This window comes from Epinephelus lanceolatus, chromosome 21 (genome assembly GCF_041903045.1).
Source record: "Epinephelus lanceolatus isolate andai-2023 chromosome 21, ASM4190304v1, whole genome shotgun sequence".
Lineage (NCBI taxonomy): Eukaryota > Metazoa > Chordata > Actinopteri > Perciformes > Serranidae > Epinephelus > Epinephelus lanceolatus.
In genome coordinates this window covers 16,521,448-16,643,343 of record NC_135754.1, presented here as the reverse complement: position 1 = coordinate 16,643,343, position 121,896 = coordinate 16,521,448, and the positions used below count along the sequence as shown (strand labels likewise).

The 121,896-nt window shown below is 40.7% G+C and overlaps 9 protein-coding genes across 21 annotated transcripts; 4 read left to right on the top strand and 5 right to left on the bottom strand.

Moving 5' to 3' along the window:
- Nucleotides 1-219: 219 nt before the first annotated feature.
- On the bottom strand, nucleotides 220-4,934 carry LOC117247314 (uncharacterized). Its single transcript, XM_033611769.2, has 4 exons — nucleotides 2,462-4,934; nucleotides 1,918-2,114; nucleotides 1,551-1,700; nucleotides 220-882 (listed from the first exon to the last, which is right to left on the bottom strand). Exons 1-4 carry the CDS (start codon nucleotides 2,629-2,631, stop codon nucleotides 659-661), a joined length of 741 nt encoding a protein of 246 aa, XP_033467660.1. The 5' UTR covers nucleotides 2,632-4,934; the 3' UTR covers nucleotides 220-658.
- An 89-nt stretch (nucleotides 4,935-5,023) lies between these two features.
- On the bottom strand, nucleotides 5,024-21,169 carry LOC117247311 (sodium-dependent neutral amino acid transporter B(0)AT2-like). The gene is made up of 12 exons (XM_033611759.2): nucleotides 21,073-21,169; nucleotides 15,445-15,664; nucleotides 14,486-14,643; nucleotides 14,089-14,209; nucleotides 13,802-13,977; nucleotides 11,773-11,883; nucleotides 11,444-11,685; nucleotides 11,120-11,303; nucleotides 10,823-11,024; nucleotides 9,776-9,935; nucleotides 9,488-9,650; nucleotides 5,024-7,964 (listed from the first exon to the last, which is right to left on the bottom strand). Exons 2-12 carry the CDS (start codon nucleotides 15,662-15,664, stop codon nucleotides 7,716-7,718), a joined length of 1,986 nt encoding a protein of 661 aa, XP_033467650.1. The 5' UTR covers nucleotides 21,073-21,169; the 3' UTR covers nucleotides 5,024-7,715.
- Nucleotides 21,170-25,315: 4,146 nt separating this feature from the next.
- LOC117247310 (epidermal growth factor receptor kinase substrate 8-like protein 1) lies at nucleotides 25,316-40,582 on the top strand. Of its 3 annotated transcripts, none has more exons than XM_078163725.1 (19): nucleotides 25,316-25,414; nucleotides 28,344-28,380; nucleotides 28,483-28,641; nucleotides 28,789-28,938; nucleotides 29,057-29,139; nucleotides 30,281-30,393; nucleotides 30,656-30,711; nucleotides 30,820-30,949; nucleotides 31,052-31,140; nucleotides 31,578-31,652; nucleotides 32,981-33,129; nucleotides 33,789-33,933; nucleotides 34,379-34,422; nucleotides 34,505-34,613; nucleotides 34,724-34,849; nucleotides 34,952-35,114; nucleotides 36,954-37,119; nucleotides 37,338-37,470; nucleotides 38,862-40,582. In XM_078163725.1, exons 2-19 carry the CDS (start codon nucleotides 28,351-28,353, stop codon nucleotides 38,946-38,948), a joined length of 2,007 nt encoding a protein of 668 aa, XP_078019851.1. In that variant the 5' UTR covers nucleotides 25,316-25,414; nucleotides 28,344-28,350; the 3' UTR covers nucleotides 38,949-40,582. The 3 variants fall into 3 exon arrangements, with proteins under 3 accessions (XP_078019851.1, XP_033467646.2, XP_033467648.2); XM_033611755.2 differs by having other exon boundaries at nucleotides 34,376-34,422; XM_033611757.2 differs by lacking the exons at nucleotides 25,316-25,414; nucleotides 28,344-28,380; nucleotides 28,483-28,641; nucleotides 28,789-28,938; nucleotides 29,057-29,139 and adding exons at nucleotides 29,601-29,733; nucleotides 29,987-30,163 and having other exon boundaries at nucleotides 34,376-34,422.
- On the bottom strand, nucleotides 39,347-47,220 carry luc7l (LUC7-like (S. cerevisiae)). 5 transcript variants are annotated; one of them, XM_033611765.2, is made up of 11 exons: nucleotides 46,987-47,206; nucleotides 45,118-45,188; nucleotides 43,869-44,795; nucleotides 43,641-43,739; nucleotides 42,985-43,095; nucleotides 41,989-42,132; nucleotides 41,692-41,868; nucleotides 41,287-41,375; nucleotides 41,145-41,174; nucleotides 40,874-41,035; nucleotides 39,347-40,596 (listed from the first exon to the last, which is right to left on the bottom strand). In XM_033611765.2, exons 3-11 carry the CDS (start codon nucleotides 44,064-44,066, stop codon nucleotides 40,476-40,478), a joined length of 1,131 nt encoding a protein of 376 aa, XP_033467656.1. In that variant the 5' UTR covers nucleotides 44,067-44,795; nucleotides 45,118-45,188; nucleotides 46,987-47,206; the 3' UTR covers nucleotides 39,347-40,475. The 5 variants fall into 5 exon arrangements, with proteins under 5 accessions (XP_033467656.1, XP_033467657.1, XP_033467655.1 ...); XM_033611766.2 differs by lacking the exon at nucleotides 45,118-45,188 and having other exon boundaries at nucleotides 43,869-43,963; nucleotides 46,987-47,220; XM_033611764.2 differs by having other exon boundaries at nucleotides 45,118-47,206.
- Nucleotides 47,221-55,469: 8,249 nt separating this feature from the next.
- On the top strand, nucleotides 55,470-61,002 carry fam234a (family with sequence similarity 234 member A). 3 transcript variants are annotated; one of them, XM_033612312.2, is made up of 12 exons: nucleotides 55,470-55,607; nucleotides 56,299-56,600; nucleotides 56,686-56,796; nucleotides 56,908-57,090; nucleotides 57,793-57,917; nucleotides 58,081-58,213; nucleotides 58,771-58,903; nucleotides 59,693-59,836; nucleotides 60,019-60,100; nucleotides 60,206-60,358; nucleotides 60,440-60,542; nucleotides 60,658-61,002. In XM_033612312.2, exons 2-12 carry the CDS (start codon nucleotides 56,330-56,332, stop codon nucleotides 60,867-60,869), a joined length of 1,650 nt encoding a protein of 549 aa, XP_033468203.1. In that variant the 5' UTR covers nucleotides 55,470-55,607; nucleotides 56,299-56,329; the 3' UTR covers nucleotides 60,870-61,002. The 3 variants fall into 3 exon arrangements, with proteins under 3 accessions (XP_033468203.1, XP_033468204.1, XP_033468205.1); XM_033612313.2 differs by having other exon boundaries at nucleotides 55,491-55,607; nucleotides 56,296-56,600; XM_033612314.2 differs by having other exon boundaries at nucleotides 55,578-55,726.
- A 4,133-nt stretch (nucleotides 61,003-65,135) lies between these two features.
- cox6b1 (cytochrome c oxidase subunit 6B1) lies at nucleotides 65,136-68,250 on the top strand. Of its 2 annotated transcripts, none has more exons than XM_033612039.2 (4): nucleotides 65,136-65,294; nucleotides 66,076-66,216; nucleotides 66,491-66,591; nucleotides 68,023-68,250. In XM_033612039.2, the coding sequence occupies exons 2-4, from the start codon at nucleotides 66,111-66,113 to the stop codon at nucleotides 68,074-68,076; spliced, it is 261 nt and encodes an 86-aa protein (XP_033467930.1). In that variant the 5' UTR covers nucleotides 65,136-65,294; nucleotides 66,076-66,110; the 3' UTR covers nucleotides 68,077-68,250. The 2 variants fall into 2 exon arrangements, with proteins under 2 accessions (XP_033467930.1, XP_078019824.1); XM_078163698.1 differs by having other exon boundaries at nucleotides 65,138-65,294; nucleotides 66,103-66,216.
- An 84-nt stretch (nucleotides 68,251-68,334) lies between these two features.
- Nucleotides 68,335-93,659, bottom strand: katnip (katanin interacting protein). 4 transcript variants are annotated; one of them, XM_078163697.1, is made up of 30 exons: nucleotides 93,540-93,653; nucleotides 92,860-93,016; nucleotides 92,601-92,626; nucleotides 90,214-90,302; nucleotides 89,755-89,930; nucleotides 89,211-89,323; nucleotides 89,003-89,104; nucleotides 88,687-88,836; nucleotides 88,197-88,437; nucleotides 87,833-87,964; nucleotides 87,358-87,509; nucleotides 86,320-86,426; nucleotides 85,930-86,026; nucleotides 85,606-85,815; nucleotides 83,691-83,828; nucleotides 81,913-82,774; nucleotides 79,122-79,889; nucleotides 78,818-79,026; nucleotides 78,469-78,547; nucleotides 78,202-78,379; nucleotides 77,169-77,334; nucleotides 76,895-77,055; nucleotides 76,733-76,797; nucleotides 75,906-76,016; nucleotides 74,295-74,434; nucleotides 74,109-74,210; nucleotides 73,858-74,018; nucleotides 72,368-72,394; nucleotides 71,951-72,036; nucleotides 68,335-69,987 (listed from the first exon to the last, which is right to left on the bottom strand). In XM_078163697.1, exons 7-30 carry the CDS (start codon nucleotides 89,006-89,008, stop codon nucleotides 69,929-69,931), a joined length of 4,407 nt encoding a protein of 1,468 aa, XP_078019823.1. In that variant the 5' UTR covers nucleotides 89,009-89,104; nucleotides 89,211-89,323; nucleotides 89,755-89,930; nucleotides 90,214-90,302; nucleotides 92,601-92,626; nucleotides 92,860-93,016; nucleotides 93,540-93,653; the 3' UTR covers nucleotides 68,335-69,928. The 4 variants fall into 4 exon arrangements, with proteins under 4 accessions (XP_078019823.1, XP_033467927.1, XP_033467928.1 ...); XM_033612036.2 differs by lacking the exon at nucleotides 92,601-92,626 and having other exon boundaries at nucleotides 92,860-92,977; nucleotides 93,540-93,659; XM_033612037.2 differs by lacking the exon at nucleotides 92,601-92,626 and having other exon boundaries at nucleotides 93,540-93,655.
- A 219-nt stretch (nucleotides 93,660-93,878) lies between these two features.
- dcun1d3 (defective in cullin neddylation 1 domain containing 3) lies at nucleotides 93,879-103,476 on the bottom strand. The gene is made up of 5 exons (XM_033612033.2): nucleotides 103,097-103,476; nucleotides 101,086-101,168; nucleotides 99,616-99,657; nucleotides 98,891-99,447; nucleotides 93,879-95,948 (listed from the first exon to the last, which is right to left on the bottom strand). The coding sequence occupies exons 4-5, from the start codon at nucleotides 99,334-99,336 to the stop codon at nucleotides 95,405-95,407; spliced, it is 990 nt and encodes a 329-aa protein (XP_033467924.1). The 5' UTR covers nucleotides 99,337-99,447; nucleotides 99,616-99,657; nucleotides 101,086-101,168; nucleotides 103,097-103,476; the 3' UTR covers nucleotides 93,879-95,404.
- Nucleotides 103,477-103,552: 76 nt separating this feature from the next.
- Nucleotides 103,553-107,620, top strand: lyrm1 (LYR motif containing 1). Its single transcript, XM_033612034.2, has 6 exons — nucleotides 103,553-103,744; nucleotides 103,847-103,955; nucleotides 105,880-106,059; nucleotides 106,156-106,216; nucleotides 106,947-106,978; nucleotides 107,085-107,620. Exons 3-6 carry the CDS (start codon nucleotides 105,901-105,903, stop codon nucleotides 107,196-107,198), a joined length of 366 nt encoding a protein of 121 aa, XP_033467925.1. The 5' UTR covers nucleotides 103,553-103,744; nucleotides 103,847-103,955; nucleotides 105,880-105,900; the 3' UTR covers nucleotides 107,199-107,620.
- The last annotated feature ends 14,276 nt before the right edge of the window (nucleotides 107,621-121,896 follow it).

Genomic DNA, 121,896 nt, shown 5'->3' with positions numbered 1-121,896 from the left:
TAATTCCATTTAGCTGTCTCAGTTTCAAGGTCCTAGTAATGTGCATGCTGGCTAATTGTCACGGCTTATTAGGACGCTTAAATAGCATGAAGCCATCATTAATAATACAGTAACAAACAGTAACAAATTACTGTATTTCAGTCTGATTTTGTGTGTAACTAGGGGACTGTAATTAATGAGTATAAAAAGTAGAAATGACCAAGACAACATTTCTTTTATCTCTGGACAGTTTATTTTTTCCGGTACCACAGTGGACAACTACTGAGAGGATGGCTGGTGTGAGATGAGGTGCAGGAAAGATATTGATACATAGATATATATTTGGGGCAGATCTGGCAGTTGCAGCAGGTGGATGAGTTACTTCATCACAGCACAATTCTTCGGTATATTTCACCACCAACTGTTGCTGTAAAGAGTCTCTTCTTCTGCAGTTTCCTATTGTTAAAAAACCGAATGCTTGTGCAAAGTCATTTGCCTGCAAAATTACAACTAAGTCGGATGTGTGTTGCGGTATTGAAAAACAAAGTGGGCAACACCGCAACACACATCCGACTTAGTTGTAATTTTGCATGCAAAATTACAACTAAGTGTGAAAAACAAAGTGCGCAATTAAGAAACTACTACTTCTGCTTTCATACTGCGAACTAAGCATTCGACATCAGATGCAGCTTTTCTCCAGGTCCCTGGCTGATATAGTTCTCAGAGACTGAGAGGAGAGGAAGAGGGGAGGGAAGGGCATGGCAGAGGGAGGAGGGGACAGGCTGGGTGGCACAGAGATGATGGATGGAGTGGCTGAGACTGAGCCGTAACCGGCCCTCCGCACGTCTACTGCACTGGGGCCAGCAGATGCGTGGTAAAACACAGGGGGAGGGTCCATGTTATCTGTGACAGATAGATGAGGAACCGCATGTAAAATGTGTAGTCATTTCCTGTAAATATTTTTTTTAGATAGATTTGTTATATTTTTTGATGTTTACTAATAAAGCCACACACTATAGGCACCAAATCAATAGTTTAATTTTCTTTTCTTATAAGGCCTTAATAAACTTACACTTGGTCACTCTACTATTGAAGCTGCATCATGCAACATCATTTCTTAGTGCTTCCAAACGGCAGCAAGCAGGAAGTGCTTCAGTTCCAAGAAGTCATTTTGCACAACGGCAATAAGCACAACACAGCACGCTCATGTTTAATAACCCGATCGGCTGTGTTGCATTACAACAAATGATCCCCGAGAGACAAGATAGGAAAAAGATCAGATGTTGACGAGTCCAGTTTTCTCTGGGAGTCTCTCTCTCTGTCGACTGTCTGTATTTCAGTCTTTCACTTCCTTTTATCACTCTGTGAGAGAAGTGTCTTTACTCCTAGTCCTCAGTTTTATTTTAGTTTTCTCTGTTCTTGTGCCGCTTTGTAGTGAAGGCAGATAAGATGTGTGTATTTTTATAACCATGCGAGTTTCTGACAGTCCCTGCAGGCAATGCAATTTGGTACCAAAGGGCTGCAGTTTCCTAAAGTGTACGACTTAAAGAGAATAAAATCTATTACTGTACCGGAGTCATCGTGAAGCTGGGTGTGCAGGTACTGGTGTTTGGTGTAGAATTTGTTGTAGATGCAGTACACTGCAGCCATCAGGGCGAAGGTTCCCATGGCCGCAGCAATGAACAGACCCACTTTGGCGTTATCTTTGTCTACATGGGCATCTGCGGAGGCACAAAATGTGGAATGTGGAACATCTTTGTTATTACGGCCGATATCTCCAACACTCTGCAACTCACACCAAAACAATCTAGACTGTTAAACAGCCCCACAAGTAATAGGAAAAATATGTTTTGATTTTAGGATGACGTGTCCCGGTCACAGTGTACAGGGTGGACATTTGCAGCTCTACTGAACAACATTTCTTTTAACTAAACTCACACGTCCGTTTTGCATTTAAATGAGTGGTTTCCTCTTTTCTGAGCAGGTCCCGTATGTGTGGAGGAGAGGGAGGCGCAGCTGGGGCCTGATGGGCATTGATCTTTTGCTCAGACTGCAGGGTGCTCTGGGAGCTGCTCAGTGGAAACACCAGCAGCAGGCAGAGAGCTGCCAGGCCCGCCATGTGTCCACTGGTACGCCTGTGAATGAAATTAAAGATACTTGGAAAACTATAGAAAATGAAGCAAAAATATCATTTTTATCTGATGGTTTTCTAGTTGTTTTAAAAGTGTAGTCTCATGGCTGCTTACAGGGCTGGTTAGGGAGTTTAATGCTCACCATAAGTAGCCATATAAATCAATAATAGTCAGAATACAGCAGTCGTTTTTTCCTAATAATCATCTACACAGTTATAAAGTCCCCGCCTAGTCCTGCTCTAAAAAAGGCCTCTGAGTGTTTGAAAACTTCCTGTCCTACACAAACACATTCACTGATATGGAAAGGCAGGTTTTAACATTTTAAAATCATTCTCATCATTTGTGTTTACCTGAGGTTGAAGCGAGGATATTGTGTTTCTCTCTGTCGGGCGTCGGTCCTGTCCTCTCTGCCTCTCTGTCTGACTGAAGTAAAACTGCATCCAAGACAACAGAAACCCTCCAGACACCGAATAATTCCAAGGGGACACCTGTAGGTACTCTTCCACACAAGCACACACATGCTGTGCTCACAAACACAAAGCAGCCTTACAAATAAATAATTAAATTCAGAGGTTTTCCCTCTGACCTTGAATTTGGAGTTTGAACAGACGTTTGAACTCCTAACCCTGAAATCAATTCGTATGTGGGTCTTTTAAAACATAATAAATGTTGTAAGGTGGAAAAACATTTCTATCTTATATGAAAATAGCAAACCAAACACGGGCTTAAATGTTTTTGCAGAGGTCACAACCAGCTGCAGCATGAAGGTGTTCAGCAGAGAAAAGCTCTGACATGAGTGCAACAGAGCTCCCTGCTGACACATAAATGTACTGCTTTAATTTAATAGTCTACAGGAAGTGGTGAGCATTTGAGTCCATTTCATGCGAAGTCCAAACAACTATAATGCAAATAAAAAAAATAGAAAAAATAAATAAATAAAATAAAACAGAATAAAAATGAAATAAAATAGAATTACACATTTTAAAAAATGTATTAAATATGAAAGTTAATGTAATATATTAACCTAAGGGATTTTTTGGACAAAGATATCAGATGTTATTTTGTTGTTAATTTCATTTATTCATTGATCTGCTGACAGACAGATGAGAAATTCTCCTAAAATTGCTTATAGTATGTTTATAGTCAAGAAGACTGTTTTATTTTTAGATGCATACAATTAATAATATTTCTCGATGAAACATGGAAGTCTTTCTTCATGGTAGCAGACAACGTACAGTTCCCCAAATATCACGGAATACTGACTTCTTGGTCTCATCTTTAACCGTGTGGTACTCTGACATGCATTGGGCCTGTTTGATATGTCTATTACATTGTTTATGTTGTATAACTGGGTTATGCACACAAATATATATTCATACATTATCTCTGATTATTTCTGAGTGCCCAGACTATGTGAGTTTTAGAAGATGTTAACTCAGGGTACACACCTAACAATTGTACTTAAAAAAATTTTTTTAAAGGTAAATTATATTTTTATTTTGGAATTATTTTTTATCTAGATTTTTGTTACACTATCACCATCTCTATTTTATTTATTTATTTTCTCTTTATTATTCTTATTTTATTTATTTGTAATTATTTTATTTATATTGGTTTTGTATTTATTATTATTATTTTATATTATCATTATTATTATTATAACAATAATTGTCTTTGTATTCATTTTTATAATCACTATTACTATCTATCTCTATCTCTCCATGTATAGAAGTATTAACCTATGTATTGAATAGTCTGGATAGGCATTGAAACAATTATCTACTGACTTACTGTATCTGGCTCTAAAAATTTCAATAAACAAAACTGTGCAGGGGGGATTAGATATTTCACTCTACTCTTTAATTCTCAAATGTTAATGATGATCTGGAGAGCTAGAGATAGAGATCTACATAGGTTAGTCACCTCAACAGTCTGGTATTTGATCCTCTTAGCTGACTGGTTTGAAACACTTTTAAGTAAAGTGTGTATCCCACTCACACACTCTGCACAGTCTTGCAGGGGCACTTGAGCTGCTCAAGGACTGATAGATGTGAAGGAAAAACAAAGACGTGTGCAAACTGTTCACTGAGTCTAAGAGTCAAAACAGTGTTTCATAAGCTACAAGCGGCGACTGCCTTAACACAAATCTTTATAGCCTTGAACATCATGTATCAGGCCACCTGTGTGTGTTCTGCAAATATGAGCTGCCAGACTTACACACACACCAAGTTACAAACTGAACTTCAAGTCCACCTACAGTCAGAGCAGGAGGGGAGGGCAGATTCATTTTCACCCTGCACAATCCCTGCTCGATAAGACAAACAAATCTTCACATTACCTCTACATGTTGTCCTCGTATACAGCTGTTCACAAGTTGTTTACCCTGGCTGCAGTTTTGTTATGCTTCAACTTTCCCAGGCAGATAATGGTGCAGATGGGCGGCAGCGCACAGCAAGTGATGGAAGTGGGTTTCGGTGGAGAGCGTGACTGCAGAAATGCTCTTTGCGTCTTCAAAACCTGCCAGCACCTAAGAGCTTTTAAGTGAGTGATGTAACCACCAAATGCTTCAGTGGAGGAGCCCTGTAAGAGATACTATAGAAATGAGTGTGCTGTGCTCTCACAAGTAAATGTGTGTAAGTTTATGCTCAGTAAGCCTCGAGTAGATAAAGAAAACATCACTGTCTGAGGGAGTAGTTTCCTTCCTGCCTCACCTTAACCTGACACTTTTTCATGCTCTCAAAACACTGAACTGAAACTATGATCTCTAACTGTAACTTGCTGATTGGTGAAAGGAAACAAACATCCTCAAAATCCCCTTCTAAAAGTGTCCAAAATCACTGAACAAATTAGCACTTCAGACCGTGTCAGGTGACAATGTTAAGAGGTCAAACAGCAAAGACTGATCAATATGCTGTTGTGCTGAAAGAGCATTTTAATTAAAATGGCAAAAATATATTACAAAGCAGTGGTATTATATTACATTTCCTCAACATTTTATACAGACTTACAGACTACATACACTATTGAAAAGTGAACATATCAAAAGAAATGTCTTTTTAAAACTATACATACGCTGGAATGCCTTTAACATGTTGTCACGTCAGCCTTATTAAGCCTGAAGGCACTTAGTGTTGGTACACTGACATTCAACAGCATAACATCAGCTCATTTTGATAGTAACCCACTGAAAATGTGAAACTACACCTTCAATTTCAGAAAAAATGTACATGAAAAGATTATGATGACCAAACAAGCAAGTCTAAAAAATGACTTTACAAAATAAACACATTAATTACATCACATACTGCACTGAACTCTGAAGTGAAGGAGTACTCGGGCCTGGTCGAGTCTGTTTAAACAAACATGCAGCAAGTTTCCTCCTAAACTCGAGCTTCGGGAAAAAAAATGGATCATGCAAACTTTCAATTTACAAATAAAAAAAAATGACAGAAAATCCATTACAATACATTTGTTCTTGAAGAGCTTCCACTTGTACTATATACATATTTACATTACAATATTACCTTAATATTTGTACCATGCCGTCACTTGACAAAGTGGCATAAACTACTGATGATTCCCCCTCAAAATACAGCGATTTTGTTGCTAATGTCTGATATCACAGTAATCAACATGATAAGATGATGGAGAGTTACATGTTCAGAGACTGACTTAATTTTTTATCAATTAAAAAAAAGCGTTGTTAAAATATCACTGTAAACCAAAACTGAATGCTTTGATTTGGTACAGCAGCTGTTGGATTTCAGGTTGGTTTGAACATACATGTGTAGTTAAACTGCAGTATGCTCCTGCAAACAAACAGCACACACCTCAACATACAGTAAAATATCAAACTGTAGAACCGAAACAGTGACTCAGGTGTTTTTTGAGTTGTAAACATGATTACATGGCTTCTGTGTGGTGAGTAGCATTAATGCTATTATCATTAATACTCAGCATAGCTCTATCAAGTCTTTCCTGATGTAACAGTCTCACAAAATTTTTACAACTGTTGTTGCTTAGCTTTGAGAAAAATATAACATTGTGGCAAACTAACGGATCCATTCCCTTCCCTCCCTAGCTGTCCTGATTATTTCTGCACTGAGGTAACATCCAACAACAGCAACAAGTGCAGCATCTGACTAGACAGTAACATGCACCGTACTTACTGATCCTTACTAGAGCTGCGACGATTTGTCGACTTATCAATTAGTCGATCGACAGAAAGATAATCGCCAACTATTTTGATAACTGATAACTGTTTAAGTGATTTTTGATGCAAAAATGGCAGAAAATTTCCCGCTCTTCTCTGATTTATGTCATGTTTTTTAGGATTTGGACTGACAAAACAATGCATTTAAAGAAATCTCCTTGGACTTTTTTTTGACATTTGTCACTATTTTCTGACATGTTACAGACCAAACAAATCAAGACAACATTCGTTAGCTGCAGCCCTGTTCCTTACACAAAGAGATATGATGATGCTGCCATTTTCCTGTTTTCATTAAGGCTCAGCTTTTCTTGGCTGTAACTCAACTCAAACCATAACTCACAATCTTTCGCCCAGCCTAAAAACATTTCAAAACAATCGTCACATTCACTGTGCTGTAAAAGAACTCATTATTTAAAAAAAAAAAAAAAGATAAAAAAATTGATCGACAAAAACTTTAAACACAAAAAGGAGACTGTGGATAATGGTGAGACATAATTCTGTCCTCAACAAAATGAGAAGTGAAAAGTTGGCTGTATGGTTTAGGGTTAAAACGGCATGAGATTTTCATGGTTTGATAACCGCCTCAGAAAATATCATGTCTTCATGGTATCACGGTATCACATGATTATTAGTATCATTATTACTATCAATTACAGTGACCCTTAAAGGGATGAAAACAGTTGAACAGATTCTTTTTAAAACTGAAACTTGAAACCATTTTTTAAATGGACGTATGTGTAAAAAGTCTGAGAGGAAAGGAGGCGTACACGTTGCTTTTTCCCCCCCCAATACGTAGATCAGCAAATATAAGCAGTATGATAACCCTAAATTTTCATACCACAGTACATGGTTTTGCAGAACACCACTGCAACCCTTACATGGCTCCTTTGAATAATGAGGTGCATCTCACATGAATGCTTTTGTAACGGTGACAGATATACGATATTTAAGATAAACAGACAAGTGAAGGATTCATACAAAACAAATTAATGCAGGATTATGGCGTGATGTCTATGGCTTACACTGAAAACTAGGAAACATTGTTTTTGCTCATTTGGACAACAACTCTGTAACAATCAAACAGTGAACATTGTAACTCATGTCACCATGCAGCAATAAGTTCCATATTTCCCATACTACTCACTTTTTAAAAGTTGTACTTTTAAATATTGTCCTCTGGATACTTTGGACTTAATTTAAGTTTCTTAAAAAATGTGGAAAAGGTTTTAAATATTAAAATAAGGAATCTTTTGTCCCACCTTGCAATGGCTTTCTGTTCCACAGCTGCACTAAAAGCTGCGAGATAACTCAACTGTCCTTCAAAATGGCCCACTGAACATTTGACTGCGCAGTGCGAGTCATTTCCCACCGTGCAACATGACGTCCAGCTCTTAGGTAAAAGAAGCCGCGCTCCCGTTCGTTCGGTCAAGGTCTGACATGACGGTCATGGGGGTGTCGCACTTGTCATCAGTACTAACGATGCTGTACTGACCAGTCTCTGTATCTCGGGCTGTTCGCTTTGTCCGGTCCTGCAGAACAGCGTGGATCAAGGCCACTGGGACGGGCATCATGGCAAATATGATCAGTAAAGCCAAAACAGCCAGAGCCCAGCCGGGGTACTCCAAGTACTCCTCAGAACCCTGGAGGAAAAGGAAACAGATTTATCTTTCAAGGACTTCAACAAGTGGAACATTTTTTTTTAACTCAACAACAATGTCTCTTTCCAGAAGTCATGACTCAAATACTCAAGATAATCCACAGACCTTGGTGTGAGCAGTTTCATGTAGGAAACATTTTCTTTCTATTACCCTACACCTGCAAACAGTATCACTGTGCAGAAGGAAGCGTGCATCTACTCATGGACGAAAAGTATCGGCCGCTGATATTAGCAAAAAACGGGCATCGGATCAGACTGCATGGAAAAATGCCGATCCATGAACTCCGATCCAGTTTTTCACGGACTCCATGCCAGGTTTTCCGGCCAGCCCAGCGCTCTGCGATTCAAGCAGTCCATTCCAGTGATCCGCTCCAGCTCTTACTATCAATTCACCAGGCCAGCATGCAGACGGCAGATACACAGAGGGTAGGAAGAGTAGCGGTCAATTTAGTTAACTGACTATTTGTTTTCTGCTCTGTTTTTTGAGAGTGATATTTTTATTTGGTTTACACTCTTACTGTTTAAGTAAAGAGCACTGATGGCATTGTTTTGGGCACAATTAGTGAAATTGGAGCCATGGATGGACTACAAAAACACTACTAAAATAACTGAAAAGGAAAGGCTGCATTGTTTGTCTTGTGGTGTTAATCTATTTTTTATTTATTAGGGGTCAAAGCACAAGTGTGTGGAGTCTTGCTGCTATTTTAATTTCATTGTTAGACATTTTAAAGATTTCTTGTGTTGATTCATTTTCTATTTATTAAGGGGCCAAAGCAGCCAAAGCAAACCAGCTATATTTTTTATTTAATGTTAATGTTCAAGTTTAAAGTTTATTTATTTAACCCTGTTAACAATAAACAGGTCAGTTTCTCATACCAACTGTTGTGGATCATTCTAACTAACCTGATTAAGTAGTTGTTCTTTGCTTGATCAAACCTTTTCTAACATGACTGACAACAAAATAAGTGAATATGTATAATACGTGCTTGGATCGGATCGGTATCGGCCAAAACTCAAGGCTGTAATATCGGTATCGGATCGGAAGTGAAAAAGCTGGGACATCCCTAACGAAAAGCTCATGCTCATGACAGAACAAGATGTGCTAGGTGAGCTAGCAGTAGGCGCACACTTCCTTCTGCGCAGTAATACAGTTGGCAGTTGTCGTTCAGTAGGAAAAAAACAGTTCCTACATGAAACTGCTCCCAACAAGGTCAGTGGATAGGTTTGAGTAACCCAGTCATAAATTCGGGAAAGGGACATTTGTTAAGTGTTTCAAATGTATTCTTTTTGGCGTTGAGCATCAAAAGCCGAGTGCCATTTAGTTCCATTATATTCAAGGGCAGGCAAACATTTCTATGGCTGATATCTCCAACAGTTGGCAACTCACACCATAACAATCGTAATGATTAATAGCACGACAGGTAAGGAAGAAGAAACATATTTTTGATTTAGGTGTGAACCTTCTCTTAAGAGTGTATTTTTTCTCTTTAATACAGTTCTCCATACCTTCTCCTGGTTCCATGCCAGATAAGTGGGGCGTTTGATGAACATGCGAATGGTGGTGGCGCCCAGCAACCCCAGCATAGCGAGCAGGCAGATGTATTTCCACAGGTACTTGTAAATCACATGGGGACGCCAGCCCAGCATTCCCTCAATGTCATCGAGGAACCTTCAGAAACACAGAGTGGTAAACCTTCAGGAATTACATATTCATACACTGAGAAGACTCAGAGAGCTGAACTGATTAGTTGATGCAGTTAAGACAGTTACCTATAGTGTGAAAATAGACCTCACCTATCAGCTCCATATAGCCAAGACACACTGAAGCACTCAAAAACCACCACGATGATGAGGGGCAGGGTGGCAGAGTAATCATCGAACATCGTCACAAAGTAGTTCCCACAGCGCTGGGTGAAGAGCAGGCCGATCAGAAAGCCGAGGATGCAGCTGAAAACTGCAACAAGATACACATGTTGAGTAAATCAGTGTCTTTAAAAGAAAGCATACACAACAATCAAGCACAGAGATACATCTTTGGTTTATCCTGAATAACTCCACAAGCCCGTTTGCTAATTTTGCTCCACCTCTGCTTGAGGGTGTCAGTAAAATCAGCTGATAGACTGTTGGGTTGGCAGGAAACACTGTTTAGTCTCAGCTCCATGAGATTTGACAAGACACTGATCTACTGGCTGTAACTTTCCAGGCAGAATGACAGAGTGAGATGTCTGCCAGCAGCGAGGTAAAGGGAGGTTAGAGTTTACTGTCCAATAGCATTTAAAGCTACAGTAGGTAATTTAAAAAAACAATTGCTTTTTGTCATATTTGCTGAAACCATCACTATATCCTGACAGTAGTGTGTGGGACAGATTATCTGAAAAATAATCTGGTTCCTCTGGCTCCTCCTAGCGCTTATAATCGAATTTACAAAAATCCATTGCACCTGAAAGAAAACAACCAGTCAGAGCCAGACAGAGTCTCTAACGTAGTGTCAATCGCTGCATCTACGAGCAAAGGAACATGATTAATTTACAAATTATCTGTCTCATGTACTACTATCAGGATTTAGTGAGTTTAGCAAATATGACTTAAAGGTTGTTTTTTTTGTTGTTGTTTTCTAAAAACACACCCTCTGTAGCTTTAATTGTAGTTCTCGTTTAGTCCATCTCCCTTGAATCAAACATTTTAGTTCATTAAATTAAATTTAGTCCACAGAATCGTAGTTATTAAATGCCACTTGGACTTGAGGTCAAGCAATAAAACCAAATTAATTCAGTTAATGTGATGTTGAGGTTTGCATGAGTTGGGATTCTCCTTCTTAAAAGAGGTCAAAAATGTGTTTACTTGTGAGTTTGGTCTTGTTGTTGGCCAGAGTTTTGAAGCGGTCGGTGAGCGGGGCGAGGATGCCCTCCATAGTGCCGAACATGGTGCTGAGTCCTAAGTTGAGCAGCATGAGGAAGAAAAGCGCTGACCAGAAGGGGCTGCCCGGCAGGAGTGACATTGCCTCTGTGAAGGCAATAAAAGCGAGGCCTGTGCCCTCCACGCCCTGCACACAAACAAGAGTGCCAGCTTTAGCTTTTATGCACAGTCCACAAAATACAAACAGTCCAGGACAGCAAAAAAGAAACCCTCAATATTCACCTGCTGCATCTCTTTTTCCAGGTCACAGTCTGTTAAATTGCCTGGGACCATACTGCCATACTGGTTAAACCAGGCTCTGTAGTCCTCCAGAGCCACAGAACTGGGATCAGAATAGTCGAAGTTTGGCATCAGAGTTTTTTCCACATTACTACTGCGAAACTGCTCGGATAACTCCTTAATATTGCTAAGGAAAGAAAAAGACAAAGCACAAATGTAAACATACGACTATGCAACAAGACATATCAAGTTCTGTGGCAAACAAAATAGTGTGTGCGATGCAAAGAGAATTTTTTTAATGCATAACTCAGCTCTGCTTAAACATACCTTACTACACATTCTTTGACACTGTTTTTGGCACGGAAGCCAAGCACAGCAAACACCACCAGAGTGGCCAGCACGGATGTGAGGAAGTTTATAGTTGAGACAGTGAAGGCATCACGGTGGCAGTTGTTGTTCTTGGGGTTGTAGGAGGAGTAGGCGATAATGGACCCAAAGCCGAGGCCTAAGGCAAAGAAGACCTGCGTGGCCGCCTGCCGCCACACCTGTATGTCTCCCCAGATTTCCAGCTAGAAATGTACAGAGGGAACAACAGGTGTGTCAGGGAAAATATTCATCTACTGCTACACTCAACCAGACATTTTATGAGCAGGTACCTTGGGGTAGAACATGTGGGTGATCCCCTCCAAGGCCCCGTCCAGCAGGAGCCCTCGGACGAGGAAGCAGAACAGGACCACGTAGGGGAAGATGGAGGAGAAATACATTACCTAGTAAGTGACAAAGAATGATTACATTAACATGGGTGTTCGACACTTGAGGAAAGTGGAATCTACGACAGCTCCAGATTATGAGCAAGGCATTTTCACAGCCTCATCTATCATACGTCCCGCCTGCCTATCCTGTTTCACTCAGAAATATGTTGCTCATGGGAGAAGCTTGCCTACAGGGCGTTCTACCAGAAATCTTTTAATTTTAACCCAAACCATGATCTTTTTTCTAAACCTAACCAAAAAAGCTTTCTGGTAAAAACCCCTGAAGGCAAACTTCTACCAACAGCAAATATGTCACAATACTGGATCTAAATACTCTAGGACTTTAAATTGCTGAGGCACATTTAATATGCTTACATAACCTGTGTTTTAATAAGTGCCCTGTTGAATCCTACTTAGTTTGCTGCTATAACAACCCATTTCCCCCACTGAGATAATTGACGTTTCACCTAATCTTCAGTGTTAAGCCTGCTGCTTGTTACACACCGAACATATGGCCCCTGTAATCTGAGATGATTAACTCAGTAATTGCGTGAAACACCTGATGTCAGCCTGAGGGGTATTAAACTTCCCCTCAGATGGTAGCTTTAAACATTAAATACAGTAGATAGTTATTTCCACACCTGATACAGGATGTTTGTTCATGGCAGGGTTTAATTCCTGTGTTTGTTAAGTTAACATGAGCCACCACCAGAAATGGCTCGTAATACTAAATGCCACAGCCCAGTCACCAGAATACGTTTCTGCAAACCACGAAAATTACATCTGTATGTTTAGTACATGTCATATCGATGTTTCATCGAAGTGACGTACTACATGAGCTGACTTTGTTATTGGTAGGTTGAGAGCATGATGGATACCAAGTCACCGAGGTGAGGTGCCTACCAAGCTGCAGGCCACTGTTCAAGACCAACAATCAACAAAACCAGTTGTGATTTAGCAACCTCGTCACTTTTTTCCAGCAGCTTTTTAGGCACCAAACTTGGGTGTTTTATAGCAACCTGTCACTGTTTTTCCAGCCAAGATAGTGCCACAAAAAGCGGTTGTTTTTGATCAAGACATTGCTGTGTCTCTTGCCGGGATAGTGCCATGAAAAGCGATTGTGTTTTAAGGAGACATCACTGTCTTTCCTCCTGGGATGCGCCGCCAAAACCGGGTATTTTAAGCCAAGAGATTGTCTTTTTCGCACCCTGACCAAGTGGTTTTTGTGCCTAAACAAAACCACAAATGCAAATGTAGCATATCCATGATTTGCAAAAATGTACAATGCCATTTTTTCTGGCTATTGGGTTGAATGCCATCCTGACAGAACATAAGGTACAGGTTTGCTGTTTATTCTAATTTTAAGTCCATTGGCAGAGACTGAACTTGCTTATATGTGTCACAGAAAACAGGCAACAGAGCATTACATAAATCCCTGAGCCAGACATTCCAGAGAGATTCATTCACGCACAATGACCCTGAAATCTAAGCCCAACACATGACTGGGATTTGACCTAACTGGGAATGCCCAAACAGTGGAGCACGCACAGGATACAATTCTCTCAGCATGTCAGTGTTTTTCATCGAGGGCTTCTCTCCACATTTTTGTTAGTTCATGCTCAGCTAGTTCCAAAGGAAACAATGCCATCAAAACTGACGAATCGCTAAGCAATATTTCAAAATAACAGTGTTTAAGGAGCAAAACAATTAAACATGATTCCTAGAAAAGTCACACCAGCTATTCCCAGCAACATTTCAAACACACACAGAAGTTTGTCCTGCAACCATCCGACTCCTATGTGCATATCATAACAGACATACCAATCGGTAATTTAAAACTGCGATGTTCAAAGTATTAGCTCTTATTACAAATCTACTGAAAAGTAAAATCAACACTTTGAAAAGCAGGAGCCACAACAGACCACACAGTTACCTTGACAGAGGTCTTGATACCCTTGAACATTCCCAGGCACACGATGGTCCAGGCCGCCAGCAGACAGCAGACGATGTAAGTGTTGAAAGAGCCTGTCTCGTCAATCGAGTCTGTGATATCCAAAGCTTTACGGTACCAGAAATATGACGTGGGGGAGCTCTTTTCACATTCTTTTACTGGTGTAAAGAGAAAAAAGATGATCAATTACTCCTCTTGTATCGACACACAGCAGATGTATTTTAAATTTAATAACTCCTCATGACTTAGCAGTTAAAGGCGGTGTGTACCTGTTACATTCCCCTGTTCTGGACACTGTTCCCAAGGCAGAGGGAACTGGAACGAGTTCCCAAGGTAGAAAAGACTCCATGCAAGGATCACATTGTAGTAGAGAGCCACGAAGAAACACACCTGAGGACATTTGAGAACAAGATGATCAGGTTCATGAAAAAATTATATAAGGTTTTAAGGAGTAGCTGTTAAAATATCATTACCATGTCATAAATATGCTATTGCTCCCTCGGCCTACACATACACCACTAGCCATGTGCTTCTCACGGTGCCAAAAGGTGTTCTGGCAAACAGGAAGTTACTGTCTGAAGCAGAAATGGCGCCTGGAATATATGATACTGACCTATCTTTACAGCAGTAGAGGCTGGGTCAATCATTTAACAGTTAGTATCTCACCACACAGCTGGAGTAGCCGATCCCTGCCAGCCTGGGGGAGATGTACTTCCACACTCCAATGCTGCCCTGTCGGATGGCCTGACCGGCTGCCAGCTCCAGGAAGAACAAGGGGATGCCCACAACCAGCATCAGCAGCACGTACAGGAGGAGAAAAGCACCTGAGGAGGAGAGGTGACCAGCATTCAGTTAGTAAACGAGAACCACAATTTGATGCTTCAACTATTATGCAAAGGAGGAGCAGATGTGTGTGCGAGACTATTATTTAAATCCCACATCATTCTGATTTACTGCTGCCTGCAACACAATGTTCTTTTGAAAATATGTCAAATCCATCCTTCAGCCTACAAATCAGACACATGAAGCTGTTTCTGTGATATTCATCTAAACTGTGAAGTGCTTTGGTGACTGCATGGTTACAGAGCATGCAACATAACCGGTTCAATTCCAGCTGGAAGTGTTGCATGACTTATTCATGCTTTTATCCCCCGCTTCCCGTCTGATTCGTCACTGTCAACTGCCAAAAAGCCAAAAAGCCAAAAAGAAAATCCACATCAGTCCCCAAAGACTTAAACTCTTCAACTTGTGGCAGTTGGAACCAAACTTTGATCAAACTGTGGTGTCCTCATTTGGCTATAGAGTTAAGTTCCCCATAGCAACATATTAAACCAGCTGCTGGAACACTGGACTTCAGAGCAGCAGTGTTTAGAGTTGTTTATAGATAGTTTATACATCTATAAACACTATGTTAAATAATGTACTGCTCTGATTTGGAGACCTATAGTTGGCAATTAATGCACACACACATTCTGGCACTCTCTCTTATTATATGCTCGTCCTGTGATGACTCATACGGACTAAATATTCTGCACACACATTTGTGTTTGGTCCCATGGGACCCCCAGGACCCAATCCTGTGGCAGCCATCTAACATGGGTGACAATAATAATAGTGATACTGACCTCCTCCATTCTGATGGCACAAATATGGAAACCTCCAGACGTTGCCGAGCCCAACGCTGAATCCCACTTGAGCCAGGAAATACTCTATTTTACTGTTCCATCCTGCTCGAGCGGCAGGCTCAGACGAGCCCTGCTGGCTCTCCTCACCAGCGTAGCCGTCCATCTCCGACTCCGTGGTTCCTGCCTTGTTGTCATCTGTTGGCAGGGGCTGCTTCTCCATCTGAGAGAGGAGGGGATAAAAGGAAAAAAGAGAAAGGGGTCAGAGTGTGAAGTAGTACATACAACAACTTTTCTGATAAAGTCTGTGGCTGATCATGAATGATGATCAATGCAGCTGTCCTGTTGATTTTTTAAATTGATTTATGGGTACTTTTCTAGCAGCTGAAGAGCTGTTTTGGGAGTGTTGCTCATTCATGGCCCTTTACTTGTGGTGTACCACAAATAGATTTACTACTCTGACTTCAGCAATGATACTGTCTCTCAGATTTATTCTGGTGCTCTGGTGCTGTGTGTATGTACACTCAGTTGCCAATTTAGTAGGTACAACAAGCTAAAACTGATGCAGTCCAATATAAATCCTCCATGTCCAGTTTTATTTCTTAACAATATTGACTTAACTTAATGGACATTTTGGGGGCTGTAGTTTTGATACTGATGAATTGAAATGTGCTATAGTAGGAAGTGTTTCCAAAATGTTTCCACCCTATTCAAATCAATGAGGACTTGCTGCAAGGGCAATGCATTTGACTGCGTTTGTCTAAGCTAGGTGTGTAACAGATGAGCTGGCACGGGAGTGCAGCAGACAGATATCCCACCAGGTGGTTAGTTACACTAATTGTATCCGCCTGTATTAACGCAGGTGCAAAATAATCCCCGTTTACACCAACTGTTAGACGGGCCCAATACACACATCTCCCAAACATACTTCAAAGTACTTGAAGCATTTAGTTCCTAACAAATGTACGTAACATCTCCACTGTCAATAAATAAAGTCAGTTGTCGCCTGTCTGCGCGGTAACTCAGCTACAACATGGCTGAGTATATGGGGTGCCTTTGTAAAGTGGCTCAAGCTGAAAATAACATCAAAATTTTGCCACATTTAGCTTCAAACAATGTTTAGAAAAGTGTTGTGAATTTTTTAACGTCACCTTTTACCACATTTACAGCAATATTTGTTAACTTAGAAATATATTAAATAGTTAAATCTAAATATTAAATGTGGCACCTAAATGTTAAATGTTAAATCTAAATATTAAATATAAATATAAATATAAATGTTGAATCTAATTGCTAAATATAAATCTAAATCTAAATGTTAAATCTAAATGCTAAATATAAATCTAAATGTTAAATCTCAATGTTCTGGGTGAAACTAAATATTTAGCTAATATGCAAATTCACACTGCCGGTCACCGGAAGTACCAAAATAAAAGCTCGAGATGGTCAGACTGTGTTTATAGAATCAAATAACGAATTAAAACCAACTTATCGGGGGAAATGGACACTTGAACATACATTAGCGTGATAATAACTATCTAAAACAACAAGAAACGTGTTTGGAGAAATTTTATTTGATGTGTACTTTGAGTTGTTAGTGTCCCTTCGGAGGGATTAACAACCTAAGCTAACAACTGTTAGCTCTTAGCCCCGTTAGCAGTGTCTGTAATGACTAATTAACTCTTAAACGGTCCGTGAAAAAAATATTTTGTTCCAGCGGATGTCTTAGTTACAACATGATTGAGCTAGCAAAGCAGTTTTGTGTTGCGATGTGTGGTATTTATTCAGTTTTGGGAAATCACGTTGTCTAGAAAGCATCAGTGGCTGCAGCAGCAGCAAAGCTATCAGGACGTCATCTGTTAAAAGCCTCCCGTTGTCGGATATGACATGAAACTACTCCAGTTAGCTCAATCATGTTGTAACTAAGACATCCGCTGGAAAAATGTTTTTTTTTCACGGACCGTTTAGAGTTAATGAGTCATTACAGACACTGCTAGTGGGGCTAAGAGCTAACGGTTAGCACTGTGGTCAAGCCAGCCGTGGTTCGCTTTTGCTTGGTCAAATCAGCCGCACGTTTTTTTCTAGTGCGTGAATCTACTAACACTTACGGTAATCGTAATGAAACGGCTCCGAAGAGCTGCTGGTAGTGACTGGGGGTCAGACTGCAGAGGACAAGTTGAAGGATATTTTGCCGAACTTTGACGTAGAATAAAACACTTATTTTCCATAAGTAGTCCATGATTCATATACCGCTGAACTAAGTACTTCCTAGACTACGTGCATGAATAATATGAAGTACTTTTACTGTGTACTTTTTGAGTAATCCTTTGTCAAAGTCCTTAACAGATGACAAGATTAAGGATATGTCACCCAACTTTGATGTGGAATAAAAAACTTATTTTCCATAAGTAGTCTATGATTCATATACCGCTGAACTAAGTACTTCCTAGACTACGTGCATGCATAATATGAAGTACTATTACTGTGTACTTTTTGAGTAATCCTTTGTCAAAGTCCTTAACAGATGACAAGATCAAGGATATTTCACCCAACTTTGATGTGGAATAAAAAACTTATTTTCCATAAGTAGTCTATGATTCATATACTGTTGAACTTTGCACTTCTTAGACTACTTGCTTGCATAATATGAAGTACTTTTACTGTCAAAGGGACAAAGGACAAAGGAAAAAGGATTACTCGAAAAGTTTATTCCACATCAAAGTTGGGCGAAATATCCTTGATCTTATCCTCTGTTAAGGATTTTGACAAAGGATTACTCGAAAAGTACACAGTAAAAGTACTTCATATTGTGCATGCATGTAGTCTAGGGAGTACTTAGTTCAGCGGTATATGAATCTTGGACTACTTATGGAAAATAAGTTTTTTATTCCACATCAAAGTTGGGTGAAATATCCTTAATCTTATCCTCTGTTAAGGATTTTGACAAAGGATTACTCGAAAACTACACAGTAAAAATACTTCATATTATGCATGCACGTAGTCTAGGAAGTACTAAGTTCAGCGGTATATGAATCTTTGACTACTTATGGAAAATAAGTGTTTTATTCTACGTCAAAGTTCAGCAGAATATCCTTGATCTTGTCATCTGTTAAGGATTTTGACACAGGATTACTCAAAAAGTACACAGTAAAAGTACTTCATATTATGCATGCACGTAGTCTAGGAAGTACTTAGTTCAGCGGTATATGAATCATAGACTACTTATGGAAAATAAGTGTTTTATTCTACGTCAAAGTTCGGCAAAATATCCTTGATCTTGTCATCTGTTAAGGATTTTGACACAGGATTACTCGAAAAGTACACAGTAAAAATACTTCATATTATGCATGCACATAGTCTAGGGAGTACTAAGTTCAGCGGTATATGAATCATGGACTACTTATGGAAAGTAAGTTTTTTATTCCACATCAAAGTTGGGTGAAATATCCTTGATCTTGTGATCTGTTAAGGACTTTGACAAAGGATTACTCGAAAAGTACACAGTAAAAGTACTTCATATTGTGCATGCATGTAGTCTAGGGAGTACTAAGTTCAGTGGTATATGAATCTTGGACTACTTATGGAAAATAAGTTTTTTATTCCACATCAAAGTTGGGTGAAATATCCTTAATCTTATCCTCTGTTAAGGATTTTGACAAAGGATTACTCAAAAAGTACACAGTAAAAGTACTTCATATTATGCATGCACGTAGTCTAGGAAGTACTAAGTTCAGCGGTACATGAATCTTTGACTACTTATGGAAAATAAGTGTTTTATTCTACGTCAAAGTTGGGCAAAATATCCTTGATCTTGTCCTCTGTTAAGGATTTTGACACAGGATTACTCAAAAAGTACACAGTTAAAGTACTTCATATTATGCATGCACGTAGTCTAGGAAGTACTTAGTTCAGCGGTATATGAATCATGGACTACTTATGGAAAATAAGTGTTTTATTCTACGTCAAAGTTCGGCAAAATATCCTTCAACTTGTCCTCTGCAGTCTGACCCACAGTCACTACCAGCAGCTCTTCAGAGCCGTTTCATTACGATTACCGTAAGTGTTAGTAGATTCACGCACTAGAAAAAAACGTGCGGCTGATTTGACCAAGCAAAAGCGAACCACGGCTGGCTTGACCACAGTGCTAACCGTTAGCTCTTAGCCCCACTAGCAGTGTCTGTAATGACTCATTAACTCTAAACGGTCCGTGAAAAAAAAAATTTTTTCCAGCGGATGTCTTAGTTACAACATGATTGAGCTAACTGGAGTAGTTTCATGTCGTATCCGACAACGGGAGGCTTTTAACAGATGACGTCCTGATAGCTTTGCTGCTGCTGCAGCCACTGATGCTTTCTAGACAACGTGATTTCCCAAAACTGAATAAATACCACACATCGCAACACAAAACTGCTTTGCTAGCTCAATCATGTTGTAACTAAGACATCCGCTGGAACAAAATATTTTTTTCACGGACCGTTTAAGAGTTAATTAGTCATTACAGACACTGCTAACGGGGCTAAGAGCTAACAGTTGTTAGCTTAGGTTGTTAATCCCTCCGAAGGGACACTAACAACTCAATGTACACGTCAAATAAAATTTCTCCAAACATGTTTCTTGTTATTTTAGGTAGTTATTATCACGCTAATGTATGTTCAAGTGTCCATTTCCCCCGATAAGTTGGTTTTAATTCGTTATTTGATTCTATAAACACAGTCTGATCATCCCGAGCTTTTATTTTGGTACTTCCGGGGACCGGCAGTGTGAATTTGCATATTAGCTAAATATTTAGTTTCACCCAGAACATTTAGATTTAACATTTAGATTTAGATTTAGATTTAGCATTTAGATTTATCATTTAGATTTATATTTAGCATTTAGATTTAACATTTAGATTTATATTTATATTTAGCATTTAGATTTCACATTTAGATTTAGATTTAGATTTAATATTTAGATTTAACATTTAGATTTATATTTAGCATTTCGATTTAGATTTAATATTTAGATTTAGATTTAGCATTTAGATTTAACATTTAGATTTAGATTTAGATTTAATATTTAGATTTAACATTTAGGTGCCACATTTAATATTTAGATTTAACTATTTAATATATTTCTAAGTTAACAAATATTGCTGTAAATGTGGTAAAAGGTGACGTTAAAAAATTCACAATACTTTTTTAAACATTGTTTGAAGCTAAATGTGGCAAAATGTTGATGTTATTTTCAGCCTGAGACACTTTACAAACGGCACCCCATATGAGTACATCCTCCTACACACCATCTGTCTTTGTCTGAACTCACTGTGACACTTAGACAATTCTCATGAACCTACTGACCTGTTCGCAGACAAATGTCTTCAGCGAAGATGATGAAGAAACAATAAAGATGGCGGAAAACGGAGAGTTTTCAGCGATAACGTTTAATTGTTCGGTGCTTTCAAAGAAGGAAACGAGCACGTGTAGCTAATGTTAGGACTGTCACTACCGTTACGCTATCGACCACGGCGCGAGCTCAGCTTCTGTTTCAGTTTGTCAGATTAAATGTAACATAAACACTAAGACGCAAATGTTTAATTATAATTTAACAGACAGCGTTAGATACACGCCGTAAATGTGATAAATCACTTACCGCCCGCGCGTTGTGGCCGTTTATTGGTGGAGTGGCTGTGGGTTTGTTTCTTCCGCGTGATGCAATACATTGAACCGCACCCCACCTACTACAGTTGATGCATTCAGGGGCTGCAGGACATCTGTGTACTATAGTTAGCACGGACACACGTATGCTCTGTTGCGAATAATGGTTATTTTCAGTGCCGGATAAAGCACATTATAATAATAATAATTATAATTATTATTATTATTATTAGTAGTAGTAGTAGTATATTTATATCATTATCATTATCATTAGTAGTAGTTGTATTATCTATTTCTATCTATCTATGTACAGTACTCCAGTAAATGTACTTACTTTACACCACTGCTGTAATTCTGTAATGACAGGGTTGCGGACGTTGTTGACATTTCACAACCAAAGCCCAACTCGACAACGATATGCAGCGTTCAGCTCAATTTAAACGCTCCTCATGACTGAATCCCGCTGACTCCGACACACAGGCGGAGCCTTGAACGCAGCATAAGCCCAAACAGCGATCCTCTTAAGAATTATTTTCCAACACGTGTGACAGTATGATGTCAGATTAAACACGCAGTTAACAGTGGAAGTGGGACCTTTACACTTCTTTTATTTATTGACATAGCATGCGTTGTCTGCATTTAACAGGACATAATGCTACAGGTTTACAAAGCTGATGAAATAACGTTGGATCATCTTATTGATCCACGTTTCATGGCCTGACAAATACAACACGTGGCAAATGTTCACATTCTCCACCCTTTTTAAATTTTATGCAAAAATAGAGAGAGAAGCTAGGCTGATGCAATAGTGTGCTCCTGTTTGACTGGAGTCATTTAACGCACTTTAACAGCGGCTGTAACACAATGTTCACATTCTGCAAAGTTGCAAACTACTTTTTTCCTCTAACTATCAGTCCCACTGGATTCATGACAGTTCACTTCAGTCACACTGACCTGGCAGTGACATTTCTCCGGACCGCATAGTCACACACACACACACGCACACACACACGCTGCATGCCACGTATGCCTTTTTTTGGAGGCAAATAAAACACCCAAGTCTAATCCACTGGCAACTCATTACACTACAGACAATCTATGCATTTGGAAATAATTAAATATGCCGTGTTGTTTATTTAAGAAGTGACAAATACCTTGTGGTATGAATTGATGGAGATCCTTAAAAAGTTTTCCAAATGTCCTGAAAGCAAAGTCAAGTGGTAACCTCGCTTGCTGCCACTCCACCTGACTCCGCCTGTCCTCCTCTATTGGCGGATAAAATGGAGACTTGTCCACCTCCAGTGAAGGACTGTTATGAAATGTGAAACCCCAGCTCCAGATATGAAAGGCTGCCCCGACCCACCACCTCTCAAACCCAATGGGTATGTATTGTTTGAAGAGGTGAAATTCATTTCTAAGGTGTTGTGAAGTTGCACTTTAGTTTATTTTATTTCACTCAAATCACACCAAATAATACACATGAAGAAAAAGTGTGAGTGTAGTAGAAACCTGTGATGACTTATATAAAAAAAAATGCACACACCCAAAAGACAAACAAAAGGTAAAATGTAAACAAAGAAAACCACTTGTACATTTTTTAATATAGTGTTCAGAAGTTTCACATAAAATAAGAGCAGAAGTTTAGTTAAAAAGGGGGAAATGCAAAGAAATAATAATCAGAATAGTTACCACATTTATGGTATGAACAACAGTTGGATCATTGTTTTTACAGCAGGGCATTTCTTTTTGTCTGTAAATAATGACACAGAGAAATCCATTAAATATACATTTTCACAAGATAAAGCCACAGAATTTGATTAAAAAACTAACCTCAGGATGTTTAATACAAAGGAAGATGAAGATTCTGAGCCTGTGTAGTTGGGTAATTGTGAATTATCAACAAAATAATATCTAAAACGATAAGGTAAATCTGTATTCTTATATCTTCCTTTAAAGGTCCAGTGTGTAAGATTCAGGGGCATCTATTGGCAGAAATGGTAACTGTGTTTTCATTAGTTTATAATCACCTGGAAATAGATTGTGTGTTTTTGTTACCTTAGAACAATATGTTGCCGCCTACAGGATCATATTTTATAGTACGCACAGGAACTGCTGCACACTTGTAGGGAACTTTGCGCATGCGCAGTCTACTCAGTCTAAAAGCCCTGACACACCAATCGGTGGGTCGGCTGTCAACCAAAGTTGGGCCGTCGGTGAGCGTCTGTCGCCCTAGTTTTTGCAGTGTGTCCCGCACGGTCAGCACTTCACCTTTGGCGTCGGCGACTATTCGACCGATTGAGCATGTTGAATCGGCGGCGGAGCTTGTCAGTGAGAGAGATCACTCTGATTGGCTGTTCAGGCTCCACTTCACTCAGCTGCCCAACAGATCCGCTGCTTCTTCCCACTTTAACCAGGACCATCTGGATGTAATAGTCCGTGTAGGTGCTGCAGTGCTCGGTTGCACAGATAAGAAACCCCTTGGCTGACAGAATGTACCACTCTCTCACTCCGCTCTCTCTCTCACGCAGGCGCAGAATGTACGTGCTACTTGGCCATCGGATGTAGTCCGTGTAGTGTGTTCAAATGCAACTGACACAGGGCGACGTGAGGCGACGTAGACGACGCAACAGTTGCCTTTCGTCGCCGCTAGGTCTTTGATGTCGGCTTGGTGTGTCCGCACCTTAACATTAACATTACTGACACAGCACTATCAAAACTCTGATTAGCCTACCACATTTTAAGGACAAACCAACAGACCTGACAACAACAGCCAGCAAAATAATACAATATAAAACACTGAATATATTCCAGAGAAACATACAGGTGTTTAGCAGACAACATTTTCCTTCATTTTGTGGCAGCATCCCACTTCTGACAATAACCTTTGGGGGCAGCAGTAGCTCAGTCCATAGGGTTGGGAACCGGAGGGTCGCCTGTTCGAGTCCCCGTCCGGACCAAAATATGGAGCGTGGGCTGGTGGCTGGAGTGGTGCCAGTTCACCTCCTGGGCACTGCCGAGGTGCCCTTGAGCAAAGGCGCCTGACAAAAGGGCAGCCCTCTCACTCTGACATCTCTCCACTTTGTGCATGTATAGGTCCTGTTTGTGCATGTGTGTGTCTTTCGGACCTGTGTGTAATTGACAAGCAAGAGTGAAAACATTGAATAAATAAAGTAAATAAACTTAAACTTCCTCTGTTCCATCAAACTCCTGCAGAATGGCTTCTGCATCAATTCCAATATCATGATGATCCCGAGGCTCATTGTTTTGCAAAGCGGGTGGAACGTGGACATGTAGCTGGCTGCTAGCCTCTGTCATAACATTAATGCTAGCAGCAGTAACGTTAACAGACTCTGTGCTCGTACTGCAGCTCTCTGCATATTCGTCACTGCTGAGACTTGTTTCACTTTCTTATTTCAAAAGCCTTAAAAATGCTCAGTTGTTTTCGTTTGTTTATTTCTAACTATGTTTGCTTGCTAACACACTAGATAAGTAACACAATATTACTAGCATCGTCATTGAGCACCAAAATATGTTTATCATACACTGACCACTGACATCCAAATGTATTTGGGTGAGTGAGTGGACACAGGCAAAAAATACATCGCAGGCACATTCATCAGTAAAAAAGAACCCAAAGACATGATCTGCTGCTTTTGTCACAATTTTATTTTCAAGATAGGATGATAAACACGGTGCGTACAGGATTACGACTGCTGGCGCCACTGGAACAGCCATGATGATCTATAGTATCCAAGAACGGACGAACCAAACATCAACCTTATTGAGGGCCATTCATGTTTTTGTGTCAGTCACTGTTGTTCTCCTACATGCTTGACACATGAGAGAAGTTTCAGTTCTGCAATCTCTCCACTAGATGCCACTAAATCCCACATGCTGGACCTTTAAAGACAAATGTACAGGTTTGAAGAATGTAGATGTAAAAAAATTGTCAACAGCTGCAACTTAAAAAAGCTATCTGTAACTTGATAAAATCTACATACAAGCAATTGTTCAAATGATATTTTCTGTAAGTTTTATTTAAGTAGTAGCTATGAGCTTGCAAAATGTTCCCAAATGCTTCCCAGTGTGAAATATGTGCACTTGATAGTATGTGGTTTTACAAGGGAGAGAATGAGTAAATATTTTTATCTCTAAGGTGAAGTAGTCGACTGGGCGGGACGTCACAAGGTGACACACCTCTGCTCTGTAAAAGGTTTCAATACCAGAGAGAAGAGAGTGAGTTACACTGAGACACAGGACAGGTTTTACTGTCTCTAGAAACACACATACACAGCCGTTGACACCGGGAATTAAGTATTGGAAACCTATCAACTTTGGTAAGTTGACCAAACATCCATTTTCAATCATCAGTCTCTGCTGTAGTCTGAACTCGTAACATTAGAACAACATAATTCTTAAATTCATCTGGGCTTGTATAGCAACTATGAATCAGAGGTGGCACTGAGAGACATATGGAACTTTGTTATATTTGATATTGTTTATGCAGCTTGTGCTGAATTATGGGCAGTGATTTGTCTATCTCCCTGAAAAACATGCTGCTAATTCAGTATTTTTCATCTGTTTTAATGGCTTTTCAAACTGCTAATGTGGATTCACTAAAATTAAAAACACCTTTCCACTTAACTGAGTTGTGGGTCATGTACCTGTTGCGATACATTTTTATTATTTCTGCAAAATTTTGACCCAAACATGACCCAAATTGTGTTGTAATATAGATATGACCAATTGGGAGTACATACGGTATATTATAACAATGCTCTAGATGACTGATACTGTGTAACAGGCTGATGTGTTGAGGTAGATTTCTGAGGTAGTTTGCTTTTGTACAGGGACATTGATTCTCAGTAATGCTGATAGAGGAATTCAGTCAAGATCTAAGAAAATGTATTTTAAGTTAAGAACAGTGTGCACAAATTGCCATGCTTATTTTGCCCAGACTTTTATTTTGAAATACCACATCATTATATACGTGACACCAACCACACCAGTGTGGCTCTGCCTCTTTGCACAAACAAGATGGAAACACTTTTGATGAAGTATTTTTGATGAAACAGTCTTAAGGAAGTGTAAGTGATACTGGACGCTCACTGTCTTGATACTAGTGATTCCAGCACTAACGGCCACTGAGCTGCAGAGAGATTGAATGGTGAGATACAGTGTACTGTCGTCAGACTGGTTGGGTAGCTCACTCACATACACAACGTAATCCCACATTACTGAAGCAGAGGCAGACGTATGCTCAAACAGGGGAAGGGAAACATTGAGTGAGGGTGTTTCTTAGCAGGCACTGGTTACGATTTGTTAGTTTAGAGAAAGACTGGTTAAGATTAAATTGCTGCTCGCCTTGAAACAACATCATTAGTATCAGTCGAACTGTCTGTAAGTGGATCAAAGGTGCTTTGACGGCTCTCTTTGTGACGCCACCTGAAATGTTTTTTGGTCCCCTCCTTTCTTGATCTTATCGGAGCCCATTTCCGCCAGTGTGATAAGAATAAAAAACATCCTGTCAGTCGTTATAATGGTAAACTTTCTCGAAATAATGAGTTACAGTCGCTTTATAAGGAGAAACATTCTCAAAGTCATTTGTTAGTATCTCAACATAATGACTTACTTTTCTCAAAATGATAGTTTCACAAAATAATAACTTACTGTTTCAAAGTTTTACAAAACATTGACTTAGTATTTCAAAATAATGGCATAGATTCACAAAATAATGACAAAGTTTCTCAAAATAATGACTAAGTATTTCAAAATAATAACTAGGTTTCACACAATAATGACTTAGTTTCTTAAAATAATGACTTGGTATTTCAGATTATTAAGTAGTTTTACAAAATAATGACAGTATTTCCAAATTAAGAGCTAATATTTCAAATTAATGACTTAGTTTTACAAAATAACAACTTACTGTTTCAAAGTTTTACAAAACATTGACTTAGTATTTCAAAATAATGGCATAGGTTCACAAAATAATGACAAAGTTTCTCAAAATAATGACTAAGTATTTCAAAATAATAACTAGGTTTCACACAATAATGACTTAGTTTCTTAAAATAATGACTTTGTATTTCAAATTATTAAGTAGTTTTACAAAATAATGACAGTATTTCCAAATTAAGAGCTAATATTTCAAATTAATGACTTAATTTTACAAAATAACGACATAATGTCTTGAAATAATGACTTAGTTTTACAAAATAATGACTTACTGTTTCAAAGTTTTACAAAACATTGACTTAGTATTTCAAAATAATGGCATAGGTTCACAAAATAATGACAAAGTTTCTCAAAATAATGACTAAGTATTTCAAAATAATAACTAGGTTTCACACAATAATGACTTAGTTTCTTAAAATAATGACTTAGTATTTCAAATTATTAAGTAGTTTTACAAAATAATGACAGTATTTCCAAATTAAGAGCTAGTATTTCAAATTAATAACTTAGTTTTACAAAATAACGACATAGTGTCTTGAAATAATGACTTAGTTTCTCAAAATAATGACTTAGTATTTCAAAATAATAACTTGGTTTCACACAATAATGACTTAGTGTCTTAAAAGAATGACTTAGTATTTCAAATTATTAAGTAGTTTTACAAAATAATGACAGTATTTCCAAATTAAGAGCTAGTATTTCAAATTAATAACTTAGTTTTACAAAATACCGACATAGTGTCTCGAAATAATGACTTAGTTTCTCAAAATAATGACTTAGTATTTCAAATTAATTACGTAGTTTTACAAAATAATGACTTACTTTTACAAAATAACAATGTAGTTTCTCAAAAATAATGACTTCTTATTTCAAATTAATGACTTAGTTTCTTAAAATAATGACAGTATTTCCAAATTAAGAGCTAGTATTTCAAATTAATTACGTAGTTTTACAAAATAATGAAATAGTAGTTCCAAATTAAGAGCTAGTATTTCAAATTAATGACTTAGTTTTACAAAATAACAACGTAGTTTCTCAAAATAATGACTGAGTATCTCCAAAATAATGACCTTGTTTCACAAAATTTATGTTGTAGTATCTCAAAGTTTCTCAAAAATAAAGATTTAGTATCTCAAAATCTTGACGTAGTATCAGACTCATGAGTTGGTTATTTTGAGAAAGTTTCTCATTATAATGACTTACAGGATGTTTCTAGTTTTATCACACTGGTGGAAATGTTTTTTTTATTATAACGCATGTTAATAGAAAGCTGCTCTCACTTAAACCTCTTCTTTTTCCTCTCACCAGACAAAAGATGACAAACATCAAACGACACCTTGTTAATGTAAGTCTCATCACTACATTTTGCCTCTGAGCAATATATTTAAGATGCCTTTTCCTTCACGTCCTCATCCTTCTCTCTCTCTCTCTCTCTCTCTGCTTGCAGCACCTGCTGACGTTCTCCCTCCAGGATGGAGATGTGCAGAATGTTGAGGAAGCCCAGTCCCGTCTCTCATTCCTGGCTCAGAACAAAAAGCTGTGGAGTCAACAGATGTTTCTGGATGTGGGAGCAGATGCCATCCATCTCCGAGACATACAGAGCCAGGTGAGAACAGACGCATGATGGTCCATAAATAGACCTGTGAATTGTGAATGATTAAAATGGATGTAGATGAGATTTCTAAGTGCTCAACTTAGAGATGCCACTCATATTTTCATGCATGATGACCTTCAAATTCATCTGCTTGTGCAGGATGAACTGGAGAAGTATTCTTTCAAGTCCATCTACCGCTGCGACGCCATTAACACAGAAAAACACTTCCCATCCCTCCTCCTGTTGGTCTGCCAAAGTGCGGACCAGAAGAAGCCGGACATTCACTTCTTCAACTGCGAGACCGTGAAGGTGAGTAACAACCAGCACCTGAGCAGCTTCTCCAGTCTGACTCAGTGAGGCAGTATGAATCGTCAGCCCTGGTTCAAGTTTTACAAGTGATGCCACTTCTTGATTCTCATTCTCACAGGCAGAGCAAATCTGTGATGACATCACGAGAGCGGTTTCAGGTTCCTCCTCCAGCAGGAGTCAAAATCTCCCTGATGCCCTCAGGTACAGTAAATGTCATGGTCACAAGACATCAAAACGGCTCTAAGGAACATTTTAAAACTGGAAACCGTTCAGCTGATGTCAGTTCTTTGTGGAAACTGAAGCTTTTAAGTGATAACTTTCAATGTTTTATCGTGGTTTTAATGGAAGAAAGCATGTCTCTGTCTCTGTGTGTGTATGTTTGCCTTCACATTGTATGGCAGGAGGTTCACGGGAAGCCAAACAAAAGATAGACACAGATAAAACTTCATCATTCAGACCGACCTCCCATTAAACTGTTTGCATTTCTCCTCTTTTTACTGCCATTATGTCATATTTTCCACTGAATCAAAGCAGGCTGGTGTCACCATCCACCTGTCTGAGAGGGAGAGAGAGAGAGAAAGGGCAGAGTAAACAGCTGAGAGAGAAAGAGACCCGTTTTACCGGTTTGCACATAACTTAGGAAGGTGTGACAGAGATAACAAGTCCATTGTGACACAAAGCAAAGAGAGAGAGCAGAGGAGGGATGACGGCCGTGAGGTGCATGCTCGGGGCCTGAACGGATTACCTGCTTTGATAAAATTTCTCTTTAAAGGACGTGCGAAGGACAGACATGTGGTAAGACAGACAGATGGCTTGGTTTATGTGTTTCGATTTTGATTCAGTAAAGCGACTGTAAAGTTTTAGTCAGCGCTCTGAGGTGTGTTTTACAAGAGCAGGCAAACATACAAGTTCAGTCTTTTCCCTTTAGAACTGGCTTGTCGCTGGCTGATTTGATTAAGAGCAAAACTGAGACTGGAGCAAAGTGTTGTGTGCAATGAAGGCTACAAGCCATGAGAAAGCACAGTCAGACTGTTTACTGTACTTTCAGGACGGAATAAGGGCTGAGGGATTGAATTTCAGCGGCATCACGTTATGTCTATTGATGGAGGACCGCGTTGTCTGGCTGGATTCACTGATCAAAGATGTCCTCCTGTTGGAGCTTGTCTCCGAGGCTGCATCCATTTGAGGCTCTCAGAATGAAGATGAGCCTGTTTGCCATCCAAATGTGTGTTTGACTTGTTTAAGGGTGTTTCCTGTGATTGTGCTGAGTGAATGTCAAAGCAACCTGTGTAACTTCACCTGTAGTTTGTGTGTGAGTTGAAATTCTCCTCTCATTCCCCAGGCTTCCTCAGAGTGGGGGAGAGGTCATCGACCCCTATGAAATCCCAAGCCCCCCTGTCCCGCATGCTCCAAATCCACCACCATCCAACCCTCCACCTTACCCTGGACTCAGAGGTAAGACAACAAGACTATTTTTCCCATGATTGCTTGTGTAGGACTGAAAAGCAAAAGCATTTGGAGGGACTTGTAATGATGAGAAGGTAAGAAGAAGGAAAAGAGAGAAGTGAGAGGTATGTAGGAGCACAGTGATTGCTTTGTGTGTTTGTGTGTTTAAAGAGGGGGTGGGTTTCAAGGGTAAAGGGGGCAGGGATTCCAAATGCAGCAGGGCCATGAATGAAAATGGATGAACAGAATCCTCTCCTCTCTTCCACAACAGCAAACGGCGTGAACGGCGGGCTCGATATCTCCTTTCTGCGAGCAGAGAGAGAAGTGGTACGCCTCCTCCATCCACCATCCACCATCCAGCTTTGTGTCTTTGCAGTCATCTGTGGCCTTAATTCATATCTGCACAGAGTAACAATCTGACTCTCCTTTCCTCAGGGGATCCTCAATCACTGTTTCGATGACATCGAGACCTTCATGGGAAAGCTGCAGCAGACCGCAGAGGCTGCGACGGTGCTGAACCAGAGGAAGAAGAAGAAGAAGAAAAGCAAAAAGCAAAGCGCTGAAGGTAAAAAGAGACGAATGGATGTTTTTTTTTGCAGATGACACTCACTAGAAAGTTGAACTAACACAGCTATGGCTCTGTTTTCTTGTGCTTTCTGAACAACAGAAGATTTACTCACTGCAAAGGCCCGTCCTCCACCAGAAGAGGAGTTCATTGATATCTTCCAGAAATTCAAATATTGCTTCAGCCTGCTGGTGTGTATTCAGTCTAGTTATTATAGTTTTGTCATTTTCATCAGTTTTTATTTTGGTTTTCAGTTCAGTTCACTTTCCAGAGTTGGTTTGCTCTTTTCAGTGCAGTTCTTAATGCTTACATTTTTTTTGTTTTAGTTACATTTTTATTAGTTTTAGGTTTTTTTTTTAATATACAATATGGGAGGTATTTGTCAGGGGCAAGATTCCAGAGTCCAGAATAGATATTTCAATAGGCAAGGCAAATGACTCACAGTCATGTAGTCATCCCTCAAGTAAAATATGCACCAGTGCGTCCTCACACTTGTTGTGTTGACTAATTTGACCTAATTGACAAAGACTAAAACTGAAGACATGTCATGTGTATTGCCACGTGTATTTTATTTTTGTTATCTTGCTACATACATACATATTAAATCCCTCCATTTATTTCTTTACAGGCTCGTCTGAAGTCAGCCATCTCCAATCCTTCATCAGAGGAGCTTGTTCATCATGTATTCAAACCTTTGGATATAGTGAGTGTTTTAACCTCTACGTCTCCACCAGTCAGGCGAGCAAGGGCAACACCTGTTGTTGCTATTGCTGTAAACGCGAGGCCTCGTCTTTTATAGCAGCACGGGAAAAAAAAAAAAAAGACTGAGTGGGACATGATGAATATCCTAAAATAAATCTAATGATGTCACATTGTTTACTAAATGGGAGCAGGTGACCACAGGACAAAGATGGAGATCTGTAGACATGAAGTTATATAATGATGTTATTTTGATTATTTACCTGAAAGTGATGGGTGCGTGTTTGTCCCGGAGCTGGTATTGAACACAAATATAAAACGTGTCATGTCGTAAGAATTGAAAGTTGGCAGTGTAGTAAAGTACAGAAACTACAAGTTCCACTCAGTATTGACACAGGGCAGCTCCCCGCGTAATAGCCTAATTGAAACTCCAAACCCTGGATAAATGCAGCATTTGTCAGGTCCGGTTTACGTGGCAGTATTTGTATGCAGGTATGTGTTCTTGGTACACACTCTGTGCGGCATTTGTTTTAGATTTGAGCTGGACTCTCTTATTGCTTGAAAGGTCACATTGCTGTCCCCTGACTGCTGCTTTGAATTACAGCGCGGGTGTATTTCAGCTGTCAAAAGTAGGTCAAATATGGCTTTCTGTAAAAGCCAAAAATGTTATGAGAAAATATCAGATCTGATAAAATTTTCATACTTTATTTAAGGGTTCAAGGGACTTCAAAATCTAATGATGTAGCCTTACTCTTGACGTTGCATTCAGAAGTATGTCATGAATCAGCAGAAACAGAAAGATATCAAATATATAAAAATATATCAAGTATGAGTAGTTGGCATAGTTTGGGGAATATATCCAGACATGTGTTTGCGTGCAGATTTGCACATCAGAGAGCACCCTGGCAGTTGATGTGAAGCATCGCACATGGAATTTCAGGTGTGTCCCGGTGGATGTTTGATATGACATTAAGGTAATGAGTAATGAATCAGGCCTCACTGAGAGAATCAAAGGGTGAAATGGGTGTGTTTGATTTGTGTATACTGGCACACCTGAATAGAAACAGCCTCATATTTCTGGGCCTGTGTATGTCACTATGTGTTGTTTGGGTGTGTGGATGCATCCATTAGGCTTTTATGAGTGTCTTTGCCCGCACAGAAGAAGAAGTATCAGCCATCTGCAAATGATCAAATTATATGAGACGTGTACAAACTTGCAATCAGCAGAAATAGTTTATTTTTTAGACTTCAGATTTTTTAGACTGTCATTATCAGATGTTTTTGCAGACTGGGGGCATGAACACTGGTTTTGTTATGTCTGTGTGTGTGTAGATGGTGAGAACAACAGGGGGACCAACTCTCGGAGCCTCAGTGTCCAGCCCCGCTATGACCAGCTCTGCTGTCTCCCTCCTACAAGACAACCTGAGCGAGGAGGAGAGGCAGCTGTGGACGTCTCTGGGTCCCAACTGGACGACGCCACGGTCAGTACCAACAATATCTAGGTGTGCCAGTTTAACAGTGGTAACATGACATATATTTAGTCATATTTTGCCTGACTTCTCCTGAGCTAATTCATTATACCTCCAGCCAACAGGGCATGAAAGTGGTCCAGTGTGAAGACATTTATTATTAGCACAAATAGTGGCTGCTGGTAGCCAGAGCTGGCCCCACCCATTAGGCAATATATACAGCTGTTTCGGGCCCCATGGTCTAGGAAAGGTTTTTTTATGAACAAGAGTCAGTAACTAAATAAAATTCGAATTCCCTAAACAAACATTTTGTGCCATGTTTCAACACAAATACTGAAAAACATAAGCTCAGACAGAGACAGACAAAAAGGAACAACTGGCCTCACTTTACTTGTTACGTGCTTATTGGTACATCGTGTGCTTTAACTAATATTTACAATACACAAGTTGGTTCATTGCCATGTGAACATGTAACAATGATGGCAGGCCCTCAAACCAAATCCTTCCCAGAGCCCCCAAAAGTCTAGGGCCACCCCTGTTGTCTGCCTTAAAACCTAAAAGTAAGCACTGTATTAACTTACAGAAACTGGATGGAACTTTGTTAAATGTTAATCATAGTAAAAAGCCAAGTGCACCAAGGACTAATGCAGTGACTCTGTGTTCTCTCTCAGCTCTCAGCTCAGAGGGCCCGTAGCACCCTACACACCTGTGTTCTTGGATGGTTGGAAGCCAGAAGCCTTGAGGGCAGACGGGCAGGTTTGGGAGGATCCAGTCGAGTCACAGCACAAACATGAGGCCCTCCAAGTTATGCAAGAGGTATGGAATACCTGCGCACGGTATGGGTTAGATGCTCGCCTCCATTGTGTGTCAGAGGAGAGGAGCACTCAAAATATGTGTGTAAAGGCACAACACAGGGGTTGAACATAATAACAGACAGACAACAACACGTAAATATCAAGATACCTTGTAGGGCTGTCAGTTCACCTTAGTTCTGTCACGCAGGAGATACAAGCTGTATTCAGTATGCTTGCACTAATATGGCCTTGTATTCCTGTGCTGTCAACAATTTCTGGCATAGTTTTGATTATTAAAGGGACAGCTCACCGCCAATTTAAAAATACAGCTCTTACTGCACAAGCTGTGTGGATGAGTCTTGTATTTTTTCAGTCACCCCTGACTCATCCCTCTGTATGATGACACTTTACCTGTCTGTGTGCCTGCTGTGTACTCACGAGTGTCCATCTGGTTTCACCCACAGCAGCAACAGCCAGCTGGTCCTCAAGACATCCATGTCAGTGATGAAACGTAGGTCATCTTCAAGAAATAAATCAATCAGCTGACACTTTCCCCCCTGACCGTATGCTAACAGTGTCTGCTTCCCTCTCAGAGACGGCAGCACACCCCCACCACAGTCTGAGAGACTCTACAGCTGCACTTATGACTTCATAGCCAGGAACAGCAGTGAGCTGTCAGTGCAGCAAGGAGAGACACTAGAGGTAATGAAGTGTGACATAATAAGACATGTTCATGATGCGTTCAGGGACCCATCATGAAGCTTGATACACCCAACAGTACTCTGACTGACAGCAACTCCTCCATCTGACAGGTGATTGAGTCGTCCAAGCGCTGGTGGAAGTGCCGCAACCGCTACAACCAGATTGGCTTTGTTCCCTTCAATATCCTGGACCCCATGGCTCACATAGACAGCCCTGTCACAAGTCCATCTCCTCGTGTAAGATACAAACACATATCACACACAGAGGTATGCTCTCACCTGTACACACCTGAGTGAATTCCACTTTAATTTTTCTCCCTCCGCCTCTCATCCCTGCAGGCTCCAGTTCCTCCTCCCCTCCACTTCTCTCAGCGCCCTTTCTCTGCAGTCGCACCCACTCCTCCTACTCCACCTCAGGCCACAACCCACTCCCCTCAGCGCCCACGCAGCTTACCGCCATACAGCCAACATGTACCTTCTGCAGACGACCCAGATACTAAAGGTACGATGCTGTATGTGCTCGTGTAGGAGGTGTGGGTGTGTCACAAAAATGTTGTGATAAGGTGGTTTGAACATAGGGAGCCATAATGTCCCGGGCTGTCTCTGACACAGATACTGTGAGTGTGTGTGGGTGAGTCAGAGATTAAAGGGCAACTACACCCTTTTTCAAAATTCATACATGTCATTTCTATGGTGTAAGACAGTCCAAAAATAGAAGTAAACATGAACACATGAGTCTCAAAACCCAAATTATGATGTGATAGGGTATCAAATCTGGAGCTGTTCCACAGACAGTGAATTGGGAGAGATGTTCTAGAGGACACAGAGAGCACCCAGGGGAATGCTCTGAGTATATGGGTACATTTTCTGTTTCAGAGTTGAGAACACTACAGCAGGATGAAACTCATTTGGGTATAAAAAGACAACAAACATTATGTGTTCCCCCCAAATCAGGCTCCCATTCATTGTCGATGGAGCAGCTTTAAACTAATTCATTTCACACCAAGTACAGTTTCGTATCAAAAAATTTGCATGAAAATGTATTTTTAAAGAAAATGATTCTGTGGGTTCTTATGAGTGCTTGCACACCTCTGCGGCCCTTGATTTCAGTGGATGTCCGCCATAGATGTATAAAGAGAACTGGATACACTGCTGAAGGCGGGACCCTGTTCATTTCTATGAAAGTTGCTCAGTGGTGCATGAGGCAAAAAAGCTAGATTTCCCTTGTGGGAAATTACCCAGATCTTCCGCACCATGGGGCCCATAGAGGAGGTGCACTGGTGCGGCAAACCTCCTCCAGCTGAGCGGCTAACTTCCGGTTTTGTGCTCCACTATCTTGAATGGGAATAAAATGATTGAACTGTGCAGCTCTTCTAGACTTTCTAAATGTTATTAGACATTTCACAGAGGTTGTGACACTCAAAAAAATGTATCCACTGATTTACAGAATGAAAGTCAATGGGAAAAAGTCTTTTTGGCCCCAGTAGCATCACGTGACGGACCCAGATGTTGTAATCCTACATTTTGTGGCTATGTAAAATTGGCTTTGCTGTTCCTGGCTGCTTGATTTCCACCTGCGGAAACTAAATCCTTTGTTCCAAATGATGTCATACCTCCAGGTCATATCTAGTTAGCTGCCAAAGTGAAGAACATTCTTATCAATTTGGTTTCTGCTTCAGCTGATACAATGAAGATACCAATCCAGTTGATATGCACTTACTTACTGTTACATGTTAGGCATGGATTACAATCCTCTAATAAGAACATGCTTGTCGTGTTTGTCATAGGTGGGGGGTGATTGTTTGTTAGATGGTAGGTCCGATGTTTGGAACAGCAATGCCATAGTGATAAGTTACCGAACATCAGTCATTTATAATATAATAAAATATAGATGCTCCCAGTCAAGTGTGGGAAGAGGGTGTGAAACATGAGGAAGCAGGGTCGACTGATTACAGGCCGTGAATCTTTGAAACAGCAGGGAGAGTGTATGTTTTTGTAGAAACAGGACCTCGGAGCAATGGCTGCTTGTTTTCAGGATAACACTCTCTGTTGAGGTAGGTTGTTGTTGTGTGGAGTGGACACTGGCACTGTTTAGGAGGAAACTTTTTTTTGACGAAAATGGGACTCGGCAAAGTGGAAAAGTCACAATGGACCTGGTGTGTGTAGTTGTCATACTGAAAAATTGCATGCAGATTAGATCATGGAAATAATGTATTGGAAATCTTAATTAAGGTGGTGTTCCACTTTGAGAGCACAAAGACATATTAATAAACAAATGCCAAGTACGCCAAAAAGCTACAAAACATTATGTACTCAATGATGTCACTTTTTATCTTCTCAGTCATGCTGATAAATGACGAGCTGCTCCAGAGGCTGACCAATGGAAAGGCCAACCTGAACAAACCTCTGGTCATCCCTCGCTCCTCAGAGACCTCTGTGCCTCTGAACTACCACTCTCCTCCAGACGAAGTGGCCAACTGGCTCAGAGGGAAAGGCTTCAGTGAGCCGTGAGTGACGTCTCAACTACTGTCTCACCTCGTTCTTAAAACAGTGAAAAACAGCTTAAAGATAAGAGTAATTAACTACACTGTACAGATGATTCCCTGTATCAATTTAGATTTATAAGCTTAAGCCTGGATATATATCTTTATAATGCAAAGTTTGACAAGAGTTTGAATTATTTAGATAATGACTGTGGAGTCATTTGTATTTTTCTGTCCCGCAGAACGGTGTCATGTTTGGGAGTGCTGACAGGCGCCCAGCTCTTCTCCCTTACCAAGGACGAGCTACAAGCTGTGATTCCAGACGAGGGCGCCAGAGTGTACAGCCAGCTCACTGTGCAGAAATCACTGCTGGAGGTAAATACAGTACAATATGGCTGCTTTAAAGTAGGACCTTATTTCCCTGTTTTAATCAATGACAAAATTATTGAGTGAGCACAAAACTCATTTGAACTTTTGAAAGCAAATGACATTTTCAGGTTGCAAAATTGATGCTTAATTTTTTGCATAAATTGCCACAGCAAGTTAGGCACATCATTTGAAGATGGTAACACTCACAGTCAAATACATCCAGTCTTGTTGGCAGAAAAATGCAGTAATTATAGTTTTTAGATATGCCAACCAGAATCAGATGGTTGGAAAATGAACTGTGTGAAAACTGACTCTACATTCATGTTAAATTTTTCTGTAAATGCAGCCTGGAGCCTGGGGAAACAAACCGCAGCATCATTTAAGGGGTTACCAAAGATGTAATTTACCTACAGTCACTAACATGGAATGATTATACAGTATTATTCTGTGAGCACGAAAATGCTACTGTGAGTCTGTTTATTCTGTCATGCAGTGTTGGAGGAAGTACTCAGATCTTTAACTTGTGTAAAAGTAGCTATACAACACTGTAGAAATACTGTTACAAGTATTGAAAATGTTACATAAGCAAAAGAACAAAAGTTTTAGCATCAAAATTTATTTTGAGGACCAAAAGTAAAAAACTCATTATGCAGTATGGCCCATTTCAGAATAAAATATAATATTAGGCCATAGTTATAGATGCATTGATGCCTTAATCACTGTAATGTTGCAGCTAGTACACGTGGAGATCATTTTAATTTATTTAAATACACTTCATATTTTCTCCTGGGAACCAATAAAGCCTAAATGATAAACCATCATTTATTACTATTATTTTTTGTATTGTTAAATTGAGTACGAAAAGTAACTTGTTACTGACGCTGTCAAGTAGATGTAAGAGTATAAAGTTCAAGAAAATAGAAATACTCAAGTACAAGTACCTTAGTGTTTTTAAGCACAGTACTCAAATGAATTTCTTTAAAACCTGCATATGTTAAATTATGTATCTGCTCTCTAGCTGTGTTATTAATACAAGTGTTCACTGAGGTCTGTGTTCAGCCTTGAAGGCCACACGTACAAATATCACATACTGAAATATACAGACTGCTTCATTACTACTCTGTTGCTAAGGCAACAGCTTTGGTCCCTGTTTACTTCCTGTCAGCTATCAAGGAAACTATTAATAGTCTACTTGGTTAGCTGCCACATTAACAAACAATCTAACAGTGAATACACTTGGACCCATTTAAAATCTTGATGTTGTTAAGATTGGAAGTCTATACTTTTACCACCACTTAAATTAAATGATATTTAATTTCTCTGATTACCTCACAGCATTTTTTTAAAAAAAATAATGACCCTTTATTTTCATCTGCCCTTATTTTTTGCTTCTGCAGGATACCAGACGGGCCACGGAGTTGGAGGCTGTCATGGAGAAACAGAAACAGAAGGTGGATCTGAAACTGGAGAGCAGCACGTTGTGAGCAGCAGCAGCGGGCGTCGCCATCATGAAAGAGGTTCAGATGAAGGATTGTGTTCTTCTGGTCGTGTTGTCACATGAGAGTGAACTGCTGAATTATTAATTCTGTTCACCAGTAAACAAACATGCAACAGCGGCTTGACCATCTAACATTGTCTGTGAGGACTATTGTGCTATAATGACCTTGTCTTAAAACCAAAGCGAACCAGATATTTAAAGCAGCCGCTGTGCTGATGAAATATTTTAAAGTGTATGTTGTTGATTTTAATGTGAATAGTTTTCTGATCTGATCTCTACTTAGTAGGTAATGACTAACTTAAAATGTATTTATCTTTGTTTGTAGAACACTTGTCGAATAATTATTAACATGCCTTGACAATGACAAGACCTTGGCAGACAATAAAAATTAAAATGGTGGGATGTTGTTTTTTTTAATCGAGACGTGAAAGAAAGATTTCCAGCAGAACATAAACAGATATGACTTCACACATTAGGTAAAGCAATGCATCCATTAAAATCTGTTTGCAATTATAAATCTATTCAGGAGGAATTTGTCCAAAATGGGCCAAAATAAAGTTAATATACAGTCATAGCTTTAAATTTCCCATGTATCATTTATGAACCTGGTGCTTCATATACCGACACAAACTTTGAAGTTACCATTTATTTTAAATAAAAGAAATCAAATAAAAAAAAAACAAACAAAGATTTGCCACCAATACAACTCAAAACAAGCATAAACTCACATGGGCCAAACTCTCAAACGGATTCCCTTCACTTCCGGCAGCAGAAAATAAAACTTGATTATCTAAAATAAAAAAGTGGACGATGGTCGATTCTTATACTCGCAACTTTAAAACCTCTTGGTTTTGAATTGGGTTCCTAAAACTTCACCTGGGCTTTAGCAAACTAAGTACTGGACAAAATAAGAACGTAGACAGACATTCATGAACTGCACTTGAACTGGAGCGTCGACGACTCCCGCAGTTTACCAGGAGCTGGTGAAATTTGACGGGAAAGAAAACTTGTTGATGGGACAAGGTTTTTCAGACCACAACAATCAGTAGGCCAGAAACATACTCAGATATATAAGATATTCAGACAGATTCTGTATCAAAAGACCATCAGTTAATAATAAAAGAATAATGGATCAGTTATGCTTCAGTCCAGCAGACCGTCCGTCTGTTTGCTCGTAGGGTAACAAGACGTTAGATGTGTTGGATACAGACAGCCACCAAATCACAGATGTGGGTATTACAACACACTCCACTACTGATCAATAACTAATCCCACCATCCAAATGCAATCTTCGATATATATCTGGATGCTAGAATATTTTACCCATACAATATTTCAGGTATGTGTACACTCTGGGTCGGCTGCAGTAACTGTCAAAGCAAAGAAAGGAGGCAGGCGGGAGAACGAAGGGGTCAAGGCGAGGGCTGTGTGTGACGTTACGGTTATTATAAATGGACAGACGGGTGAGAGAGACAAGAGGAGGTCGTGGGTCGTGATGGATGGAGTTTGGTCTTCAGAGGTCCCCCATGTCCCTGTCATCTGCCCGGCGGGAGTCGGACCTGCCGTTGACGCCGTCCCTCCTGTCTCGCTCTCGTGACCTGTCTCTGGATGAGCGCTCTCGGTCCCTGGACGACCTGGGGGACGAGACAGTGCGAGATAATCAGTGAAGTACGAGAGTGTACAAAGTTTATTCAACAGTTATGACCACATAAGAGCAACACCCTACTTATTTATCTGCTGAAAACATTGAAACACTCAAATGTGAAACATCAGTTTGTTAGCTGAGGCAACACCGTGTCTCTTTAAAAACAACAGAGGAGCATCTTGTGACAAACGTGTTGGAGCCGTTTCTTGGAAGTCACACTCTGCGGGGGCTTGGTGTGAACTGTGTTCACTTCGCTGTGTACTTACTTGTGTCTGGAGCTCTGCTCGTGGCTGTGACGGTGTCCTCGGCTGCGAGAGCGGGATCGGCTGCGATGCCTCCTCCTCCTCTCCCTGGAGCGCGAGCGCGTGCGGCGCCTGTCTCGAGATGTGGAGCGTGAGCGCCTCCTTCTGCGGTCACGAGAACGGGATCTAATAAGAAATGACACACAACACTTCAGTTATAATTTACCTGAGGCAGTGTCTTTAATCAGAACAACTGACTGACTCCAAATGAGGACAAACGGACCAACTTTCTTACCTTCTATGCTCTCTGCTCCGTGATCTGGTCCTGTGGAATAAGCAGATACAAAACAATTTGAAGTTTGAACGGTTGCACAAACACTTCATCCAAAATATGAGCTTCCATGTGTGTCAGGAGGATTTTAAATGTCTGCGCTCACCTCTTCTTCATCCTTTCCTCTTTCTCCCTCTCTTCTCGTCTCTTCAAGCGCTCCTGGTTTCTTTTCTCCTGCTTGTCGACCACAGTTTTCTGATCAAAATAAAAACAGTAGAGGTGGAAACCATTATAAATGAAGCACTGTGATATTATAGAGATGTCTGGGTTTACAAATCATATTCCAGATGGAAGGGAACATCAACAATGAAATGCAAATAAAAAACATTTTCACTAAAATCATGACTCATATCCTAATGTCTGTTAAAAAAAATGGCAATATGATTTTTTTTTTTTTTTGCATTTTGTCTGGACCTAAGTCCGCCCCAAGTAACTCATTATTAGAAATACTTGTAATTCATTTAGGGATTTTTGTAGCAATGGGTTTATGGTGGGACAGTCTGGCACAAACCTTTAGTTGGTCCAGTTTCTCTCTGATCTGGATGAAGCCCAGGTGAAGCTTCCCACCAAAATGGTCGGCCAAACGACGGTCATTGTCATGGAGACCCAGGTAAGCGGAGCAAACCTCGCATACCCGAAGCTTCTGCTGCTGGAAGCTGGAGGCTGGCATGGAGTTTCTGTACTCTTCCTGAGAAGTGATTAAAAAGTAAAATAAGGATGCATGTAAGGATGAAATGGAGTTATAAATATAAGGAAGAGCTACACATCATCCCGAGCTGAAAGTACCTCCCAATTACTCCTTCCTCACCTCTGCATCCTTCTTCCTAGTGCGGACCTTCTCCACTTCCTGAAGAACCTTCTGGGCCTCATCGACATTGCCCTCTGCTCCAAGCTGCTCAGCCTTGGCCAGGAGCTTTCCTATTTCCTCATTCAGCTCATGAACCTTCTCCGCCTGCAGCACAGCACAAACAAGACTATTTATAACGGATGTGTCTATCCCAAAAACACACCGTTATAGCAGACAACACACACAAGAGAGTGAAAGACTCAGTTCCTGTGCGTCACAAGTGTGAATGTCATACATTGGTATCACAATGACTACGTTTACATGCACAAAATAATCTGTGTTTTGCATTATTCTAAATGAGACAAGATTCCTAATAAGCTGTAGCTAAAAGCATATTCCACTAATATTCCCATTTACATACAGCCATCCTAACATTGTTGTTTTTGTCACATCAAAATTTGGTTGAGAGGAAGGGCTGGAGCCGCTTGTACCATTTTACTTCTTTGCGTCAAAGTAGGATTTTTTTAACGTTTTCCAACGCTGGCAGACCTGTTCAACTCCATGAACAAAGCCTCCATCTTTAATTCTTTCAACCACCTTCTTAAGAGGTCAGTGTTGCAATATTTGCACAGATCCGAAAATGTACTGATATCCATGTTTTTCATAATATTTAGAGGTCTCTTTCCGACCAGAAATGTGGGCATTTCTTTTGGGCCAGCATCTTTACTCCAGCCTTGCAAACTGTTGGTTTGTGTACAACATTTAGAGTTGACCAGAAACAGGCAAGAGGATGAGTGTCGCACACTGCAGTAACAACCCCAACTGAGATGTATGTTCCAAATGTGTTGTATACATGCCCAGAAAATGACCGTAAAGCCCGAATAATACCATCACATCCCGCGTCTTAATCGTTAAAACTGAATATGGTGTTTACATGACCCACAAAAAAAATCTTATGTGGAATATTAGTGTGCATGTAAACGCAGACAATGTCCGGGTTAACAAATATTTTGTCACCTTTGCTGCCACTTCAGCACTGATCTCCTCTTGGGTCTCAGCCAGACGCTTCTTGGCCAGTTCTGTCCTCCGGTCACAGTCAGCAATAAATGTCTCCAGGTGATCCACAGCCTTTTGGAGTGAGAAAATGTGTTTATAGAAAAACAGACTAATATATGTAACTTGATAGCTTTGTATACAAAGGCCCACAGGTGACCTTCAGTAGGGCTATGCTGATTGTCAATAATCCCTTCAGTCAGAGTGACATCAACTGGTTCCAAAAATGGCATACTTGAGTCGCTGTACTTTACAGTCAACTCTGCATTTACATTGTTTACATCTGCTGCTCCAAATCATATCAACCAAATACCGTTTTTACAGTGCACATGTCAAAAACAAGGGAGGGTTTTAAAAATAGCCAAATTAGCTAATATAACCATTTGAATTGGATTTAAAAACAGTGCAGTTATTGTGGTCGTGCTACATGATGTGAGCTCAAACTGCAGTCACTGGCTGTTCATTCCTCGACTGTAATACTAAAAGCAACAGCAAGTACAGTAAATAACAGTGTCTTCAAAGCCAGCCGCCCACTCACCCCACAGCAACAGTTAATCTGTGTTTTACTACACAATTCTATGATTGCATTACTGTATTATTTATAGCAGGACATCACTTACGTCAAGCTCGAAGAACAGATCTCTCTCCTTGGAAGCAATTTCATAATCTGCCCGAAGTGCCAGGTCATGGATCTTCGTGCACTCTCCCAGGTCCATACGCTGTCACCAAAACATAAGCAAACATGACTCAAACTACACAAACCTTCTTTCTTTCATTTTACTGATATCTTGTGAAACAGACACTGGAAAAATGTTGTGGTGTCAGACCTAAATTTTTAGGTCACTTACAGTTCCAGACAGGATGTCATGTGGACAGCAGTTTAGAAGATGACTTTTGCAGACTCGATCATCAGTGAACTTGACCCTCTGTCGCGTCTCATCCCCTGAAACAGTCCAAAAAGCAACCAGTGAGAAAGATCTCACATATTTGTTATTTGGGGCGAAGTATCCAGTGCTTAAATATACATTACTGTAACTGTACAACATTAAATGGGCAGATATGTGTCACTACAGCTGCACTCAAGCATTTTGTGCCCAAATAAATGAGTGAAAACCAATTGTTTTATTTCTGATTGACAAAGTTTTAGACATACTTCATCGGTATATCAATATATATTTACCATTAATAAATTCTGTGCGTCTGCTGGACTACGTCTATTATCCACTTATGTGTCAAGATTGAAGAAGTTACATGTGGCTCTGCGTGTATATGGTCCTTCCTGTTATTCTTGGTGCTTACCTTACCCAAGACCTCTATAAAAAATATGGTGATGTTAGAGCCTCAACTCAGTTTAACTTGTGATAAGGCTCAATGTCCACTCTGTAAATGTGGAGCATTATAAGATTAAGCTAATGGGGCACAATACAGGTAAATAACTAAAAATATTTTTTGTCTTGATTAACAAGTTTGCGCAGAGCTATCTTGAGTTTTCATTATGTTTCAATGCATGTGACTATGCAGGAAAGACTGCTATCAAGACTGTGATAAGAACTGTAAACATTTCAGACAAATGTTCCAGCCAAGCCTTTTACAAATATGAAACATTGAAAACAATGCAGAACAAAAATACAACAGAAATCCAAGGAAAAAAATTAGTTTATACACACTGCGATCTGCACCACATACTGTACCCTTCTGCATCTTCAAGACCTCAGCTGCAGAATTTTAAACCCGCTGTAGAAAAGTATAAATGGGAACAGTTTTCTTGCCCATACCTGTAGTAAGAAGTTGGGAGTCATACACAAGTCAGATTGTAAATGAGGTGTGCAAAGGCTGTTTTTTTTTTTTCTTTTCTCGATGATTGTTAAAATTGCCTTCTGTAAAACAGACGTCTCATTGAAAACTGCTCGTTTGGATTCTGCGCGACCAGACGTCTTAGCTCAAGCTGCATAACACTACTCCAAATTGTAATTCTAGTGCCACTGAAGATATACCCATTTGTGTGATTTAAAAAAAAAAGGCTACAATAGCTTCCGGAAGGCAAACAAATGGTTTGGATATTCATCATAACAGCTTTAAAAATTATGTGTGACTCACGGCTCGATGAACATGAGGCTTTTCTGCAACTCCTTTGCAGATTGTTGTAGGCTGGCAAAGATACACTGAACCTTAATGAATAAAATAAAGGGGCCACAATTGTTCAGTTTGTATGCAACAAATGTATGGGAAGAATTTGATATCAATCTCATCACACATACACCCACACACTCACAACACATGTTCACTCTACTACTCAGATCGAATCATCAACTTGTTAAAAGATAAGCTGTAGCTCCATTCAATCAACTGTCAGAGTGAACCTCTGATTTATAAAATGACAGGGGTAATAAGCTGTCATTTCTGCCCATGAAAATCAGACTTGACAGCTGAGCTACCTTTTAATGTTTGTATCCAAATGGCTGGAAGCAGCTACTAAAATTGTATTTCAGCACGTCAAAGTGTCCATAAAGACAGCAGTAATAATAGTTACATTAGCAGGATAATATATCTTTTTAAGCAGATTTGTGTTTATCAGATGTACTTAACATGCTATGTCACATACGCATCACTTAAAATTAATTATTAATTTAAATACCAAGCAGTACTACATGTACACAGCTTGTTCTTGTTAATGCAGACTGTGAAGCAGCCAAATAAGACCAAATTATGATCTTTATTTAAATACAATGGTTTAATAAAATCAAATACAAACTTGAAATTCCTTTCACCTCATTTGAATGTTTCCAGTTTATACAACTTTGAAATTCTACTGAATTTCAGAGGCAAGCTTACTTTCATTAAAATGGTTTCAAGTTCTAATCATAATAAAGCATTTGTTCACCCAAAGAAAACCTTCTGTTTTCATTCCTTTAAGGGTCATTGTAACTGCTTATAATAGTAATAACACCATACATCATGATACTATAAAATTGCAATGTTTTTTGACAAGGTTGTTACACCTTGAAAATCTCATACCATTGCAACCTTACTCCCTACATTTATATGACAGCTACACCTATTTAGTTTATTAAGATTTGACATACAAAACAATATGATCAACTTAAAATGGAGGATGTGACGCACATTTCTGAAATAAACTACCCAATAGTATATATAGTAGTTAAAATGAATCCCTCCTTACACCAGTTACATTAAAATACTGCTCACTCATTGATGCACTGATAATAATAACAAGTAACATTACAAAAAAATGTAACACAACACTGACAGGGGCCATTGTACTGCATAATTAAGTGTTTTTTAATTTCTGAAACTCAAAACACATTGTCCTAATAATAGCTAAATTAAGTAAGATTACAAACATAGGACCTTTACTACTACTTAATTATTTTCAGTGCTTCTTTAAACACTAGTGATGTTTAACTATTGAGGTTTTAATGCATATACAGCAGGCACTTCTTACATCTTGACGTTAGCAACACGGTTAACTCAGCAACAGCTGGTAGGCCTAATGTGCCCCACGCCGTTTAAAATTTATCAACTATAACTATTACCATAGAAGCACAATGGCGTTAACGTTATCCACTGACAGCTTAACGTTAGCACTGGATTAATGCCAGGGGTTTATATACTGTAACGTTAGTATGTCGTTTAATGCTAGGTAGCATGCTAGCGTTAGCTAAGTTAGCCACCAGCTAGAAATTTAGTAAACGCTAAAAGTGGTAAAGGCGAAACTAGAAACGTTACAATTTAAATTACATTTAACCAAAATGGATACAAACATTAAATCCTAACGTCAATCCGTAAAGTCTACTTGAATGTAACGTTACTGTATTTTACACAGCCCTCTGCAGTAATACATCCATTCATGCAGGTCTGTCCATCACACACCAACACAAGCCAGCCGCAGCAGTGGCTCCATCTTGGCTAGCTAGCTAGCTCAGCTAGCATGCTACGGCAACTCACCATCCCTCGCTGTTCCCATTAGCTGGTCGAGCAAAGCTCTCATTTGAGCTTGGGCAGACATTGTTGCGGGTCTTCCGTCGACAGCGCTATATAAAAGTACGCAACTGAAAGCAGCTCCTTAGTGTTTCTGTTAAGTTATTTGATTATTTATTCGTCCAAGCATCACCTCTCGCCGCTTTTCTCTATTTCGTGTAACGTTACTCGCCAGTTTCCGTTTTATATTTAGGAAGTGACGACAGGTCCTATTTGAAACTTCCGTTTAGCTAACGTTTTTTTTCTCCCTTTTATTTATTTTATTTTATTATTTATATATATATATATATATATATATATATATATATATATATATATATATATATATATGTATAAAACAGAAGAGGGAAAAGTAATAAAATACAATAAAATAACCTTTATGCTCCTATTCCTTTCACTTTCACCCAGTTTTAAGGATTTTATGTAAAGGTATACATAAAAGGTATACATAAAAGTTGTGGGAGGTTCCCACATGTGTTCTAATATATGACATATAATTACATCAGTTTGCATTTTGTTCTTCAATATCATACCAAATGTAATAATGTCTCTAGCGACAGAAGCAAGAAATAATGAGATATTTTGTTTATCTATTTGTCAGTGTCGAGCCAAAATGTATATATTGCACTACATGGGAAAAATATATGGGCTGTAGTTTCAATATCATTTACACAAAATGAGCCCATATGATCAATATTAAAACTTAGCCTTGGTAATTCTTTAGAAGAATAAATGTCATTTATAATTTTGAAATGTGTTTAATCAACCTCAAAATAATTTTTCAGATTGTCAGTTTTTATATTAAGCAATTATTACATTTCATGTTCAGCATAGGAATCCCTTGGATTTTAGTGGGCTGTATAGGTTGGTGAGCCATTATATCTCATGTTTGCGATGACAATGTGAGACCAGCTGCTTCTGGAGAAAGTTTACCACAGTGATCTCTGTTTCCTCTTTGCAAGATTAAAAATGGCTTCACCTTCAGTGGAAAGTATCTCTCAATCATCAAAACATCCAAAGACAAAAGGACCCATCTTGCCAAAATTTTGGAAGTGGGTTTATAAACGTCTGCAGATCATTTAGCTTAGGCTTACTGCCCTTTATGCCGGCTGGCATGTAGGGCAGCAGCAAAGGATCTCCACTCCTGTCTGTTCTGGGCCAGCATCTTTATGGAACCCCAGGTGTGATGCAGGACCTTCAGCTCTCCTTACACCGTCCTGCGCCAGGTGTTCTTGGGTCGGCCTCTTTTACGTTTACCATCTGGTGTCCAGTGAAGGGCAGTTCGGGTGATGTTGTCCTGCTCTCTACGGATGACATGCCCAATCCATTTCCATCGCCTTCTCATAAGGATGGTAGCCATATTTTCCTGCTTACACAGGCTGAGAAGATGCTGGTTGGATATGGTTTGGGGCCAGAATATTCTCAGTATCTTCCGTAGGCTTTTGGTGTGAAAGGCTGACAGTTTGTGGAGATCATTTTCTGTCGTTCTCCAACATTCTGAGCCGTATAGCAGGGTGGACAGGACGCAGCTCTGGGACAGTCTTAGCTTGGTGTTGGTGCTGTACTGGGCCGACATCCAGATGTTGTTAAGTCTCTGTAAGGTGTTCCTGGCCTTGCTGAGTCGGCTAGATCATTTACCAGTTCCAGTATATTTTGCTTGAGGGTGCAACATATAAAGCAAGGGCATAGGTTTTAGGTGTCAAACACTTTATTTCCCGCATTCTGGTGATTTTTAAAATACCAGTTTATGGTATAAATGATGTAAAGGAAAACACAAAATGCAGGCGGTAGGTGACAATTCAAAATTTAAAAATAAAATAGAATGTTATTGTCGCTGAGTCAGCACACATGTAGGCGTGATTTACTCCTCAGTCCCTTTTTGTGTCTGCATGTTATTCACATGAATGATAAATTCATTCGAATTTATCAATAAACCCCAGTATTTTAATGGTTAATATGTGTTTAAGCAACATTTCTGCTCATGTTCAAAACTTTGTGTACCTTCAACGCATATGCCACATATCTGTGTTCTCTGTGAAGCTAATAAAGCAGCTGCAGTCAAAACTTTTTCCAATTACAAAAAAATATCGGATACAGTAGCCTATGGACTTTAAAAAATCTACTCTATTGTGACTTTAGTCTCGTAATATTATGACTTAAATTCCGAAATCTAAGTCTATTATTTTCAAACATAGGCATGAGAAGTTAGATAAGAACAAGACCAGGTCATTGTTCCTGGACTTATATTAATTCCTTGTATACACTAAACAGTCAAAAAAATGAAGAAGGTTGTAGTTAATCTCCAACTTTTATTTGAACAATACAGTCAGAGTTATTTCATTAACAGCACAACAATTACTCACTTCAATTCAATTCAATTCAATTCAATTTTATTTGTATAGTTCAATATCACAAATTACATTTTGCCTCAGGGGGCTTTACAGCATTCAACATACTTAGACCCTCACAGCGGTTAAAACTCCCCCCAAAAAAACCTTTGACGGTAAAAAAAATTGGTAGAAACCTCAGGAAGAGAAACTGAGGAGGGTTCCCTCTTCCAGGAAGGACAGATGTGCAATAGATGTCATACAGAACAGATCAACATAACACACTTGCAGAAATCCATATGACAAAAGGAAACATAAAGAGAGACAGAGAGAAATTGAGACAGACAGAGACAGAAAAACATCAAGAAGCAAGGACAGAAAACTGCAAAGTGTCAGTTGATGGTGGTTTACCATGGTCCGCCTTGAACTTCAGACCTTTCCAGGTGTCCTCTGCTGGTGATTGATTAGTGGATAAACACCTGCACACACACACACACACACACACACATACACACACACATGCGAGACGACAGACAGACAGACTGGGGACACACAGGAACACAAGAAAGGGGAAACAAAAGGAAAAAAAATGGCGATCAGGGACAGAAAACTGCACCCTGTCAGGATTAGTTAGTACAAATTATAGTGACAACCAACATCTTTACAACAGGACTCAAGCTAGGAAGTCCAGTTGCCTACGATATAGCACTTATGATTACCATTACCTGGGTGGCTGAGAATCTTCACCGATAAGTCACCACTGAAGGAAACCAACCATCTGGCAGAGACTGAAGAGTTGAGCTGCGTAGATATACTGCTGGTGGTTGACTAGTGGATAAACACCTGCACAGGTAGGTCAGCCTCGCAAACACTCACACACACACATGCAAGACGACAGACAGACAGACTGGGGACACACAGGAACACAAGAAAGGGGAAACAAAAGGAAAAACATGGTGATCAGGGACAGAAAACACCCTGCATCCTGTCAGGATTAGTGTTAGTACAAATTATAGTGACAACCAACATCTTTACAACAATTAAGAAAAGTAGGCTGAGGTAACAGTAAAAGCACAATTAGTCTCCAAAGTTGCAGGTCAGATTGGTGAAGTGTGGTGTGTGTGTATCTTAACACAACATCCTACATGGAAGACACCGGAAGCCTGAAGTGAGCTCTGAGGCGGACTGGCACGCAGACTTCCCACCCCCTGGCAGCATTGAAGACCGGCCTGTCATCTTTACACTCTGCTGTCCAATGGGAGCCACCTAAGCTCCAGAGGAACAGGTCCACTGGACGGCGATGGCCTGCCTCCCGCAGTGACATCTTTCACCATGCAGGAGTATAAGAGCGGGACTGAGTCTTCCCCCCAGTTCCAAACACTCAGACAGCAGAGGCTCTGAAAAAATTTGCCCAAGTATCAAAATCCATGTACAATAACAGACATATGGACATTAACACATCTTTCTCCTCTTACATCTGCTCAGGGGGGTAAACATAGACAGCACAGGTGGTGCATTTGCACTGGGGCCCCCATACAGAGAGTTGGCCCTCCAGTAACGTGTTGGGCAGAGAATGGGCCCTTATGAGAGACTGTCATCTGGAAATATGCCTTTAAAAATGGTGCCATTTGCTATATATGCACTTGAAAAAGGCAAATCTTAAACCTCAAATAAACTATTAAAATCATTACATTAAATGAATGATTTATTATTTTGTTTTGAAGTTTTTGTCAACTACAGATATGAAATGATGTTTGCTCTAAAGTGTGTGTTGATGTTGTCCAATGTCATGTCTCTGTTTGATCATGTGACGAGATGATATTTGCTCAATGACGTGCACTGAGGCCCACTGTAACTAGATTACGCCACTGTGTTGATTACACAGTTTGAGAGTGTCATACAACTCTAGAAAAAAAAAATACAGTTTTGTAATAATCTGTGGGCGGCACAGTGGTGTGGCGGTTAGCACTGTCACCTCACAGCAAGAGGGTTCCAGTTCGATCCCGATTGTGAGAGCCTTTCTGTGCAGAGTTTGCATGCTCTCCTCGTGTCAGCGTGGGCTCTTTCCGGGTACTCCGGCTTCCTCCCACAGTCCAAAGACATGCAGATAGGGGATAGCTTCATTGATTACTCTAAATTGTCCGTAGGTGTGAATGTGAGTGTGAATGGTTGTCTGTCTCTTTGTGACAGCCCTGTGATAGTCTGGTGACCTGTCCAGGGTGTACCCCGCCTCTCCCCCAATGTCAGCTGGGATAGGCTCCAACCCCTTTGTTTTAATGTATTGTGTATTTTTTTTACTTGATATTGTCCCTACGTAACTTAATAGATCATAAGGTATACACAATCACCCCACACACAATTGGGCACTCAGAATTGATGAGGTTTGATTATAATGCAGCAAAGTTGTGTCCCTGAAAGAAAGAAAACCACACAGGGTATAAAATAAAGTTTAACATAAAGAGTTTACCTGTTTATTTTAACCAACTAATGTACCAAATATGAAGAGTAGTATGAGGACGAGTAGTGCAACAACTGAAACCATGCAAAAGAAATATGTTTTGTCCTATTCAAGGTTCACTCATGTTTCTGCTCTTGCTGCTCTAATCTGTTCTCCACTGTCCTTTCTGAACAACATACAGCCTCCCACATGTGCCTGTGGATATTCTCATTTATACAGGTCATAGTTATCTCAAGGCAATTGAATCAAACGCAACTGGACTTAGTTTTGTCTTAGAAGACGTTTCACCTCTTATCCAAGAGGCTTCATCAGTTCATGCTTGTCTGATGAGGCTGGAACTAGTCTGACAAACTGGTGTGGGAAAAACCCAGGTATTTAACCCCCTGAGGAGGTCCTCACAAGGCCAATGACATCATTGGCCTTGTGAGGACCCCCTGAGGAGGTCCTCACAAGGCCAATGATGTCATTGGTTCGTTAGTGCTCCAATGGTGTTTCAACGACAGTCGTTGAAACTCCTGCTCCCACATGTGAACCCACCACTTAACTTCCATTCACACTGTTGGACAGGAGACGACTCCTAGTAAACTTTGACAATGCCTTACAAAAAAACCCTTTAACAGGGGAAAAAAATGAGATCAACCCAAAAAGCCCTGCTGTTGTCACTTTGCAGTGTTTGTGGTTTAACTTTAAAGACAGTCAAAATACATCTGCAGTTCGCTGTCATTGTTATTTGTATAGTTATGTCCTATTTGTTTGTAATATTTAGGATTATTTTGTTTACTTAATTAATATTCCTATTATTACCATTCAACTGGTCATCAGTTACTTGAATACACTGTCATCTATCAATGTGATTCCTGACAACTGTCAAACAGCTGTCAGTGAGTTGTCAAGCTGTCATGTGTTTGTGGCTCAGTCGACATGATGGACTACTTGAATGAAGGCATCAGGGAAACCATAAGCTGTCATAACAGCCCAGAGATAATCTCTGGAAATGTAATCAAGGACTTTCTTTTGATCCAGCCCAATAATAAAGAATCCTTTGTCTGGTTTGTACACAGTTTCTCTTAGGATGCTCAAGTTATCCCACATTAATCTTCCTTTAATTTAATTTAAGATATTACACGTTTCCCTTTTTGCCACAGTTTACTAACATCTTCAACATCATTGTTCGTATTCAGTCTCAGTTCTTGAGTACATAAAATGTCAAAGTCAGTATTGAGTAGATATTCATTTTGTCCTTTCTTAATGACATTGACTGAATACCACAAGCATTCCAGGTGGCAACTTTAAGAAAACCCATGGTAAGAGTTGATGTCAGTCCTAAGGTGTTGGCTTGTCATCAAGCCGTTTCTCCTTTTTATGGGAGGTAAACTGAGCTGGCCTTTTCTTTCTGCCTAACTCAGTCAGGACCTCACTCTCTGACTCATTACTGCTTGGAGCAGGAAACTCAGGTGTGGGGGAGAAGGAGCTACTTTCAGACGAAGCAGACTCTGCCTCAGGAGGAGAAGGGAGGGGGGTGCTGCTGGCTCGCTGGCCAGCTGTCAAAATCTCACTACTGAACTCAGAGCTGGGGCTCTCGCTGGCACTTTCATATCTTTGTTCGTCATTTTCATCAACACTCTCTACATCACCGTCATCACTCTCTTCTTCACTGTCAATAACTAAACTGCCCTCACCTGACAGAGAGGAGATGTTGTCAGGAGGGGCTGGTGGTGGAGAGGAGATGTTTTCCAACTGTTGCCATCAAACTGTAACTCCTCCCCCTTCTGTAGGGAGTAGAGCTGAAACTAAGGACACTGACAGCAATATTCACCTACATTAGGTGCATTATTACTTCATATGATGCACATTACTACGTTTCAACATCATGTGCAATATTATTCTTCAGTATCATGTTCACTGGTCAATGTAGTGCAGTATCATTTTCTCAGTCATGTGCAATACTACTTCTCATTGTTATATCATGTTCAATATAACACTGATTATCAGGAGCAGTCTGCTTTTCCCCCACCATTTTAGTTCGTTTTTAGTAACTCCTGTTCTTATCGTTCTCCTATTGTTACTCTATTAGACACTGGTTTTGCTTTTTCTCCTTGAAAGCACTTCTTATTGTGTGTATTTGTATATTTTGCCAGATATTTAATCCTCTATTGTTCTAAAACTGGGCCCAGTGAGTGACCCTGACCCGGGGAACCCACTGGTTGTCTGGTTGGTACTGGTTGGGAATCATTAAAATTGTGGTTACTGAACTAAGTGTTACTGTAATTTGAAGTATTCTCTGGCAAAGTCCTATTGAATTGAATTGAATATATAGTATGTCCAATGCAGTATGCCAAAAATACCAGGATGTTCTACAACATCCGGTCCGATTTTGCAGTATGCAAGCCAGCATGCTTTTCTGGCTATTCTGACCCACAATCCTCTGCACAGCGGAGGACATGACATGTCGACTGAGCCGGAAACAGATGATAGCTGTCAGATGCCCTAATGATGGATGACAGCACATTCAAGTAACTGATGACCAGTTGAATAGTAATAATAGGAATATTAATTGTTTAAGTAAACAAAATAATAATAAATATCACAACCAACAACGGGACATAACTATGAAAACAACATCGACAGAGAACTGCAGATGTAATTTCACTATTGCAAATATATTACCATAAAACTTCAATTAGTAGCCCGAGCTATTATTTGCTTTAATCACTGAAATCAACAGGCCTATGTTTGGGACAGTCGTCTATATGGGACAGGGCTTTAATTCCTTTCACACAAAACTGCTAAATGTGTTTATTGAAAAAATGATGCTTCAGATAACATATCAATTATGAGTCTTTCATATGATCTAGCGCCAACAGAGAGCGCATCAGAGAGCTACAGCATCAAGGATTACAGCACCTGGCATATTGACACAACATCCTGTTAAAAAAAATACTCACAACTTGGATTACTTTTTATGAAAAAAAAAAAAAAAAAAAGGTAGCCAGCAACCCGCTTTTATTCATCCGGAGAACTACTAGACCAGGCCTCTAATTGAGACAGGCTTTCATTTGTCAAAATGTGTAGCCACACTGGGATAGTAAAAGGGACTGGACGTGAAATTGGGACTAGGCTTTTAATATTTTTTAATTAAGTTTTACGGTATGTTGGCATCTACAATCTGTGCAATTATAACTCTTTAATTACACTACAGACATTGCAAAGTAACAACAGCAGAGCTCCGGGTTGATCTCTGATTCTACTTGGCAAGTGGCGTTTGTTTATCTCCATGGTAACGGATATAAAAGCAAGAGGGTCAAAGTTCAGGGCGTAAAGTTATGAGACTGTAGTATGTCCCGATTGTACAGTATGTACTTTTTAAGGGCGGAAGCAGTACCTGTGCTGTGCTGTATACGTCACGTTTGGGACCAAGCGAATTAACCAATCAGAGCAGCTTGAATGTAAGGACACAGCCAACCTGTGCCCTGATCTCAGCCTGTCAGGCAGCACATTCTCTCAGGCTGTCGTCCCTGAGTACATGTTATAATTAGGTTTAAGTTAAAGAAGAGTGCTGTTAAGCTGATTTTCGTAGCTGGGGATATTGACATCGTTTTTGGCGTCGAAAGCTTAAACGTTAGCAGAGAAAATGGTGACCTGAGAGACAAACTCAGGGAAATAAAAGCTCCGATCGCAGTGGGCTTGCCTATGATTTGTTTACGCAGCTGGGGTTGATAGGCAGGGCTGTTGGTGTGTCAGGCCCACTACTACCTGCAGTTCGCCACACCAGTGACCACCAGAGGCGACAGGGGAACGTGGAAGTAAGAAAAAAATCTTTTGAGTCAGTGTCAATTCGTCATTTAACGTCAACTGTCGGGACTTTGGTAGCAACGTTAGCGCGTATGCCTGTGTGTGTGGGGCCTGGCCTTTGTTCAACAAGGTAGCAAACTAACCAGACAACCGTTGAACTTTACGAACCACAGCTAGCTAACGTTGGTAGCTACTCGACATTGAGCTACTCGGTCGTTTTGGGCTACTTAGCTAACATCTTAGCTAACAGCTTCTCTGTTTTTTTTAATATTTTTTCTACAGTGAATGAGCTAGCTGACTTTAACACACACATTCACGAGCATAAGCCCGAGGCTATAAAGCAAATGACAGAGTGTGCTAGCCTGGCTCATGATGATTGGTCATTATGAGTTTGTTGTTTTGGTGTTGAGAAATCTCTGGAGTCACAGCTGGCACGTCTGAATAGGCTCAGATCCACAAAGGTTGATGCAGCAGAAATAGCTGGACTGACAGACACTGCTGCCTTCAGTATTTTTTCATGTGCTATATCTGTGAATGCCAGCAGAGTTTTGTCTGTTATTGTAGCTGGATGCTTTGTCACATGCAGGTTTGTGGTTTGCTCTGGGACAGATACAGCAGCAGGCTCTGACTGTGCCATGATAGAAGTGTTTGTTTAAGAGAAGCATTATCTTTTACTGTAAACTCCTTTTTCCTGTGGAGTAGGTCCGTGGGCCGGTGATGCATTGAAGCAACAATGGAGACCACCGGCAGTGCCACTGAAGGCGACCCTCTGAAGAGGGGAGAGGATGGGTCTGAGACAGGACCAGCACCGTCAGCAACAGAGCTGAAGAAGAAGAGTTGTAAGGAAGTCTTGGGTTTTGCCAAACTGACCCACTGGCGAACCGCAGTCTTCTTCTTCTCCTTGTTCCTGTGCCTCACCATAGTGTTTGCCTTCTCTTTCATCATCCCCTGCCCTGTCAGACCACAGTATCTTGTTACCTGGAACAGGACTTTCTCCCAAGCAGGTGTGTATAATTGTGTGCTTTTCACTGCTTTAAAGTGTGTTATTGTTTGCGGGACTTATCACTAATCTCTCCTCCTCGGCCACAGCAACCTACAACTTTTTAGCCATTGAAGAAGCAAGCAAAGACAAGGTGATGGATGTCCTGTTTGTCCTCAAAGACTCAGAAGGCAGCCAGAACAATACATGTGCTAATGCAGGTATAAAGTGTTGTTTATTTTTAATTTATTCATGAATGACAAGGAAACAAGAGTTGCTTTCTATATTACATTTGGTTTGTGTAATTCAGACTCACTCTGTTTTTTTTCCAGGTCTGCCTTCGCCATGTGTGTTTTTGTTTGCAGTGGATGGGACACATGGAGAGACCCTGTGGGAGTGTCCGCTGGCTCCCGAGTTCCACTGGGCCCAGTGTGGTCTGGACGAAAAATCAGGCAGAAAGTGGGACTGTCTGCTGTCCCATTCTGACCAACTCACAGCCATTGACAAATACACTGGTTAGTGACTCATTAATCTGTCTCTGTATTACGTGTACTATAAATTATGTCACAGTTTCATAAAGTATACTGTTGCACAGCTAGCACTTTTCAAATTGTTCTAATGTTATGTGACCTTATCGATATCAATGACATTATTGAGTCTGGGTATTTGTCCTGATTTTCATCACTGCCCTAATTGATCTTTAGCTTTTTCTGTGTTGAAAAAGTAGGTTTACAATTTAACCATTTTCTTAGTTAGAGAAAAGCAGTGGCATTCGTGCTTAGAGAACCAAATACATGGCGTTCCTGGAATTTCTGCCTTTGTTGCGGAGAGAGTTTTTTCAGCGTAGTGCTGGTGTTTTCACCCTTAATTGAAATGATCATAGTACAGACATGAGGAGCTGCACTGTTGTCATCTGTCTTTGTAAAAATGAAGCCATGCTTTGGACTGTGTTTCTTCATCGCTGCCATGACTCGTTCTACGGGTTTGGCGTCAGTGTTTTTCAATGCACAACTGTCAGAAAAACATTTCGGAATAGATACAAGGAATCGATAAGCTTGTAGGCATACAACTCTGATGGATCGGACTATTTGGAAGTGGTTCTCAGTTTTCATCTCTATGTGTTCTTGTAACAATTGTTGTATATGTATTGCTCTGAAGATAAACAATGAGCGTGGGCCGTGAGTTAGGTTTTTTGAGTGCCCTGTTCCTGTGTGCAGGTAACATCAGGTGGCAGCAGCCTCAGCCTACTGGCCTGCGTAGCACTGTGCCTGTTCTTAGTGTCCCAGATCTGGATAAGGACAAGGTCGACGATGTGGCTCTGGTGGCATCAGACAGCACGCAGGTAAACAAAAGTGATGTCATTGCTTTGTATTTTAGTGTGTAAGGACTGAGTCAAATATAACAGGGATCAAATATGCAAGTAATAAGCACTGTTAGTGAAATCATCTGATAATGTTGCAGCAAAATAAGAGTCACCCGGTTTTAATGTCTCGTCATATCTGCAGACTCATCTGGTATTCCTGTCAGGAAACACGGGTGTTCAGATTGGTTCTACGGTGGTTCTCGACTCCACAGAGACAACCAATCATCTTCTCCATTGCACTACAGAAGGTTCTCACTATGTACTACTACAAAAAGGTTTGCATCTCGAATCTGCTCCGACGATCTCAGCATGTTAGAGCCCATCTGCAGTCAGACCAGCTAAATCTAATGGAGCAGTGCTGCACTGTATTTATATAAGTTATATACTATTCCATTTCCTACTATTCCAAACCTATCAAGAAGTTAAGCCTTATTGCATGTCTGGAAACCAGTGGGATTAGACTTAAAACTGTCCTCAGGGTGTGTACTATTATTGCCAGGAAATGGGTAAAAATAGCAGAATGTCAGTCTTGTGGTGTAGCTTAGTATTCTGTAGAAGGAGTTCCAAGTAATTCATTTATTTTTGTTCGTCTCGGAGTATCTGACAGTGTGTTTCGACACCTCATTTTCATATTTATTATTTATCTGTTTTATTTTAATTATTTATTTATTATTTTTCAAGAAGCACTGATTTATTATGACAGCTTTGGTTTTGGTTTTCTGGTGTTGCTACTGAGATGCGGTAAATTTGACTTCAAGTTGTGATACAACTGTTGTAAATGCCTAGCTGTACACTTGATGGCAGTAGTGAGTAATTTTGTGCTCATTCACAGACACTGGCCTGTATGGACTGGCACTGTGGAGGATCGCTGCCAAGGCTAAAGCAGGGATGGAGGCCACCCTCAAGAAAGATAAGCATTGGGAGAAGAATGCCAGTGCAACATCTGGCCTTGTACCTATCTACGAGTAAGAAGCAGTCTTAACTTGTGCCTTAAAATAAGAGAAGACTTCACCCCCAAAATGTCCACTTGTGTGTCAGTTACTCAACCTGTGTCATGTTGAATTAGTGAAGAATACTTTGTTCTTTTTGCATGCCTCCACGATAAATAAGGAATCCAAAAATGGAGAAAATGCTTGATGAATTGGCAACTGTGCTTAACAACAGCAAACAAACTCTTACACAACTCCTGCAGTATAATCCAAGTCTCATTTACCAAGTCATATGCTCAGTGCTTTCCAAACACACAGCCTTTTCCAACCGGGTGAAGCGAAACATACCCGAGCTCTCTTTCAACCCAGACTCCATTGACAAAAACAGTCATTTTTCCTTGCTAAATATGGAAGCTCCTGGTCAACCACTGCCTTGATCTGTAGTTTGTGTTATTGTGTGACTTTGCTGAATCCAATCTAACCCTTTAAAACACCAAAGTGACACAATAACACAAACAAACTACCTGATCAAGGCAGTGGTACACAGCAGCTCCAGTGTTTGGTGATGTTAAATTAAATGGACTGCACTTGAATAATGTTTTTCTAGTCTTCTGACCGCTCAAAGCACTTTAACTTTTACTACATGTCACATTCACCCATTCACACACACAGTTACACACTGGTGGCCGAGGCTATCATAAAAATTCAACCTAACACAGGATGAGAAATTGATAAAGAAATGTTAGTTTGGGGCTTAAGTATTCCTTAAATGGCTTGTCAATGTTGTGGCCAGACTTTATGCTAACATTTATTTCTGTTTTGTAGATCTGACTCAGTGAAACAAGTGCTAAGAACAGGAGAAACAGATGAGACACCCAACCTGCTGCTTGTGACTGGGAAGGGGGTGGTATTAGTCGATGGAAAAAATCGTCAGCCATTGTGGCGATTCAATACCAGTTCAGTCCTCAGGTGACCTCCTGGTTTATTTAAATATGCACATTTTGGCTGGGAATCAAATTGTGTTATGACGGCCAGATGGCCTAACCCTATAAAACTCCTATAGATACTTCCTGGTCATTTTTGATTTGGGAGAGTACTTTAAATCTCAAATTAAACCACTCAACCTCTCCTCTGTGTTTACATTCATTCAGTGAGCCCTCCTTTGGGCACTTTGACAAAGACGGAGTACTTGATGTTGTGGTTGAGGACGATATTGGCAACTACTCAAAGAGGGTGAGACCACTGTGATACCTACGTTTCATTTTCTGTTACCAGCTTCTCTCATATGATCGATTTGGATCATACATCGACTGTACCGCTGTCTGTCTTTGAATGTAGATAATAATTCTGGATGGGAAGTCTGGTGGTATGCTGTGGGAAGTCAGCCTTTTGAACAGTCCCAACTCTCCCAGACCTGCATCAATACACACCACCAACTCCTTCTCGGTCTTTGTGTTTTGGGGCACGATGGCCTTGGACGCCAACTCATCTGTAAGTGCACTGCCTTTCATTGAAGATGCATCACAAGAGATGTATTAAAAAATGTTACCTGATTTTAACATCTCCTTCCAGGTGCCATTAGTGAGTGACCGACATTCTTACTTGCTCCACCCTCTTTACTCTAAAGTCCTCCTTGAGTCGCCCAGTTCCCTGGACCACATTGTAACATTTAGAGGTGCTTTTGCTCAAAATTATATAATCAGTTAAATACAACATGTGCATCAGTAGTTGGAGGGCTGGGGAATCATGGGTCGGCTCTATGTGTGACTGTGTTTGTGTTCTTATCTTAGCCACGCTGTTGGAGCGTGGACGCCATGCTGCCTACATCCTGCTGACAGGTCCTGAGAGGGAGGGAGCCGAAGGCAATGTGGTCCTCAGCAAGCGAAAGCTGAAACAGGACGTCCCTGACAGCAAAGTGCTCCGTATTGGCACCGGCGGAAGTCCAGAGACCAATGACGACATCAAAGAGGCCTTCAATCGTCTCCGCTTCAGCGATTGGTGAAAGGACCAACTTCAAAATGTAGAGTATATCCTCAGTGTTCAAACCGTTTTTGGCACAGCTAACTGTATTGTGACTTAAAAACCAAAGTGTGTACACTCTATGACTTTCCAACTGCTGACAACCAAAAAAAAAATATCCTGTGTGTTTAGAGACTTGGGTTGACTTGACTTGACAGGGCTCTTCCATTAATCCCGACGGGACAAACTGGGCATTATCAGTTTTCAGCCTTGACTGCATATCTTGAGCTTGATATTCCCCAGTGTCCAAGAGCTCCTGTTCCCTGACAATCGCACAACGGTTCTGCTCTTCTCCTGCTGATAAATCCACCAAGAGGATCTGCCTTGCTGTACTGTTCCTAGCACTTTCATGAATCAATGCAGTGCTCTTTTTTTAATTGCAGAGGCTGGATTATTATTTGAATCTATGCATCTTTATGTCGCACTGGCCTTTAAAAGTAGCAGACACACGCCAACCATCACAGGTGGTGGTGCCTGTGTATTTGACATTAGAGTAGCCTGAAGGGAATGGCTGCACCATGATAGATAGGGCTGCTCTTTTGGTACCTTTTCTAAAACATGTATAGTAAAACAGACAGATATACAATGAAACTTGAAATACAACAGAAACCCCACCAACCTTAAGGTATACAATACGTGGTTACTTTTTTTTTTTTTTTCCCCCAACGTATTGTTTGTGAAAGTAGTCAGGTAGTTTTATAGTAAGTGGTACTGTTGTCAATAATCAAGATGTATATCAATCCGAGGTGCTGTAACTAGTGATTCTTTTTTTAATTTTTTGAAAGAAAATTAATCACCGACTATTTTGATAACGGATTAATCGTTTCAGTCATTTTTCAAGCAAAAGTGACAAATATTTGTTCTAGCTTCTTAAATGTGATACTTTGCTACTTTTTATTGTTATTTATGATAGTAAATACAGAGTTGTTGGGTTTTGGACTGTTGGTTGGACAAAGGAAGCAATTTAAAGAGATCACTTTGGGTTCTGGGAAATTGTGATGAGCATTTTTCACGATTTCATGACATTTTATAGACTAAACGATTAGTCGTGAAAATAATCGGCGGATTAATCTATAATAATAATAACACAATCGTTAGCTGCAGCCCAATCTTTAATGCACACTGACTAAACTTTTGAGCCACTCAGTGCTAAGTCTCAAAGGCTCTCCATAGTATTGAGTTACTGCTGTGGGTTTACAGCTTAATATAAAGCTGTTTTTTCCCCCTCAATGATTTATATGAGTAAATAAGTGAAAATGAGGTTCTTGTTCTTGCTGTATATTTACATATTGAACCTGTGGGGCGGGCCTTTGTCAGCTGGTTTTTATTTTCTGACTTAATATGTTTGTTTTGAGCAATATTAAACACTTTTAAAATAACTGCTTTTGTTTCATCTCAAAGATGTCTTCTTTTAGATTTTCTTTATTTTTTTTGTTGAACAGTCAGATTTCTATTCAATCAAAGAACAAATATGCGAAGGGAGTTTACCCAGTATGGCTTTATAAATGAACAAATACCAGTGACTGAGCCTACGAAAGGCCAAAGATGGCCAACCAGCCCTGGAATAAAGCGTGCAGTGATGAGTGGGGGTTTTACAATTTGTAACACATCTCAGTGCACTATGATATGCCGTATCTAACATAAGCAAACAATGTGCAGATGCATTCATGTACAACATAGAACCAGTAAAAATGTAGCAGCAACCAGTGTTTTTCTGGCCTCAAAGGGGAAACAGGACTTGTTTCTGAAATAAAACCCCCTAAGTGACTTCCCCCTGTATCAATAGTGGGAGAACGTAGGCTGACTTGCGTGTTTTTGGGATCACCTTAGAGCTTAGAGAGAGGTTGAAAATATAGGTCAGGGTTTGAGTGATGAAAGAAAGGTTCAAGGTTGTCTGGACCAGCAGGTTACTGCTGTGAAAGCAGAAAACACCTGCCCTGTGTTCCAATACCCATACTACCATACTATTTAGTACGCCAGAAAAAGAATTAGTGTGTCCCAATACATAGTATGTCAGATGCAGTATGCCAAAAGTACCAGGATGTTCTACTACATCCGGCCATATTTTGCAGTATGCATGTCAGCATGCTTCTTTGGCCATTCTGACCCACAATCCTTTGCACAGCGGAAGTTACGTCACAGTTACTGAGCTGTGTGTACAACTAACGCCCACACTTCCTTTCATACATGGTTTATTTAATTTGAGATACTAATACGCTACATATTAGGACTGCAATGATCTGATTATATACTGTCACATATCATACAGTTTTGCAAGAACACAGATACAACATTCAACTGTATTGTGATTATAGTATAATCAATGTTAGGGTTCAACTATGACTACAATATAGAAGATTCTAGCAGTATAGGCAGTGGTGTAAGTGTGGTATAAATAATGAATGAATATGACTAAATATGAATATACTATGGGCCAGGTATGAGCAGTATAGACTAGTAAATATATGAATAGTAAAAGTCAAATACATATTAAGTAATGTAAGAATGTGCAAGTATGTTACACTACAAATAAAAGTAATGTGACTGTAAGGCTGCTTCATGTGCAGACAGAATATAGTGCCAGCAGCTGCATAGCTGTAAATATATTTAACATCAAACATCTGCCAGCAACAGAGAGCTATGTGTGAAGGGGGTAAATAAGCCTACTGGTGACTAGTTCAATAGACAGGTCACTAATAATAGGCTTGGGACTGTTTACGTGAACACGTCAGTTTATTAGAAACAACAACATACATTACGACATAACAGCAACAGAGCTCTCTGGCACCTCCAACGGTATGCACAGCTCTGGCGAGCTTGACGAGAGGAGATTTGCTGCATCTCCGAAGTACAACAACACAAAATATTCAAATGTGGCGCTACGGACGGCGGCGGAAGTGAGCAAGAGGGTCGGAGTTCAGGGAGCGATGTGATGGCGAATGTAGTGTGTCCCAATAGTATGCATACTGCATGCATACTGCATACTACACTACATACTTTTTAAGGGCAGCTGCAGTACATACTAAAAGTATATAGTAGAAGTATGCGATTTGGAACGCAGGGCTGGGGTATCTTTGTAAATGGAGCAATTGAAGATGATGGCGAAATTGACAAATTGAAAGCAATAAAATTATTTTAGTCTGCTCCTTTTATCTACATACAATTTATGATGAGTATACTGTTGATTTAATGAGCGACATCAGATCAGGGTCATTTCTTTTGCCTGAATCCACCACCTGCGGACTGGTGAGCAAGGATGAAGAATGGTGTCATAAACATGACAAAACAAAAGTTATGAATAAATCTAATATTCAAACCCTTTATAACGCCAGTTTACCACATAATATTCTAATTAAAAACATTTTTTCATCTAAAACAGTCCATTATTTATCAAACCGCTGCTGCCCTCTGGCGTCCTAATGTCCACATTGCTAAATGCACAGCAGTGGAGCAGCGTGGAGCAGCCATGCGCAATAACGCACATGCATAGCCGCCCGGCTGGCTCGCAGTCCATGGACGTATTGAAGTCAGTCACGTATCGCACGGGCTGTACAGTCCAGCTTCTTCACCATGACGCACAACTGCTGACAGGCTCATGTTCTCCTGGAATAATTTGGGGAACGTAAAGTCGCTCCTTGTATGGAAGCAACCGGATCTTGAAACGTTTAGCCCATCATACCTAACATTTTTTTGGGAAAAGGCGCACTAGCAGCTGGCTGTAGGAGTATGAGCACGCTGGAGGTCTGATGGGGGATTTTCGGTGAAGTTGGATGAAACTGCGCCCCATCATTCCTCTTTATAACCGAGCAGCCGCACTGATAAGGACTGTTCCGCTGTAACATGTGACATGACCCATAAACAGTATCATTGCTGCCCCCATGTAACCTGGCAGCTGTAATTCCTGGACAGTCTCCCGGCATATGCCAGCCGCTCACCTTATTCCTCCAGCTGCATAAAGCTATGTAAATATATCAGTGTTTTTTAAAAGCGCCTCTGCCTTATCTATTACAATACCACCTGAGACAGTACAAACATCTATTAATGATTAACACAATACTGACTGTCAGACACTTCCGCATGGAGAAGTAAACTTCGCAGCGGTGTTACAAACATGGCATTAAACAGTGAAATAAAACACCTCGCTGCCCCTGTGGTGTCTCAGTTCACATCAGCTGCCCCTCATTCACCTGCACATCACTGAGAACACACGCGTATTGATAGTCTGGGCCGTATTTGCCTGTCATTTCAATGTGACCTGTGTCCGCCATACCGTTATGATAGGACTGCACGCATGCATTATCTTTGGAGCGCGCGCGCGCGCGGTGCACACTGCTTATCGGAGGAACGAGACACTTTCGCCGTCCGGTATAAAAGTCACGTCGAGCTCGAGCGAGGAACTGCTACGAAGGTAATGTCTACCTGCATGCCTTTCATTTTTAATAAAAATACATTACTAGCCTGTTCTTATCAGCATCTTCTGAGACACATATCACATGAATTGTACAGGCGACGGATTTTTTGAGAGAATAGTCACCAAAATGTGCTCAGATATCTCGTCTGAAAATGTTAACTTTCATTGCACTCGGGCTTATATGTGTTTTAATCCATTATCATGTTTATTATTATTATTTTATGTTTTCCATTTAAAAGCAATTAATCAGCCTGGAAACATTAAATAAGGTAAATACTTGCTTGTATGAAACGGAAACAGAAACCGGGTCATGTTAGGAGGAAATGAATTCAAACGCACCAGGAGCAAGGCTAATAATAAGCTGTCAATGTCATTTGAGGCGTAGGCCTGTTTTTTCGTACACTCTTTGGTTGTTTTGCAATTTGGGGGAAGTTTTCTAATATTAGACGCTTGTTTGTCCGCGTGTATAATGTTGTGTGATACTGTAGAGTTGCTGTATGAGAAGAGTATTTGATGAAAACGCCGCATTTCTAGAACCATCCTTGAGGAGCCGCATGCAGCACCCTTAAATCTCCCCAAAATAATCTGCTGAGCCTGTAGGCTGTGCGCCTGTGTTCAGCTGTACAGCCTCGACACAGTCAGTCCACACACTGCACAGTGTTCACTCACCTAGGCTACAGCCATAGGTGCATACATGTTGCTCTGTCTCTGTGTGACGCATACATGTTGTCAATGAGCTTTATGCATAGTAACCAAATGGCAGTATTTCATCTTACAGTATCCATTAGTGACATTTTCGTGACAGAGGTGAAAATGGCTGATGACATTCAGACCAAACTTCAGAATTACCGCACTGCTCCCTTCGATGCCAGATTTCCCAACTCGAACCAGACCAGGAACTGCTGGTCCAACTACCTGGGTAAGACTGCATGTCAAGGTCAAAGAGGTCAACTGAGAAAAGAAAAATCACAAATTGTTTTATTATACCTTTAATTAATGATGTTCTAAATTGTTAAATCAGGTCAAACATGACATTCTCAAAACTTGATACAGCTAAGGTCTTTAGATGTGTTGACCTCTGATCTCTGAGCTGGAGGTAATTCAACCTTAGATCATCTCGAGGGAAACTGATGTGACCCTGGATCAAAGCCAAGGTCTTTTTTTAATATCCATTGTTGTTTCTCTATTAATAGACTATCACCGCTGCCAAAAAGCTCTGGATGCTAAAGGAGTAGACAACGCCCCCTGTGACTGGTACAAGAGGGTCTACAAATCACTCTGTCCCTTATCCTGGGTAAATATTTATTTTTAACATTGATTTTTTTCCCAAAGACATGCTTGTTGAGTAGTAATGGCAGAATACTTTGTACTATCCCACATGTGGGCTGAGTTTATTCAGTAGGGGTCAAACAACTTTATCGTTCCTCACATTCCTTTGAGTCTGCTCGGCCCTGAGAATCAAAACATTAAGAGTATATGTCCAAAATTAGAGAATGACCCTTTAAATAAATCTCAGCTTAATACAAATTCAAGATGGTCCAGCCTATTTTGAGTTACCTTTTAAGGCAAATCCTAAGAATAAGGTATTCCACATTTTTTGAAACATCAATGGTTGGACAGCAGATATGATTACCGCTGTACCACCAAACTGACAATTTGAATTCTTGGAACATTTTAGGATACTGCTTGTGTTACTTCTTACGGTGCACAGGGACTTTAAAGGGTCAGTTCACCTTAGAATCAAAAACCAGTATTTTTCCTCTTACCTGTAGTGCTGTTTATCAATCCAGATAGTTTTGGTGGGAGTTGCAGAGTGTTGGAGATATCGGCTGTAGAGATGTCTGTCTTCTCTTGAAAATAATGGAACTAGATGGCACTCGGCTTGTGGTGCTCAAAGTGCCAATTTTTTTTCTTCTTTTTAAATCTCAACAGCAATGTCTCTTTCTAGAAATCATGACTTGGTTACTCAAGATAATCCACAGACCTTGTTGTGAGCAGTTTCATGTAGGAACTATTTTCTTTCTACCTAACTACGACCACCAACCATATCACTGCGCAGAAGAAAGTGTGCACCATCTACTCATGGATGAGAGGCTCATGCCATGTCCTCCTCAGCTGAGCTGTAACATTAGCCATCTTAGTGGTGTAAGGTGAGCTAGCAGTACATGCATGCTTCCTTCCGTGCAGTGATACTGTTGATGGATGTAGTTCAGTAGAAAGAAAATAGTTCCTGTGTGAAATTGCTCACAAGGTCTGTGGATTATTTTGAATAACTGGGTAATGAGACGTTGCTGTTGAGTTTTTCAAATGTATTTTTTGGCGCTTTGAGTACCACAAGCCAAGTGCCGTCCAGTTCCATTATATTAAAGAAGGCAAACATCTCTACGGCTGATATCTACAACACCCAGCAACTCTGATTTCCTCTGGTACATGGGGTCTTAACATGTAAATCAATGCTGAATCACATTGGGAAGAAAAATGTTGGTGCGTTCCTCTCGATGAGCTGAAACCGTCATGTCTGTTGTACTTTTAGGTTGCACCCCAGTCAGTGATGTCACAACAGGTGTTTTGCCTTTCACACTCACTGACAGAGAAACAAAAATATGGATATGACGGCTGACTCATTTTCTCACGAACCCAACCAAAAGGCTTCTGTCATTTTCTAAACGTGTGAATTCAAAAAATGACTCAAAATAAGTTTATTTCTGAAAATGTGTCCCCTTAGGTCCAGAAATGGGATGACCAGAGAGAAGAGGGAACCTTTCCGGGAAAAATCTAAGACTGCCATCTGCAAAGCTGTCGGTCTGCAACGATGTAACCTTAACAGCTAAATGTTTGTAGACGTGGTGGGAGAGCTCGTGGCTCTGCCCTTTAACTGAATAATCATTCCTTATAAATACAGTGAAATGTACAGCAGAATCTGCATTAAAGTATCTCAGGATATATTTATGTAGCCCAGCTGTCGCCTGTTTTTTTTCTATAACTGTGAGCATAAATACTTAGATGTATGGTTTTGAGAAAAATGATGGAAGATATATTTTTAAATTTTATTCATTTCAAATAAACCTACATCAAATATACATATTTAATCAAGATTAGAAAAATAATTAAATATTTCAAAACACTACATGTCACACATACAATAATAGCCACCACCCTACGGAGCAGATATACAGAGTAATGACCATCGTTGCTGTTGGACACGCTGAAATTAAATACATAAAACTGCATTTCATATACAATTACTCCCCATTGTGAGCGAGGAGTACGAATTGGTTTATACTGGGGCTCAATGAAGCAGTAAAAACTCCTCCGAACAAAAGTATCTAACATTTTAAGATGATAACAACAGCTACTGCTGAAGAGACTTTCCCATGCAACAAGTTAGTACAGTAAATATTGAATGAATGAATAGTACAACACCGACTACTAAGTATTATAGTGAAGGTAGAATCAGATAAATCCCCTTTTTAAAGATCATTCTTCTCAATCTGAGGTAACGTTAGAGTATTTGCATATTAGAAGTTGCCTGTTACTGAATCTACTCAATCTAATCTGGTATTTTTTTTTATTTCCAACCAAATTTCTAAAACTGCTTTACTGGCTTGAGAAATGTTTGCCTCCATAAAATCTACCTTATATAGCAACTTCCATAAAGGTCACTTGGATTGCAAACAAGTTTTTTTTTTCCTACCTGATGCTAAGCAGAAAAAATATACTGACCTAATTTCGTGAAGCCCAATATGTATTGAAGATTCAAGTGTGGAGTCTGAAGCTTTGTGCAGCTTCAAATTGAAATATACAAAAGTTTGACCTCTGCGCTTTTTTCCAACTACGAGTGTAACCACGTTAGCCTTCGATGTATAAATCTTTCAAAGGTGAAAAGCTGTGGAAGCACTTCCCCAAGTAAAACCATTCGGCTTTGAAATATATCAGCCAACAGATAGAAATCATTAACAGATATAAATTAGTGTCTGCATAGCATAACGATCGGTTGGTGTACTGGTGGTAGTGTTAGTCAGCTCTCAGACCCATTAGGCAAAGAGCTGATCATCTAGGCTCATCAGTGGATACAATTCATTAATAATATCTGTAGCGTTGGCCACATCCTGATGTGAGAGTGTATTCATGTGGCCTTGGAGCTTTTTTTTTTTTTTTTTTTTTAAGTATTTACAAGCCACAAGCAGCATTTAAATATGCAGCACAAAAGTCACAAGTAGCAGCCACAGATATAGTGTTTAGTACTAGGCACAATAATAGGGCTGATAAAATGCAGCCTCACAGGTTTATCCTGGCACTGTGGGAGGGACAACCGGGGCAACCGTACAGTACCTGTTCAGGATAACGTGTGTCTGGGTGGGGAGAAGGGAGTGATCCAACCATAAAGTGGAGTCCTGTGTGTGTGTGTGTGTGTGTGTGTGTGTGTTTGTAAAGCCATTCTTAACTGTGCAAGCTCCGTTCTCTTCACTGTGGACCATGTGAGCCGCTGTTACACACCACGGCTGCTTTGGGTCTTAATGTGAGGGAGGTTTTCAAAAGTCACCCACCAAAAAGTGGGTTTTTAAAGTCAGACACAGTTCCTTCTTTTCACTGGATCCACATCTGTCTGTTCATCTGTCATCGTCTGTCTGTCAGTATCTCCTCTTCCCATGTTTCCCGCCATCAGTCATGCAGGTTTTAGGCCGAAGAGCTGCATTGATGAAGAACAAATAAGCTTTAAATTACTGTAAGAATGAGGGGGTTTTTACACTTGGACTCTGAGCGGTGACTCAGCATTTTTTGCACATATGGGAACACTCCAAGAGAACTCAGACCCCTCTGAGTATGGTTTACTTCAAGTCCACGGTGCGGTTCACTTAACGTGTTGCTCTGTGAACACAAAGTGCTCCAGGTATTTAGCCCTCTAGATCACATGCGATAGCACTGGGATGCCTGAAAAGACAAACGAAGCCACGTTGACCTATAACGCTTACAAGGACGCAGGATGAGGAGTTGTTTGGTCTACAGAAGATACTGCACATCTCCAAATGTGGAATGTAGGACACATTGAACAGCATCAGTCTACAGCACGGAAACGCTAAGGGTTTCCTCCAATTTTAAATGAATCTGAAAGTGAGGGGCTTCATAACGACATTGCAGTGGCAAAGACAAACAACAAAACTACATCAATATATATTATACATAGGCTATAGTGTGAACAGAAAGAGGACTGAGGCCCCACCAGAGCTGAAGTTGACCAGAAAGAGAAGTGAGTCCTCTTTAAAATGAAGTGACAATGTGAACACAAAAAGTCCCTTTACTGTCGATCCACTTTTTGGTGCACTTTAAGAGGACCAAGTTTGGTTTGTTTTAAAAGGACTATATGTGAAAACACCCTTAAACGAACCAAACTCAGTCCTCTTTAAGTGGAGCAACAGAGAGGGACTTTTGCTCTGACGGGGCCTCACCCTTCTTTCTGTTCATACTTCACTTTCAATAAAAGTTTAATTACCAGTGTTGGGGGTAACGCCTTACAGTAACACATTACGTTGTAGCAGTAATGAAGTGATATAACGTCTTAACAACAGGATTTCAGGTAGTATTATTATATTTAAAATGTCACAGAATGCGTTACCACCTGAAACAAGCTATTGGTTTTTTTTTTCATTCATCCACACTGCTCCACTTCTGCCAGTGCGAAAAATATCCCCTGAAGGTTATTGTGTCCTGTCATGTCATTACAGACTTAATTCCAGAGGGGTGCAGGTGATCAGTACGTCTGAGTCATGCCGTACTGTGCGCAACAGTGTTTTAATTCATACATCTATGGAATCTAAAACGTATCCTGTTTTGCTTTTGCATCCTAAGGCTGCTCAAAAGCAGCAGGGAAAATAAGCTGGCCTCCAGTTTGTTTTTTCCTCGTCAGGTGATCAAAACACCTGGGTGATGCAACCCAATGTGCCTCAGCATGCTGGATGTTTTTCCATCCACATTCCCTGTGCACACCCTCCTGCTCTTGTGCATAACTCTCTCTGGTGCTGCTGTAGCTGACTGGCACACCAGGAACCAACAGCTGTATTAATATGTACTCGTCACAGTGACTTACTCTCGCGCCAATCCATTTGATGTCCTAACCTCAGCATTTGTCTCTTGTGTTTCATATTACAGGCCTACAAATATTAATCCATATCTCATAATAGATCAGACTTTGATCCTCTGCCTGTCCATCTCAGTGACCAAGGGTATCCGTTTATTTAAAAGGGTCTGGGCAATTGTTCTATATCATCGTACTATTATTAATATAAGCAGGTGATTTTAATACAAAGTGGAAAACTGAAGCGTTTCTCTGCATTTAAGTGACAGTTCCAGTTTGATTCGTTTTTCGTTCCATATCTGAAGAAGAGCAGTAGTTTCTTTGACCACCTCCCAAGGAGGTCTGAGTATGGAGGAGGTCTGAGTACGGTTCGTTTCAGAGGGCTCTGAGTTCTTCTGGTTCGTCCACACATGCACAAAAAAAACAAAGCTGACTCATTGCTCTGACTTTGTTTAGAGCGTTAAAGGGGACCAAGTGTGAAAACACCCATATATTAAAATCTGACTCATTCATTTTACTGATAGATGATTCCCATATTTATGTGCGCATACTTCCAAGTCCAGTAGTTTCCCCGACTCACCTGGATCTGCTGTCTGCTTCTTCTTGTTGTGATGGACTATCTGATTCTCATTGGTCATCTTCACATCCTGGTCCTCCACATAATTACTGCAACACAGTGAGAAAATGAACACAGCAGATACGTGTGAGCAAATGGGCTATGCTTGTAATAAACTGGGAACAGGGAACGACACAAAATGGAGGGCTGACTGATAACAAAGCTTGAAGCCGGCAGGTCCAGGCCTTGAGACCAAAAATGGAGCTGGAGATGTGACGATGGGAAGAAAAAGGGAGAGAAGGGGCATCACAAGTCAAGCGTGTGGTAAGGAGGGTGTGGAATGGCTGGGGGACATTTGAGGGCACTGGAGGAATCTTCAATAACAGAGATCGACCACAGGGAGGTGCTGACACAGGGCTTTTCACAGGCTCTGTTACTCACTGTTGGTGGTGTCTGCTGCCACGGGGGCTGAAGTGGAGAAGAGCACATCTCTGTTCAAAACAACTCACCACCTGGGTTGAATCTAACCTTCTTTGTCAGTCCATTAGTCTCTGTTTTAGAATTTAGGTTGAAAATCAAATGGCTTTGAATCTATTCACAGGTAATAACTCATCTGATTATGACTATTTGATGCTGAACTTTACATTCAATTTGCAAAATTTAGGTAAACAATGTGCAACATAACTGAAAGGTGACGTGTATGACACTTTTTTGATAAAGCTGCAGATACTTTTTTTGTTGTTGTACACCCTAGCATTAATTTTGTTAACCAAAGATATGAATAATATGATTGCCAACGACGAGTGAGACAAGACAATAATGAAACAGCAAAGATGTTATTAAACACTAACTGTGACTACGTCAGCATGCAATATTGTGGATGAAAAAGACGAGACTAAAATGGCATTTAAATGAAAAAATAAAATCTCCCTTTATTTTCGTTGACAAAAAAAGGGAAGATGAAATATTTTAGACTGTTTTCTTTTGCAATGCAGCAGTTCTCCTTTCTGTACCACACACACCAGTTTCTTGTCCTTTGCTATGTGCCATATAAGGACTTCACAAAGGACTCGGAGGAACTTACCTACTTAAATTCAAGTTAATAAACAGGGCTTGAGATAAAAAAACAAGGTGATTGGGTGATTTGGGCCTATTATTGTTACAATGAGGCTAAGAAAAAAATGCATTGCTTTATTCCAAGTATGGATGTATTCCTTAAATTGATACCCTCAGACCTGAATGTAAAAATCTAAAAAATCCAACACAATCTGAAGACTGAAAAAGACTAAAACGTCAACAGTTTTCTTTGACTAAAAATACATTAAAATATTTATGGTTGTCTTTGACTAAGGCCGAGTCTACACGTACATGGATACTTTTTGAAAGTGGATTTTTTCGTCCTTTGTTCTTTGAAAAAATCCTGTCCACATAAGCACTGACATAGGAAAATCTCTTTCCAAATGAAAACGCAAAATTAAAGCGCTTTCCAGAGCATGCCAAACCAACAGGCAGTGATAAAACCTTAACCCTAAAGCCAAGTTTAGAAGAAGAAAATAGTGGTGATCAGAACCCAGACAAAAAGGCTATTAGCAGAAGGATAACTAAGGTAGTGACCTCTGTCGAGCATTCTGACACCTTTGGTCTTCAATATAGTGGAAGAGTAACTGTACATTTATATGTAAACATGTAATAAGTCTCATTTTAAAAGTTTCATTTTCAGTGACCTAAACTGCAGTCTGCATGTGGATAAAAGACCCAAACATAATTTAGTCTACATTTTCAACTCAAACTTGACTAAAAGAAAACAGGATGAGGTTAACTAAATATGCTAAAATCCAACAGGACTAAGACTAAGAAAATGTTGACAAATTAACACTAGTACAACCAATCAGCCATGAAACCAAGTAGTCAGTCATATATCTGCAAGGTACCTGATGACGGTGTTCCTCTCACGGTGTGCGATGTAGGCATTGTCTGTGAACAGGATGGTGTGGTAGGGCACCACTGGGTCACAGGTAGGCAGAATGCCTCGTGCCACATGGCTTACACTGTCCAAGATGCCGTTATACACCAGGAGGTCGTCCACCAGCAGCTGTGCACACACAGAGACATGCAGATTTCTGCTTGATGTCCAAGTGTAAAGAAAAAGCGACAGCCCAGCCCACAGCAGACAGAGGCTTACCCCAAACTCCTTCACTCCTCTTTGTGGTGTCTTTGAGTAGTTCCACAATTTGATCATGGACACCGTCATTGGCTGATCGAAGATGATATACACACGGTTCACCTGTGAAGAAACAAGCGATGCACTTACACACGTGCTGAAAAGACTCTCCTTTGAGTGTGAATGCGCTTTCTTTCAGAGCCTCACCAGACCAGGCAGCACCGGGGCTAACCACATATGTCCTCCATCGTGGGTACTGTTGAATCCATCTATTAATTTGTCTGGAGTCCTCACATCACCGCTCACATTGTCCAGTACATTCACACTGTCTGGAAAAGCAGCAATGTCTGGTGGACATAATGTTGAGGTCCAGACACAAATTTAATACTCCTTCAACAGCTGGTATTAATTTACTGCCTTAAGCCCTGATCAGACAGAGTGGGTCTTAAAGCTTGCTGCGTCATTTTTAAATTGTTGCCAGGCAACCAAATCACCTGTCCTTATCTATCCTCATCTTATACTGCTATTTTGCTGTGAAGTAAACTCACAGATCTGTCTGGCGCTAGGCAGTTGCTCTGGCTCTGAATGAGGGCGAGAGGGAGAAGGGGAAATCACATGGAATCCCACCGGCTGAATGATGGTTGGTTCAAAGCTAAGTGAAGGATGAGTCAGGGACAGTTTGACAACCTGCTGTCAATCATCAAGCCTAAGTATGGTTGGTATAATGTAAAATGAAAATAGTCAAGGCTACAATTTGTTCCAATATGTCTTATAGCTTGCAACAGTATGCTGCACTTGTTGTCATCGCCACTACAGAAGGCCTGCCTCTCAATTCAAAACGCCGTCAACTTTTTCAACTCGAGGCTTTCAGGGTGCTCCTGCAAAAACGCAAGGTGCAAAGAGAGGAAAAATGTGAGGTGCTCAGCAACGCAAGAGGAGCGAGCTTAACACTTCAATCTCATTGAAAACAATTAGGAAAAGCCGCCGCAGTCTGCTAAAGACGTGCTCTGTCTGATGGGCCAAAGTCAGTTGTTAACTGTATGAGTCCTCTCTGAATCTAATCGAAGCAACACCGATTACGTAGCAGTTTTTAAACTGATTTTAAAATAAGTCTCAGTTTCTGTCCCACATTATCTGAGGTAAAGCCGAATCTCCAACACATACATGATGCAAACTGTGCGGTGATTATCTTTGCTAATCCAAGATTACAATGAGATATAAAGTTGTCACACCTGGAGAAGGACAGATGTTAACTGATACCCTTAATGATGAATAAGCCATTCCATTTTGAATAAGCCCTACCAGTGAGCCAGTATGCACAATACCAGAGCCTGGATTTGGCTTAACGAAGTAGAGTGCAGCCCTTGTAAATGGTATTGCTTACACCTGTGCTCTTCCTGCAGTGACACATTGAAATGTCTGCTGGGAAGAAATGTAGAGTGAATGTAAGGTGCTAGCAGAAATAAACATACATTTTTACGGGAATTTATAAAATTTTGGTGGCACTTACATGACATGAAAAGAAATTTGTAACTTAACTTGTATCAGAATTTCTACAAAAGTATAAATTAGCTACCACCTGACACCAGAGCACAGTGATCTCATGGTATCAGGGTAATATTCATACCTCTAGATGAGAGAATATTCATAAAAGTGTGATTTTAAGCTTTTAGCTATCTAAATTCAAAGGTTACGAATTTACACCACAAATTCTTAACTTTGAAAGTTTATATGGATAAATTCTAGATGGTGAAGAGAATCTAGCTTTGTGAATATAGACGCAAGAAGGCTGATGTATGAACTCATAAGAAAGGATACTGTTGTCACTGAGACTGATCTTCTCATGGTTCTGGTCATAAAATTCGAGGCCGTTGAGGCCGATGTAATACGGGTCTCCCCAGGTTGTTAACAGCTGCAGCTGAAAGATGACTGACAGGTGAAGGTCAAGGAATATATAACATGAAACCCCACGTACAGCACATATCAGACCTGGGCTGTGTCCAAGTCATTCCCTGTTTACTATAATGTCCACGTATTTATGCTCCACTGTTTTATTTGTGTCTGAATTCTTAGTTTGAACTTCATCTCCCTCAAAAATGTAAGTAAGTGGCAAATAAAGTAGTGTAAATGAAAGGGTACAATGCTTTGATGATGATTAATAAGTGTCAGATATCCCACTTTACTGCTCAGTATAGAATAAATTAACAAGTGTTTATTAAACAGGAAGATTTGAATAAGTGAGCGACGGATTGATTTTGGACACAGCCAAACAAACATCAGAACAGATCGTCCATTTGCTATGAATTAATGATGGCACACAGGCTGCCCCACTCTACCTTTTGAGAGAGTAAAAAATAATAATCATTAAAGCAGCACTGGGCTGTTAGCCAGCTGTGACTGTTACACAAAACATGGCTGCATATATGCAAATATCAAAATATCAACCCCATCTGTTACTGGTTTGAACTGACACTTCATCGACCAAACAATTAATCAGTGCATTCATCAATAATGAAGATTTGTAGCAGCCCTAATGCAGGTTGATTAATACTGCCTGAACACACAACTCCAGTCTGTTCACTTGCATATGAACAGTCTGGACAGTGAGTCAGATTTGACAGTAAACACAAAGCATGTCAGGATACAGCCACTAGGCATGATGGGAGCTTCATAGTCCATGCTGGCCTGTTCTTGTTTCTTGGAGCTCCCTCTAAATCACAGGCAAAAACATTATATATTAGGAAAAGCAGTTTTTAAACTTTGGCATGAAAATACCAGTACATGCAAATTAAAATCACAACTCCTACTTCTCCTCTGCACTCTTGTTGTCAGTGGGCGTCTGGAGGAAGTCTATGAAGAGGAGTTCCTGGGCAAAGTCAAAGTGACAGTTGCCTGGTCCTTTCCTGATCAGGAATCCCTCCGGTGGGGAGATGGCGACGTCATCCATGAACACATGGATCACCTTCACCTGAACCAAAGATGTGGAAATTGTTTTTGTTAAATGTAAAAACTTATAACTAATCCATGTACTCTGCTCCTTCACAGTAAACACTGTTAAAGCCTGAGAGAGAAGTTTCTCACCCCTCTGTACGAGTCCTCAGGGGACTTGTTGTAGTTCCAGATTCGGAGTCCAGCGATGGTCTGGGCCTTGTCGAACGTCACGTTCAAGGTGTGAGGATCTCCATAGGAGAAAGGTATCAGCCACATGTGCTGGTCATCAGTGGTAATGTTGTTGCCATTTATAAGCCTGGGCAACAAAAACAGATACTTGAAGACTCCACCAACCATAACAATGATCTGATCTAATGCCACATTTTCACCCCATTCCTCTGTTTTGTTGCTGATGCAAGAATTCAGTGAGTGATGTCGGGGGGGTAGAATCTGCAGTGGAAAACCAAATTTAAGAAAGGACCTGGTACCTAAAGTGTGTCAAGTCGAGTTAAGCACAACCATCCAGTGGAAATGAGGCCTAAAATTCTAGATTTTTCTTGAGAGCAGTGTAGGAGAAGTAAAAGCCTGTGTCCTCATAGCATTTTTTCCTCAGCGCTGGCGTCTTTTTTCAGTTGTTCCCAATGAAGAGAGAGCGTATCCCGCTACATGTGGCCAGCTAGAGAAAAAGTGCTGTGCCCAGCAACTACACCACCTTTTTTGTGCAGCCACTGCCAGTTCTTTTAGTTAAAAATCTCTGAACTTTTCAGAAAGGCACCGGTGACATCACTGCCACTTCTTTAACTCTGCTACTGTCTCCTGTCACAGCAGAGACAGAAAAGCTCATTTTGTGGCTGCAGGTCGGCAGGCGCACAGTGGATGTTCCTGATGAGTGTTATGCTTTCATCACTGTTTTTGACCATGTAGTCAACCCTCTGCTAATGTAGCGTTACGATCTCACTAATGTTAATGTCAAGATATTGTTGTCATAGAGAGAAACCCACACGCATGTCATCATTAACTTTTTTTATAAAGTGCTGGGACGAAGCACTTCCCAGCACCCTGCCACGGTATTTCTGCTGAAGAAAAATGCTGTGTGGACACAGAAACTCAGGGTGTAAAGCGTAAAATATGATGTGGAAATGTATATGCAGAAAGTAGACACATCATACGGTGTCAGACATACTTATCAAGCGTACGCAGGTCGTATTCGTACTCAGGCAGGTCGTTGAGGTCCGCGGGTGAAGCAGCCATCATACTGAGGTCTAAAGGTAAACTCTCTCCATCCTTCCCCACCACCTCCAATCCTGTCAGGCCCATGTAGTGCAAGTCCCCCCAAGTCAACACCAGCTCTAGTCTAAGGCCTGGAGAGCAGGGAGACAGTTACTGTAAGTATCCAAACAGCAAAAAGATACCTAATCATGTGATGACAAGATGCTGATCATCTACTTACACTTTCCAGTGTACATCCCAGGAATATGCTCCATGTTCTCCTCAGACTGGCTCACAGTGGGGTTGAGGTGAAGTTTCAACTGAGACAACACATTAAAAGCATAATTGTGTTACTGTTGCTGGTGTGATACCTAATTTACACGTGGTGCCCGTTATATTGTCAACAAAGTGGGAATGCTGAACACTACTGGCTGCTACACAATGTTTGTCTTTGTTTATTTATCACAGTCACAGCTGAGAATAAGGTGCCCAATTTTACAAGCATTTGACTTCAACATTTAGCACCACCGAAGTTGATAAAAAAAGCACACTTCTTCTATGACAACCTGTATCCACAGAACTGTACTTACGTTGAGGTCTTCCTCTCGGAAGCCAGCCTGTGTGAAGGGTCTTTCCTCTCCCTCTCCATCAGCGGTGCGTGGTCTTTGCAACTCCTCCTCAGCCACCAGGCTCTCGGGACCCTCACCTTCACTGAGGAAGGTTTCATCATAACGAGACATGGCCTCCAGGATCTCATCATCAGTGGTGAACAGGATAGTGTCACCAAATTGGTCCAAATCTGAAGAGACAGCGAGGGAGAAAAAAAAGGAAAAGTTGATCAAAAGTAAGACATAAATCAGCATAAAGTCTTGTGACGCTGTTCTGTTCAGCTACCTCCTGACAGAGTCCCAGAGGCTTTGGCAATCTCGCCCCTGAAGATGCATCTTCCATCAAGCAGCATTTCCACCTCCTTCACCCCTCGGAAGGAGTGAATGCGTGACTTGTTGTAGTTCCACACACGGATCATGGCCACCTGGTTAGGAGCTCCAAAGTCCAGGAAGATGGTGTGGTTACGACCTGGGGTGAATGGTGCTAGCCAAAGATGCATGTCATCCTGGGTACGATTAACGCCATCGATCAAGTTAGTGACCACGCGTGGATCTTTGCCGTATGCAGGGAGAATGTTGATGTCTGGAGGGTCGGCACGGATGTGAGCAGGTCGTAGGGGTTCTCCACTGGAGCTGAACACCTCAAGGCCGTTGAGGCCGACATAGTGGCGATCACCCCAGGTGGACAGGATGTTGATGATCAGCCTTTGGCCCTGCGGCAGCACGGGGATCTCAAATTCGTCCTCCCGCTCCGTAGATGGATCATCATCAGGGCCTTCACATAGTGCACCCTGAGTGGTGAAGGAGGAATGGGGGCTCCTGGGTGCTGTGGAGGGATTGACTGGGACTGAGGGTGGACCACGGCCCTGGCGCTGGAGGAACTCATCAAAGATGTCACCTTCGAAGCCCATGTTGGAGATGCGTCCACGTTGGCATTGGTTGAACTTCGTGAGAGAGTCCCAGGACTCCCTGAGGGTGTCATCCTGTTGGCTGTGCAGCTGCGCCATAGAGCTGCACTGCCTCCTGCTCATGTTCACCAATGACATTGGCTCCTCTGGAAAGTACACAAGGATTACATATTAATCGATAACAAGCCACAAGAAGTAAGATAATCATACCATACACTAAACATCTCATCTGATCCAGATATAAATTTAACAAGAAAAGCGCACTCGGTAGAGCGCAGATCTCTGCCAGGTGTGTCTGGTGGGGGGAACAGTCTGTGTGTCCAGTGTGTATTCATTATAGTATTGAAACAAAGAAGAGTTGAATCTCATTCAGTGGTACCTCCCAGCTTCCCTACAGTCAAGATAGCATCTTAAATAACAAATAACTGTGACTTATTCATCTCATATTGCTTTGGTGAATCATAACCTGCAGGGTATGAAATTAATCTACAGGTGCTCTAGTTCCAAATGAGATCTAATTATTCTATGAATGTCTGCTTTTGAGCCTTGAAAAATGCCAAAATGTGGTCTGCAATAGAGTAGGTAAGGCGTGTTTAAAGCCTAGCTGATAACTGGAAATGCCTTTTTCTATGTGATTTTTGTTGATCACTTGCAGCCTGTACCACTCAGTTAAGAGGAGTGAGGAGCCAGCAGTCAGTCATTGTATAAAATAGAGCGGTCAGTAAAACAGTTTTTTTGAAACCACAAGAGATCCTTCAGCATGTAGTCTTAAATGTGCACAAAAAATATTAAGTTGATAGGTCCAGTAGTATGTGAGATTAGCTGTGGAAAGACAGACAGATGTACACACAGAGTTTTCTTCAAATTTCAATGAAAACGTTTTTTGATCAGTTAAAGAATTAAAAGATGACAAACGTAAATCAGCAGCAGAAAGTATGACTCATTAAACAGCACAAAGGCCAGGACAATAAGCATGGCTTCTACGGAAGGTGCAGTGTAAAAGCTTTCATTTTTCAACTAGTCCAATCACAGGTATCACAAAGTGTTGCATCCAAATTTCTCCAAATGCATGCTCTATGACAGGGGCGTAAAATATATGGCTCATGGGCCAGAACAGGCCCACCAAAGGGTCCAATCTGGCCTGCTGGATGACTCTGCACAACTAATATTGATGCACTTGTGAGGGCAAAGATTGCCAAGTTTCAGGAGCAAGTTACACAGTAAGTCATGTCAAATGCTGCTTCAGATACTTTTCACCCTGACCAGAATACAGTTCTCTAAAAAATACATATTGTGGTCATATTTCTATCTTAACATAGTACTGGTAGAAGCCTATTGCTAAGGCACTGTCAAAATGTTTGATTTGTAAATGGTCTGTAAGGCAGGGAATAAGTTGACCTGCTTTCTCAGTAGCTTTCACTTTACTTTGGTGTTGTGATGCCAGCATTACTACACAGACGTGGAAATGTACGCACATGAGAGTAGAAGACTCACTGAATGTGGAAAAACAGACATTGTCGAAACTGCACTTATTTTTGTTAAGATGCCCCAGGCTGTTCATCATCTGATTTGTAAATGGATGAATGCTTTCAGAATGTACTTGTGCTTCTTTACAGTAAAAGAAAGGGAGACATTTGGAGCTGTTGTTATTTATCGCCTATTCTGCAATGGTTTTACAGGTCCGGCCCAATTGAGATCAAATTGGCCTGTATGTTGCCCATGAACTAAGATGAGTTTGACACCCCTGCTCTTTGTGAAGACTGTCGCAAAACAAATTAACATCTAAAAATGACTTAACAAGGAACACATTAAATAGGGAGCCAGTGATGAGGCAGAGGAACACGATGCTGATAGTACAGCACTGAAGAAAAATAAACAATGAATAAAAAATGCAAAACCTTTAGCTAATGGTTATTTGGGTGCGCAATACCCAACATAATGTTTGATTAGTTTTTCTTATTATTCTTTGTTTGGGATTAATAAATAGATTTAAATAATAAATAAACTGTCATTTTAAACAATTATTAATATGAATGCAGATATGTGATAACTTCCAAGCAACCAAATTGTTATCAATAGGTGAACTGCAGCACAAAGTAAAGCACAAGGGTGAAATAATCACATATAAAGGTGTCCCTTTATGTTTATCATATCTTTAAACATTCCTACCTGTGTTTGACAGCACAGCAGCTCTGAGTTGCTGCTCCTCTTTCTGCCTGGCAGTGACAGCAGTGTTTCGAAATGAGCTCCTGCGTCCACTGATGGGCCGGTCTGACTTTTGCTCGGTGAGCTCCTCCAGCAGGTCGCAGCTCAGGTCCAAAGAATCTGCCTTCCACTGACTCCCGTTCACTGTCCTCTCCATCCCCCGACACACTCGGCCTGGGTTACATGGCAGCTCCGGGAGCATTGAAGAGGATGAGGCTGATGGAGATCTGGGCTCTGCAGAGTGCTGAGGCACCAGCCAGCGGGGCCTCTCCCTGATGGCCTCGCAGCCCTCTGGAGCTCCCCTGCTCAGCGGCTGCAGCCACTGGGGGGCCACGCGAGAGGAGGACGGCTGGGTTGTGACCGTCTGCTCCGTGGGTGCAGGCTGCTCCACCTGCTGCCTGAGAGAGAGGGGCTCCTCTGAGGAAGACAGGTCGAAAGAGTTTCTTTGTGTGGAGGAGCGACGGGCAGAGGATGAAACCCCCACTGATGATGGAGTGATGGGTGGTAGCAGTGTGTGCGCTTTCTCCTGCATGTCTATCATAGCCTGGCCTGCATCTGATGGCTGCGGATTCCAACTGTGGTGGTGCTGGGTGCTGCCGCCCTCCACACCCTTCCTGTCCTCATGGCGCTGGGGGCTGACACCCCGTAGATTGTGTCCTGAAGACACAGGGCTGGAAAACAAGGAGTCTGACACCTGGAAATCCTGGAGGTCGATCGCGGTGCTGTAGTCAAAGACCTGGTTGCCGCAGCCCTTCTCCAGCTCACCCTCAAACACCAATGTGCTGTTAAGGTACAGCTTTATATGCCGTGCACCAATGTCAAGATCCTAAAAAAAAGAAACAGAACTTCAGTTTACCTGAATATACACTCAGGTTCTACTGTTAATATACCAAATGACTTTTGGCAAAATACTAACACATTAAAACTTGAGGATTTGGGTTCAAAATGTATGACAGGACAGTATTGAGCATTTCATATTATATAATATTTTGAGAGCATTTCAATTATAATTTAAGCAAAACAATGCAACCTGAAAATCTAAAAGCCTAAAACCTCCAAAAGTATAGCACTTGAGAAATTCTGTACATTCACTATTTATTCATGTACCTCTATCTCATATGCAGAGTAGAAGCTCTCCAAGCTAGCAGTAATTAGCACTCTCACAGATACAAAGTCATGGCTGCCATGAAGAAATGGCTAAAGCCCAACTAAAATCTGTTTGATCCCCTCGACAGTAAACTACTACAAACCCTGGCTGACCTACAATCTACTCCCCACCGGCAGCTCCTTACCTTCCAAGTTCAAGACATCAAGTAACTCTAGATAGTTGTAGTAGCACAGAGAGAGATACGATGGGGTCTTTATACCCCTCTATGAACAGCAGTGAGGATGAGAGGCAGAAGCCCACGTTTCCACTAACACTAATCCTCTGGGGCTAATCTCTCACTGTTCCACATTTGGACAGTCTGACTGGCAGCTCGGCCAGCCAATGCTAGAAGATTACCACTCCGCTGACGTAACCACGCCGATACAGTCGCCCGTATTACAGTGACAACACACAAGCGTGTTAGACTTATGAGCTCCGGTGCTTCAGACAGCGGAATGAATAATCTCTGAACTCAAGAGGGGGATAAATCAAAAGATTTGTGTAGCGGATTGCACTTGTGTTGAACAAATGTTATCTAACAATTCCACTTCTTATAAACTGTCATGACACATGAGCAAAAATAAAAAGCACATACATTGAGGCTTCTGTTGTAGTTCCATATTTTGATGCGAGATATTCCAAAGTCTGGGGAGCGCTCCGTGTTTCTGATGATGAAGTAGAGCTGGATGGGAGGGTGGAATGGACACGTCCACATGTGACGCTCTTTGGTGGTCTGTCAACCGGAGAGAAAAGACAAAAATCAGCAAATACTTTGTCCATGTAAAATAGTGAGGATAATTCACCCATGTCTAGAGTGACCTTAAAATATACTATGCAGGATTTACCTAAAAAAATGTACAGACTCTTACAGAAGTAATCCCTCTGAATCATCACTTGTGACCCACTAGAACTGTGTGGCAGTGTAACTTTTTATGGCTTGCCTGGGCAGGACTTTTACAGGTATTTGCAGCTCTGTGATTATTTCTGTAAAAAGGTAAAAGGTACTAATCCAAGGGAACCACCAACGGTCATTCATGTATTTATTGATTGATAACTGAGGAAGTAATAAAGGTTTAATCAGCAAGTTATACCATGGCATCTCATCACTCAATAGGACACTACAGACTGTGTGAAACAACGAAGGGAAAAAGAGCTGGGCATTGAAATGACTGAGGACATGTGGCTGAATGCCTGAGAAATACAGTCAACCTCCACTAACTCCCGGACCTGGAGAGACTTCCGCTGGAAAAACCTGATTTGCTTTTTCATCACGCCCAAACAGAAGTCTAAACAAACTAGCACCCAGCTATGCTGCTGGAGGGAATGTGGAGAGATCATGGTTGACCATGCCCATATTTTCTGGTCTTGTCCTTTTATTCAGACTTTCTGGAAGCAAGTAGCAACAATTCATAAAAAGGCCATAAAAAGGCAAGCCCACTGCTAACCTCTTTATTAATATTGTTAAACACTAAAACCTTCTGGAACAGATGACATACTCTATACGACTTCAGAAATAATTCTGAGAAAAAAGGGAGAGAAAATGGTGTGCCTATTTAGCCAATGAGACAGATGTTACATGATTATTGTATGTATCATATATGAAACCTTACTTTAAATTAGGAAAATTAGTCTTGACTCTGTAAACATGACCCATGACCTCATATCTGTCTTTTTTTCTGTGCACTGTTTTTCTTTTTTCTTTTCCTTCTTTCCTAAATGTGAAATGTTCATAAATAAAAAGTATATATGAAAAAAAAAAGATGGCTAGTGTTAGTCTGAAAGAAAAAAATAGAGAGATACAGCCATGCATGTTCGAGCCTTTGTCAAATCCAGACTCAGATGAGACTCAGAAATTCGGCAACTAGCAAACATATCAGAATGGCAAGTATAGTTAGCATCCTTTATTAGTTTATGTTGTTTGTGAGCTTGTTAGCTTGTAACTGGCAGTGGTTGACATAGCATTAATGGTTGTGAAACTCACAATAATATCTGCTACGATGGTTTCAGATTTTTTTGCCAGTGTTGTGTTAAAGTCTGTTTCCCTGTCGATATGTGTTCCCCATGTTAGACAGCGACTGGCTTTCAAATTTTCGATGTACCAAACTAGCTTGCCCGTGGTACCTTTGAATCTCGGATTTAAGGGAACTGCACAGACATCTCCCCCTCAGTAGAGGAATGTGAAGACACCTCTCTCCTTACAAACTTTGCACAGATACAAGTCAGTACAATTTTAATTCAACATTTTAAGGGACATATACATTAGTAAAACACATTTTAAAGTGGAGGGGGGCTTAGGTATTCAAGCTTCAGAGCCTTGATACTTTGCATGCTTTTTACTGTCACGGCCTACTAGGACAATAAAATAGAACAGAGCCATAAATAATGTGTGTGCTTCTCCTGCTATGAAAAGTAAAGACATCTGCTGTGGAAAAGGGTTGACTGTACTTTTAATTCCACCCAAAGGTAATTTGCAGCTGTGATAACGATTAAAAAAATGACCAGAGCCTCACCTTCACCTTTCCGTTGACAAGTGCCCCCAGATTCCCGGGGTAGTCAGCGTTCCTGATGTCCAGGTCATGAGGAGACACGTACAGCTTCTTGTTTCTAAGGCAGAAGAACTGCAACTCAGTCAGCCCGACCTGCAAAGCGTTCCCCCAGTTTGACAGGATCTCCATGGTAACATACAATGCAGGGGTGACCTCTGCCGAGGACAGCCTTCTCTGCAATGAAAGCACAGAACATTTCGCAAGCGCTTCGGTACACTTATGTCTCTATCACACCCAGCAGCATTGGGATTATTCATTCTGAACTGTGAGACAGTGTGACTGACTCACCGGCTGTTTGCTGTAGTCTGTTTTGACACTTTGAGGAATGTTGTAGCTGGGTCCTGCTTCAAGTTTCTCCAAGGCTTTCAGCAGTTTGTGTTGTTGCCTGAACAGAAGGATGACATCCTCAGCACTGCTGCTTAGGCTAAGGTGCCTGTCCTCCATATTAATGGTGAGGAATGGCTGAGCGCTGTGGTGTCTATGCCAATAAATAACTCCTCAAGGTCAGAGGGTGTACACACCATAAATTTCTATTTGTATTAGTTTCTACAGAACACCATAATGTTTGTTCTAACACTAAAGGATGTACATGATTACCATGAGTACTCTGTGTCCTTATATCCCTCATAATGTGTACAAAGTATCTGTGTATCTAGGTGCCATATTCTATGAGCATACCCAGGGCCCATAAGCGTGATTCTTTGCATGGCCACAGTGACACCGTTCTCATCCTTGTCGTGGCTGTTGTGGCGCACTAAGCCATTCATCACCTGGTGTCCCCTGCCCTGGATGAAGAGGAAGCAAGATAGAAGAGTCAGAGGTACATAAGCTTTAAGGGCAAAGTTTACATGTAAGCAAACCCCAGAAGAGCTTTCACTGTATTAAAATCACACGCAGTACATGTTCACAATGAAAAATATCAGGTCATAATAGTGTTGATAGTCTAGATCAGCATAACTAGAATTACAGCCTCACCATTGTATGCCTCCGTGAACCACTCACATTGCACTTAAGAGTTTATATCTATGTCTGTGGAAACATAAATGCTTCACACACATCTCCCCCTCAAGGTGGGTACCCAAGATTAGAGTGACCAATATCTGACCTCTTCCGTCCCTGAGTTATGACGTTGAATAATTGCAAGAAAAGTGTTTTTGCATAACATTATGATGTCACAGTGAAGCTAACCTTTGTCCTTTTGGATATATAACGTCATTATTTCATTTTTATATTCTATTAGTGTGTCAAATTTTGTCATAATTAGCGCATTAATTCGAGTTATTCATGTTTCGTAAGGTCACAGTGACCTTGACCTTCGATCTTTGACCATCAAATTCTATTCAGTTTATTGTTGAGTCCAAGTGGACATTTGTACCAAATCTGAGAGACTCCCTCAAAGCTCTCCCTCAGATATTGCGTTTATGAGAATAAAACGGATGGGAGGTCATACTGACCTTGACCTTTGACCACTAAAATGTAATCAGTTTATCATTAAATGCAAATGAACGTTTGTGCCAAGTTTGAAAAAATTCCCTTAAGGTGTTCTTGAAATATCGCATTCACAAGAGTGGGGCAGATGGATAGACGGATGGACAGGCAGACAATCCAAAAACATAATGCCTCTCGTCATGGCTATGGCCTGTGTGGACGCATGAAACAACTCTTAACAGTAAAAGAAAAGGTGGCCTAAATAGAGTAGAGGTAGGACAGACTGACCGTGTTTCGGCTAAAGAGCTCAGGACTCTGCAGCGGGTCGTTCTCTCTCTGGATGGCCTGGCGCACACTGCATGCCATCTCCTCCGGGTCTCGCTCCTCAAAAGAAGCCTTCCTGGCTGCTGACAGAGGCCTCCCCACCTGACTCCTTGGCCCTGAAGCAAGAAGCACAAATCTTTTAAAGAGCAGCCATGCACAATGCTATCTAACAGATCTATCTGCAGAAATGTTTTCTCCTCATGTTTTTATTTCACAAGAGTGAACAATAATCAGCAACCACCAATGGGTGAACATAAAAACAACAACAGCATACTGAGTATCATCGTGAGCCCCATCCCCTCCCTCACCCCCAGAGACACATTTTTTTAAAAGGGCTCTAAAAAGGGAGTCATTCCAAAACGGAAAATTTGCAATTTGGATACTTTAAATTTCAAAGCTTGTTAATCATGAACTGATTTAAAAATGTTGAAAGACTTACTCTGACTATTCCAGCTGTCTTTGGAAGGTGGTCTATCTAATGTTTTGCTTTTCACCAACATAGGCTTGGTAGGTATAAAGGCGTCAGTGTTTTCTTTCCTTTTTGCAGACAGAGAGCGTTCAATCTTACGACCTGGAACACACATTAGGAAGATATTGTGAGTTTAAAGGTATAACAGGGTTGTTGGCTGGCTAACACAACACTTGAGCTGTGCACAGACAGCTAATGTAGTTGCCTATTCTCCCCATGTGTACAGGTCAATGCTGATGAAGCAGATAGGGATATGAAACCACTCTGGGCAATTAAGACTCACCCTAAAAATCAATATCAAATTTACATATCAAAGTGGATGATGAAAGCCTACCTTTAGGTGAGGGTCCAAAGTCCAGGACAATGAGGTTTGTTGAGTCGAAATGGCTATGGGAGCCGCTGGGCCGAGGGTTGGAGGAGGACTTGGAGGACGAGAGAGGCAGCCCCAGTTCATCCAGACTCTCAGTGCTCTCCTCCCTCTCGATCTGCTCCTCCACCCACTCCTCATCCGACTCCTCCCCTGCTGAGTCGCGGCTGCTTCGCCGCATGCTAACCTCCAGGCTGCGACGCAGAACCTGGTTTACAAAGGTCAGCGTTTATGTATGCATCCATGCACGCGGTCATCAGTGTAAGGACTCACAGGCAGAGACGCACACACATGCACGCTGACAGTTTAAGCACTGCCTTGATTTGTGTGACGACCACTGAAAAACCATCATAAATTAACACCCAGGAGCACGAAACAAATTCAGATGATTCACTACATCTCATGCCATCTTGACAAGATGAAACAAGACAGTGTGCATATTTCTTTTTCTGCTCACCTTCACTTCTTCAAGGTTGAGAAGGACCTTCTCATTGTGCTCCTGATTTGCTTGGTTTCCTTGGCTTTCATGCCTAGAGCTGAAGGAGCGCGACACCTTGCAGGTGGCCCTTGGGGAGCAGGGACTATGAGGCGAGCGCGGACTGGAGCTCTGTATGAAACATGGTGATTGGATTAAGGGGGAAATGGCAGAGATGGAGAGATGCTAAGTAGTACAGACAGCTGCATCTGACACATAGCCCCTCCCCTAAAAAAACACCCACACCCACACACACAGACACACAGGCTTAGTAGGCATTGTCATGTCTTCACTCTACCTCCATGTCTATGCTTTCATAGGGCTCAAAATCCTCAGAGTAGCGCTTTTCTGGGGAGATGTACAAACTTGTTCCTTCCTCTGTTCGAATTCTGACAGAATCCTGCACACATGACATAAGAGGACATTTTTAATATGTGCAATATCACAGGAAAATGTTTATTTTTAATGCACCACAATCAAAGATTAATATATTAAGAAGCCTCTACCTTGACCCATTCTTTCCTCTGGACCTTTCCTGGGGCAGTGTGGCTCCTCTTCCTGTAGGTTTGCTCTAGATTATCTTCGGTAAACTGGTGGGCGCTTCGACAGACATCTGCCGCTGATTAACAGCACAGAAAGGAACATGAGCAGCTTGCAGCAGACTATTGCCTCAGAGGAGAAGGAACACACAGTCACATACGCAGATGGTCCACAACACATAAAGGGAAGAACGGAAAACTGGCTGCCAGCTACAACTGTCACTATCATTTATTCACTGGGACTGGGCATGAGATCATACCATGCAAACTACCAGCTGAGGAGTGGTGGCTATTAGCTTGTGCTCCATATGGTCTGAAGATGACAGAAGCAACAAAAAATATGTGTATTAGGAGTATGAGGTGGCGCCTTCCGTTCAGTGTATGAATGACTGAATACTCGAGAACAATGTTTTACTCCCTGCACAACAGAGGTAAAAAAATAATGAGGTCTTACATAAGACTTTTTGCTTCTGAGTGTCTGTAGGTTTATTTTTGTCCGGCAGCAGCATACCTGCTGTACGTGCAGGCCTCCAAGCAGGTGGGGAGGCAACACACTTGTGGCTGGACCTCTTGGGCTGCTTCCTATTGGCTTCAGCATTGGCTCCGTTAAGATAAATGGAAAAACCTTGCTCAAGCTTTTCCAACTCAATTTCCCTGGGGTCTTTGACTTTAAGGCGCTTTAGGATCCTGAGAAGCAAAGAAAACTGGTGACTACCTCTACAATTGTGCATAAAAATCTTGTACTGTAGTGTATCAACTGGTTGAGATGGCTAAGAGCAAGATGCAGGACACATTTTCAAGCTCTTCTGACCTCCACTCTTCAACATTTCACACACTAATTTAGTGTATCTCAAAGCAAGGAACCAATCAGTGCTCCTATTAGGCAGCACTGAAAGTCGTGGAGGGGTTGTGTATCACCTCTGTGAAATCTAATCCTATCTTTCCCCAGCAGCCTGTGCTCACACTTCACCTGTTTTTGTGCTGGAGGGCGATTAAATATTCATCCAGAGTGTCGTCCACAGTAGAGGCCAGCTTCTCTCCTTGGCACGTCTCTCTCTCCTTAAAGAAACCCCCCCCCCGACACACACACACACACGCACACGATGCAGAGTCAGAAAAGCCTACATCAGCTATTTGAGGGACACAGACTGTCACTATATACCTCATTGTTGCACAAGTACTGACAATCACAGACTACGATAATTATCCACTCTATTCTGTACATCACAAAATTTAGGCAAACAACTTGCTCCTTCAGTCTTGAGTAAACAAAGCATCAATACAGCACATGCAGTGTGTCACAATGTCTTCTGCACATGGTAAATAGACAAAACATTTCTGTTTGCAATGTGGTAGGGTCTAGTGCAGTAACTAATGATTATTTTTGCCCACTGTTTTCTCGGTTAATTGTTCAGTCAATAAAATGTCAGAAAAAAGCGAAAAATATCCTGTGTAATTTTCCAGAGCCCAAGGTCACGTCATAAAAAGTATGTTTTGTCCGATCAACAGCCCAAAAATCCCAAGCTATTGAGTTTATTATCATGTATGACAAAGAAAAGCATCAAATTGTCACATTTAAGAAGCGTGAAACCAGCAAATGTTTAGCATTTTGCTTAAAAAATTACTAAAACAATTACTCAATTATCAAAATAGTTGGCAATTTGAATAATTGATTAATCAGTAAATTGTTGCAGCTCTAGTTGGGTCTTCAGTGCAAATGTGCCCATTCAATCATCTTATAGTACAAGGGTGGTGCTACAACCAAAACACATTCAGTCAGTGTCAGTCCTGAGGTTACAAATGATGCGTCAAAAATATTTTTTGTGGGCCCTGAATAAGAACTATCACTTTAACACCATTGCAGACCTTAACATTGGTGGAGTCCAGGTGCATCCATCTGTAAACAGTCTAATATTTTTCACACTAACTCTGCTGAATAATACACCATTTGTCTCATGATGATTTCAGCGCTAACTGAAAAAGACAGTTTGTGTGTGGACATGCTACGATGATAATGATTTTGGGATCATGGCAATATCTAGTTAAAGGGACAGCTCACCCCACAATCAAAAATACATATTTTTCCCTTCACCTGTAGTGATATTTATCAATCTAGATTCCTTTAGGATGAGTTGCTGAGTGTTGGAGATGGCGGTAGAGATGTCTGACTTCTCTTTTGTATAATATAACTAGATGCAAGTAGAATTCCTTTTGTACGGTGATACACTTGGTGGGTGTAGTTTAGTGGAGGGAAGATAGTTCCTACATGAAACTGCTCACAACAAGGTCTGTGGATTATCACGAGTAACCAGGTCATGATTTCTGGAAAGAGACACTGCTGTTGAGCTATTCAAATGTACTTTTTGGCTTGGGAGTGCCATCTAAATCAATCTAAATCAAATCAAATCAATTTTATTTATATAGCACATTTAAAAACATCTGGAGTTGACCATAGTGCTGTACAAATCAAGTTTCTGTTAAATCTAGTTGTATTGTATTTGAGAGAGGGCAGACAGCTCTACAGCCGATAACTCAAAACAGTCTAGATTGGTAAATAGCACAACAGGTGAGATGAAAAATATGTATTTTTGGTTTTGGGGTGAACTGTCTCTTTTTTTCCACAGGCATGCAGACTTTCAATTTTGAGATGAGGTGGTGAATAGTGATCAAAGCAAAAGGGCCTGGCACTGCTGAAAATATGCACACACTGAGGGGAAACTACTGACTCAGCATGGGCTGAGATCCCTGTGGAGTAACTCCAACACTTTTATGAATCCATGCCATGTCAAATTCATGCTCATCTTCAAAGGGTGGTGCTGCCCTGTTCTCACTAGGTGTGAGCACAACAGTGGTTACAGAGTGACTGGAACATGAGCTATTACATCTCGCAATAATGTGTCCATGCATAATACATTGAGCAGAGCCCTTTCAAAGAAACTAACACTGACATGACATGTCACAAATCTATGGTGTGCGCTGTCACTTACAATGCCATGAACAACTGTACATTCAAATCCTTGTTTGACAGGATTATTTATTTGAAAAAACACATCTATCACATGAACTTCTATCCCAAAGTGAGGGTCCAGCAGAGGGGTCTCCAATCCACACAATATGAATTTTGTTCAGACATCGGTGGACTCAATTTAAATTAAATTCTCCTCATTAAAACATCATGTATCTGCCTGCTTTAGTACTAAAATGCTGGCCCTGACCCTCCCCTAGTGGCAAATGAGAAAGATAACGTGTCTTGGAAGGAGCATCAATTGTCTGCATAACACGGTCACCTAAAGCTCATGCCATTCATTTATTTCAAATCATCATGCAAGACAAGCAGAGAAATCACAAAGCCCTTACTTAATCTCTACAAGTCAACTAAGCATCTGTCAATGTCAGGAGCAGAGGAGAAGCCAAGAGGATTGAAGGAAGAACAGAGAGTACTTGTTAGTGACAGCACAGAGAAACAGAGAGGCTGTAAAATATGACATGCATCTTTGCGATCAATGCCATGAAAACTGAACAGCTTCTTCACAGTGTCTCATGTCGAGTTAAAATGACAGATGATGTGAAGTTGAATCTGACAGAGCAGATGTGCCGTTACATAAAACGATCTTACCTCGTTATCCATTGTGTGGCTGCAGATGATGCTGATCACATAACCCTATCCCATATTTAGGAGAGGGCCGATGATTCTCCACAAACACCATTGAAATCTGGGTTGTGTTTGATTACAACTGCAGGAGGGGGAACACAGATGAGAACCCCAAGGTTACCTGTGACATGAAACCTAAATTACACTGAATGTAGTTGGTTGAAAATGTCGCCCCACCCTGTGTACGATTCAGCTGGACACAAACATAATATCCGTTGTTTCCAAGCCAAACCTTACCCGTGTTATCATAACCGGGATTTCGCCAAAGATAACGTTACGTTAATCTGACTACCCGCGCGAGGAGCTGACAGATGTGTTAACGTTTGCCAACTATATTGATTTATAAGGCATTAAACACGGAAGATACTTCTGACTGTGTTAACAAAACACGGCGAGGTAACGTTTTTTTGCCACTTAACATTACCATGACGGGTTAACGGTTAACTCTTGTCCTGCGGTTAGCGGCATAAACATGTTAGCTAGCAGCCCAACAACTCAGTTAGCATCGACGCTAACAACAAACACAAGCTAGCTAGTTAGCATTAGCATCTATTTGGTTAACATTCACTGACACAAAACAAGCTTTTGCTCTCTTATTATCGTTCATACTTTACTCTTCTTCTAAATATTACAAAGCTACTTACAGTCCCCGTGAAAAGGTACTTTGTTAGCCATTAGCTTTGAAACTAACGGGCTTCTCTGTGTTTTCTCATGTGCCCAGTGTGTAGTGTTGGTTGGTAACCAGCTGTCCACCAATGGTGAGAGCCGCATCAGTGTCAGACACGCCCCCAACCTGTCCTCTCTCCTCCTGCTGCTGCTCTCACATCCAGACAAGCCTCCACAAAACCCTAGGCTACAAAAACCACACTGCTGGAGCTCTGAAGACTATGGTATGCAAGTATGTCACCTGCATCAGCATTGCATTAGAACAGAAAGGCATTAGGGAGATCCTTAAAGTAAAACCACACACATGTCCATGGTCAACAGTCAAAAGTTCAACACTGTTTTTATTTATTATAAATCAATACATTTTATATAAAAAAAAAGGGAAAAAAGGGGGTCTGAAATAAAACCATTATAGATGTAAACCAAACAGATCAGGCCACCCTCTTACCACATTGGACCCATACCACAGACTCTTGATTAGCCAGTCTAGTTAACGCTCATTCACTCATCCCAAAAACACCCTGGGCTATACTTAAGATCGATCTACAGCTTGGAGAAAAAAAAAATGGGAGAAAAAAATGTGGTTGACATCAATCTCTCTGCAAAGCGTTGCAAGTATAGCGACTAAGCATGCCATTGGTTCTTGTGCAATCCATTACAACCATCACCAGCAGCACTCGACATTATTTGTGAAGTGCGCACACTTTTTTTTTTTTGATAGCAGTTCAAGGATGTGAAGACTCTTAAAAACCCTGCAGGTAAACAATATAAGCTTTATGAAGCGCCCAGTGTAACGGTCCTGAATGTAACGCAGGTTTAGGCACCGTTGATTGAGAAATGACCAAGACCTTGATGTAGCCGATTTGTTGTGTTACAGACTTCCTAAAATGAGATCAACGAGGCATCTTGAGAAAGAAAGCCAGCATCATTGTGTTGTACACACTTAACTGCTTCTTGAAAATAGGTGGACATCAAAATGATAGGTGGATGCTCGGTGTCAAAAAGGGAAGCACAGCCAGCTGCTTAAACAAGCTAAGCCGCTCACTGCACTAGTAGCACTCAAAAACACTCAACACAGAAGAGAGGGTGGGTATGTTACCATGGAAACCAACTTGGGGGTTTTAAAATGGATATTACAACTTTGTATTATCTTTAAAAAACAAAATGCCCTTGTGACAGAATTGTAATCCGTTACTGTTTGCCGTGTAAATTGCAGGCCCACAGTTGTGAGGGCAACACAAGTGCAACTGATTCATCCTCACAGCACTGCAAGATAAAAGCATACGACCTAACTAGATTAGTCCAGTCAAGATGATTTCACTGACCCTTATTGTAAATCTCATGTTTTGATGATAAGAAATTTTTTGTGGACATGTTGCCAAATTTCCCTTCTTCTTTATTAATAACTATTTCCTTACACAAAACATCAGCAGTGTTACCAGGTCAAAATGAACTGTCTATATGATAATTGTGGGAAAAGGTTATGGCTTTCTGTTGCCTGTTTTTTAAAACCAAGCTTTTACTGATCTAACTCTGCTGGGCTATGGTAGGTAGGTGGGGGTTAAAATGGACCACATGTCCAATTACTAAAAACACACATGGGAGCAAGGGAAAAAAGTAAAACAATAACTTAAATAGAAGTGCTTAAAACATAACAGTTCGTAGAGCCCTTTCGAAAACCAAAAAAATGAGGGTGCAACGCAGGAATCCCACCCCGACAAAAAAGGAGAGCGAAATGAATAGCTGTAATGATAATACTAATATTCATCCAATGATTCACAGATGTACAGTTCAGATGTAGATCACATCCTTCTCTCCCTTACAAATATTTCTTGATTCCGGGTCAGTGGCCCCCCCACGTCTGTGAGCCGCGGCTTCCCTCTGTTTCAAGTCTATCTGTGGTGGGAGAACACTCTGTCTCAGTACACATCCCCTCTTCCTCCTTCGCCATCAGTGCCTGTTCCTCCTCTTTTTTCCTGCGCTCCAACTCCCACTCCACAAAGGTGTCAAAGAGGCTGGGCCAGGCCTCGTCCTCGCTGTAGTTGCTCAGGTCGGGCCCGATAGCCTGGGTGAAGTTGAGGAACATGTTCCACGTGTCCCTTGAGATGCCCCGAATACTTGAGGGGTTCTCTGCTAGGAATTCCAGCCAGTGATCGAGGATGGCAGGCGAGTCCTGGGTGAACACCAGGCGCCACAGGGCGATGGCGATTTCGCGCTGCAGTGAGCGCTGGCCTTCCTCAGCATCCAGGCCAAACTGGAAGGTGAAGCGGTAGAGGTCCTTGAAGTTCTCCTCACCTTGGGCGTCCAGCAGCATGGCAGGGAAACGTGAGCAGATACCCTCAAGGCTGTCTGCCTGGATGGCCTTGCAGCCTTCAACAAACTCCTTCCTGGTGACACAAAGAAAACAAGACCAAACATCAGCTTGTCAGTGGACCATTCCACTGAGGATGATGAGGCCCAGAAGCAAAAAAACATGACTTCATGAAGAAGCCGTTGTCTGACATCACACAGCAATGGCAGCACCCATGGAAGTGCACAGTGTAAATGGTAAACCATCAACTAAAAGGCAACATTAAGTATATTTGCCTGTATTTAATCAAAATAATACACTCTCCCATATTGTAAAACATGTAATTTTAAGTCAATATATGCTGCCAATATATAAGTGTTTTGTTGAAGCCTGTTACGATAAGCACTTTTTGCAGCTTGTGGCATCTTTTTTTGTTGTTGTGACACAACCACTAAAATCAACTGTCCTTAGTTTAACTACTGTTTTGCTGTGAAGTAAATTCAAAGATCTTAGTCTTAAAATCTGCATAAAAATGGGCAGGCGAAGGGCACTTGGGGACTGGATACAGGGAAATGGAGATCTGTGTGGGTATTTGAGACTCTCAGGAAGCACCAGCTTGTCCAGGAGCTTTGCCCACATGATGGTCAGTTTAAGGCTTATTTTAGGATGAGTTTGAGACAGATTGACAATCTACTGTGAATTGTCTAGCCTGATTACAGTTGGTATGACATTACAAAGGAGTTGAGGTTATAATTTGTTTAGGGAAGCTCGCAGCTTGCCTACAAAGGCATCGATAAAAGTGAGCAAATGCTGTACGCTACCACTTGCTGTCATCTCCACCTGAGAAGGCCCGCCTCTCATTTCATCTGACTGGACAATGGAGAAAAACATCAACAGTGTCAGGCACTTTTCAGCATGAAGTTTTTTTCAACTCGAGGCGTTCAGAGGCTGCTAAGGCATGCTCTGTCTGACAGGAGCCTTACTGACTTACTAAATATGTAGCTAGATGAGAAAACAGTTAAAGAGTAATGCATTTATGTCACTCATTTTCATTTTAACAGCTATCTTTTTAATTACAGAGATCACTTATTATCACACTTGCAAAAGAAACACCAGTTTGTCAGTCTACCACGTTTTTGTTAACGTTTGGCATCGTGCACGCTTGAGGATTAGAAGTTTCAACTGGGAAATTCCGACCTCTGACTTTGACTGGGAGGCAACACAACTAGCAGCTTAAATTACAGAGCTACAATAAAACATTTAGAAGTCATCTAATGCAAACAAAGGGCCACGTGTCTATAACAACACTAAAACAGCAGTGAAGGAGGCCATCCCCTTTGCAGTTCAAGGAATACATTTAAAAAATGTAACACTGAAAAAACATTATCTCACATCAAGCAGATTTACTTTGTTATCTGAGCCCTTCAACCATATAGGCTTTCAAAGTCAAACGTAATATAAACAGCTTCTGTAAGCATCGGTTGACAATGAAACATGTTGGTAACCAGAGTGTTGTGTTGTCCAAAGCCTCTGGATAGAAAAGTGCTGAGTAAGAAAATCAGGGGGGCGGGGGGTGTTGGGGGCAGTGACAAGTGACCCAGCCAGCAGGCAGCCCTATTCATCTCCAACACTAACTGCAGTGGGAGTCCATTTCCTGTGTGCCCCCCTACCTGTCAGTGGGAATCTGTTTGTGTATGTGTGTGCATGCCTGTATCTGGTTGAGCTGCTGAAAACGGAGTGTGAGATGGATGGATGGACGGATGGATGCACAGTGAAAGAGTGAAGACTAGAAAATCAAACAGTGCAGGGAGGGGAAGTCTCCTCTGAGGCTAGAAGTCTAATCATCAGGCATCAAGCTAGTTATTAGCGGTGCACAATAATTTGGTTAGCTGCATCATCTGATAAATGTGCTATCAGTATCAGGAAAAAAAAAAAAAAAAAAAACAGAAACCATTTTTGTAAGATCCAATCTGTTAAGTAGGGGATTTTTTTAACATTGGCTTTTTTCTTACTATTTTGGGCATTTTATGTCTTTATTAGATAGCAATGAATGGAGAGATGCAGAAAATAAAGTCTCAATTCAAACCGCAGGCACGGCAGTTCATGCTCAATGCACGCCATGGGTCATTTGTCGCTTATTTACAAGTGCTTAAGTGTGCACCATTACTGGCCAGTTCTAAAGTCATCCAAGTTTCTCTGCATTTCTTAAGGTTTTATACATGTACCCATTTTTTTCCAGTACAGACACCAGCAGCCTGGGATAAAATGCCTTGTCAGAATAGGTGTGAAATTTTCCCTGATTTGCAACTGGACATTGTGCTGGTGATGTGGAGGTGAACCAGTAGCCTGTGTTTAAAACACACTACACTGACTACATCAAAATGAGTAAAGCCAATCTACTTCAGAGATGTGTTAAATAGCGAATAGATTAAAATTAGTGCATACTGTTATGCGGTTATGTGGTCGATGTTTTCCTGTTGTGTTTTGTAGCTGCTGTGCGTGTAGTGAATAGGTTAAAATAAATAAAAGCTCAGACACAGATCAGGCTGTGTTGGGGTAACGGAGTTGATAGCATATTACAGTGAAGTGAGAAACCAGTTCCATGAAGCACGTTTCCAAAGAACTGCATGTCTATGGGCACTGTGTGTGTGTGTGTGTGTGTGTGTGTGTGTGTCTGTAAAATAACAAGGAGTGGGGAAAAAAGAATTTCCCCCAGGGGATTAATTAAGTTATTCTTCTTAACCACTAGGCACCAGGACACATTGAGGATTGCCCAATTTAACACCAAAATGAATACATATATAAATAAACATTAAAATATTATTATATGTATATTTATGTATACTTGTAAACAGCATCTTGTTTGCTAAATAAATCGGTGCAGGCACTAGTTAAACAAAGCGTTTTACCCCTCTGGGCTGCATCAAAATGTTCAGTTCTCACCTGTAAGTGAGTACAGTGTAGTAGTTATGCTAGTTTGTCCTGATAAACAGATACCAGTGACAACAACACGCCCCATTCCCCAAAACTCCACCTTACCTTGTAAACTTGCACATGGTGGCTGCTTGAAACTTCCAGGCAAGAACAAGCACCCGAAACTCTGCTGGGTCCACACACAGGTCATTGCAAAACATCTCCATGCCCTCCTCCAGGATGGCATCTTCCTGTTCATCCTTGTAGCAGCAGAACAGCTCCTCAATGCGCAGCAACGACAGCCCATCTCCATCCAGACTCTCGTCCTTGCGCGGTTCTCCCATCGCTGCGGGGATGACGGGCGTCTCCACTGTAACCTCCAAGGCCTTGGTGCCATTCGACAGCTCGCTGGTGGTTTTGCTACACGGGGCGCTGGGCTCGTCTTTGTGGCCCCCACCGCCACCAGCGCTGCCTCCTTTCTTGTGGTGGGACTTGGAGCCGCTCTCCTTGTCTCCACTCTTACTGCCGAGTGAGGACGTTGGATTCTTACACTTGGTGACACACTGACCCATGTCTTCCTCCCTGGTCCTTCGTCTGTCTTTCCTCCTCACCTTCAGTCCCCGTCCGAACCACCTAGACGCCTCTTCTCTGGTCCTGCGAGACGTCTCAACATACCCTCAGGCCTGAGGCGAAGAACAATTCAAAAATGTTAACTGTCACAGACTGCAGCTCCAGACTGAGTCAGTCTTGCTCACAATCAAAAGGTCAAGTTCCACATTTTTGTGGTTATTTGTAGAAGGAAATTCAAGTACAGGAATTTTTGAACATTGAAGGTCAAGAAGTTACACTACCTGTGCCAAATCTGCCACGATCCACTGCCAGACTTAAAAACCCTAAAAAGTGACGACCAGAGAAAACAGTCCATATGTATACATATAATGTGTGCACAGTGCATGTTACTATTGAAACCTCTTCAAAAGAAACAAGAAAAAAACATCACAGGTAACCACAGAACCCCACTGAGGTAGAATTGGTTTTGTTTTACACAGAGCCACTACAAAACCTGCTCTCTGTTTTCACTTTTTGTCACCAAAGTTTCAGCCATTTGTAGGCAATTAAAATGCCTTAATTTGTGTAACTTTACTGTGTAACTTATTGGATTTATTGTATTTGATTTCATGATAATCCTATGTATCAATACACATAAATTACATGTTTATCTTTGCTTAGTATCAGGAGTGGCAACAGTATCAGACAATGCCTGTTTCAGAAAGTGAGTTTTACCAGGTTCTACAATAGGCAGTACATGAAGTGTGGCTACCTTACTAATGGCAGCACATGAAAAAAATTCAATCACAGAAATGATGTACTCACTAAATAGAAACTGTGCACCAAGACTGTGGAGCTACTATGGTTGGGAATGAAAACGGCAAAATATTTCTTTCTCCGCATTATATTTACATGGACTTAAATGAGATTATTCCCAACGTTTGGCAGAAAAAAAATCAAAGTAGAGAGGTTTAAATACACATGATTATGTTGTCATGTCTACCCCTTTCCCTGGTTTATTAGGCTACAGGCTTTGAAAAGTGCACATATGCATGGAAAAGATAATAATAGAAGAATGGAGGAGAATAATGTCACACTGAAGAGTGACATTGCTGTAGGACCTAATGTGTTGCCACAGTAACTAAGGTTGTGATAAAATAACTTCAGATTAGGGCTGGGCAAAATGGAGAAAAATGAATATCACCATATTTTGTAACAAATATCTCATTATCAATATTGCGACAATATTCTAGGGTTGACTATTGGTGCTTTCACATGACATCTTTGATAAATAATCATCAGTCATGTGGATATGATGACTAGGTGGGTAAAGGTAAATAATAGAACAGCTAGAACAGTCTGGTAAGTTCAAAAAATGACAACACTTTACTATAACGCAGCCTTTACAACATGGAAAAAAACACTTATAATATGAAGATATCAAAAACCTAAGACAATGTCAAGTTTCATGTCACAGTAGCGATATAATATCAATATAATGCCCAGCTCTACTTGAGAATAAAAGCATAATTTGCAGAGCATGCAGGGAGCAAGTAATGATAATTGAAATCTTATTACTGATTCAATTACATGTGAACCGTTTGGAGTACTCAAACTAACAATATGTAGAAGCATTATCTCTTTTCTACCCAAGCAATTTTCCCAAAGTGGCCCAATTTCATGTGTACCTCAATGCAATCAATCATTCTGCTGTAAAATCTACACACATCAAACGCAACTTATAAAAGGTACCTGCTCAGTGAATTACTTACAGACAATCCCTCTGATGGCATCAGCCACAGATCAAAGTGCCTCTCTACTCTGCTCCATCATTGTGACCTTGACATCCGCAATGCTGAAAAGACACATTATCTTGTCATCATAAGCAGAAAGTGATAGCTCATCATTCCCAAACCTGCAGGACTATTTTTGTCAACATGCTATGAATATGTAATCTGAGCACAACAAAACAGTTTGCCTCACTGCAGGATTATTCAGTTACTGGTTTATAACTACAAAGATGTTTATAAAGCATCGGCACTTAAAATGTAATAATGAGTGTCAACTTAAAACACTGACAATAAACTGGACTGGGTTAAGAACACCAATGCTCTCTACAGGAAGGGCCAGAGCCGTCTCTATTTTCTGAGGCGACTGAGGTCCTTCAACATCTGCCGGACTATGCTCAGGATTTTCTATGAGTCTGTGGTGGCCAGTGCTATCCTCTATGCTGTTGTGTGCTGGGGCAGCAGGCTGAGGGTGGCAGACGCCAACAGACTCAACAAACTGATCCGCAAGGCCAGTGACGTTGTGGGAACGGAGTGTGACTCTCTGATGGTGGTGTCAGAGAGGAGGATGCTGTCTAAGCTACGAACTATCTTGGACCATGTCTCACACCCACTCCACCATGTGCTGGTCAGGCACAAGAGTACTTTCAGTGGGAGACTCATACCACCAAGATGTACCACTGAGCGCCACAGGAAATCATTCCTGCCTGTGGCCATCAAACTGTACAACTCCTCCCTCTGAGTGGCCCTGAGACTTTTTCACACACTGCAATAATTTAATTTAACTTATGCAATAACCCCATTCACCCTGACTGTATATATTCTGTTTGTGTAAATAATCTTGTTCAGTTTACAATATATATATATATGTATGTATATATGTATGTATGTATGATGTATGTGTGTATATATATATATATATATATATATATATATATATATTTATGTTTATGTTTGTTAATAATTCCTGTTTATTTAACTATATATTTGTTAATACTATTGTTTAAATTTCTTATATCTTCACGTATCTTTCCTCTCTTGCAAGGAGCACCTGTAACATAAATAATTTCCCCTCGGGGATCAATAAAGTATTTCTGATTCTGATTCTGAAAAGGGGCACTTTTTCCAAGTGAGAGACCTCTCACAAGGCACAACCAGGCTTTGTCCTAAATCTGTTTGAACTCATCAAGTCTGTTGTAAAATCTATAACTTCTGATATCAACTTTTACTTTGACTGTGTGGTGGTTACTGATCTTGCCGAGCCATGATTATTGGTTTAATCATCAATAATGAAAATGTATTCAGCTTAAGAGCAAATCGCCTGCACTGATCATGAACATGGGCATGTCAAGGCATATGTCTCAGTGTCCCATTCAGGCCAACTTCACCTAACTAACATCTGATGGACGTCTGGTGGCCTATTTATGCATTAGAATTTTTAATTATCATCAAGCTAGGTATGCTATGCTAGCCAACCACTTCAGTGTCTAGCCATTAGTTTAACTAGCTTTATAGATTGTTAGCTCTAAAACTGTAAGGGGCAACAAAGTTGAGCTAGTGTACTTGTATTTGCAGCACTGCTATCAAAGCACAGCCTCGGTTAAAGTTAGATAGCTGACCTTAACTAACGTTAGCTAGCATTAACGTTATGTTACCAAGTTATGTTCGCTGGGAAGTGGCGAGCACAAACAGGATCAAGTGAGCTTAACAGCGCAGGCACAACACTCAAAAATATCATGTTAACTGTGTTTTGACAGCCACTTACACCTAGTAGATTCGTGTATTCATTAATTTAGATGGTACTTGTTGTGAAGCAGTTATCAACTGACGAGACATCACCGCCACCGGGCCATTTACATCAAAACTGCCTGGCCCTGACGACGTCGCCATAGCTAGCTAGCATCAGCTCGGTGAACATAAGTTAGCCATCGGCTAAGCTAGGTCTCTCGATTAGGACACCGAGACATACCACAATTGAAACCGTAAATAAACTTACCTTTCTGGGAAACTCTGTCGTGTGGAATTTGGTGTTCATTTCTCCAGGAAAGCCAGTACAAATTAAGTAGTTAGTAAGTTGGCCAAGGTAGCGTATACGACCAGAAAGGAACTGAGGCAAACTCGTCGCGTTAAAGTCAGATTGCTAGCTAACTAGCAGGCAGCTGACAAAAAAACTTCCACATCAAAATCGAATTTAACTCCGCTTTTCGAGATGAATAAGTAACAAGCTATTGACCGGGATGTGCTTTTGAATCCACCTGAATCATGTTCGCTCTTTGGAGTGAGTTAAAGCACCATCTCTGACAAAAGCAGCAAATTTCTTTGTGCCTGCCCCCTACTACTCATTGAGTGTAGCTACATTATCACTTCCTCCCTGCCTACAAGCAGCCAACAGCTGATCCTCATCACCGATGGCAACGATAAGATACATCTTTTAATTTAAAGACAGTCATGCGCCTGGGGATATTTCATTACACCCAGATGGATAATTTACAACGAAATTAATTACTGAAGCACGTGTTTTGTTGATGACATATTAAAGAGAGCCTTGACAGAATATTATCGAGCGCTGGAAAATATATCAAAACCTCTTTGTAACTCATCTGAAATGGCCCAAACTAGGTCTACAGACACGGAATTGAAAAGGGTATGCTACTACTTTAAAATGGTAAAACATCCCGAACTTTATGTGAGGTGAAAAGTAGAGGCACTCGTTTATTTTTATGGCTTTTCATTTTTTTCTTTACAGCCTTCCCATTGAGGAACGAGCTCTCGGCTACGTCATCACCCTGCGACAAACGTGTTTCTGCTGTCCTGGTAAGCTACTGTGGAGCTAGCGTCTTTTCCAGACTCAGCCGGTAGGTCAAGGCTTTTAATATTAAATGAACTGTAAAACATAACGAACGATAACACTAATGTAAATCAGTGAGAGCAGCACTAGTGTCGCTTTTACTTTAATCTCCCGTCTTTGACAGCAGACGTCTGATAAGCGCTGTCAATAGGATGCTCAAGGATAGCTAGCCTCATGTTGACAGGTGATGGCAGAGTATTGCATCATGTTTTCTGTTTGGTAAACAAGTATTAATGCAAATACGCTAATGGTATTACGCTTAACATTTGGTTTAATCCCAACACATGTTAAAACAGAAATACGTGACAGTAAGTAAGTCATGTAACAAGCTGTGTTTGGAAAACAGCTCTGTGGTGGTTTTAGTGACATCTAGTGTTTATTAATGGGAACAGTCTGGGCTGGATGAGAAACCCACCAAAGTGAGGAATTGTCCCGGGGCCCCAGACTTTTAAACATGGACGGATTATAATCATTAGGCTCCAGGGCACAGATATGCAAAAAGCCCCACCACCCATACAGGGACAAGAAAGACTTTGTGATAGCTTTGGGTCCTTATTGTGCATTTTGTGTCTTTCTTGGTCATTTTGTGTCTCTTAGTAGTCATTTTAGATAGATAGATAGATAGATAGATAGATAGATAGATAGATCCTTTATTATCATTGTATGTTATACAACTAAACTTTGTTAGAGCAATACAATTAGCAGCATATAAATGTTTACACATGCACCAACACACACTCACTTATTCACCAACACACTCCCTCATCGCATCATTCTCACAATCACATACACACATTCATATCTATATTTTTAAAGTATATGATAAATAGTAAGAGCAATAAAAAACAGTAAAAACAACAGTTATTATGTTATTATGTGATTGTGCGCACCACCATCTTGGAATCTTGTGTCTCCTTATGGTTGTTTTGCCCCTTTTTGTAGTCATTTTTGTACTTTTTTTGTGGTTCCTTTGCATCTCTGTGGGGTCTTTATGTGTCCTTGGGGTCATTTTGAGTCACTTCCTAGTCGGTATTTGTTAATTTGAGTAACATTTTGTAGGTGAAGGCCAAGGGGGACCCTGACACATTGGGCCCCTGGGTCTGTGCCTGGTAGGCTCGTTCAGTGATGCATCCATTAGGGCTGGCCTACATGCTTCAAAGCTTAGATCATTGCTATGGTAATCAAGTCCAAATCAGTATTCGAACCCCCAAAAAGCTGAGTGTTAGATTTGCCAAAGGAAACTGGCATATCACAAGCTTGGCAAATCACATGAAAACTATACTAACTAAGTGTCAGCCTAGCCGTCTTGCAAAGTGTTCTTTTTTTCTTGCTATTAAGTCTAAAGTTACTGCAACCTGCATGCTAACAGTAGCTAATTGTCACATGCATTGACTGAAAACTAATGTTGCTAAATATCTGATTTATATCCTCATCTCTAAAGTTTCAAAGCCCAAAACTGCTGCTCAGGACAGCCCTAACATCCATGCCTCTAGGGGCCCCAAATGCCCTCAGGTCTTGCAGTATCTATTCTTGTGGCTCTTTATTTAAGATGGTTGTAATTTTTTTTGTTGTTGAAGGCATTTTTACCACAGGACACATATACATTTAAATATTTTTTTTTTTAAACTCAAATTATCAGAAACTTACTGAGACATTGAAAATGCCAGTGACTTTGGTAGTATTCCAGCTTAGTACTGGTTTGTTTCTTGGTGTCTGGGCAAATAATGTTGCAGCTACATTTAGTCTGCTGTGTGCACAACATAGAGGCATCAGGAAACAAATACAATGTACAGAAAGCAGAAGGTGGAAGATTGAGAGGGGGTCAACTGAAATTTTTTGCCCCAGAACTACCTAACAAACTCATTATTTTGCTTTATTTACAGAGAAAGCAGTAACAGGATATGTAATGCCATTACTTCTTTACTGTTCAGATAACTGCTGTTTGAGCCCAGATGACGACCTCGACTCGCAGGACGGTGTTGTCACTCTACATGCGGGTGTTTCGCATCGCCCGAAGCTGGCAAGCACAGAGTGGAGTTGCAAGTGACACAGAGGCGGAGAGAAAGTACATACTTCAGGAGGCCTGCACTCTGTTCAGACAAAACCAGCAGGTGTGAACAACAGTACACTGCTCACAGAAATGAAAAAAGCTGTAGTTAGATGGCATTTTGTATGACTAATCTTTCCTTCTGTGTGCTTCTCCACAGCTCACAGATCAAGAATCAATAAAGAGGTGTATAGAAGAATGTGAAGCAAGGATAGAAATAGGTGAGAGTGGAGAGATGCTACACATTTCCTTACATAAGTTTCAACTGAATGTTATCCTACTCAGGTCAGGACCACAGAAACAGACATACTACTCTGTGCTTTCATGTTTTCTGTCAAGTGCTGACTTTATAAACCACTTAAACACTCCACTTATAATATTTTGATGTCAGTCTTATATTTGCTTGCCGTTTATAGTGGGTAATATGCAGCTAATATAACACACCTGGATGATATATTTGTCACGGAGTGACTGTGTAAGTTCAGCTGAAGGTCTTAAGTGTTTTGGCATGAGTAAGCAAGGGAGTAAACATTGTTCTGAATGTCTGACAACCAACAGCATGAGCAGGGTTTATATCATCTTCAGATAAGTGATACAGAAACCAGCTGTAATGACTGACACGAATAACAAACAAATATAATGCTCATGCTGTTTAATGATTTGTTTTTAGTTTTGATATACAATACAAGAGATAAGTTCAGTTGTGGGCAAAGAGGCAAGATTACTATTATGTTCAGCCCTCCCTCTTTTAGATTACAGGTGCTATGATTTAACAAACGTTTACATCCTGCCTTTGTAATCAGGTAAAAGTGATGAAATTATGAATTAAATCATCCAGAAATCATTAATATACTGAGGGAATAAGCTGCTCTCTGCAGGAAAAAGCAGGACTGCAGGATAGGAAGCTTTCTGGCTTTGAAAGAGTGACTGTCACTATCATTTTTTTTACAGGTCTACATTACAAGAACCCATATCCACGTGCTGTAAGTAACAACAGTTTATTAGACAAATGAGATCATTTTCCCGTCTGTGTGAGTCATTGAGTCATTGAGAAATGTTAGTTATTTTGTTCCCTCGCTGTTCCCGTAGACGTACCTACCACCAATGGGACTGGCAACTCAGAAAGGCAGGAAGCTGCGAGCACAGCAGCGACTGAGGAAGCAGGCCAAGCCAATATACTTAGAGTCACATGATGAGACCTGATGCTCGATGTCCCTGCTCCTCGCCAGGAGTTTAAGTTACCATGGGCAGGAAACTAGAGTGCAGTCACAAGCTGATCTCATGGGCAGAGTTTTTGCGAGCACCCAGTAATGCAAGAACACCCGTCATTCAGGAAGAAGCCACTTTTCTTGTTGTTTTTTTACTGTAAACTCCACAGTTCAGTATTCTATAGTTCACAATCTTTTCACATGTTTTCAGCAATTATTTTCTCATGTGTAATGTATTTAGAGACAAATCTCTGATTTTACTTTACCTGGACTTTAAGCATGAGTCAGCTTCTGTTCAGCTTGGGAAGCTTTGGGTGACCTGTAATATAAGAGAATGTTGTATATTTTATTTATTTTTCTCTGTAAAAAGTATTGTAATAAATACTTGACATGTGTTTACAACTGCTAAATAACAAAGTTGTCTTAAAGTCTTCTATTCTAATAATACATTTGTGAATAGACATGAAGAAGTCATGAAGTATCTAAGTAAGATCTTTGGGACACACATTTAACAGGCCCTGTTTCTTAGCTTTTCCATAATGGTAAAAAATAAATACGAAACAAACTCCAGGAATCTTGGCAACAGCAGAGAGGAAGTTGGTCATTTCTGACTCATGTAAAATTGTAAGCCATTGTAGTGTGAGCAGATGATGTATTTCCCATGAAGTTCTGAAAAACTAAAGAGGAAGGACAGGGTGAGGTAGACACAAGGCAGGGCCCTTTACTACAGCATGTTTTCGTCACAACAGACATTCAAGCAATCGCAATGATGATACCTTAAGGCAGAATTTGCAAAGAGCTTTCCAGGAAAGCATCAAAAGAGGAACGGGGGGGGGGGGGGGGGGGGGGGTGTTTCCATCATTTTCGTGACAGAAATGAAAAAATGTGTAAACCTAGTGATAAGAGGAGACTTAAAAGACGGAAGGTAGAAACAGAGTAAGTCTGTAATACGTGTTATTATTTACAGTATAATACACCACAAGATTTCTACTCTTTCTTCCATTTACCTGTTTGTTTGAAAAGAAAAAATGCTTTACATTGAATCTAAATTCCTTTTTTAAAATCAGCTATATATGTTCTTGTAAAAGATATATAACCACTAATGTTTTCTGTATTTTTATAAAGAGAAGATACCCCTCTCATTAGGCTCTGGGAGCGTGCAGTGGGAGAGGTAAAACAGTTAAATGTTTTTCATTTAGAGTGAATGATAGTTTATGACACTGTGCAATAAAAATGACTGGTGAAAAGTTCACTGGTGATTAGACCATATCTTGATGTGTATATTTAGGGTGTAGAGATGCTATGTTTAGTTGAAGAATATTTCCCCTGAAGGAGTCTAGATACTGGTGGTGGAAGTGAGAGTTGGCTAAAGATGAGGATGATGGAATGCAGAGCAGGATTAGGCACTGAATGTGATGAAGACTGGAGGAAAATGGGGTGGAGAAGGATTGCATCTGTTTTGTCCTGAATTTATAACTGACATCAGCAGGGAGGAAAATGGCTTCATAATTTACCAACAACAATATGATTGGCTTAGGGAGATCATGGCAAAATCAGGTTTGAATAATTCAAGTGATGCCCATAGTCAGCTGGTAATGCAGAAGCCAGAAAGTGAGGCAGAGAGATTTGTGAATGAAATGAGACCATAGAGAGAGTCTTACTAACTGAACTGTCACTAAGTATCAATACTTTAAAAAGTATTTGCTTTTGTTGGAAGGATACACCACACTTACATCCCTGAACATCTCATACTTAAATGTTTAGTTTGCCTGACAATAGATTTGTTTCTTTATTTTTTAAAATAAACACATAAAGTGTCATTCTAGACTTTGGCAATAATATATTTTAGTATACAGACTAAACTATATGAGGTGGTAGTGGAGAATTAGACTACTTTGAACTGCCTCAGCACTGTCATTGCAGCTGTCATTGCATTGTTGTACATTTATTCTTCAGCATCTAGGTGGTACAGGGAAGGAAAGGAATCACATGTTAACACCAACCTGGCATGCACCACCTGAGAGGAGGGCAGACATGAGTATATTCCTGGTAGATTCATTAACACAAGCAATTACTACCGTAACTCTGGTTTAACAGGTGCATCATGAAGCCATACTGTGTACATGCATTTCTCAAACAAGAACATGGATTTGATGCTGGTTTTGCTACTTTTGCAGATTGAAAATGTAAATAAACATAAAGTATCAGCAAAGACTTTGTAAGTCACTAATTTATGCTTCTTATTAAGAATACCAGATTGTTTTTTCTCAAACTCAGTCTAACACAGTGGTTCTCAACTGGTGTGCCGTGAGATTTTGTGATAACCACACATTATTATTGACTGGGCCTATACAAAAAGTTATGGATGAATTTTTAATTGACTGTATCAGTATGTTGTGTGCGCCCATTTCCTAAGAAAGAGGCAAACTCTAGCTAAAAAATGTAATTTCACTCAACTAAATTTAGAAAACCTTCACAGGAAACCTATTTGTCACTGTACATGCGTGGGAATTATAAGTGTGTGACACATCCACATCCACACAAAGCCCTGATTGGCAGCCAGTGTGAAGGATGATAACATTTAAAAGGAGAAAGCCGTGAGTTGGACAATGGATAGTTATATTGTACGGAGCAAATTACAACAAAGAACCAGTGAAGACAGGTATCATGAAAGCTACCTGTCTTATTTGTTCTTATTTTTATTGTCTTGTGTCGTTATAAGAGTGATGACATGTTATAGAAGCTTTTGTGCACAGATTTTGGCTTGCCCTTTGGTGTGTCTTGGACACAAAAAGTTTGAAAACCACTAGTTTAACAGACCCACTCAACAGACCCTTTAATATGCATAATTTTTTTTCAAGGATATTTAATTTGAAGGTGTTTTCAGTTATTTTGGATGATTATTTGAAGAACCATAGCAGTCTTTGTTAATTAAGTCTAAAAAATGTGTAACAATCATTTATTGAAAACACTCCTATTTGCATAAACAGACTGAGAATGCCATTTACTGTTAAGCATTTCTGTATCTGTGTTTAAGTGTATGGAATATCTGGTTTGCTTTTATATTTTCTTTGTCTTTCTCAGTTTCTCCATAATAATGAATCCAGCGTGGTGAAAAAGCAGTTTGCTTTGGACACTGCTTTCAGTTCATTTTAGAAATCAGAGCAGAAAGAAGCTTCTCATGTACCTGTTGATTCATTCAGATGTTGATAGTGATGGTGACCTGCAGATGGGGTCGATGATTCATCAGTCTCACTCGTGTTAGAATACAACGAATACTGAGGTCTGTATTTGCCAGTACAGACCACTGACCATTCACTCCCTGTGAATCCCCTGGCCATATACCGCTGTCTCATCTAGTGTCCAACAATAAATAGTATTTTGTGAGTCCTGCGCTTTGTGTGTGGTCTTATAATAGCGAGCAGGGGCACTTGTATTACAAACAAGGACGTACTTGCCCATATGTACAGTATCTTTTTGCACTGCATGTACAATGAATGTTAGTCAAACAGCTCCAAAAGATACTAAATTAAAATTAATATTCCAAGAAAACCAATTAACTTTGCTGAAAAGTCCGTAAGGAAATGAAAAATGATTACATAGTAAGCTAAAATACAGTTTGTTCTTTCATTTAATTTGTTCCCCAAATTAAACATTTGAAACAGAGCACCAATAATTAAAAGTTAGGTTTTTTTTACAGCGCGGTAACTTGATTATTAGATTAAACCAGCTTTCATGAATGACAGGCCTCCGCTTCAGTAATGTGGTTTATATGAGTGAGTTGGCCACAGCCCAAATGTACTTGAAAAGCCCTCTGCAGCTGATGTATTCTGTGGGGACTAAAGTATATATTGTGTTCTGCTCCACTTTCTAGCAGCGAGTAGAAAATCAAAAATGTGGATCAGCAAACACGACTTCTGATAATCTCAGCAGGGCACACATTTACAGTTCAGTATTGTTCTCTGATACAGTGCTGCACTGTGTATCTCTGACCTGAAACACCCCGCAGCTCACAATGGAGACTTTATCAGATCATTTTAATTTCACACTCTGAACTCAGTCACCTTGATAAGTACAGTGTCCTCTCTTCTAGGACGTCTTGAGGTCGCTTTCTTTGTCCTCCAGCACCACGCTGGCCTGCATGCAGCCACATAATGGAGCCCAGTGGATGCAGAGAGCATGTGTAACTGAGTGACGTCAGCACAGTGGCTGACACACCAGACTCCAGCCTCAGGCGTCGGAGCTGTGGTGTCTTCAGAAGTGAAAAGTGTCCTGGTAGATTTAAATGGTCTCTGTTTAAACATGGAACTAACACGTCCTACATAGACGGCAGTGTGTCCTCCACACTGCTGGGGACAGAGAGAGCAGTGATATGTCTCGGTCACAGATCCTACACGACGCTACAGGACCTAATGGGTGACGCACACAGAAAGAAAGGTTTGTAAAGGAATACTAAAGGGAGACTGTCTGTAAAGTAATCTCCTGAATGACAAGGGGTCAGGAGAGGAGACACAAGGAAGATGAGCCTGCAGCAACATTGGAATTAGTGAAGCTAGGTTGTCTGCAAAAAGTAGACCAGTATGAAGACAGACTGATGTGAGTAGTTCTGGACAGGACATCAACTCTGGTTACCGCCTGACTCAGGGCTGACTGCATGTCTGACTGAATAAACTTCTTCATGGGTAGCTCTGATGAACACAAGCATCTCCATCCATCTACCCATTTTCTGTAACTGCTTATCCTCTCAAGGGTCACAGGGAGCTTGAGCCAATCCCAGCTGACATTGGGCAAGAAGCGGGGTACACCCTGGACAGGTCGCCAGACTATCACAGGGCTGACTCATAGAGACAGACAACTATTCACATTCACAATGACGGGCAATTTAATTTCACCAGTTTACCTGCATGTCTTTGGACTGTGGGAGGAAGCCGGAGTACCCAGAGAAAACCCACGCTGACACGGGGAGAACATTGCAAACTTCACACAGAAAGGCCCAAGCCAGCCAGAGGGTTCAAACCCAGAACCCTCTTGCTGTGAGGCAACAGTGCCAACCACTGCATCACTGATCCACGAAGATATAAGCATATGAACCGAGTAAATGTATTTCTTTTTTCATGTTGGATTGGCCAAAAGTAATAAACAATAAATGACAACGATAATCGATAAAATAATGTTTTAAAACTCAGGACAGGAAGCAATGATAGAAATCTCCCCTTAACAAACAAGTGTGTTAGCTATGAGAGTGAGCAAACATTGATTTAAAGCAGTTTAGAAAATGTTTCTGTGACAGATTTAACTTCGCAAAAGGTACTCTAGCTCATACTTTCTGGTTTTGTCCCGAGATTGTTCCTTTTTGGCAGGATATCTTCTCTTGGCATGGTAATATTTACGATATTCAGACTGAACTTGCCACGTTCATTGCCCTGTTTGGTTGTTCTGAAGCTTCTCATGCTCTGCCGCATACTGTAAAGAAGTCCCTGATGGTTGGCATGTTAGTGGCAAAGAGGATCACTCTTAAGGAACTGAAGGCTACCTGTGCTCCCTGTTTCTCCAGATGTACCATCTATTAGCTGAAGTCCCTACAGAGAATCACCATGTCCTGTTATCCTTATAGGCTAAATGTTGTATTTAACTTAGTTAAGTCTGGTGTCTTTTTTTGTGTGTGTGGGTCGAGTATGTATCTGTTTGTACATGTAATGTTTTTGAGATGGAAATGAAATGTAAAATGAAAAAAAAGTGTTGAAACCAATCACTACACTCTTTGGCCACCAGGGGTCACACCATACCTAGTACTGAGGCCATATGCCGTTCAGTGGGTTCACCCCTCATGACTGAATTTAACCAGTGTGAGTGGACCACAGGCCTTGCTGTGCATTTCAGACACCTGCAATAAAATCTCTCAGGTGATAGTAAATATGGCACAAACCTGATAACAGTCTTACTAATCAGGAGTAAAAACAATCGATTAATGAATTAAACGTTTAACACAAACAGAGCTACTAATATTATTCATCTCCAGTCATCCACGTCCTCTGTTTGCTTCTCTGAGGACTTTCATTCATTACCACTTCAGACTCAAATAATTGTCTGATGCACAGTAAATACACTGTGTTGAAGTGTGGGCTTGTTTCTGCTCTCTCTGCTCTCTTTCAGGAGACTACATAACCTCAGTGATAAATGACTGTCCTCACTATAATTGACCACTGATGGGAGAGCAGCTGCAGCAGACTGTTTTAACATTAATGCTGAGTAGTGACTCACTCCATGCATTCATATATAGCGTTCTGTTGATCAATGACTGTTCTTTTTTCAGTCATTCTTGCTGGGATGTTTCATTCATTTGAACAATGTGGTGCTGTTACATATGCCTGAAAAGATTACAGTACATATGTTACATCTCTCTGCTGTACCTAAGCACTGTTCAGCCTCACAGATATTGCTTGTGTCAAATAACATCTACTTGTATGGACTGGCTGTAGATTTGCTAATATCTATAATACCATTGTTACAAGACTTTTTCTCGCACCTTATTTTTGTTCTCCATAAAACAAGTGTCAACTACGAGCAGAAATCTGTTACTTTCCACACACTGTCATTTACTTTTGTGGAAAGAGGTGTAAAGATGATTTAACTCCAGTAAAGATGGCGAGTGGTTGCTAAACATTGTGGAAGCCTGCTGTTTATTTGAATGAGAAATGTGTCAGCTTGTGATCTGTGATCTTGCTGCTTATGCTATTGATTTTGATACATGAAAACACTTTGATAACAGAGCGCTGACTCTGTTCTGAACAGACTTAATTAGCAACACAGCCGCAGAGTGTGAAGAGTGTCTGTGATCATGGTAAATGTTGCCGGTTTGTTATAATGCTACACAATACAGGTGGATGAATTAAACAGTAGGTATAGTGTTAAAGTGATTCTTAATTCTCAAATTGTAAAAGTGTGTAGTCTATACACTAAATAAAAACATATTTTAACATTTCCTCGACTTAAATGTACTTCGTCAGTCTACGGCCTGGTGCCTTTTCTTCTTAATTTTGCCAGACCTCAGTAGCAATGGCTGCTAAGCTAAGTGACTCTTTTGATAGTAAAGGTTGCAGACCGCTGCCCTAACCCTTTGAATTCTATATATTTTTTTACAACAGAATCCTGGGAGTACTTGTTTCATAGGGGACAGTAAATTACTCATTCAGCCCTCCTAAATTGTCCATTTCAACTGCCTCTGAGCTTATTGGTTTCTTTTGTCAGTATTTGTTTTTTTAGGAAGTTACATTTTTATTTCATTATATTCTCTTGATTACAAAAATCTTCTCTACACCAGGGAGCCCTAAGCAGCTGCTTATATTGCTTAGTATGGAGGGCTGGCTCTGGGCTGCATTAGGAAAAATGCATGTGTAAAATACGCACAAAAGCTGCAACAACCTCAAACTAACCTACAGTACTATAGATCTGACATTGTTGACCATATTTATGTCTGGTTCCTGATATTGCAACCTCCATAATATAGCCAAGACACCTCCCAGGGAACCTCAGGGCATCTGTCTTGGCCATACAACATATTGTTCAAATACTTTCAGAATCAGTTTACAGTCATGTGGACAGGATATATTTCCCCTCCTAAATCTTATTCAATCTTTAGCACTTATTGTGTTCTTAAATATTTTGTTCCTGACTGTTGCAGTTGGCTAATTTCCCCATGGGGACCATTAAAGTTTCATTTTATCCTTTAAGTAAACTTTATTTTGACATTCAGTGTGTTTCAGGCATTATTCATGCTGGTGAAATTATTCCTCTCTGGGGATTTTTCTCTCTTTTCACAGGCCAAAAGTTATTTATAACAATCAATAAACTTTCTTATAATGGGCTGAAAGATGCAGTTTGTTGAAAATTATTGGATCTTTATCTGTTACTACATTGCATTTATATCTTAATCATTACTTCTTAGATCAGTGAGTATTCACAGGGAGAGTTGGTCTAAAACCTAAAAACATTAACTCAACATTAAAGCAAATGAATGAATCTAAAAGCTAAACAGGAGCTTTGAGTGCAGTTTTGAGATGTTGATGTTTTTGAAAAGGAAGGGTTTGGAATCAGAGTTCCTTAAAAATGTATTCTCCCCTTATGCTGTAAAGTTGTCTCTCATTCAGGCTTTTCCACATTTGCATTATAATTAATTACAGTCCAAATTTCGGTAAAAGTACGACATCAAAATAAGACTTTGTAAAAAAATCTGGATGAACACTATAAATAAAAATTCCTGACTAAAATAAACTTTCAAAATAAAAGTCTCAAAGCAGGCATGTGACCCATTTTTGCAGCGATGTCACATACTAAAAACTGGATCATGTAAAAAGTGGTACTTTTTAAAGGGCTGTCTGGTGTAAATATAGATATTTAGAGATTCACCTGAGAGCAGTGTCATTATGGAAATGATAAATAAGCTTCAGCACAAGAAGAATACAACAGCTCCAGAAAGAGGAGAGTGATCCATCATACAGCCCCTTAAAGGCCTTCACTCGGTGTGCATTATTTAGGGGTTTCAGAAAGACCCTGGGGGAAATATGGAAACAGCGGGAGCAGGAAAAAAAAGGGAAAATGATAGTGTAAAGAATAATGCAGGAGTTGGACATCTAATGTTGTACTTAAGGATCCACAATAAGGTAATTAGATGCTTGTAAATGGGGAAGTCCATCTCCTCGTCTTACCTGGTCAACTTGCCTTAATGCTTTGACGCAGATCACATTATTGTCTGTCCGGACAACACTTGAACCGTCATTAAATAAATATCAAGGTTGTTTTCACTTTACAATGCAGTTAAAACACACAAGATAAGGCAAATAATAGCACCACTGTAATGGCTTATCATCTCTAATGAGGATGAAAAGAAAGACTCTGTACTGACCTTAACACACTCTAATACTAAAAGCTATTCAATTCAATTACGTCTGAGTACATACATTACTTTTAACGGCACCATAACCATAATACTTCAGCAACTGCTGCTGTAACCTTTAGAGTTTTTCTTATATGAGAAACACAACTGCGGCTCTTTTGTTGCAGGTTTGATTTAAATAATTGTTAGCTCTTGATTAGATTGGTGCTCCAGTGATTCAATTATGAGCAATCATCCTCATCAGACTCATGTTATATACTCTATCATTTCAAAGGCACTCTCTGAAGCCTCAAAGATTTGAATACATATCAGTGGGCTCGTGGGATTTTTCCATGATTGGATAATTTCTATTATATCGTGTGTGTTTCATCTGCATAGACAAACCACTTAAAAAGAAAGATGCACAGATGGAACTCTCATCTTGAATACACCATATTTATCTATGGTGCAGTGCAACATGTTTTTAGACTGCAGACGTTTCTGCACACACTACAGGGTTCCCACAAATTTTCACAGACAAGATTTCAAAACTTCTCGATGACTTTTCAAGGACTCTTAATAAAATTTCAAGGGTCATTTATAACCATAGACTGTAAAAATAATGGATGAAGCTACTGTTACATCACCAGTTGGTTCGTGGACACCTACTTTAAAGCCTTGAGTTCGGCATTTCGGCCATTGCCACCTTGTTTTTTGGAGCCAGAAGTGACCATATTTGGGCAAGAGGCTGGTGCTGTGGAGGGGCAATGGGTGTATCTGACTGAAACGCAAAGGACACTATCGACAGACAGCCTGTCACTCAAAACAGCCTGTCCTTCATTATGCTTAACTTCAAACCTTAATAAAATGTAAACAGGTGAGTTATGAAGCTCAGAAAGACAATTCTTTTCATGCTTAGGCTGTACATTTTCTCTCTCACCCTGCCGCTCACTCCTTACATGCACGCTTGCTCACTATCTCAAGCTGTCATTGTCTGGAGCTGTCAATTCAATCATCAGCTGTTCTACTGCTGATTCACCAACCACTAGCACAGCGACACACCTTCTCCATTAGCCTATCGTCTTACTGCATCTTGTGTTAATATGTTTCTTTTTCTGGCCGTAGTTCTTTCATGCTGCAGCCCTGCGCACTGTAGTCCTCTAAGAATCATCAGCCTCATCAGCCATCAGATTTCAGGTCATCAGCCACCACCATCTCCAAAAGTGTCTGGACTCCATGGGAGGATTTATGTTGCTGCCACTCAGATGTCCTTCGATCACAAAAACTCTCCCAAGCGCCAAAGACTTCTGTTTAATCTTAATCTGTTAAAACTCAAATCATCTGTTAATCTATACACTCCTGACACATAAAAATTCACTTCTTTAGCTGTCATGAACAGGGAAATTAGCGATAGAGACCAAAACATTTTTTGTACCAGGCTGTAAACATGTTTATTTCTGTTAGTAAGTTATAAGTTCATCCGAGTCACCAGCCTCAGAAATCGCAAGTTAACAGCAGCTCAGATCAGAGACCAAATGAATGCCACACAGAGTTCTAGCAGCAGACCCATCTCTAGAACAACTGTTAAGAGGAGACTGCGCGAATCAGGCCTTCATGGTCAAATAGCTGCTAGGAAACCACTGCTAAGGAGAGGCAACAAGCAGAAGAGATTTGTTTGGGCCAAGAAACACAAGGAATGGACATTAGACCAGTGGAAATCTGTGCTTTGGTCTGATGAGTCCAAATTTGAGATCTTTGGTTCCAACCGCCGTGTCTTTGTGAGACGCAGAAAAGGTGAACGGATGGATTCCACATGCCTGGTTCCCACTGTGAAGCATGGAGGAGGAGGAGGTGTGATGGTGTGGGGGTGTTTTGCTGGTGACACTGTTGGGGATTTATTCAAAATTGAAGGCACACTGAACCAGCATGGCTACCACAGCATCCTGCAGCGACATGCCATCCCATCCGGTTTGCGTTTAGTTGGACGATCATTTATTTTTCAACAGGACAATGACCCCAAACACACCTCCAGGCTGTGTAAGGGCTATTTGACCAAGAAGGAGAATGATGGAGTGCTGCGGCAGATGACCTGGCCTCCACAGTCACCGGACCTGAACCCAATCGAGATGGTTTGGGGTGAGCTGGACCGCAGAGTGAAGGCAAAGGGGCCAACAAGTGCTAAACACCTCTGGGAACTCCTTCAAGACTGTTGGAAAACCATTTCAGGTGACTACCTCTTGAAGCTCATCGAGAGAATGCCAAGAGTGTGCAAAGCAGTAATCAGAGCAAAGGGTGGCTATTTTGAAGAAACTAGAATATAAAACATATTTTCAGTTATTTCACCTTTTTTTGTTAAGTACATAACTCCACGTGTTCATTCATAGTTTTGATGCCTTCAGTGAGAATCTACAATGTAAATAGTCATGAAAATAAAGAAAACGCATTGAATGAGAAGGTGTGTCCAAACTTTTGGCCTGTACTGTATATATATATATATATAAGCATAATTATAAGGCTACGAAAACCAAACGAATTTTATTTTATGGCGATCATACACTTGTATAAACATATTAATGGGTAGAATATTCAGATTGAGATTCAGATTGACAATAAACCATGCCAAATATTACACACTGGCCCTTTAAGTGTGCAATACAGCTCCGAGTGACAGTTAGTATAGGGGTGATGGGGGTATAGGTATGGTAACTTTTAGATTCATAACCATGCATGACCCTATACTGTCACAACATTATTTTTCTTGCCCCACTTGCCTGACGTCATGCAAACATATCTGATTCAAACTCTATTCAAATATAATTCCAGCTATAATTCCACTGGCATATCTGGGGAAGAGGGAACCCAGGGAGGGATGACAAAAATTACTTGATGTGAACAAAGGTCAAACACTGATGGATTAATATTGGAGCTACACTACGTCAATAGCCACAGAAGATACATTTGCAGTTATGCTACATTAAGTGGAGGGTTATCCACAGAATATTACAGTAACAATTTCATTACACATAACAAATTCCCTTAACTTTTCCAAAACTTTCAAGGGTATTACTAACTCCACGACTTTTCCAAACCTGGAAAACAAGACTGTGGGATTCCATGACTTTTCCAGTTTTTCCAAGACTGTAGGAACTCAAGCCTCAACTTATGTCCATCTCAGGTCCAACAGGCCACACTTTGGGTTTATCAGAGCAAATAAAATGATTAAATATATTACAGTTTTCAGTGAAAACATAGGTTGTTGTTTGAGTTATCCTGGAAGTCTGCAGTAATTTGATTTCCATAGCTCATCTTGAGGTACGTATTTTCAAAGGAGGCAGTTTTAGTAAAGGGCAATGATCAATGAGAAGTGACAAAGCAAAAGATATCAGACAATGATTAGATATTTTAGTTTTAAAGTGTTATATTTGGAGTGACACAAAATAGACAATAAAAGGATGAGATGTTCTTTCATGACTAAGCGCTTAATTGCCCTTTCGTGTAGCTGCAGACATTTGTCTCATCTCCAGCTCTCTTGCTCACTCCCGTCCCACTCACTCTTTGTCTCTCTCTCGCCTTTTGTTTGGACTATACGTTTCACATTGTCTCAGCTCACAGAGCAGCTACTCTGAGATTAGAGGGAGGAGGACTGAGGTGTGTGTGGGTTGACTCGAGTAGTGTGGCGAGTATTGTTGATTGCCTGCAGTATGGAGGGCGCAGACGAGTGCTGATGCATGCTTGATTAAACTCTGTCCACTGGGACGCTACACGGAAAGTGTGTGAAGTGTTTGCGAGTGTGTCAAAGTGAGGTCAGGGGCGATGGGCTGGTGATTAGCCTCTGATGAACAAGACACACTTCTACATGTTTTAAGACTTTTGTGAAAACTGTCACTCTTTTGTCTTTTGGATTCTTACAGTTTCTTTTTATAATCACTTCACACACTGGAGTTGAACATTCATAACTGAATGAGTTGATACAGCACATTGAGGACCACTAGCTGCTAAGAGGCATCATTGTGTCGAATACAGAGAGAGGGAGAGTACACAAAGCCTGAGAGTGCTTTATATTATTTGCCAACCAGAGTCATGTGCCCACAAATGTGAGCCAGCACTCTGTAGAGGTGTTTAACAATGACTGGATGTGCCAAGGTCCAACTCTAGTGTTGGGTCACAGGGTGACTGTTCTGGGTAACTCGAAGAAGCCATCAAATATTTAGCTGGCCTCCTTTTCATGATCATGGTATGTAAACAAACATATTATCCGTGTGATTGACACGCGATCTTTCGGCCTGGCACGACAGTGAAAGCCTAGACAGCTCTTTAGTGTAAAAGGAAAAGAGGGTCACCGAGTAGGATTAATTATCAAATTAATTTCCGCAAAACTTTGAGCAGACTACTGGGGATGTTGCACTTCCGCAGACGCACTTTGAAGAACACAGCTTTGTAAAGTAAGCAAACTATTGGCTAAATATAATCAGTTTCAAGTGATAAAGGACAAATCAATTTCAGTGTAGCGCCTTGTGTTTAGCTTGTTGCTGCTGTTGATTTTAAGGCACCCTATCTGCTGAAAAACTGGTTCTCATTTTTCATTGTCAGGTCCATTGTTTAGTTCCTCCTCTCTTGTTTTCCTACTTTGCACATAGGGAAGCACTCGGTGCAGGATAGACACATTTGCAGAATGTAATGCTTTGATGAAATGAAATTAAAGTGATCAAACACAATAATTGTTTCTTTTAATTGTGGTAGACGCAAGAAGGTGGATGGAAAACTCATTAAAGGGGGAAGATGAATAATGGAGGAGGGTGTGTTGGTGTTGTGCTAGCTTAGTTTACATCTTCGCTGGATGGAGTGCTGTTGTGGCTCCTCACGGGGGGGGGTGCGGTGTGGGTTCGGGGCAGGTGGGGCGGTCAGAGACAAAACAAGGCTGCAGGAGGAGGAGGTGGAGGAGGAGGAGGAGGCTGGCAGGGCAGAGAGCCAGTGTGTCTCAGCACTGCGCAGTGAAAGTGAGGAGACAGCTTCACTGAAAGGCCTGGCCTGCACCAGCCTCATCAGGCAAAAATGGAAAAAGGTTAGCTGGTGGCAGCCATGACAAGAAACACAACCTTCCTCATTGTTGTTGGTGGAAAAAAAAACTGTGGGTGGGAACTGCTTCATGCAATGTGATAGGCTGCCTGATTATGCATGTTTAATGCATATTTTGATTTCTGAATTTTGCATGCTGGTGTCTAATTAATCGGTACATAAGCTGCATTTTTACCTAACTGTACTCAGGAGAGTTCTTTTTTCATGATGTGTAAAGATGATTTTAATTAGGAATCTGATTCTAAAATATGTGTTTGTAAACTAATGAAGATCACCTGTTTGCAGGAATTACTGATAAAGCACTATGTGGCTCAGGGTGGCAAAGTGCTTCATAGCTGTACCTGTGTATCATGGATCTATGTGCACAGCCATGTGGTGAAAGTGACAAATGAGGCCGACTGGTTGTAGGTGGCTGCAGGTGCTAGGTTTCAGATGACCGGTGTTGCATGGTCAGTGTGGTAACCAGAGCTGGAATCTCCTTTAGAGAATAAAGAGTTCAGGCTCCATCAGGATCGGTCTGATTATGTCCTGCATGCAAAATGGGAAACAAACATGCAACACATGCACAAGACATGCAGATGCACAGCCTGTTGCATAATCAGGCACAACAACAGGTACATGAACATTCAGACCAGTGCGTGCAGGCATTCCTACATACACACAGATATGCACACTCACACACCCAAATGAATGTCAGCCGTGCTCAGTGCTACGGTTACTCCTAACCACACACGCTTCCTCCTCC

Bases quoted from the DNA above. Each gene is read 5' to 3' on its own strand.
- fam234a (XM_033612312.2), top strand. From the start codon at position 56,330: ATGGAGACCACCGGCAGTGCCACTGAAGGCGACCCTCTGAAGAGGGGA. The intron at 56,601-56,685 runs GTGTGTATAATT...CCTCGGCCACAG, and splicing joins CAGGACTTTCTCCCAAGCAG to CAACCTACAACTTTTTAGCC. The intron at 60,543-60,657 runs GTGCTTTTGCTC...TTCTTATCTTAG, and splicing joins CCACATTGTAACATTTAGAG to CCACGCTGTTGGAGCGTGGA.
- lyrm1 (XM_033612034.2), top strand. From the start codon at position 105,901: ATGACGACCTCGACTCGCAGGACGGTGTTGTCACTCTACATGCGGGTG. The intron at 106,060-106,155 runs GTGTGAACAACA...GCTTCTCCACAG, and splicing joins TGTTCAGACAAAACCAGCAG to CTCACAGATCAAGAATCAAT. The intron at 106,217-106,946 runs GTGAGAGTGGAG...TTTTTTTTACAG, and splicing joins TGAAGCAAGGATAGAAATAG to GTCTACATTACAAGAACCCA.
- LOC117247311 (XM_033611759.2), bottom strand. From the start codon at position 15,664: ATGGAGAAGCAGCCCCTGCCAACAGATGACAACAAGGCAGGAACCACG. The intron at 13,978-14,088 runs GTACACACCGCC...TCTTTACACCAG, and splicing joins AGAACAGGGGAATGTAACAG to TAAAAGAATGTGAAAAGAGC. The intron at 11,884-13,801 runs GTAACTGTGTGG...GTCACTTACTAG, and splicing joins GTATCAAGACCTCTGTCAAG to GTAATGTATTTCTCCTCCAT.
- katnip (XM_033612036.2), bottom strand. The intron at 87,965-88,196 runs GTAGGCTTTCAT...TGTGTGTTCCAG, and splicing joins CTTTGGACCCTCACCTAAAG to GTCGTAAGATTGAACGCTCT. The intron at 79,890-81,912 runs GTAGGAATGTTT...TGTACTTTCCAG, and splicing joins TGCTGTGCTGTCAAACACAG to AGGAGCCAATGTCATTGGTG.
- LOC117247314 (XM_033611769.2), bottom strand. From the start codon at position 2,631: ATGTGTGTGCTTGTGTGGAAGAGTACCTACAGGTGTCCCCTTGGAATT. The intron at 2,115-2,461 runs GTAAACACAAAT...TTTCATTCACAG, and splicing joins TATCCTCGCTTCAACCTCAG to GCGTACCAGTGGACACATGG. The intron at 883-1,550 runs GTACAGTAATAG...TATCTGTCACAG, and splicing joins CCAGCTTCACGATGACTCCG to ATAACATGGACCCTCCCCCT.
- luc7l (XM_033611764.2), bottom strand. From the start codon at position 44,066: ATGTTGTACAGTTACAGTAATGTATATTTAAGCACTGGATACTTCGCC. The intron at 41,869-41,988 runs GTGAGGAAGGAG...ATCACTTCTCAG, and splicing joins CTAGGAAGAAGGATGCAGAG to GAAGAGTACAGAAACTCCAT. The intron at 41,036-41,144 runs GTAAGAAAGTTG...ATTTCTTATTAG, and splicing joins CGGAGCAGAGAGCATAGAAG to ATCCCGTTCTCGTGACCGCA.
- LOC117247310 (XM_033611755.2), top strand. From the start codon at position 28,351: ATGACAAACATCAAACGACACCTTGTTAAT. The intron at 31,141-31,577 runs GTGTGTATTCAG...ATTTCTTTACAG, and splicing joins AATATTGCTTCAGCCTGCTG to GCTCGTCTGAAGTCAGCCAT. The intron at 33,130-33,788 runs GTCAGTACCAAC...GTTCTCTCTCAG, and splicing joins CCCAACTGGACGACGCCACG to CTCTCAGCTCAGAGGGCCCG.
- dcun1d3 (XM_033612033.2), bottom strand. From the start codon at position 99,336: ATGGGTCAGTGTGTCACCAAGTGTAAGAATCCAACGTCCTCACTCGGC. The intron at 95,949-98,890 runs GTAAGGTGGAGT...TTGTGTCACCAG, and splicing joins ACCATGTGCAAGTTTACAAG to GAAGGAGTTTGTTGAAGGCT.
- cox6b1 (XM_033612039.2), top strand. From the start codon at position 66,111: ATGGCTGATGACATTCAGACCAAACTTCAGAATTACCGCACTGCTCCC. The intron at 66,217-66,490 runs GTAAGACTGCAT...CTCTATTAATAG, and splicing joins CTGCTGGTCCAACTACCTGG to ACTATCACCGCTGCCAAAAA. The intron at 66,592-68,022 runs GTAAATATTTAT...GTGTCCCCTTAG, and splicing joins CACTCTGTCCCTTATCCTGG to GTCCAGAAATGGGATGACCA.